This window comes from Scyliorhinus torazame, chromosome 12 (genome assembly GCF_047496885.1).
Source record: "Scyliorhinus torazame isolate Kashiwa2021f chromosome 12, sScyTor2.1, whole genome shotgun sequence".
NCBI lineage: Eukaryota > Metazoa > Chordata > Chondrichthyes > Carcharhiniformes > Scyliorhinidae > Scyliorhinus > Scyliorhinus torazame.
In genome coordinates this window covers 42198806-42342984 of record NC_092718.1, presented here as the reverse complement: position 1 = coordinate 42342984, position 144179 = coordinate 42198806, and the positions used below count along the sequence as shown (strand labels likewise).

General features: G+C 45.6%; 1 protein-coding gene across 8 annotated transcripts; it reads right to left on the bottom strand.

Annotated features, from left to right (window-relative positions):
* Positions 1-39077: 39077 nt before the first annotated feature.
* ccpg1 (cell cycle progression 1) lies at positions 39078-135510 on the bottom strand. Of its 8 annotated transcripts, none has more exons than XM_072470759.1 (12): positions 135349-135510; positions 117294-117369; positions 116090-116158; positions 91221-91317; positions 88674-88756; positions 85012-85222; positions 65455-65706; positions 62082-62120; positions 58236-58336; positions 53262-53387; positions 44526-45964; positions 39078-41663 (listed from the first exon to the last, which is right to left on the bottom strand). In XM_072470759.1, exons 2-12 carry the CDS (start codon positions 117351-117353, stop codon positions 41453-41455), a joined length of 2688 nt encoding a protein of 895 aa, XP_072326860.1. In that variant the 5' UTR covers positions 117354-117369; positions 135349-135510; the 3' UTR covers positions 39078-41452. The 8 variants fall into 8 exon arrangements, with proteins under 8 accessions (XP_072326860.1, XP_072326862.1, XP_072326866.1 ...); XM_072470761.1 differs by having other exon boundaries at positions 88674-88753; XM_072470765.1 differs by lacking the exon at positions 53262-53387.
* Between the last annotated feature and the right edge of the window lie 8669 nt (positions 135511-144179).

Below are 144179 nucleotides of genomic sequence, written 5' to 3'. Positions count from 1 at the left end.
CACTCTCTGCCTACACTGGCCTCAGTGGCACTTCAGTCAGCTGCACAGTATTGAGCTCAAGAGGGACTTCAAAGCAGTTGAGCTGTGAAACTGTTGCATTCCAATGGACTGCTCACGATTACAAAATAATGCTGAAGTTAATTATTAGACATACAAAATACAGCCAAGACGAAGAAATGAAATAGCATTTTCCAGAGTAAACTACACCAGCAGATACATAATTTTAAGAATTTAGAATTTATAGTCTACATTTTCAGATTTCAAAACTTAGAACATGTCTCCCCCCATAAATATCTTGATTAAAAAGGCTACAAATCTGTATTTTACAATCTGGAAGTGGATGTGTACAAATGATCTTGTCTTGCTGCGCTCCAGAAGCGGTTTAACATCCTTGGCCATCGCTTTTCTACTTTAAGTAGTTGAAAGACACTTGAGTAACAAAGTCAATGTTCAAGCAGGCAAATCCTGATTATTCAAGTTCTTTCACAAAGGCGCAGAATAAAACCCTGTAGGAAATAAAAACTCGCCCAGCAGAAACCTGAAATAGTTGGCAAACCTCAAAAAAATGACAAATTGGACAGACTTGATTTCCAAAGGCAGAAAACATGATTCCCACTTGAATCATGTTGATTGAATGTCCTGATCATAGGAACAGCAGTCCCTTGAGCTTGTTCTGGCATTCATGGTTTATTTATATCCCAACATCCCATATTTGCTTTAGCTCAATATCCTTTTATATCCTTTACCTAAAATCTATCAAATCTCAATGATCTCTCTCAAGTACAGCATTCCTATTTTAATGAGTATCAATCAATCCAGTTTTTTTAATTTTTAGAAGCATAACGAATTGATCAAATAGGATGCTCACTTAATTGTACAGGAGGCATAAAATGATGCTGCAGAAACTGTGATCATAGCATTAAGGATGTAAAACTCTGAAAATCTAAGAATTATACATATTAATGCTACCAATCGAACATTGGTAAGCAGCACTCTTGGAATATAATTAAGTTGTAGAATTGAGCATAAAAAGTGATGAATCTTTGGCAGCCAGACTACAATTTGTGCTTTCTCTCAAAATAAAATTCTACATCTTTGAAGGAAGTTGCAATTATATAGCACCATTCGCAACCCAGGGACATCACAAAGCATTTTACAACCAATTAAGTACTTTTTATAATATAGTTGTAATTCAGGAATTGCAAAAGCTTATTTGCTTGCATGCAGAAATGTCCCATGGAATCTTTTATGTCCATCTGAGGGGGCCCACATCACAGTTTAAAGACAGTGCTTCCAACAGTGCAGCACTCCCTCAGTCCTCCAATGTCAGTCCAGATTCTGTGCTCAAGCGTCCAGTTTGGAACTTGAACCCACAGCCTTCTGACTTGGAGGCATGAGGACCACCAACTTTGACATGCCTGCTCTGCAATATGGGAAAATATAACTAACTGACTTCTGGAAAGTCAAAGGAAAATCTCCACAAACATTCTACAGCTGTCACCAATAACATTTTAAGAGGGGAGTTGTTTAAGCACCTCTCTATTCAAAATATCTCCCTTAACTGTAATTAAGGAGACAAACTCAGGAATGAAAAGTTGGATTTTTGAACTTACACATTAGATAACCATCAGGATACAATCTTCTCACCTGTGTAAGATCAGGTCAGTTAACACATGCCCCAAATCAAACTTGGGATGTTTAGTAACGTAAAAACGCTGCAAATTTACCCACTGGAGAGTGATCTATTTTCGAACATGGGAACAAAGCCTACTCCACCACTCAATATAATCAAGGCTGATCATCCACTTCAATACCTTTTTCTCACACTATCTCCATAACCCTTTATGTAATTGAAATCTGTCAACCTTTGCTTTAAACATACTCAATGACTGAGCTTCTGGGGTAGAGAATTCCAAATATTCCCAACACTCAGAGTGAAAGAAAATATAATATATATAATCTTTATTATTGTCACAAGTAGGCTTACATTAACACCGCAATTAAGTTATTGGGAAAATACCCTTGTCGCCACATTCCGGCACCTTTTTGGGTACACGGAGGGAGAATTCAGAATGTCGGAAATTTTGGGAGGAAACCAGAGCACCCGGAAGATAACCACGCAAACAAAATCTACTCATCCAAATCTCAAGTGGCTTTCTGCCTTACAAAAGAGCATTTTCAAAGTGCCAAACGACTTTAATTAAAAGTAGATTTCTCAATGCCTCTGGTGACCAAATAGATTTAACCAGATATTCAGAATTATTGAGTTTTTATTTCAGTGCAAGTGGTATCTCATGAATATTACATCAAATGATTGACAATTGAGATACTTTACATCAACTTGCTTTGATTTAACAGAAGCATCTCATTTCATACACTTCTTCCTCCCCCACCCTCCTCCCATAGCCACTTTGAGAGACTGGAGGCGTTAACAGTGATAATTACAAAATTCTCTAACAATTTCCACACACTATGTCAGATCATTCCCAGACATTGAGGCAGTCCTCAAACTTTCTTCTGAAGGGTTCACCCACCCCAGAGGAACTTATTCCATGTCCATCATCCTGTGGGCACATCTTCTAATCCTACCTCCACCGTCATGTGATTTAGAATATTTTCTTGGGTTGACTGATGCGTTTGCAAGAGGCTGAGGGAGAACCAATGTCCATCCAAACCTCTCCTTCACTGAAATTCAACTTAATTATGTTGAATGGAACCAATCATCGCCAATTCTTAAGGCTCGGTTAAGGCCTCATAACTCTTAGAACTCAAGTCAAGCCTAGAGGAAGTTTTAGAAGAATTGGATTCACTTGCTGCTTTCCACAGCCGCGGCATGAAGTGCTTTTGAAGTGTCATTGTTGTTGAACGAAGCATGGAAAGCTCCCACAATGTGAAAAAAGCAAATGACTGCAGATGCTGGAATCTGAAACGAAAGAGAAAATGCTGGAAAATCTCAGCAGGTGTGGCAGCATCTGTAGGGAGAGAAAAGAGCTCACGTTTCGAGTCCAATGACTCTTTGTCAACGCGAACAGACAGAGAAAGTGGGAAATACTTATACTGTGGACTGAGAATGAAAGATGAGTCCTAGCCACAGAAACCCAGGGAAAGCGGCCGGACAATCTGTTTTTGATGTTGGCTGAGGGATGAACATTGTCCCAGGCAACAGAAGGAATTCCTTGTTCTTCTTTGGGCACGTTTTACGTCGAACTGCAACTTAAACATGGCATCTGAAAGACAGCACCTCCGACAGTGCAGCAACTCCCTCAGTCCTGCCAGCCTGGATTCCGGCCCTCTTCCCCCGCCTCAGCCCTCGGCGGGGGTATCGGACCGATGAGCCCCGGGGGCCGGACTGCCCTCCGCCGCCTCCCGGGTTTTGCGCTGCTCCAGGTTATACCGCTGGTAGATGGGCTTGTAGACATACAGACCGCCCGCCACCCCTAGCACCGCGGCCAGCGCCAGCTGAGGGACGGTCAGACCGCGCAGGACCATCAGCAGCCAGCTCGCTCCGGGCCGAAAGGAACACGCCAACGGCCGCCCAGAGTCACCAGGACGCACCTGCGTCAATCACAGGGTCCAATCCTCCACCAATCACAGAGCCCGAAGGTCCCACCAACCACAGAGCCCAACCATACCACCAATCACAAAGCCAGACAGCTCCACCAATCACAGAGCCCTACCATACCACCAATCACAAAGCCGGACAGTTCCACCAATCACAGACCTCGACCGTACCACCAATCACAAAGACCAACAGTTCCACCAATCACTGAGCCCGAAGGTCGCCACAATCACAGAACCTGAGCATAGACCATGGAGTCCTGACAGTGCAGAAGGAAGCCATTCAGCCCATCGGGTCTGCCTCAACCCTCCAAAAGAGCACCTTACCTAGACCCAATCCCCTGATCTATCCCCATAACCTCACACATTGATCATGGCCAATCCGCCTAACCTGAACACCTTTGGACTGAGAGGAAACCCAGCAAAGTCTATGGTTCCAGCAATCACAAGCACTGCTATCCCACCAATCACAGAGCATGACTGTCTCCAATCAGGAAATCACGACCAGGTATCTGCCAGGCACTTTGCTGAAAGTCCCCAGTTTAATCCAAAACTTATTCTGTTGCTCCAGCTAAGCTGCTGCCAACACTCTGATTCCCCTTCTGATGGTTTGTGCTCTTGCCACATGAGTGAAATGGCTCATATTAAAATCGCTGTGATAAAGGGGAAGTATCATTCCTCAGTCTGCAGTTTTTGACAAAGCCTCTCATTCCCCCACCTCCCTCAATTTATCTGCTGCAGCTGCAACCCTCATCCATACATATTTACCTCGAGATTTCATTATTATAATTCAATAGTAAGTCTCCCATATTCTTGTCTTTAACTTTCTCGTCTCACTTTTTTTATTCATTCATATGACGTGGGCGTCGCTGGTAAGGCCAGCATTTATTGCCCATCCCTAATTGCCCTTCAGAAGGTGACGATGAGCTGCCTTCTTGAAGCAGTGCACTCCTTGAGGTGTAGGTACACCCACTGTGCTGTTAGGGAGGGATTTCCAGTGTGTTATCCAGCAACACTGAAGGAGCAGCGATGTATTTCCAAGGCGAGCTGGTGAATGACTTGGAGGGGAACCTCCAGGTGGTGGGGTTCCCAAGTATCTGCTGCTCTTGTCCTTCTGGATGGTAGTGGTCGTGGATTTGGAAGGTGTTGACTAAGGAATCTTGGTGAGTTACTGCAGTGCATCCTGTAGATGATACACAAACCAAAAGAGAAGATGCTGGAAAATCTCAGCAGGTCTGGCAGCATCTGTAGGGAGAGAAATGAGCTAACGTTTCAAGTCCAGATGACTAATGTCAAAGCTCTCCCTACAGATGCTGCCAGTCCTGCTGAGATTTTCCTGCATTTTCTCTTTTGGTTTCAGATTTCAGCATCTGCAGTAATTTGCTTTTATCCTGTAGATGGTACACACAGTTGCCACTGTTCGTCGGTGTTGGAGCGTTTGAATGTTTGTGGTAGGGGGAGCAATCAAGCCGGCTGATTTGTACTGGATGGCATCGAACTTCTTGAGTGTTGTTGGAGCTGCACTCATCCAGGCAAGTGCAGAGTATTCCATTACACTCCTGACGTGTGTCTTTTAGATGGCGGATGGGCTTTTGGGGGTGGGGGGGGGGGGGGGGGGGGGGTGGGGGGGGGGGGGTCAGGAGGTGAGTTACTCGCTGTAGGATTCCTCCAAATAAAAGGTGTGGCTATGGGTACCCCTAAATGGATCCCAGTTTTGGCCTGTCTCTTAATGTCATATGCAGAACATTCCTTGCTCCAAACCTAGTCAGGCCCCCCTCCCAGAGGCCACAACCCTTATATTGGTGCATTGGTGACTATTTCGGCGCTGCTTCGTGTTCTTGTCTGGACCTGGGAAAATGTATCAATTTCGCTTCCAATTTCCACCCCTCATCACCTTCACATGATCCATCTCTGACATTTCCCTTCCTTGGCCGCTCCATCTCCATTTTTGTGGTAGACTTTCCACCAGTGTCCATTACAAGCCTACGACTTCCACAGCTACCTCAATTACAGCTCTTCACTCCCCACATCCTGTCAGGTCTCCATCCCATTCTCTCAGTTCCTTTGCCTCTTTTGATGCATAAAACAACAGTATGAATCTCATCCTATTTCCAGTTCTATCTAGCTCTGACAAAGAGTCATCCAGACTCGGAACATTAGTTCTGTTCCCTGTCGGATCTGCTGAGATTTTCCAGCATTTTCTGTTTTTATCTCCTGTATTCTTCTCCTCTCACTAAATGGGAGGTGTTTGAAAACCTGCTGCTTTGCCCCAATTCACACCATGTTCTCGTTCCCCCATCACCCAATGTTGAGCTGCTCGCAGAGAAATACTATTCACTGTACCTCGGTACACGTGACAATAAACAAATCCAATCCATGCATCCATCCATCCATGTTCACTGACCTACACTGGTCCCACTTAAGAAATGCCTTAATTTTGAAATTCTCATCCTTGTTTTCAAATTCCTTCATGGCCCCACCCCTCCCTGTTATGTTATGCTGCTTCGGATAACACAGGCTGCTACTTGATGCAGTCTTAACTAGAGGATGCTCCAGACTCTGAAATTAGTTCAACGTGTTTATTGAACTATTAACACAGTTCTCAAATGAGTTCGACTCTCTGCTAATCTAACTGTAGTAACTCAGTCTAACTGTATCTTGCTCTAAGCCACGTACGGGGGTGTGATGCTGCTGATCAACCCTGTCTAACTCTCCAGATGTCTGTCTGTGGAAAGAGGCAGGGTGTGAGTGCCTCATCCCTTTTATAGTATGTATGTCATGTCCCCTTGTGGTGCTGCCACCTTTGAGTGTCCTGACTGCCCATTGGTTATGTCCTATTCTGAGTGTTCACTTAAGCTTATCTCCCCCTTTTTTTTGTAGATGTATATACATGTGAATGTGTCTGTCTAATGTGACTGACTGAGGAATACAGAACAGAACAAACAAAACAAATGCTCATAAGTCCAGTCTCTGAAGCTTGCGTCTGATCCTCGTTGACCGCCGGAGAACTGGTGGAGGGATGACGGTGTCTTGACAGATGAGTGGGAGGCACGACTGGTGGCCTCGTGGTTCGAGGTGTCTGGAGGTGGCAATTCGACATGTGGAAATGGAGGGGAAAGTGGTTGTGGGCAAGCAACTTTTCGCAGTGCCCTTCGATTCCTTCTCACAATGGAGCCATCAGCCATACGTATGACATAGGATCTGGGCGCAGCCTGTTGAACAACGACAGCCGGAGCAGACCACCCACCATCCGGTATCTTGATCCTGACCGTGTCTGCCGAGGATAGCACGTCCAGATCGGTGGCATGTGCGTCATACCCCTACTTCTGGCTGTCGCGAAGCTGCTGCATCTTCTGCCGCACCGGGAGGTGATCAAGGTTGGGCAGGTGTACGGCTGGAAGCGTCGTCTGCAGGTCCCTGTTCATCAGCAGTTGAGCTGGCGACATGCCAGTGGACAAGGGAGTCACCCGGTACGCAAGTAGTGCGAGGTGTATGTCGGAAGCGGAGTCCGAGGCCTTGCGGATGAGCTGCTTAACGATGTGCACCCCTTTTTTGACTTTACCATTGGACTGCGGATAGTGCGGACAGGAGGTGACATGCCTGAAATTGTAGCTCTTGGCAAACGTCGACCATTCTCGACTGTGGAAGCACGGGCCATTGTCGCTCATGACGGTGTTCGGGATGCCATGCCGTGAGAATGTCTCTACACACTTTGATGACGATCCGTGAGATGAGGTCTGGCAGCTTCAGCACCTCCGGATAGTTTGAAAAGTAATCGATGATTAAGATATAGTCACAACCATTCGCGTGGAATAGGTCAATGCCAACCTTGGACCACGGAGAGGTCTCTAGGTCATGTGGTTGGAACGTCTCCTTGCTCTGCGCTGGTTGGAACCGGTTTCGCAGTTCAGGACCATGCCCATGATGTCCTGATTGATGCCGGGCCAGTAGACAGCTTGCCGGGCCCTGTGTCTGCACCTTTCTACACCTAGGTGTCTCTCATGAATCTGCCGCAGCACCATGCTCTGGAGACGTAGCGGGATGAGTATCCTGTCCAGCTTGAGCAGGATGCCGTCGATCAGCGTCAGGTCGTCCTTGACGTTGTAGAATTGAGGGCATTGCCCTTTCTGCCAGCCATTGCTGAGGTTGTGGATGACTCGCTGCAACAGGGGTTCTTCGGCCGTCTCTTCTCGGATGAGAACGATCTTCTCATCTGTTGCTGGGAGAGTGCTTGCACACAGTTGTACCTGCAATTCAATGTGCTGAATGATCTCCAGTGGTTTACTGGGTGAGTTGACGAAGCGGGACAATGCATCGGCGATGATGAGCTCCTTGCCAGGTATGTACACCAAATTGAAATCATACCTCCGGAGTTTGAGCAGAATTCTCTGCAAATGAGGTGTCATGTCGTTCAGGTCCTTTTGGATGATGTGGACCAGAGGCCTATGATCCGTATCAACAGTAACTGTTGGCAAGCCGTAGACATAATCATGAAATTTGAGGATGCCGGTGAGAAGGCCTAAACACTCCTTCTCAATCTACGCATATCTGGTCTCAGTGGGTGTCATTCCCCGTGATGCGTATGCTACTGGTACCCAGGATGACGTGTCGGCTCTTTAAAGCAACACTGCCCCAATGCCATCCAGACTCGCATCTGTGGATATCTTGGCCTCTCGGTCTGGTCAAAGGATGCAAGGACGGGTGAAGTGGTGAGCTTGGCTTTCAGCTCCAAGGAAATTGACCATTCCCAGGAAGTGCAGTACTACCTTCTTGTCCTCAGGGACTTTCATTGCCTTGATGGCTTTAATTTTGTCTGTGTCCAGGCGCTCACCATGTTGCGAAATCTGATCGCCCAGAAACTTCAGCGTGGATGTCCCTAAACAGCACTTGGACCTCTTTAGCTTGAGGCCATGTTCATGTATGCGTCGGAATACTTTCTTGAGTCGCGACACAGGTTCCTCTGGGGTTGTGGACCAGATTATGATGTTGTCAACGTAGACACGAACCCCTTCTATTCCCTCCATCATCTGTTCCATGATGCGATGGAAAATCTCTGATGCCGAGATGATGCAAAATGGCATTCGGTTGTAGCAGAATCTGCCAAAAGGTGTGTTGAAGGTGCAGAGCCTTCTGCTGGATTCTTCAAGTTGGATTTGCCAAAATCCTTGGGATGCGTCCAATTTTGTGAAGAAGCGCGCGTGTGCCATCTCCCTCGTGATTTCTTCCCTCTTCAGGATGGGGTAATGTTCCCGCATAATGCTTTTGTTTAGATACTTGGGGTCAATGCAGATGCTTAGGCCCCCGAAGGCTTCTTTATGCACACCATCGAGCTGACCCAGTCGGTTGGTTCCGTGACCTTGGTCACTGATGCCTTTTTGTTGTAACCCATGAGCTCTGCCTTCAGGCGCTCTCTCAGTGGAGCAGGGACTCGTCGTGGTGCGTGGACCACTGGCTTGGCATCAGGCCACAGTAGAATCTTGTACGCATGCGGCAGCGTGCCCATCCCGCTAAATACATCTGGGTATTGGGTTAGGATGTCGTCGATGCTGGTCTGAAAATCCGAATGATACGGTGTTGTGGTGTAGACCCTTTGAATGAGGTTCAGTTGCTAGCAGGCGTGCGCGCCTAGCAGGGACGCTCTGTCTGGTTTAACAATCTCGAAGCGTAAGCTTGCTTGTGTGTGTCGGCTGGACACCTGCAGATGGCAGGACCCCAGTGCCTTGATTGCATTTCCATTGTAGTCCAGGTGTTTGCAGGTAGCTGGAAGGATTGTGGGGGACTTCCTGCTTCTCTTGAAGTCCACCTGCGAAAGCAGGTTGGCGGAGGCACCTGTGTCCAGTTTGAACTGGATGGGGCAGTGGTTGACCTTCATCACTGCATGCCGTTCGTCCTCGGAATCCACGGCCAGGATTGATTGGACTCACGTCCGGTGTGGCGTATTCGCACTTCGTAATAATGCCCACTCAGTAAGTGTTGTCCAGATATTCATCATCTGGATCCGTCGCACTGCCTGGATCAAAGTCATACATTCGGTGTTGCACACTTCTGATGTGCCGCTGTCGGAATTGGGATTGCTGGCTCCTGACTGGTGGAGCAGATCTGCACAGGGCTGCACAGTGGTTTCGTTTCCCACAGTTTAAACAGCGTTTGCCTCTTGCAGGGCAGTTTTTTAAAAAATGGTCGAGGCCGCAGTTCGCACATGTCATGACGTCGGTGTCATGACGCTCAGTGCGTCGTTACGCATGCGCGGTGCGGTTCTCGGACGTCTGCACCTGCGCAGTGCGGTTTTCGGCTGCTTCATGTTCCCGATCGCATTGCGCATGCGTCGGGCCCCGGGAAGAGCGCGTGAAATGCCCGCTTTCATCACTGTGGAGGCGCTGCATCTGGGAGACTGCCTGAACACTCTCCACCTCATGGGAGGCTTGTTTTTCACTTTCTGCCATTTTGTACTGTGAATAGCGATTTTTAGAGTGCTCATGCACAGTACACGTTTCAATTGCGACTGACAGGGTCATGTGCTTGATTTTCAACAATTGCTCTTGCAGAGGATCAGATTGGACTCCAAAAACGATTTGGTCTCTGATCATGGAGTCAGTGATATCACCAAAGTTTCAGGATTGCGCTAGCAGTCGAAGGTTAGTTAGATAGGAGTTGAAGGATTTGTTTTTACCTAGCATCCTCTACTTGAGGATGTAGCGCTCGAAGATTTTGTTGGTGTCCACCTTGCAGTGGCTGTCGAATTTGTCCAGGATGGTTTGGTACTTTGTTTTGTCCTGCCCTTTGGAAAAGTGAAAGGAGTTGAAGATCTCTATCACATGGTCACCTGCAGTGGTGAGTAGAAGAGCTATCTTCCGCACATCGGTCGCGCCATTGAGGTCGGATGCTTCCACGTATAGTTGAAATTTCTGCTTGAGTGATCGTCAGTTGGCACTAAGATTGCCGGTGGTCCTGAGCTGATGAGGAGCCTGAATCTTGTCCATTGTGCCTGTATTCAGTAGCTGGTTGTCACGGATCTTACTGAGTTGAACTAAATAGATTGAACAGTCACTCCTGGTATCATGTTGTGTTATGCTGCTTCGGATAACACAGGCTGCTACTTGATGCAGTCCTAACTAACGGATGCTCCAGACTCTGAAATTAGTTCAACATGTTTATTGAACTATTAACATAGTTCTCAAATGAGTTCGATCTCTGCTATCTAACTGTAGTAACTCAGTCTAACTGTACCAGCTTGCTCTCAGCCATGTGCTGGGGTGTGATGCTGCTGATCAACCTGTCTAACTCTCCAGATCTTTGTCTGGAGAAAGAGGCAGGGTGTGAGTGCCTCATCCCTTTTATAGTGTTTATGTCATGCCCCCTTGTGGTGATGCCACCTCTGAGTGTCCTGACTGCTCATTGGTTGTGTCCTATTCTGAGTGTTCATTGGTTGCATGTTTGCATATCATGACACTCCCTACTTCTATAATCTCCCCCAGTCCCACAAGGCTCCATGATATCAGCACTCAAACAATTTGGACCTCTGCAGCATCCCTAACTTTAATTACTCCACCCTTAGTAAATGTACCTAAAGCTGCCACAGCCCAGAACTCTGGACATCCTTACCTAAACCTCGCTGCCTCTCTATTTTGCTTTCCTCCTTCAAGATGTTGCTTAGAACCTACATCTTTATCCAAGCTTATGATAATCTGCCCTAACATACGGTTTGGTGTCAAGTTTTGCTTTATAAGCATCTTGGGGTGTTTTTTTACACTAAAAGTGCCCTACAAGTGAGCGGCTGTTGAATAAGGTCTTCCTATATTTTGTCACGGTCCTCCACTGCAGTAATAAATTTGGTGTTGTCCACAAATTTTGAATGTGTGCATCCAGTACCCAAATCCCAAATGTTCCTGCAAATAGTGAACATCAGCAATCTCAGGACCAAACCTTGTGGAGCACCTTTTCCTATCTTTTGCCAATCTAATTAACTACTGTTACTCTTGGTTTTGTTGCCAGCTTCTTTATCTACACTATATTTCTAACATTGTCGTTTCATCAATCTTGCTCTCCCTCTGCAGTTTCATACTTAGCTAATTCCCCACCTCAGAAGTTGCCAATTTCCTGGAACGGGACATGGCCATCTTACACATTGCTGTCAGCCATCTAGATCCTTACAATTTACATTTCCTGTTCGATCAGAAGCTACCTCTACCCTAGGTCACCTGAGGAAGGAGCAGTGCTCCGAAAGCTAGTGATTTGAAAGAAACCTGTTGGACTTTAACCTGGTGTTGTAAGACTTCTTACCCCAGTCCAACGCCAGCATCTCCCCATCTGTTTCATTATATCACTGGCTGCTGTTGCAGGATAGTCCTCTGGCTCAAATACCCTAAATATGTTAATTTAGACAGTTTTTAAAAATGAAGTAACATTTCAGAGGTATTTGATAAAGAAGGAAAGATTCAAGTTGCTCTTTATGCCTTCATACCAAATGCCACAGTAACATGTGTGATGAATGTTAAAAATTGTCATATTTTATATTTTTTGCAGTCATGTTATTAAAATCTGGGTTCATATGCATACAGACAGTATGCCTGCTAAAGCTGTGATTAAGGGGTTGTAAATGTGAGGTCATCATTGATTTTGCAGGTGAAGTGTTCTGCTAATGGAATATTGTTAAGGTTTAAAGGACAACTGGGGTGTAGATAATTTATGAAGAGTATTGTGTTTGTCCTGGTTAAACAGGTCATGGGACATCTTGTGGGAGGAGACAGAAGAATGCCTTGTGCTTGGGTACAGATGATATAATTAAGTGGAGGGCCAGGTCTGTCTAAAAAGTTAGTTCTTCCTAGGACTTTAATTTGAACAGAGGTGTTTCAGTTTTGGTCCTAAAAGATTCTCTCTCCAAAGGTTCTGCACAGAGAAAAGCAAGTAGAAACCTGGTTATTAACTTTATTCGTGAGTGGTATTTGAACAATGTTGGTTTGCTTAAATGGAATATAGAGGCAGGTGTAGGAAGTAAGTTAAAGCTTTCACCTTTACTTAAGAACTGTTGTAACCATTAACTGTAAAACTATTTCTCTGTTGTTAATATGGCCAACTCTGTGTTTAAATTAAAATTAGTTTTAACATAAAAGACACCTATTGGTCAGAGTCATCACTCCTGTGGTGCAGTAACATTTCCTCGTAGTTTTACAAAATGCAAATAGTCGGGTTCTCGTCCAGGATCCTAACATATGGATTATTCAGGGTTGATTCCTCCTGAACATGAAAATCGCTTATTGTCACAAGTAGGCTTCAAATTAAGTTACTGTGAAAAGCCCGTAGTCGCCACATTCTGGCGCCTGTTCGGGGAGGTTGGTACAGGAATTGAACCGTGCTGCTGGCCTGCCTTGGTCTGCTTTAAAAGCCAGCCATTCAGCCCTGTGCTAAACTAGCCCCACCTGTGAGATATGTAGAAGTTGAAGAAATTGAAGAGTGTCTTGGGACTAAAATTATTTATCTACATGCAGTGGGTAAACAAAGCATTATTTACACGGAATCAAATATTTACTTCACTGAATGGCTAAACTCTCTCCCACACCTTAGCACCTCCCACAACGGCTTAGCTGCTGATTGGAAATTACCTAGTCCTAAAGGAAAATGTATTTTTTGGAGGGAAATGGTAAATTCCTGTTGGTTTCTGCTGATCTTTAGGACATCGTATCTTTACAAGGTAATGAAACTAGGAATTCATAAGCAACTCCCAATTAAGAGATAAAACTGCATTGAGCAATAGTAATTAGCTTCGAACTGACCTCACAATTTATCTCTTTTCCCCACAGGTAATGGTTGAGAATGCACACCCTCAGATTTTGTCTCTGATCTAACTCTTCCTAGTGGGGACTAGGGCCAAACTGGGCTAAAGCAGTTGTACCTTAAAGGCTGTGGAGGCCAAATCACTGAGTATCTTTAAGACAGAGATAGATAGGTTCTTGATTAATAAAGGGATCAGGGGTTATGGGGAGAAGGCAGGAGAATGGGGATGAGAAAATATCAGCCATGATTGACTGGTGGAGCAGAATCGATGGGCCGAGTGGCCTAATTCTGCTCCTGTGTCTTATGGCTTTAATGGTTCTGGCCTTGTCCTAAGCTGGTGGATTTCTGGAAGTCTTTTTTTGATACCATGTCGGCAATCCTAAATATTAAGCTGGAACCCAGCCCCGGGGGGCGAAGAGGGGAGGGGTAGCTGGGCGGGCGGGGGGGGGTGTTCTGGCATATTTCGGTTTTGGTTTTGTTGTTTTTTGGTAGGTTGTAATGGGGGGATTTGTATGGGGTTGGTGTTTTATTGAAGATATTTGTTTGTGTGTTTTGTAATTTTGCATGAAATTAAAGACTTAATCAAAACATTTCTGAAAAACAAAGGAAGCAGAAAACTAATTTCAATAAGCAACATTCACGGAGTCCTGTAACTTTTCTTAAGTTTAACTATTTCTGTTATATTTGTGGGTTGTAATTATTGTGATGCAATGTCTCTTTAAGAGCTGAGTCACATGATAGGTCGTGACATCATGGGCTCCTTTGTGAGCTAAATTTAGTCCTTAGTCTGGAACCAGCAGTTGTACAGTAAACATCCATCTAATAAATCTTTGTTGATTATTGCATCCAACCCATGTGCTTCAGCATTTCTTTCTTTTATCCTGCAAGGACAAAGATACACCAGTATAAAAAGCAAACTGCTGATGGGGAACGGATCAGAGAAAAAAATATATTTTTAGACAAATGCAAAAACGAGCTTTCGACAGTCGATGTTGAGGCAAATCAACAGGAGGTCAGAGATCGCACCTGGCATTGGAACCAGTAACGTTTTTGTGGCAAACTCAAAGGAAGGGCCCGTACCGAATTTAATCTGGTACCCCGAGGAGTTCAGGCTGCAGGATAGTACAGTAAGACACAGAGGTAAAATGGGGCTAATAACAAAAGATTCCCGCATCGCAAGCTGTTACAATTGGCAATTTGACCTTATTTAACTAGACCATTAATTTAAAGGAAGCTGTGAGAGTATTCCTATATCGTTGAAAAATAGCAGGAAACTTTGGCACAATGGGCTCATTTAAATAAAAAAATTTAGAGTACCCAATTATTTTTTTTCCAATTAAGGGGCAATTTAGCGTGACCAATCCACCTATCCTGCACATCTTTGGGTTGTGGGGGTGAGACCCACACAAACATGGGGACAATGTGCAAACTCCACACAGACAGTGACCCAGAGCCGGGATCAAACCCGGGTCCTCGGCACCGTGAGACTGCAGTGCTAACCACTGCGCCACCGTGCTGCCCCTCACAATGGGCTTGTTTGATGGGAAGGTTCAAAGAGAACTAGAGCTCATACGCAGAAAGGTTCCGCTATTATGTCCTAGCCAATAAGATTTTGGAAGATATTAAGGTCCCTGCATTCCTAAGTACAACTGGAAGCAGAACTTTAAATTTGTTAAGGAGTTTGCTTCAGCCCGAGAAACCCAGTGACAAAACGTATCAAGAACTGGTTAAAATATTAGAACACCATTACGCACCAAAGCCAATAATTATCACAGAGAAGTTTCAATTTAAACAAAGGAATTGGTTGGAAGGGAAAAATATTGCTCAGTTTGTCGCACCATGCAGAGTTTTGCAAATCTGGCGACTCGTTAGATGATACGATTAGAGACAGTTTGGTTTGTGGGTTGAGAAATGAAGCCACTCAGAGAAGATTAGGGAGGGGCGGTACATGGTGCAGTGGTTAGCACTGGGACTGCAGCGATGAGGACCCGGGTTCGAATCCCAGCCCTGGGTCACTGTCCGTGTGGAGTTTGCACATTCTCCCCGTGTCTGCGTGGGTTTCACCCCCACAACCCAAAGATGTGCAGGGTGGGTGGATTGGCCATGCTAAATCGCCCCTCAATTGAAAAAACAATAATTGGGTACTCTAAATTTATATTTAAAAAAAGAGAGGAGATTAGCAGAACAAAATCCAAGTCTGAAGACAACATTCGACATTGCCGTTTCAATGGAACTCGCTACTAAGGAGGCTTCTCAGCTTGGGGCAGGCATGAGGATTCATAAACTGGCTGCCGCCCAAAGGAATTCTACTCAGCATCAGGCGTGTCATTGCTGTGCAAAAACAGGCAATTCACAGGCTGATTGCTGGAGCCAATGCAAAAACTGTGGCAGAACTGGCCACACAGCAAGAGCTCACTGGAGTAAAACGGTCTCCCTAGAGAAGAACACTCAAAGAAGACACAGAACGCACATAAAAGAAGAAACAAATGGATCTCAACTCAGAAAATTCACAATGTGGAAGACAAGTACAATAACCACAGTGGAGCCATAGCGCTGCATTCTGATGAAGAATTTAAGCTGAACATACCCTCAGTCCAGGGTGAGTCACACCATTTATGGATAGTTCCAAAACTGAATGGACAACCTATCAGAATGGAGTTTTATATGGGGCTGCTGTTTCACTAATTCCTGAGACCATCCACGAACAAAAACTGAATCACCTTCCTTTGAAGCCAGAAGATGTCATCGTGAGGACCTATACTGATTAATTAGTGCTTCTAAGAGGTTACATCACATCAAGGCTGAGCTAAAATGCTGCACAAACTGCAGAGCTGCCATGTGGATCGAGGATGTTTTCCAGCTCTCTTTGGCCACTCTTGACTGGAAAGGATTAAACTGAACTAGAATGCTGTAAATAGCTTAGTTGATTCGAAGACAGAATTACAGAACATCTTAGGAAAAACAGCAGTTTGAAGGGCATGCTGGGATCCATGGAAGGAGTATAAGTGTCCTTGAAAATCGAGGAAAATAGCCAGCCAAAGTGCCTCAAGGCCAGCCCAGTGCCCTATCTGAACTATTGAACGCAACATTACGGGGCGGCACGGTGGCGCAGTGGTTAGCACTGCTGCCTTACAGCGCTGAAGACCCAGGTTCGATCCCGGCCCTGGGTCACTGTCCGTGTGGAGTTTGCACATTCTAACCGTGTCTGCTTGGGTCTCACCCCCACAACCCAAAGATGTGCAGGGTAGGTGGATTGGCCACGCTAAATTGCCCCTTAATTGGAAAAAAAAACACAACACTACTAGTGACTGGACAATCCCTATTGTACCTGTCATGAAGCAGGGCCGTACTATTCGTATCTGCGGAGATTTTAAAACAATCAATCCAGTTCTATACGGAGAGCAATAACAGCTATGTTTGACTGAGGGTTCGTTCATAGGCCTAGCAGGAGGACAACAGTTCAGCAAGATTAACCTACAACAGGCGTATTTGCAAATGAATGCTGCAGCTAAACCTTAACACTCGCTCACCATTATAACACATAAAGGCCCATTCCGCTATAAGAGATAACCTTTTGGAATAACGTCAGCAGCAGCGTTAGTTCAACGGTCCATGGACCAGATCCTTAGTGATTTACAGGGGGTACAGTGTTACCTTGATGATATATTGATAGCTGGTACCTATGAACAAGAACATTTACAAAACATAGAAGCCACACTGAAACACTTTAAGGTGCATGGTCTGTGTGTCATGAAAGATCAGTGTGATTTATTTCAAATATCCATACAATATTTAGGCCATGTAATTGATCGTAAGGGTTTACACAAGCCCACCCAAGAAGATGGAAGTTGTTATGGTGGCACCACAACCAATGAATGTAACACAATTAGAACATAGAACATAGAACATTACAGCTAAAGTAATTCCTAGGGTTAATTAACTACTATGGAAAATTCATCCAGAATCTGGTACCCCTACTGAAACAGTTACATACTTTGGGCGTAAAGCAAGCATGGTAATGGACATCAGAATGCAAAAAAGCATATCAATCAGCTAAAGCACTGACAGGGTCCAAACTGTTTGTATATTTCAACCCAATGTTACTATTACAACTTGCCCATGATACTTCGCCATACGGTGTTGGAGCGATGGTGTCACATGTACTACCTTCAATGAAAGGAAGACCAGTAGCTTTTGCGTCCCATACTCGGACAAGTGCTGAATCCAGCTCCGCTCAGTTGGAAAAGGAGGCACTGAGTAGTATTCGTGGTGTACGAAAATTTCACCAGGTACCTGTATGGTCGTCACTCCACATTGCTGACACACCATGAACCCTTAATAGCTATTTTGTGGCGACTAGGAGATTTTCACAGTAACTTCATTGCAGTGTTAATATAAGCTTACTTGTTACACTGATAAAGATTATTATTATGATTACAAAGGTATCTCTTTGTTGGCTGCAAGCAGACTCAGACGATGGTCTTTATTATCTGCACATTCCTACGAGACTAAATACCGTCAGTCAGAGAGCTATGCTGAGTCATTGTCACATTTGCCTTTGCCTGCTGGTCACATTCCACTCAGTAGTGAAAATATTTAATATTCTGCGCAGATATAGAGAACATGTTCCAGTGACTTGTTACGACACCCTGGACCAGTGCCTATCTGTAAGCATGGGTGAAGCTACCACCTTCACTCCTGCCTAAACATTCCCCAAAAGTAAGTCTACTCTGTCCACTGGGAATTTTCAGACCATCCTGACAACTACAGGACCTGACACTAAATCACACTCCAATTGTACTTTATACAATGGAACTGGGATAGAATCTCCACCTATTCCATTCACTAATACCTTAGCTTTCATTGAATTCTCTGGAGGAAAATCAAATCCTTCTCCATTAAGAGAGTTTGAGTAGCACCTGTGTCCCTTAAGATACAGTAAGTAGTCTTACAACACCAGGTTAAGGTCCAACAGGTTTGTTTCGAATCACTAGCTTTCAGAGTGCAGCTCCTTCCTCAGGCGAATGAAGAGGTGGGTTGCAGAAGCACATATATAGACAAAGTCAATGATGTAAGATGATACTTTGAATGCGAGACTTTGCAGATAATTAAGTCTTTACAGGACCAGACGGAGAGACTGGAGAGAGGGATAATCACAGGTTAAAGAGATGTGAATTGTCTCAAGCAGAATCACTGAGCAGAAACTGATAGCCAAGTTCTGCGCACATGAGTACTGCCTCAACTGGGACCTTGGATTCATGTACCATTACATTCAACCCCAAACACCTGGCCTGGACTTGCGAAATACTACCAACTGTCCTGGCTTGAGACAATTCGCACCTCTTTAACCTGTGATTATCCCTCCTTCCTGATCTGAGGAGAGAATCTTTGAGCATTCCCAGCTATGCATTCCTTACTTTGGCGACCTGCCTTCCTTTCACTCTCCCATGTCCTATCCTTTTCAAATTTATGGGTGTTGTGGAACAAAGGTTTAAATTTATGGATTAGCTCATAATCATCAGCTATAATTGCTGCTTGTCGAGTAGTCGTCACCCTTCAACATGGGTTTTTAATCATAGAAGGTAGGGAATTCTTAAATTCCTGTAAGAGAATGATCTCTCACAGAGTCTCATTGTTATGTTACGACACCCTGGGTTAATGCGCGGTCAATTCCAGCCCTATTTGACCTGGAGTCACAACACAATTCTGTTTATTTACAAGAACGATAATGAAATCTGCAGCAAATACAACTGGGTTAACTATTATCTAATTCATAATCCCCCACTTTAACATGCCCCCACCCTCTACACACACAAGACAGATAGGCACAGAGGGGAGGGGAGAGGTGGATAGAATAGGTAAAAGGAAAAAGAGTCTTTGTTTCAGATGGTTGTCTTCAAGCACACCTTTCTTTAAAGTTAGCTTTCAGTTCCAGGTCTCTGTTTGCAGCCTGTAATGGTTTCCCTGTAGATTCATTCAGGTTCTCTGTAGGTTCTTAAATTTTCTGGGGCGAGAGAGCGAGAGTGAGAGCAGGTCCGTGTCCCTGTGCCCAGGATTCAAAACTGAGCTCCTTGGATCTCTGAACGTCATTCCACTCAGGCATGACCCAATCACCACCGGCTACTGAGCAGAATACGGCCAATCAATCCAAACGAGTCCCACCCCATCTCTCGGGTGCTGGAAATTCTGGGTCTTGCTGTCCAAAGCTAACAGCACCATATACTATGTTCCAACTTCTTGAATTCCTCATTCTCTCTGCTGCTCGACTTAAAGATACATGTCCATTAAGCATCCATGGATCAAAAATGATAATGGCAAAAATAAAGGGGAAATAAGGGAATCAGCAGGAAGAATCCTTACAGGCGGCAGCTAAGGTCCAAAGACGTACCAGAAATGATCGCATGATGGGGAACGTACTGGAAGTAGTATTAAAGGGGTAGATAGCAGGAATGCATCCTGAATTAAAGCCATACATTTTCAGGAAATCGAGTTGACAGTACAGGGCGGATGTCTTGTGGGGAATGAAAGTAAGAATTCTTCCAAGTTTGTGACAAAAGAGTATTGGAACAGTTACATCAAGGACATCCAAGTATAGTTCAAGTGAAGGAATAAGCACAAAGCTACTTTTGGTGGCCAGGAATCGATGCCCAGATCGAAGAAAAAGCAGGACTGTGCCAGTATTGTGCATGGGTAAGTAACGCCCCACCATTGTCCCCATGGCATCCATGGGAATGGCCTAAAATGCCATGGCAATGTCTACACACAGACCTTGCTGGCCCATACGGGAGCCACATGTTCATGGCTGCCGTAAACACACACTCAAAGTGGTCCAAGGTAGTCCTAATGAAGTCAACAACCGTGGAACAAACCATTGGGAAACTGAGATTTTTGAGAGATTTGTAAAACCAGAACAAATCATGAGTGACAATGGTCCACTGTTCTCGGATCAGGAGTTTGAGGACTATTTAAAGATTGGATTGGATTGGATTTGTTTATTGTCACGTGTACCGAGGTACAGTGGAAAGTATTTTTCTGCGAGCAGCTCAACAGATCATTAAGTACATGAGAAGAAAAGGGAATAAAAGAAAATACATAATAGGGCAACACAACATATACAATGTAACTACAAAAGCACTGGCATCGGATGAAGCATACAGGGTGTAGTGGTAATGAAATCAGTCCATAAGAGGATCATTTAGGAGTCTGGTGACAGTGGGGAAGAAGCTGTTTTTGAGTCTGTTCGTGCGTGTTCTCAGACTTCTGTATCTCCTGCCCGATGGAAGAAGTTGGAAGAGTGAGTAAGCCGGGTGGGAGGGATCTTTGATTATACTGCCCGCTTTCCCCAGGCAGCGGGAGGTGTAGATGGAGTCAATGGATGGGAGGCAGGTTCGTGTGATGGACTGGGCGGTGTTCACGACTCTCTGAAGTTTCTTGCGGTCCTGGGCCGAGCAGTTGCCATACCAGGCTGTGATGCAGCCTGATAGGATGCTTTGTATGGTGCATCAGTAAAAGTTGGTAAGAGTTAATGTGGACATGCCGAATTTCCTGAGGAAGTATAGGCGCTGTTGTGCTTTCTTGGTGGTAGCGTCGACGTGGGTGGACCAGGACAGATTTTTGGAGATGTGCACCCCTAGGAATTTGAAACTGCTAACCATCTCCACCTCGGCCCCGTTGATGCTGATGGGGTGTGTACAGTACTTTGCTTCCTGAAGTCAATTACCAGCTCTTTAGTTTTGCTGGCATTGAGGGAGAGATTGTTGTCGCTACACCACTCCACTAGGTTCTCTATCTCCCTCCTGTATTCGGACTCATCGTTATTCGAGATCCGGCCCACTATGGTCGTATCGTCAGCAAACTTGTAGATGGAGTTGGAACCAAGTTTTGCCACGCAGTCGTGTGTGTACAGGGAGTAGAGTAGGGGGCTAAGTATGCAGCCTTGCGGGGCGCCGGTGTTGAGGACTATTGTGGAGGAGGTGTTGTTGTTCATTCCTACTGATTGTGGTCTGTTGGTCAGAAAATCGAGGATCCAGTTGCAGAGTGGGGAGCCAAGGTTTTGGAGCTTTGATATGAGCTTGGCTAGGTTTATGGTGTTGAAGGCGGAGCTGTAGTCAATAAATAGGAGTCTAATGTAGGAGTCCTTGTTTTCGAGATGCTCTAGGGATGAGTGTAGGGCCAGGGAAATGGTGTCTGATGTGGACCGGCTGCAGCGGTATGCGAATTGCAGTGGATCAAGGCGTTCTGGCAGTATGGAGGTGATGCGCTTCATGATCAACCTCTCGAAGCACTTCATTACGACTGAAGTCAGGGCCACTGGTCGGTAGTCATTGAGGCACGTTGCCTGGTTCTTCTTTGGTACCGGTATGATTGTGGTCTCCTTGAAGCAGGTGGGAACCTCGGAGTGGCGTAGGGACAGGTTAAAGATGTCCGCGAATATCTCTGCCAGCTGGTCCGCGCAGGCTCTGAGTGCACGACCAGGGATCCCGTCCGGGCCCGTTGCCTTCCGAGGGTTCACTTTCAGGAAGGCCAATCTGACTTCGGAAGCTGTGATGGTGGGTATGGGTGAATTATGGACTGCTGGGGCATTCGCCAGCGGATTGTTGGTTACCTGCTCGAACTGAGCTTAGAATGCATTGAGTTCATCGGGGAGGGGTGCGCTGCTGCCAGAGATACTGTTCAGCTTCGCTTTGTAGCCCGTTATGTTGTTTAGTCCTTGCCACAACCGCCGAGAGTCTGTCTGTGACTCTAGCTTGGTTTGATATTCTCTCTTGGCATTCCGGATGGCTTTGCGGAGGTCGTACCTGGATTTCTTGTATAGGTCAGGGTCGTCTGCCTTGAACGCCTCAGATTTGTCCTTCAGTAGGGAGTCAATCTCGCGATTGAGCCATGTTTCCGGTTGGGGAACGCACGTACTGCTTTCTTTGGCACGCAGTCGTCCACACATTTGCTGATGAAGTCTGTGATGGTGATGGCATACTCATTTAAGTTGGTCGCTGAGTTCTTAAATATGGACCAGTCCACTGTCTCTAAGCAGTCACGTAGGAGCTCTTTTGTTTCCTCGGACCAGCACTGCACAACCTTCTTAGCTGGATTCTCCTGCTTGAGTTTCTGCTTGTATGCCGGGAGAAGGAGCACCGTCTTATGGTCTGATTTCCCAAAGTGTGGTCGGGGGATGGAACGGTAGGCTCCCTTGATTTTTGAGTAGCAGTGGTCAAGAGTGTTATCGCCCCTGGTGGGACAGGAGATGTGCTGGTGGAATTTTGGCAGTACACTCTTGAGGTTGGCCTTGTTGAAGTCTCCGGCCACGATGAACAAGGCCTCCGGGTGTTCTGTTTCGTAGTTGTTTATTACTGTGTATAGTTCGATGAATGGTAACCAACATATATAATCAGCACCTTACCACCTATCCACAAATGGTTTAGTTGAAAGATTTGTCCAGTCCTTAAACCATGCACTGAAAGCCTCCAAGGACCAAGGTTTACCACATCACCGTGTGAACTAGTTTTAAGCAATACACCGAAAAACTACACAACGTTCTCCAGCTTTGCTATTAATGAAAAGAAAGCTGAGGACTGTTGCCAGAGATGGCATCTTACATAATAGTGCAATACCAACAGCCACAGATCGTGAGACAAGAAAATTGCTCAAGAAATACCTTGTTTCAACAAGGAGAGCACATTTTGGTGTGTAGCTATACCACGAGCGAGGAGTGGGTTCCTGCAACAGTATTGGCTCAGACTGGTCCAATCTCCTGCACAGTGCAAACAGCAGACAGACTAATGTGGAGACACCACACGGATCAATTGTTGTCAACATGTGCCAGGGTGCCCAAGCCAGAACTACCTCAGGAAGTAACGGCCTCCACAGCTTCTAGTCCACCTGCATAAGCAGAGATTGCACCAGAAGCTACTACTAGTCGTCCCTTGGAATAGAGCCTTGAAAGATAGACGCATCTACTATGGAACCTGAAACTACATAGAAGAATAACAAATTCCCAGAAGTGCACAGGCAACCAATGATAACTAGACACCCACCTGACCATCGATCTTATCATTATTATAATGTAATCATTTGATGCCTGACTTGCATATATATATGTAAATGACTGTTAAACACAAGCTATTGTTTTGGACTTTAGAAGGGGGAGGAATGTTATAATTCTGGGCTGTTATTGTTCTGTTGCCATGTCTCTTTAAGAGCCGAGTCACGTGATAGCCTTTGATGTCATCAGCTCCTTTGTGGGCTTTTGCCCTTAGTCTAGAACCAGCCTATGTACAGTGTAAGGAATATTTCCCCTTAATTAAATTTTGCTGTTATTATTTTTGATCTATGGATGATTAATGGACATGTATCTTTAAGTCAAGCAGCAGAATTCAGAAATTACAAGAGAGAACACTCTGCTAGTTTGAACAGGGGGCCTCAGATTTGTCGGCACTAGAGAGATAAGTGGAATGGGCATCGGTTTGACTGACGGCCATTGAATCGACCAAAAGGCCGTACTCTGCCCGGTAAGAGGTGGTGATTGGATCCTATCCCAGTGGAATGATTTTCAGTGCCCCAAGGAGCTTCAGTTTGATTCCAGAAGGCACAGGGAGAAGACCTCTCCCTCTCTCCCCTCCGCGCTCTCTCTCCAGAAAGGCTGTATTTCTGGGCTCCAGCGAATCTGAATGAATGCATTTACAGCAGGGTTTTTCACATTATTTTGCCCGGGATCCATTTTTACCAATAGGCCATCCTTCAGTACCCACACTGGCCAATCTTTACAACCCATGCCATCTGACCTTTGCAACCCACTATTTTCACTTACCTTTAATGTGAAAGGTGAGCCTGCTTGGTCCTCAAAATCTCACTTGCTTTCTTATTCAATGTCACATTTCTGATAGTGATTTTGTCTGATGATTTAAAATCTCAGTACATCCGTTGAAAAAAAAAATGGTTTGTCCTCAAACTCGCCATTTTTGGTCTTCAAATGTCTTTGAAGTTTTGAGTTTAAACTTTCACTTGCCAGTGCTTACTTGCATATAACACACATGAACGGCGTGGCATGGTAGCGCAGTGGTTAGCACTGCTGCCCCATGGTGCTGTGGACCCGGTGTCGATGTCGCCCCTGGGTCCTGTCTGTGTGGACTTTGCACATTCTACCTGTGTTTACATGGGTCTCACCCCCACAACACAGGGTAGGTGGATTGGTCACGCTAAAAAAAATTGCCCCTTAATTGGAAAAAAAAGAATTGGGTATTTTAAAAAACCCATGAACTTTGAATCCTGATTTGCAGTGGCACAATGAATAACCCACACCTCATGTAATCATCTTTCTGCTACTTTGTTCCTGTTTTCAGCCTCTTCATCATGGGTTGTTCACCAGAGGCCCAGGAGTCCACACCTACGCTGTTGGCAGGTGCAAAATGGAAGAATCTCTCTCACGCCTAGAACACATGACATCAGTGTACAGGGTGCGTGATCTGCTCTTTGCAGCTGTTTCCAGTGGGAGGACTCCATCATTTGCTGAAACAAAAAAGGAGAAGGCAGTCCATCCCACTGGATTCCAGGCCTGCGCACTGCTTAAACCGGCATGCATGCGCAGGATGACTGGCAATGTCAAAAGTCCATCACAGCTGGTATTTTTAAAAACTGGTCGTGGCCTTTGGGCATTCCTCCCTCAATCGGGAATGCCGTGACCGAGCACCGTGACCCTCCCGAAACCTGCCCGTGACCCACCCGCGGGTCACGACCCTGAGTTGGAAAACCCCTGATCTACAGGACAACCTATACAGGCTGCAAAACAAAGACAAAAACCTTCTCTCTCTCCTGAAAGGCTACGGGTGCTATATTTCTGAAACTAGAGACCTGAGTGAACCTGCAATAAAACCACAAACTGAAAGCAAGGTTTGAAGAGAAGAAAGGTGCTGGAAACCACCATCTGAAACAAAGACTCTTTTTTCCCCCTTTTACTTATTTTTTTTACCCCTTTCTTCCCTCTGTATTTGTCTGTCATGTGTGTGTATGTATAGAGAACATAGAACATAGAAAATACAGCACAGAACAGGCCCTTTGGCCCACGATGTTGTGCCGAACCTTTGTCCTAGATTAATCATAGATTATCATTGAATTTACAGTGCAGAAGGAGGCCATTCGGCCCTTTGAGTCTGCACCGGCTCTTGGAAAGAGCACCCTACCCAAACTCAACACCTTCACCCAACACCAAGGGCAATTTGGACATTAAGGGCAATTTATCATTGGCCAATTCACCTAACCCGCACATCTTTGGATTGTGGGAGGAAACCGGAGCACCCAGAGGAAACCCACGCAGACACGGGGTGGACGTGCAGACTCCGCACAGTCAGTGACCCAAGCCGGAATCGAACCTGGGACCCTGGAGCTGTGAAGCAATTGTGCTATCCACAATGCTACCGTGCTGCCCTTGAGAACAAATAAATCTACACTATATCATTTAACCGTAATCCATGTACCTATCCAATAGCTGCTTGAAGGTCCCTAATGTTTACGACTCAACTACTTCCACAGGCAGTGCATTCCATGCCCCCACTACTCTCTGGGTAAAGAACCTACCTCTGATATCCCTCCTATATCTTCCACCTTTCACCTTAAATTTATGTCCCCTTGTAATGGTTTGTTCCGCCCGGGGAAAAAGTCTCTGACTGTCTACTCTATCTATTCCCCTGATCATCTTATAAACCTCTATCAAGTCGCCCCTCATCCTTCTCCGTTCTAATGAGAAAAGGCCTAGCACCCTCAACCTTTCCTCGTAAGACCTACTCTCCATTCCAGGCAACATCCTGGTAAATCTTCTTTGCACCTTTTCCAAAGCTTCCACATCCTTCCTAAAATGAGGCGACCAGAACTGTACACAGTACTCCAAATGTGGCCTTACCAAAGTTTTGTACAGCTGCATCATCACCTCACGGCTCTTAAATTCAATCCCTCTGTTAATGAACGCGAGCACACCATAGGCCTTCTTCACAGCTCTATCCACTTGAGTGGCAACTTTCAAAGATGTATGAACATAGACCCCAAGATCTCTCTGCTCCTCCACATTGCCAAGAACTCTACCGTTAACCCTGTATTCCGCATTCATATTTGTCCTTCCAAAATGGACAACCTCACACTTTTCAGGGTTAAACTCCATCTGCCACTTCTCAGCCCAGCTCTGCATCCTATCTATGTCTCTTTGCAGCCGACAACAGCCCTCCTTACTATCCACAACTCCACCAATCTTCGTATCGTCTGCAAATTTACTGACCCACCCTTCAACTCCCTCATCCAAGTCATTAATGAAAATCACAAACAGCAGAGGACCCAGAACTGATCCCTGCGGTACGCCACTGGTAACTGGGATCCAGGCTGAATATTTGCCATCCACCACCACTCTCTGACTTCTATCGGTTAGCCAGTTCGTTATCCAACTGGCCAAATTTCCCACTATCCCATGCCTCCTTACTTTCTGCATAAGCCTACCATGGGGAACTTTATCAAATGCCTTACTAAAATCCATGTACACTACATCCACTGCTTTACCTTCATCCACATGCTTGGTCACCTCCTCAAAGAATTCAATAAGATTTGTAAGGCAAGACCTACCCCTCACAAATCCGTGCTGACTATCCCTAATCAAGCAGTGTCTTTCCAGATGCTCGGAAATCCTATCCTTCAGTACCCTTTCCATTACTTTGCCTACCACCGAAGTAAGACTAACTGGCCTGTAATTCCCAGGGTTATCCCTAGTCCCTTTTTTGAACAGGGGCACGACATTCGCCACTCTCCAATCCCCTGGTACCACCCCTGTTGACAGTGAGGACGAAAAGATCATTGCCAACGGCTCTGCAATTTCATCTCTTGCTTCCCATAGAATCCTTGGATATATCCCGTCAGGCCCGGGGGACTTGTCTATCCTCAAGTTTTTCAAAATGCCCAACACATCTTCCTTCCTAACAAGTATTTCCTCGAGCTTACCAATCTGTTTCACACTGTCCTCTCCAACAATATCGCCCCTCTCATTTGTAAATACAGAAGAAAAGTACTCGTTCAAGACCTCTCCTATCTCTTCAGACTCAATACACAATCTCCCGCTACTGTCCTTGATCGGACCTACCCTCACTCTAGTCATTCTCATATTTGTCACATATGTGTAAAAGGCCTTGGGGTTTTCCTTGATCCTACCCGCCAAAGATTGTTCATGCCCTCATTTAGCTCTCCTAATCCCTTTCTTCAGTTCCCTCCTGGCTATCTTGTATCCCTCCAATGCCCTGTCTGAACCTTGTTTCCTCAGCCTTACATAAGTCACCTTTTTCCTCTGAACAAGACATTCAACCTCTCTTTTTTTTTAATTAAATACTTTATTGAACATTTTTGGTCAACCAACACAGTACATTGTGCATCCTTTACACAATATTATAACAACACAAATAACAATGACCTATTTTATAAACAAAAAATGAATAAATAATAAATAACAAAAATGAAAACTAACCCTAATTGGCAACTGCCTTGTCACAAGTAACACTCTCCAAAAATATAATTTAACAGTCCAATATATAATTATCTGTAGCAACGACCTATACATACTATACAGTATATATTAACAACCCTGAGAGTCCTTCTGGTTCCTCCTCCCCCCTCGGTAGTGCCAGCCCCCCCCTATCCCTGCTACGCTGTAAGAATCCCTTCCTCACTCTCGGGGTCTTCCCGGCCCACACAAAACCCATGATGCTCTTTTCAATCCTTTTAAAAAAAGCCTTCGTGATCACCACCGGGAGGCACTGAAACACAAAGAGGAATCTCGGGAGGACCACCATCTTAACCGCCTGCACCCTCCCTGCCATTGACAGGGATACCATATCCCATCTCTTGAAATCCTCCTCCATCTGTTCCACCAACCGCGTTAAATTTAACCTATGCAATGTGCCCCAATTCTTAGCTATCTGGATCCCCAGGTAACGAAAGTCCCTTGTTACCTTCCTCAACGGTAGGTCCTCTATTTCTCTACTCTGCTCCCCTGGATGCACCACAAACAACTCACTTTTCCCCATGTTCAATTTATACCCTGAAAAATCCCCAAACTCCCCAAGTATCCGCATTATTTCTGGCATCCCCTCCGCCGGGTCCGCCACGTATAGTAGCAAATCGTCTGCATACAAAGATACCCGGTGCTCTTCTCCTCCCCTAAGTACTCCCCTCCACTTCTTGGAACCCCTCAACGCTATCGCCAGGGGCTCAATCGCCAGTGCAAACAATAATGGGGACAGAGGGCATCCCTGCCTTGTCTCTCTATGGAGCCGAAAATATGCAGATCCCCGTCCATTCGTGACCACGCTCGCCACTGGGGCCCTATACAACAGCTGCACCCATCTAACATACCCCTCTCCAAAACCAAATCACCTCAACACCTCCCACAAATAATCCCACTCCACTCTATCAAATGCTTTCTCGGCATCCATCGCCACTACTATCTCCGTTTCTCCCTCTGGTGGGGCCATCATCATTACCCCTAACAACCTCCGTATATTCGTGTTCAGCTGTCTCCCCTTCACAAACCCAGTTTGGTCCTCGTGGACCACCCCCGGGACACATTCCTCTATTCTCATTGCCATTACCTTGGCCAGGACCTTGGCATCTACATTTAGGAGGGAAATAGGTCTATAGGACCCGCATTGTAGCGGGTCCTTTTCCTTCTTTAAGAGAAGCGATATCGTTGCTTCAGACATAGTCGGGGGCAGTTGTCCCCTTTCCTTTGCCTTATTAAAGGTCCTCGTCAGTACCGGGGCGAGCAAGTCCACATATTTTCTATAGAATTCGACTGGGAATCCATCCGGTACTGGGGCACTTTCCCGCCTGCATGCTCCTAATTCCTTTCACCACTTCTTCTACCTCGATCTGTGCTCCCAGTCCCACCCTTTCCTGTTCTTCCACCTTGGGAAATTCCAGCCGATCCAAGAAGCCCATCATTCTCTCCCTCCCATCCGGGGGTTGAGCTTCATATAATTTTTTATAAAATGTCTTGAACACTCCATTCACTCTCTCCGCTCCCCGCTCCATCTCTCCTTCCTCATCCCTCACTCCCCCTATTTCCCTCGCTGCTCCCCTTTTCCTCAATTGGTGTGCCAGCAACCTGCTCGCCTTCTCCCCATATTCGTACTGTACACCCTGTGCCTTCCTCCATTGTGCCTCTGCAGTGCCTGTAGTCAGCAAGTCAAATTCTACATGTAGCCTTTGCCTTTCCCTGTACAGTCCCTCCTCCGGTGCTTCCGCATATTGTCTGTCCACCCTCAAAAGTTCTTGCAGCAACCGCTCCCGTTCCTTACTCTCCTGCTTCCCTTTATATGCCCTTATTGATATCAGCTCCCCTCTAACCACCACCTTCAACGCCTCCCAGACCACTCCCACCTGGACCTCCCCATTATCATTGAGTTCCAAGTACTTTTCAATGCACCCCCTCACCCTTAGACACACCCCCTCATCTGCCATTAGTCCCATGTCCATTCTCCAGGGTGGGCGCCCTCCTGTTTCCTCCCCTATCTCCAAGTCCACCCAGTGTGGAGCGTGATCCGAAATGGCTATAGCCGTATACTCCGTTCCCCTCACCTTCGGGATCAATGCCCTACCCAGCACAAAAAAGTCTATTCGCGAGTAGACTTTATGGACATAGGAGAAAAACGAGAACTCCTTACTCCTAGGTCTGCTAAATCTCCACGGGTCTACACCTCCCATCTGCTCCATAAAATCTTTAAGTACCTTGGCTGCTGCCGGCCTCCTTCCAGTCCTGGACTTCGACCTATCCAGCCCTGGTTCCAACACCGTATTAAAATCTCCCCCCATTATCAGCTTTCCCATCTCTAGGTCCGGAATGCGTCCTAGCATCCACCTCATAAAATTGGCATCATCCCAGTTCGGGGCATGTACGTTTACCAAAACCACCGTCTCCCCCTGTAGTTTGCCACTCACCATCACGTATCTGCCCCCGTTATCCGCCACTATAGTCTTTGCCTCGAACATTACCCGCTTCCCCACTAATATAGCCACCCTCCTGTTTTTCGCATCTAGCCCCGAATGGAACACCTGCCCCACCCATCCTTTGCGTAGCCTAACCTGGTCTATCAGTTTCAGGTGCGTTTCCTGTAACATAACCACATCTGCCTTAAGTTTCTTAAGGTGTGCGAGTACCCGTGCCCTCTTTATCGGCCCGTTCAGCCCTCTCACGTTCCACGTGATCAGCCGAGTTGGGGGGCTTCCTACCCCCCCCCCTTGTCGATTAGCAATCACCTTTTTCCAGCTCCTCACCCGGTTCCCACGCAGCTGTATCTCCCCCAGGCGGTGCCCCCCCCGCCCATCCTCTCCCATACCAGCTCCCCCCTCTCCCCAGCAGCAGCAACCCAGTAATTCCCCCCTCCCACCCCCCCCTGCTAGATCCCCCGCTAGCGTAATTACTCCCCCCATGTTGCTCCCAGAAGTCAGCAAACTCTGGCTGACCTCGGCTTCCCCCCGTGACCTCGGCTCGCACCGTGCGACGCCCCCTCCTTCCTGCTTCTCTATTCCCGCCATGATTATCATAGCGCGGGAACCAAGCCCGCGCTTCTCCCTTGGCCCCGCCCCAATGGCCAACGCCCCATCTCCTCCACCTCCCCTCCTCCCCCCATCACCACCTGTGGGAGAGAGAAAAGTTACCACATCGCAGGATTAGTACATAAAACGCCTCTTTGCCCCCCACATTCGCCCCACCACTTTGTTCGAACGTTCTTTTTAATAACCCGCTCATTCCAGTTTTTCTTCCACAATAAAAGTCCACGCTTCATCCGCCGTCTCAAAGTAGTGGTGCCTCCCTCGATATGTGACCCACAGTCTTGCCGGTTGCAGCATTCCAAATTTTATCTTTTTATGAAGCACCGCCTTGGCCCGATTAAAGCTCGCCCTCCTTCTCGCCACCTCCGCACTCCAGTCTTGATAAACGCGGATCACCGCGTTCTCCCATTTACTGCTCCGAGTTTTCTTCGCCCATCTAAGGACCATTTCTCTATCCTTAAAACGGAGGAATCTCACCACTATGGCTCTGGGAATTTCTCCTGCTCTCGGTCCTCGCGCCATCACTCGGTATGCTCCCTCCACCTCCAACGGACCCGCCGGGGCCTCCGCTCCCATTAACGAGTGCAGCATCGTGCTCACATATGCCCCGACGTCCGCTCCCTCCACACCTTCAGGAAGACCAAGAATCCTCAGGTTGTTCCTCCTTGCGTTGTTTTCCAGTGCCTCCAACCTTTCCACACATCGTTTCTGATGTGCCTCCTGCGTCTCCGTCTTCACCACCAGGCCCTGTATATCGTCCTCATTCTCGGCTGCCTTTGCCTTCACGACCCGAAGCTCCCGCTCCTGGGTCTTTTGTTCCTCCTTTAGCCCTTCGATCGCCTGTAGTATCGGGGCCAACAGCTCTTTCTTCATTTCCTTTTTGATCTCTTCCACACAGCATTTCAAGAACTCTTGTTGTTCAGGGCCCCATGTTAAACTGCCACCTTCCGACGCCATCTTGGTTTTTGCTTGCCTTCCTTGCCGCTGTTCTAAAGGATCCACTGCAATCTGGCCACTCTCTCCTCCTTTTTCCATCCGTATCCAGGGGGGATTCCCTTCTGGTTTACCGCACAGTGTTTTTAGCCGTCAAAATTGCCGTTGGGGTTCCTATCAAGGGCCCAAAAGTCCGTTTCACAGGGAGCTGCCGAAACGTGCGACTCAGCTGGTCATCGCCGCACCCGGAAGTCCGACATTCAACCTCTCTTGTCAACCATGGTTCCCTCACTCGACCATCTCTTCCCTGCCTGACAGGGACATACACATCAAGGACACGCAGCACCTGTTCCTTGAACAAGTTCCACATTTCACTTGTGTCCTTCCCTGCCAGCCTATGTTCCCAACTTATGCACTTCAATTCTTGTCTGACAACATCGTATTTACCCTTCCCCCAATTGTAAACCTTGCCCTGTTGCACGTACCTATCCCTCTCCATTACTAAAGTGAAAGTCACAGAATTGTGGTCACTATCTCCAAAATGTTCCCCCACTAACAAATCTATCACTTGCCCTGGCTCATTACCCAGTACTAAATCCAATATTGCCCCTCCTCTGGTCGGACAATCTACATACTGCGTTAGAAAAGCTTCCTGGACACACTGCACAAACACCACCCCATCCAAACTATTTGATCTAAAGAGTTTCCACTCAATATTTGGGAAGTTAAAGTCGCCCATGGCTACTACCCTATGACTTCTGCACCTTTCCAAAATCTGTTTCCCAATCTGTTCCTCCACATCTCTGCTACTATTGGGGGGCCTATAGAAAACTCCGAACAAGGTGACTGCTCCTTTCCTATTTCTGACTTCAACCCATACTACCTCAGTAGGCTGATACTCCTCGAACTGCCTTTCTGCAGCTGTTATACTATCTCTAATTAATAATGCCACCCCCCCCCCACCTCTTTTACCACCCTCCCTAATCTTATTGAAACATCTGTAACCAGGGACCTCCAACAACCATTTCTGCCCCTCTTCTATCCAAGTTTCCGTGATGGCCACCACATCGTAGTCCCAAGTACCGATCCATGCCTTAAGTTCACCCACCTTATTCCTGATGCTTCTTGCGTTGAAGTATACACACTGCAACCCCTCTCCGTGCCTGCAAGTACTCTCCTTTGTCAGTGTTCCTTTCCCCACTGCCTCATTACACGCTTTGGTGTCCTGAATATCGCCTACCTTAGTTGCTGGACTACAAATCCGGTTCCCATTCCCCTGCCAAATTAGTTTAAACCCTCCCGAAGAGTACTAGAAAACCTCCCTCCCAGGATATTGGTGCCCCTCTGGTTCAGATGCAACCCGTCCTGCTTGTACAGGTCCCACCTTCCCCAGAATGCGCTCCAATTATCCAAATACCTGAAGCCCTCCCTCCTACACCATTCCTGCAGCCACGTGTTCAACTGCACTCTCTCCCTATTCCTAGCCTCGCTATCACGTGGCACCGGCAACAAACCAGAGATGACAACTCTGTCTGTCCTGGCTTTCAACTTCCAGCCTAACTCCCTAAACTTGTTTATTACCTCCACACCCCTTTTCCTACCTATGTCGTTGGTACCAATGTGCACCACGACTTCTGGCTGCTCACCCTCCCCCTTAAGGATCCTGAAGACGCGATCCGAGACATCCCTGGCCCTGGCACCCGGGAGGCAACATACCTTCCGGGAGTCTCGCTCGCGACCACAGAATCTCCTATCTATTCCCCTAACCATTGAATCTCCTACAACTATTGCTTTTCTATTCTCCCCCCTTCCCTTCTGAGACCCAGAGCCAGACTCAGTGCCAGAGACCTGGCCGCTAGGGCCTTCCCCCGGTAGGTCATCCCCCCCAACAGCATCCAAAACGGTATACTTGTTTTGAAGGGGAACGGCCACGAGGGATCCCTGCACTTTCTGCCTGTTTGTTTTTTTCCCCCTGACTGTAACCCAGCTATTCTTGTCCTGTACCTTGGGTGTGGTTACCTCCTTGTAACTCTTCTCAATCACCCCCTCTGCCTCCCGGATGATCCGAAGTTCATCCAGCTTCAGCTACAGTTCCCTAACACGGTCTTTGAGGAGCTGAAGTTGGGTGCACTTCCCGCAGGTATAGTCAGTGGGGACACCGGTGGTATCCCTCACCACCCACATCCTACAGGAGGAGCATGTCACTGGCCTAGCCTCCATCCCCTCTTACCTGACAGAATATAGCTGCCCTGTGGACTAACTAGATCTCCGCCCTCCGACCCTGCTCCCAGTCAGCTACACTTTCTGTAAACTCCTGGCTCTCTTCGCACTCTTTGCGGAAATGTCGGAAACAAAATGAAAGGAGCGCCTTACTCCCTCCTCACCTAACTCCCTCGGTCACCAAACTCTCACTATCGCACTCAAATGCACCAAATTCAGCACTCAGTGCAAACAAAGGCTGCACTGTAGGGGATCACTTTTATACTGTGAATCTAGCCTCTGAAAAACTGGCCTAATCCAATTAACTAATTAACAAGCTCCAGCTGCAAGTGCCTACAAGTAGAAGCTGGTTTAAAGCTTATTGAAAATTCACCTTCTTCTAAACCAAACAGCAACTTTTAAGTTAATTAACTAAATAAAAGAAAGACTAAACTTTAGATAAAAATGAAGCCTTATACTCCCTCGGTCACCAAACTCTCACTATCGCACTCAAATGCACCAAATTCAGCACTCAGTGCAAAACCTTTTTAAAATTAGGCATTCCACATTACACTCGTGCCAGCCCCCTGGGAATGGTTGGCTATTCCACATCACACTGGTGCCAGCCCCTTGGGAGAGGTTGGGCAATCCACATTACACCGAAGCTAGCTCACTGGGAGTGGTTGGGTATTCCACATTATACTTATGCTAGCCCCCTTGGAGTGGTTGGACATTCCACATTACGCTCGTGCAAGCCCCCTGGGAGTGCTTGGGCATTCCACATCGCACCCGTGCTAGCCACTTGGGAGTGGATGGGCGTTCCACATTACACCCATGCCAACCCCCTGGGAGTGGTTGGGCATTCCGCATTACACTTGTGCTAGAGGGTGGGGGGCAAATTAAAGTGGGGCATTAGGAATGATATAATAGTTAATCAGTTGTAGTTGCTGCATATTTCATTATAATTCTTGTTATAAACACAATAATTGTGTTTAAACTTACAAACCTGGTGACTGTAATCATTGGGCAGCCAAGGGCCAAAGACATCAGGTACTTTTCTAAGATTTATTGGTTAATTCACTTGTGTTGTGACTCTGGGACAAGTGGGGCTGGAATTGACCACGCACTAGTCCCGGGTGTCGTAACAACAGTAAACATCCATCTAATAAACCTCTTGTTGGTTATTGCATCCAACCCCCATGCTTCAAGCTACATGAATACAAGGTTCCAGAATGGATGATGCCCAGCCTGGTGGACAGTTCTCTATTAGGGTGCTTTCTATGCAGAGTCTGGGAAGATTTTTGTTCAATACTACAAATTTTGTGATATTTGAAGAAGGATTCTCCACACAAATGTATTTTCTCATTTAAACACACATCCTGAGCCAAATTTTTGGTCTTTGGGTCATGAAATATGTCCATTTCTGCGACTCACAAATGCCATGTGACATTGCCCAACATTTTCATCAAATTTGAGGTGGGTTCTGGGTGCAGTTGTGAGCTGCAACTGGGTTGGGGGTTGGCTGGGCCAAGGCAGAAAGAAACGGGTTCCTCCTGTCCTCTACCATAGAAGGGAATGAAATGGGGCAGCAACCACAGATCAGCCCAATTGTAGCCCTGGCACATTGCTGGCGTTGAGCTGTGACGATAGGAATGCAAGTGCTTTGAATTTGTTTTCTGGCTCAATGGTGTGTGTGAGTTGGCCCATGAACTGGGCACCTCTTGGTCTACTCCCAGAAGCACCACAGGGAAGCCACCGAATCTCTTCCATTTCCATCAAGTCCTTCCAATATTGATGACCTTGGACATGGTTTGCGGCGTTCTCACTCACACACTAGGATTAGGTCATCAAACCTTTGCCAGCCGCACCTTTTCCTCCCAAGCTAGCCATAGAGCAACACACCACACCCTCCCCAGTTTCACTATCCACAACAAGGAAAGGCATCACACCTACACATGCTGACTCATGTGCCTCCTCTTTACCTTATTCCAGGAAAGCCGATGTTCAGAGCACTTAAGAGATTCTAGGCAGGAACTCCTCACTGTTCCCAGCGCATGACCTGGAGATCTTTCTGCAGCACGTGAAGGCTCATAGGAATAACCTGTTCCTCCAAACACCCAGGCACCCTCCCAGTACCACAACAGTCTAGGTCAAGATCAACGAGGTAGTCAGTGCCTCGAGACAGTGACGTTAAGCTTTACAATGAGGTGAGATTCTCCTCCAATGCATGTAGCCTGGCCTTGTTGCATGCAGCATGGTTGACCCTGTGTGTACACAGTGCACATGACGCTCCGCCGTGCAGCTGCAAATATCCATGAACAAGAGTAAACAATTTATATTCACATGAGCAGACAAAATTGTTGGAGAGACAGGTGAGATGCCTCCGAGGCATCTTCAAGTACTGTGCCTATTGAGTTTGCACCGGTTTCCATTGTTGTCTTTCAAAAAGAGGGGAGATGATGAGCCTGCATTGGGCCCCAAACCTGAAGGGCATCAAATCTGTAGAGGCAGAAAATGGTCACTGTAAGAATGCCAGTGATGGAACATGTGGGGGGACAGCGCTTTCCCTCCCAAATGGACATGGTCGTGGACGTCATACAAGCATGTAGGTAGGTTCATTTAGTGCCAGTGGTGGGGGAAGAGAAGAGGTATGGATGGTACCTCAGGATGATAGCTGGGACATCACGGGTGATGCTTCATACCAGATTAGGAAGCGATACAGCCTGAGAGTGTCGACTGGCAGCAGTGGCATTTCATGTGTGGCCGGGGAAGTTGTGCAGGACCTCAGCCCATGATTATATTTCTCTCAGGTCCATCAGCTGGGGTCCCGCACCTTAACAGGTGCCACATCTTGGATAAGAGACTACCCAGTTGGCTGAGGATGCACCAAAAATGCCTTATGGGGCAGCAGTCACCAGCTTAAGATACTCTCCGATCGGATTTAGCGCATAGTTTGGAGAGCACTTAACTGAAGAGCAAAGCACTAGTGTGCTGGAGGAGGAGCCACAAGTTAGGGCATCTGTGCACAGCTCACCTAGGTGGCGAAGGTGGCAAATGGAGTCACTGTGGTGTTTCAACAAGTTTAGCTGTATTAAGGAACTAAGTTGTATAAATAGAACAAATAAGTTTACATCAGTGGTAAATATATACACTATATATATATATATATATATATAATATATACAGGTTTTCAGCTATGTCTCAGCTAACCTGAGATTTGCATCCATATGGTTCAGCTATTAAGCTGGATCACAGGGTCCTGCCAAAGGTTTTCCCTTGTGTAGTCAAGCACTTACTCTGTCCTCCTGGTCAGCTTTCAACCGTGTGGCAAGGTCCCATCACGTGAAGCACAGTTGTACAAGGTCTCTGGGAATGACGAGATCCTGTATGGAGAACTCTGTGTAAATGAACAATCGTTGGTGGCCATACTGCTGGCCTTTGACTTCACCCTCATGAGCACATAATGCCTCTTCTTCTCACTGCCATGTTGAGGAGTATGCAGCAGACCACAATCATTCTTGACTTTGTGAGTTGCATACTGTAGCCAGCCTCCATGAGTGGTCCAGGCACCTAACCCTTACCTTCAAAAGGCTAATGTCCCGTTCAGTGAATGTTCATGTGTGAAGATAGTTCTCACTGTACCTTCCCTGGAATTGGGACTGGGAATGTTGCAGGAGTGAGAAGCCACATTTTTATAGACTAGCACTTATCCCAGAGTAGCTAGCTATGCTGGGGGTCGGTCTAAATTATCATGGCAGCCCACACTCGGAGGATAAATTAATCATGACAATTGCAAGGGTAGCAGGCAAAAACATATTTTGTGGTTGAAGCGGAGTTGCACATTAGGGAGTGATAGACCGCTCAGTTGATAATGAAGTGCACCATCCTAGATAAAAGACATTGGTTACCCTGGATGTAGCTGCCTGATCCGGATGGCAAGATGCCACATAGGTTAGATGCGGAGAATCATAGAAACCCTACAGTGCAGATGAAGATATTCGGCACATTGAGTCTGCACTGACCCTCTGAAAGAGCACCCAACCTAGACCCACTCCCTTGCCCTATCTCCATAACCCAGCTAACCTTTGAACACTAAGAGACAATTTAGCATGGCCAATCCACCTAACCTGCACACCTTTGGACTGTGGGAGGAAACCCCAGAGCACCTGGAGAAAACCCATGCAGACATCATAGAATTTTTATCATAGAATTTACAGTGCAGAAGGAGGCCATTCGGCCCATCGAGTCTGCACCGGCTCTTAGAAAGAGCACCCTACCCAAGGTCAACACCTCCACCCTATCCCCATAACCCCACCCAACACTAAGGGCAATTTTGGACACTAAGGGCAATTTATCATGGCCAATCCACCTAACCTGTACATCTTTGGACTGTGGGAGGAAACCGGAGCACCCGGAGGAAACCCACGCACACACGGGGAGGATGTGCAGACTCCGCACAGACAGTGACCCAAGGCGGAATCGGACCTGGGACCCTGGCGCTGGCTTTGGGAAGAGCCGGTTGCAAAGAAATTGAAGGCCACGGTCACCTTAAAACCCACTTGGAGTGCATGCCTCTAGTCTCCCTGTGCCTGGAGATCTTCTCATAATAGGTTGCAAAGCTTCCCCCACCCCCCGAACCAATGCCTCAGCTGTCATTTGTGGTTTAAAAGTTGCAACAAAAAAAAAGCACTAAGGAAAGTTGCAGCACTTTACCCACAACCTCTTTCCAGTCTGCTGCAATTCTATATGACTAGACAAGGACAGTTATATTTATTTGGTTCACTAAACCCGCAGGCCCTGATGAAAATAGTGGGGAATTTAGAAAATGTGACTTTCATCCCCCTCTTTATGGGGGAACCGGATGTCAGTGAAGGCAGATGTACGATTGACACGAGGCATTCCCAACTGCGAATACAGCACACGTTCGGGAACACAGAGGAAAATTCTAAGTCTGGCATTCCCCAAACCGAAATGCTTCTCAAGAGCCAGATGAAAATTCAGTCCCCTGTCCTTTCAGCATTTAGAAATAACACTTGGAAGCAATAAGTGTTGGACTAATTTATTGAACAAGCGACAACTTTGTGAACTGTCAATTTATAGACATTTAGTTAATGTCCCTTTTGTGCATTGTGGCATAGCCACCCTGAAACTTTATCATTACAGCAACGCGTAATTTGTCAGGGCTTTCTTTCCTGTTTTCAGAGTTTCAAATACTTAGTGCCATAATCAGCCTTCCCGAAAATCTTGGGAAGAATCCAGAGGCGGAGAAGTGGTTTAAGAAATCCAGGAACAGTTTACAGAAGAAATAAGCAGAAAGCAAACACTTGTCTCCATACTCTGTAAATAAATGAGAATTGGCAGTCTCCAGCAATACAATGAAAACGGAAAAAGACATAGCATGTGACAAGAAATTTGAAGGAAAGAATCAGAAATCAGATAATAAAAAGATACTCAGTCTGCAATTAATACCAAAGATATAAGCTGAATGTTATACCAAACACAGGTTGAAGTGCAGTGATTTGGTTGTATTAAAATATACGTTTGCACAAAGCAGAATGTATTGGTCCAAGAATCCAAATAGTTAACACAGAAAACACCGAATGGCTTAATCTCACCCTTAAAGAGAGAGAGAGGTAAATGGATGTAACTAATCATAAAGGTTGAAGGAGCATACATAAATTCTACCAGTGAGCAATTGTTTTCTTAAAATGTAGGACTTTTTTGATTCACATCTATGAAATATAGGGGATTCATTACAGAGGAACTACACTGGAAAGTAAGGACAGGCTTCCAACAGTTTTCTACCCTGGAAAATTGTGAGAAGTGCAGACTCATTGCCCAATATGCACTCCTGGTGGGCAATGCTCCGTGTTTGTGTGTGATATCTGAAATTCCATAGATAGATATTTCTCAAGATCAGAGGTGATGGAGTATAATTATATGAACATTTATGGCACCCAATTATATTGGTACGAGAGCAGGCTAATTGAAATAAATATTGTAAAGGTGTATTGCAAGTCTAAAATGCAATTACAAAACATTTTAAAATGTACTTATGTATTGTGGAGGCCACAAGTATTTACTGTAGCAGCAGAAATAATACCTGCTGTTCACAAGTTTCAGCTCTCCCAGAATTAACTCTGAACTTCCTGCAAAGAATAACGTTCTGAATTAGAAATGGTTTGCTGCGTTGCTCCTTTCCGAAGTTTCAGCATGAAGCCTCAAGAACTGGGACATATGAAGCATGTATCACAAAAAGCAGTCAGATAAGACAGAATATATTGAATCACACACTAGTACATATATTAATAAATTAAGAATAGTAGGACTGTTTTTTTGTTATTACCACTTGTACAATATCAGCTAACCATAGTGATGAAAACAAGATCCTGCCCAAGAATAGTTTCTTTAAAATATTTTGGCACAATATAAAAATTTCCCTTATTGGAGATGGGTTTATTCGAAGTTACTATTAATGGGTTGATCAAGAAACTCAAATGGCATTTGTAAAAATGTTTCAAAACCAAGTAGGTAAAAATCAGTGAAAAAGTTATTTCAAAACAACAGAATTTATTTTTATTTTTTTTTACACCGTAATCATACCTGGCCCTGCAGCTATCCAGTAAGAGAGATTTGTATACACGCAAAATATTTTACGACCCTTCCTGGTTGATAGTTTCTGAAGCACATACAAACTCACAACACATGGCTGTTTCTTAAGCGAACACTGAGTTAAGCCATCACCTTACTATTAATTGATTTTAATATTGTAACTTGCCTACAATTGTTCACTTTGTCAAATGGAAAAATTATATGTAGATGCAGAAAAGCAACGGAATTCAGATCAAAAGCGTAACCCATCTCCTTACCCTCCAGAAACCTCAATAGAATCTGTGCAAAATCATTCACGCTGGGGGGGGGGGGGGGGGGGGGAGGGGGGGGGGGGGGGCGCGGGCGGGGAAAGAGGCAAGAATAACCAGGGCTAATTTTCACCACAGAATAAAATTACAATCTTCAAAATAAAAGAAATTCTGCACACCAATATTAATAATTTACACCTTACGGAATTTACGCTCACATGATAGCAAATTACAAACTTGCTAAAGAAGAAATGAGACTTTCAATCTCATGCACGTACACCAGTACACGCAAAGACGTAGTAAATTAATTAAAGATCCCGCAATGCCAAACTATGTTCAGCATAACATACTTGCACAATACAACTGCTTCGGAAGTTTTTGACCAGTACTTTGCAAATACAGATGGAAAGTTATTAGAATAACTACCTCTACTGCCTTATTATTCAAAGTCAAATGAGATGCAAATTGTTTGAAAAGTCATCATTCTTAGGCATGTATCACAAACAGCAGTCAGATAGATCTGAACACTTTCAAACACACACTTATACAGCTAAAACTCATTAATATTTTGGATCAAAAGGCATTGGGCCACACTGAATTCCAACATTTGCCATGTGTCTTCCATTGGTACGGCCTGGCTTGTTCCATTTACGTTCCCTATGGTGGGAAGCATGCTGAGGTTTCCTTTCATGTCTCTGGTATCTGGAGCCATCTGCATTTTTAGACGAAGGCTTTCCACACGGTTTGTATTTACCAGCATCATAAATCCGACTGCAAGATCAAAAGGAGAGCTCATTATTGCTTTTTTCAGTTAAAAAAAATCTAATTTTACTGTCATCATTACCAATGGCTGCATGCTTACTTCTGGATCAGCATTTCGGCAACATATATTTGAAGTGCTTTTACTAATTTTTAAGTAACAGTACAATCTTGTTTTTGAAAAGCAACTGAATTTATTTGAAAGATAGTTTTGACGTTTTTTCACTTGCGTACAGACAAAGTAAACATTATGCAACCGGACAGTGTTTGGAAGGATATTCTAACACCCTTCACCCAGAAATATATATACATTCTGCTCCATTCTCCATGGGTGAAACCTGGGTTTCAATTGAGTCGATTAGTTATTTAAATTTTCTCTCATTGCAGGGGAGGTCCAAATAAAATAAATATTGACAGGATCCACCTATTTACTGAATATGGCATTCTGTAGCACAAATCTAATAACTTCAAAATGACCACTGCACTCGTAGATGGCACAAGATGTTTTTCATCTCACGTGGGAGATATTGCAGTTGGATTTTTTTTTTTAATTATCGGGAGGGAGCTGACTCTGCACCTAAACTATAAAGTCTGGGAGAAAGTAGTTGCTTAATGATTGATAAAAGCGAAAATATTTCATAATGTAGCAGATATTGTGTATAAATGCAGTGAACTCAAACAAGGCAAGTCCGCTCTACATGATGATTAGGTAGTTTCTTGAATTACTTGTCACTGTATAGGACGACGCTGAGTCAGTCAGTCTAGTGAGGACGCAACCATCCATACAGATAATTCTATTGCGGTGGTCATAGGTTGGCAAAGAAGATTTGGTGAAGTAAGAGTTTCTAAGGACCAGTTATCAAATGGAAAATCCAAAATAGTTTATGATAGGTCAGTCAACATTCAAGGTATGGTATACTGTTGTCAGCAAAAGTAGAGCGGACAGCACGGCACCACGTTGAGGGCTGATAGAGGTGGTTTGGCTCTAACCAGAGTCCACATTTTAGCGTCATTCAACAATGTCAACAACAACAGGGAGCACAGTGGCAGAAATGGTTAGCACTGCTGCCTCACGGCGTTGAGGGCCCGGGTTCGATCCCGGCCCTGGGTCACTGTCCATGTGGAGCCTGTCCATGCGGAACTTGCACATTCTCCGTGTTTGCATGGGTTTCACCCCCACAACGCAAAGATGTGCAGAGTAGGTGGATCGGCCATGCTAAATTGCCCCTTAATTGAGGAAAAAAAAGAATTCGGTGCTCTAAATTTAAAAATAAATAAATAAATAAATGTCAACAGCATGAACGATCTGAAGCTTCGATTACACGCTCTGATCTCACCATCAGCACACAATGCTAATAAGCAGTTGCTGGGCAATTTTGGTCTCAATCTAAGCACAGTGTTCAGCAGCTGTCCCAAACCAACAAATTCCTTCATTCACTAGTGCTTCACTGACCGGACAAGTGTCAGGACAGTAACTGGTTAGTTCTTTTCTTGTCTACCACTCCTCTCTGCATCGGTTACTTTAGTTCCCAGGGTAACGAGATTAGAAGGCATTTTAGATAAGAATCTGATGCGAATAGCTTACGAGTAGAAAGTCTTTCTAGATGACTGGGAAGATCACTGTCTAGAGTCACAGAATTTGATAGGGGCAGAAAGCCAAATACATAGAAGGCAGAATTGAAGTGGAACAAAGGTATAATTGCTAGCAGGCTCAGAAGCAGACAAGCCAGTTTCCAGCCACCAAGCCTGAAGGCCACGTTTTACATCCATCAGGCTCAAAGTTTTCGAGTCAAGGTAATGCAGAAAATCTTTGTAGTTTAAATACCTTCACTGAACCCAGACAAGGTGTTTCTAAGGCTTCAGTATCATCCCTGTATTATGTGGCACCTATAAGCTGATTTTATAGATTTAGTTAATTTGGATGTTGTTGAGGAAACAGGGAAGTCTTGATATAGAGATCGCAGTTATATTTTGCAACAAGAGGTACTTTTGACAAAAACTGTGAGTTTAGTAATTCATATATCTTAATTGTCGTAGAGTAGAATAGCCCTGTGGGTGGGTATATGTCTATTCTTTACTTTTATCGTCCTTAATAATTGTTACACAATGACTGGGCTACTTATTCTCACTGGTGTTTCACTAGCCTCCTCACATCGTTACAAAAATCAAACTATACATTCCACAAACCGGTGTTCCAAGTTAGGATAGCCTCACAGATAACATCAGCGTGTTTCGTAATACTGTTGACTCCATCAGTTTGGTTTTGAAATCTATTTAATTACGTTTGCTCACAAAACCTCCAGTCAATGGGCTTCCCTGGCATTTTCAAACCAGAGGAGTCTGCTGTCTTCAATGTCAACTAAATCCCAATGCAGCTCAGGATTGTGCTGTACAAATGCTAAAGCTCCCTTTTAAAATTCAAACCTCAAAAGCCTTGCAACAGGAAAGTTTTCTCCAACCCACATCATCCTGATCTACATTAGAAAAATCTATCTCGTCTGGTGAAACCTGGCATGTTGATTAACAGAATTCCTAAATGAAGAACAATGTTTAGTAAATTTCTTTCCAAGGTTTAACTAGTGGTACTCTACAGGTTTAACTAGTGGAACTACAGTTAACTACTAGATTTAAATCAACATCAAGTTCTCCCACATTCTCACTGGCTAGAATTATGTAAATTCTTGAAAGGAAATACAAAGAGCAATGTTGACAATCAGACAAAAAAACATTAATTTCTATGTTGCCTCATTTGTGTGGGGAGAATTCTTCACATCAAGCAAACACAATTGTACATTTTCAATCATGCCAGAAAAATAATGATAAAATCCTTCACAGAAAAAAATGGCAACCTTTGTTAATGTTTGATAAACTTACCTTGGGCCAAATCGATTGAAATAATCTTCACCAAAAAAGTGTCTGTAGATGTATTCGTCTAGGTCATCAAAAGGATCAATTTTGTCTTCTTGGTGCTCTGCAATATTTTCAAGGTAATCTTCAACATCATTGACAAAATCAGAGAATAACATCTGATCATGTATAAAAAGGCCATTATGGAAGAACCGGTTTATAAATTTCTCCAATTCACTCCAGCGTTGGAACTCAACTACCTCCTGTTGAAGGTAATTATGGAGAAGTTTATGAAATTCTTCAACCTTGATGGGATCGAGAGCTTTATTAAAGAGGCTCAGCGATTCTTGATGGGCACATTCAAAGACACCAGAACAACCCTTGGGGCTCCTGTGGTAGTAATCTCTTCCAAAGTGATCATGTTCACTTGTGCTCCTTTCAAAATGGTGAGGCTCCTTGGTATACACTCTGTGTGGTTTCCTTGTATCACTATACTGGAACTGCTCATGAGCCGTTTCTCTGGCTTTATACTGACAGGAAGCTTTATCTCCATGCTGGTTTGTTCCACAAGGGTCTTCGTCATGGCGTTGCTGGAACCCTTGTCGTCTGCTCTTTGCATCTTGTGCCTCTTCGCGTCTCTTATTCTTGTGAAATAAATTTTTTGCTGAATTTTGGAAGTGTCGGAATGTGGATTTAACAGAATCAGAGAATTTCTTAAGGTTTGCTTTTACAGCTTCTTTAGCCAATTTAATTTTTTCTTTGTGATGACGCACAAACTCCTTAGTTGAGTTTTTCACAGCATCAAAACCATTCTTAAATGACCTTATAAAACCTTCTTTAGGTTGGTGCTTTTTCCCCCTATTCGCATAAAATCTCCGATTTTGTTTCCTGTCCTGCTTCTTTGAAGTTTTCTCAAATTCAGGATCATCCTTTACTTCCTTAGCTTCAACATAAAGTCTTTCCCACAAGTCAGAGCGTTGCTGCTCAAAGTCCAATTTCTTCTCCAGTTCCGCAAGTCTAGATTGCAAACTTTCGGTATCTTTACCTTCTTGTGCTGTATTAGCTGAGGACTGAAGATAACTCAAAGAATCCAGCTCCTTCCGCAGAGCATCAGTAACTTCCCTTTCTTTGTCCAGTTCCTTTCTTAGCAGCTGAGCCTCAGTCATAAGGTTCCCTTTCTGTTGAAGAAAGCGCTGTATCTGTTGCTTTTCATCCTCCAGATGATGCTTCAGCTTCTGGTTTTCAGTGATGATTGTCTCGGCATCCATCCCCTTTCCTTCTAATGTCCTAATTTGTTCCCTCAGCTTCCGAAGCTCATTCTGCAGCAAGGTTAGTGCTTTCTCTTCGTGTTCCAATGATTCTTTCATCCGCTGGTTTTCTTTAGCAAGGGTTTGGTGCTGTGACTGAACAGAAAGCTTCTCATCCACAGTCTGTTTTAAATGTGTTTCCAAGTTTTCTCCTTGTGACTAAACAAAGAAGAAAATTGATAAATGTACATGTGTAAAGGTAATGCAGCATATTACAAAACACTTACAGTTTAATAACTAGTAATATTGTAGGGCAACTCTGACCCCATGTTTTGAATTTAATAAAACTAACATTTAGACTTTCACTGTACAGAGGAGGCAGCACAGTAATTTCAGCATAAGGTACTTGCTGCTCGAGTACAATATGCTACACTTCAAAATATTTTAAACAGTGTAAACTCTGAACAAGCAGTTGTTTTATGCAAAACATTTGGTAAAAACCATGGTATTGTGAACCCTTGAAGCAGATGAGGAAACACCTCTTACATCTTATAGTGGCTGTTTCTTCACAAAACCTCAGCTGCAGTAGCTTCAAGTTGGAGATGCAACTTTGAGTTAACCTGGAAATTCCAATTTTACTCATTAAGCGCTTTCAGTGGCAACCCTGGTCAACGGTGGGGACGCAAGAGTACATGGCAGTCAACCAGACAGTAATAATCACTGATAAATTACTCTCCAGAGGGATTTCGGGATATTTTGGAGAAACGGGTGACCCAGTTCAATCTGATTGGGTGAATTTCACAATGAATGGCACAAGTGACCATTCATTCAGGCAGTGGCATGTGGTACCAAGGCTGAAGAATCTTACAAATCAATCAATTTTTTGTTATAAATTACATCGATTTGCAAATTCTTCTGAAAAGGGACTTTGTCCTTCTGATTTTCAACAACTGATCTTGCCTCCCGACATTACCACAGTGGTGCTATGTTAAAATTTGTTTGGGAAATAGTTAAAAAGAAAATCCTAGCTTGTTCAGTTTTATATTTTGTAGAGGTGAGAGAAAATAGAAGCATGTCTGACCAGGTGATCAGGCAGGTCTGTCAAAGATGAATGTTGAATAGAGATTATGGAGATTGCGGAAATAACAATTGTGAAGAATCTAGTCTTCACAGAGACTGCAAGCTAATTCCAGATTCAGTATGGCTTCAAGATTTCAAAAGGCTAGCAGGCACCAGCAAAGTGCAGGCAAGAAGCCAAATGACATACTACAATACAGTAAACAGGCTTGATTCCCAGCTGGGGTCACTGTCTGTGTGGAATCTGCACGTTCTCCCCGTGTGTGCGTGGGTTTCCTCCTGGTCCTCCAGTTTCCTCCCACAAGTCCCAAAAGACGTGCTGTTAGGTAATTTGGACATTCTGAACTCTCCTTCCGTCTATCCGAACAGGCTCCGGAATGTGGCGACTAGGGGCTTTTCACAGCAACTTCATTGCAGTGTTAAAGTAAGCCTACTTGTGACAATAAAGATTATTTACCAAAAAACTGGCAAATATAGCCATGAAGGAATATACAAGGAAGGAAACAAAGATTAATTGGTTATATATGGTAAAAATCTCCAAGAAGACAGGAGGATACCAAATATCATCTAAGTTCTCATAAAAGTAATAAGACATGAAACACACACATGGGTTAACATACTAACTGTAATAAAGAAAATACTGAACATTTGAGAGGATCATGCTTAATCTACAGATCATAGATGTCAAGAAGCAATAACGTAGATGGAGAAGCACTTTTGAGTTTGGCATAATTCTTTCAGAAGTAACAGAATAATGAATGACATTCATGATGGGTTGAATTCTCTGGTCAATGGCAAAGGGGATATCAAAATTTTCACAGACAGCAAACCAGGAAGTAAAAGTACTGTTTATCCTTATTTTAAATAAATTTTACCGAGCAAAATAAATGATTGAGACTTACAGATAAGATTAAAAGCTAAAATATCATGAACTTTAAAAAAAATTTTTTTTTTTTTTTAATGTATTCATTATGGAGAAATTTGAACTGCACAAATAGAAAATTAGCTTTCCGTGGCCAGAGATGTTTTTCAGCAATAAATACAAACATAGTACCTCATTAAATAAGGTGTAACTTTCTCCAAGGCTTTTGCAGTGAGGCACTAGAAAAAAGATCATGGTGTTGGCAGATCAGTGATCTCTACTTGATTGCAGTCTGAGTGGCAGGGCGTCAGGAGGGGGGGGGGGGGGGGGGGGGGGGGGGGGGGGTGCCAGAAGGCGAGTGGTGCAGGCGCAGTAGTCTTTAACAGCACACCCTATGAAGCAGCATAGAACCACTGACAGAAACATCTGGATTTTTGCTTCTAACTGGCTGTGTGCAGACGCCAGAGGCTAGTCGATCACAAAGGAGTAATGATGGTGAATGCCATCATTATTGCTGCAGAATCCAGGCTAATATATAATTTTCAGAAGGTTTAGATAAAATTGTGTCGGCGAGACGTTCAATGGTAATGGCTCAAAGAAAATGATAAATTAGCTAGCCAGGTTGAAACTGGCGTGCGCAGAGTATGAACCAGAAGGTAATGGTAAATGGAAAAACTGTCTAGGTGGCAGTAAACTGGGGAGATCCACATGGTTTTGTACCAAGGTAAATGGTGTTTTACACCAATATCTGAAAAGCGAACCTCCTAATTTTAGGTTGGGGGGGCGGGGGGGTGGTAAACAGATAAAATGTTATGGAACAATTAAGTAGATGAACTAAGTAACTGCAGGTGGGGTTTTAATGAAAGTAAGTAAATATAAGGTAATATATTCTAAATGGAAGTTCAGTTTGGAATGGAGTATCTGTTAGAGAAAAAGAGGGAAAGGGGAACAATCATGGTACAATTAGTAATCATTCAAAAAGTTTCTAGTCTGTAATAATAAAGCTCATAAAATATAAAAAAGATCCATCTTTAGGACATCAGACTCCAAGCCAAAAAGGTTACTTCAACCTTGTACTGATCAATGGTGAGGCCAGATGGAATTTTGGGCACCCTACCTTCAAAAATACATTGATTTGTTGAAAAGGATTCAAAGAATACCAACAAGGGTTATTCAAGAACTAAGTACTCCAAGTCAGAACTAACTTAAGACATGGCCATGGAATATCCCCTCCAAGTCACACAGCATCCTGAATTGGAAATATATTGTAGTTCCTTCACTGTTGCTAGGTCAAAATCCAGGAACTCCCTCTTCAATAGCACTGTGAGCACACCCACACATCAAGGATTGCAGCGGCTTACCACCATCTTCTCAGGAGCAATTTGGCCTTGCCAGCAATGTCCATATGTCATGAAGGAATTCTTTTTAAAAGACACAAGTCTTCCATATTTTGTGAGGCATATTTGATGCATTTCTAAACTGGCCATTAGGTTCTGACTGCTGAGCTAGAGAACAGAGATTTTTTTTTAAACCAAGTCACATGCAACACTGGAGAGTTACAAGTAATTTCTCCATTCCCTAAGTAATTGATATGAACCGACTCAAAGGAAAAGCAGTTGAGGCCGAGATGATTATCTGCTAATTGGGTCAGGCATGTGTCTTTTGAAGAAGAGATTGGTGGCAGCTGTTTTGAAATGTGGGGGAATAAGACTCAATCATTAGTGTAGGCGTCAGGAAGGAGAGCTGGGTGGTCAACAGTTTAGAGGAAATGGGGTGAAGAAACTAGGAAGTGGGTCTCCTGCACAAAGTGTGCTAGGAAAGCCAATGAGGGATGATAGGAGACAGAAAGAACGATGCATGATCAGGGCCAGAGCCAGGAGGGAGGTTCAACATGGTGAATGAGGGAAAGGGAGGAGACAGCAGAAGTAGCCGTACAGATGATCTCAAATTTAGAAACAAAGTCCATGAGTTTCTTACGCTTATTGTTGGAGCAGAGAGCGAAGGGAGCAGGCTTTTCTTTTACGTAGATGGGTGGTAGCAGAGAAAAGCAGCTAGGGTTCTATTTTCTCTCCAGCATCATCCTGATTAGTGGGCAATTTAGACAAAGGCAAGGCCTTTATTAAAAGTTATTTAATTTGGCCAAGCAGATCTGACGATAGATGGTAAAACTTGATGGTGGGAAGAGAGAGACTCGCTATATCAGTTATATTTCTGGTTATACATCTAGAACGAGGGGTCATAAATGAGGAGAAATTACTTCTCTCAAAAGGTCGTGAATCTGTGGAATTCACTGCCCCAGAGAGCAGTGGATGCCAGGAGATTGAGTAAATTCGAGGAGATAATCAGATTTTTAATTAGTAATGGGTTAAAGGGTTATGGAGAACAGGAAGGAAAGTGGAGTTGAGGCCAAGAAGAGATCAGCCATATGGTATTGAATGGTGGAGTGGGCTCGATAGGCTGAATTGCACAACCTGTTCCTAGTTCTTATGTCATCAGGGAGAATAAATTGGGTGAAACACAGTATAGTCCTGAGGAAAGGGTATCCAAAGTGTAGGTAAGGTAGTGGTTAAGCAATTAAAAAGTTGCTGAAATATCAGTGATAGGAAGGCCAAAGGCCTTCAGTTGAGGGATTGAAAATGCAGTTGTATGCGAAAAGGGGAGAAATTTGTTTCCAGTGTTGAACAAAAGTAGGACACGGACACACGGACACACGGACACACGGACACACGCACACACGCACACACGCACACACGCACACACACACACCGGCTTAATAATAATGGTAGTACTCTCAATTTACACAAAGTACTTTAAAAGTGCACACATTACTGGGTAATCACGCACCAGCATAGCCCTCAGGCATCTGGTACTTATCAAAACTGCTAAGTGAAAAATACTACACTGCATTTTTCTATGAGAAACTGCAATCTGTGAACATATTTTATACAGTACGAAGTCTTACAACACCAGGTTAAAGTCCAACAGGTTTGTTTCGATGTCACTAGCTTTCGGAGCGCTGCTCCTTCCTCAGGTGAATTAAGAGGTTGGACTTTAACCTGGTGTTGTAAGACTTCGTACTGTGCTCACCCCAGTCCAACGCTGGCATCTCCACATCATATTTTATACATATGCAGATAAAATAAACTATATGCCATGCAAGGTACAAGCCACAAAGGTTGAAACAGGCTGTAGAGACACCAAGGAGCAGTGAGAGAATTAGCAATTGTGCAAATAAAAACATTCCAGAAGCCACCCAGGTAGGTGGTCAGGAGGTGGAGAGGGCAGAGAAAGAAGTAAATGGACAAGAGAAACAATAAGTAACTGCAGTTTGCAGAGATCATCTGCTTAGTTTGGCTTAGTTTTTATTGCAAATTTTGTGGGGATTTGATGAATTTTGTGGGCTTGTTTATGGAGGCCTCTTTGATTGTTACTATTAGCTCTTTTCTGGGATTTATTAGGTATATGGTGTGGGTTTTTTATGATGGATGATGGCTGCTTTCTTTTTCGTGGTGAATGTGGCAATTTGTTTTCTATTTGTTTTGCCAAATATCGTGAGCCCTTTCCTGACTTTTTAGCAGACATGGTTAGTGCCTCTCTGGGCTTCTTTGGGCAAATGTAAGCTTTTCTGGCAGACATGGGCCGCTTTCCCTTTTTTGGTGGGTGTTGTAAGAATTTTCCTGCCTTAGTTTGGATTTTGGGAGCTCTGTTCTGGGTTTCTTTGTGATAAACATGGTGTGCTTGGTTTTGTTTGTTCATGTGGGAAGCACTGTGGGCTTTTTTGCCGTCTTTGGGCAGGCGTGGGATTTTTCTGCTCGGCGTATGCTGCTTTCTCTTTTGTCGGCATACGTTGTAGGGTTGTTTCTGTGACTTTGGACTGCTTTTGCAGATTCTCCGGTTAGCATTGTGGTTTTTCTTATGAGGGGCCCTTTGGAAGACTTTCTGGACTTTTCTATTTTTAGGCAGAAGACTTTGTAAACTCTTTTTTGTGGGCTTATTTCTGGGGGGTTTTGGACACATGCCAGATTTTATGGCATATTTGGTGCGCTTCATTTTTTTCTTGGTGAATGTTGACAGTCTTTTTCTGTTTTTTTGGTGGATAGTGTGGGTTCCATGGAAATTCTGGTGAACGTTATGAGCATTTTCCCCTTTATTTTGGCAGGGGTTAAGGGTTCTTTTAATTTTAGGAAATCCTGTAATTTTTCTTCTGGATATTTTCCTGTGGACATTACAAGTCTGTTTTCTGTGTTTGTGGAATTGGCTCTTTCTTAAATTGATCTCCCATGGTCTCAGAAGCCAAAATTCAAGCCTGTCCTGATTATCTCTCTCCTTTATATTTTTCTCTCTTGCTAGAGCTTTCCCTTCTAAAAACTGTGGGTCAACCCCCCTCCCATGTTTCCTCTTCCACTCCTGGGGCTTCATGGTTGCATTTCTTTCTCTCTCTGTTCCCAAGTCTTTTTTCTGACTCCACAGTTGGAACTGTTGGTGGTGTCCTGGGCTCGGATTCCTCTGGAAATATACGACCTGCAAAATCAGGCCAATTTTAAGAGAAAGAAAACAAAAACAGAGGACAGTAAGGAGGCTTAAATTGAAAAAGTGCCAGATACAAATTAAAAAGTTAAAATAATTCCAATATACCAAAAAGACTTTGGTTTATTTCACGGAAATGGTCTGTAATAAGAATGCATTGTACAGGCATCAATTGCAATACAATACATATTTTGGGCAGCGCACTATTTAAAATGTATTGATGGATGGATGTAGTGGGTTGTATTAGAAAATAAACACAGAAGCATCAAACATTTCAAAGGGAAAGTAAACTGAATATCTGTCCAGCGATTAGTGATTCCTGTATACATGTACTAATCCGCTCATGATATTTCATTCATTAGTTTTATTCATGAGCTGGTTAAGTTCACTCAATCTATTTCATGGTTTCTGTAACTGAGCAAGAATAGCATAAAACTAAATTTGTCTACGCTTGATGGTTGGAAGACTGCAAGAAAACAATGTCAGATCAGGTATCTGAATACAAGTCTAATTTTAGCACGCTTACATGATTATTTGTTGGTTTTTTTTTAAATTTAGAGTACCAAATTCTTTTTCTTCCCAATTTAGGGGCAATTTAGTGTGGCCAATTCACCTACGCTGCACGTCTTTTTGGGTTTTGGGGTGAGACCACAGGGGAGAGAATGTGCAAACTCCACACGGACAGTGACGTGAGGCCGGGATCGAACCCGGTTCCTCGGCACCGTGAGGCAGTGTTAGACGTTTTAGTTGCTGTGAAATGAAGAGTCTAAAGTTCTTGTTCCTTTTCACCAAAACACCATTTATTTCATTTCCACAGCCTCGGCACAAAACTCTTAACAACACACCACCTGACAGAGGCCACCTGAAACCCCTTTACATATCAGTGTCAATTAATGGATACTTAACATAAATGAGACAACTAATTGCAATGTCTCTTAACCCATTACTTAACAGGCAGCAGTGTTAACCACTGCGCCACCGTGCTGCACTTATGATTATTTGTACTTTATTGAGAACAGTCACATAAATATCCAACGGTAGTTAAGTTACCTGAAGCTCAGCTTGCTTTTCTTTGAGCTGCACGTTCTCTTCTCTCATTTTATCCATAAGTTCTGTCATTGTAAGCAACATGTCCGGTTTTTCCTTTATGTCTTCCAAAGGTTCCTCAGTTCCAGCCTAATTTATAACATGTCAGCCATCAGTAAAATGCATGACTGCTGTACATACCACTTTTTATATTTTTGTCTGAAATCATTGGTACTTTAGCTGATGTAAGATGATTGTTACTTCCCCCAACCATCTACCCTCCTAAATGTATTGACTGTTGTGCTTGTTATAGGATGCTGTTCACCTGTTTCCTTTCAGTGGCCATTGCATATGAGTGAACTTCAACATTAAATATCGACAAGCTACTTACCACAGAGGGCATCACTATTCAACCTGATTCAGTCTTCATCAAACACCCATTAGCATGCACTTCCAGCAAGATTGCTGAACAGTGAACGGGTGGAAATTGTGGGCATTTTTCATTTGTTCATGAGGTGTTAGCATCGCTGGCAAGATCACCACCTTGAGAAGGTGGTGGTGAGCTACTTTCTTGAACCACTGCAGTCGTGCGGTGTAGGTACACCCACCGTGCTGTTAGAAAGGAAGCCCCAGATTTGACCCAACGATTCTAAAGGAACGGCAATATATTTCCGGAGTACTTCCGGTGACGGCGGGCGGGAGCCGGCCACACAATGGAGGGACCCGTTCGGGGACGGCATCTTCGGGGCTTTAAGCCCGGTCCCAGGGTCCACGGAGGCGGCAAAAGCAGGGAGAAAGCACAGAGGTGGCAGAGTGAAGGCACAGTGAAGAAAAATGTCGAGTGTGAGTAAAAGAATGTCCGTAAGGAAAACAGCTGAAGGTCCGTCGGGGAGTGGAAAGGTCACCACGCGGTCACCAAGGAAAATGGAGGCTGGAGTACCAGGGGAAGCCGCATTGCTTACGGCTGAAATAATTAAGGTGATGGCTGCGTAATTCAAAAGGCAGTTTACAAAATACATGGAGACAATGAGGGAGGAGAGAGGTTTTGAGTGTGCTTGTGGAGGAGGTAATTTCCCCAGTGATGAAGGTGGTGGTGAGCGCAGTGGCGAAGGTGCGAGGGCAAGGGGAGGAGCTGAAGGAAGTGGAGGAGACGTTATTGCAGCACGGTGATCAACTTGCCTCGAAGGGGAAGGAGATGCAGAAGGTGATGGACATTAACAAGGATCTGCAAGGAAAAATGGAAGACCTGGAAAACAGATCCAGGCGACAGAATTTGAGGATTGTGGGGCTGCCTGAAGGAGTTGAAGGACCGAGGCCGACTGAGTATTTTGCCGCGATGCTGGCAAAACTATTGGGGGAGGATCCCTCCCGATATGAACTGGATCGGGCTCATCGATCGTGGAGGCCTGTACCAAAGGCAAGTGAGCCGCCAAATGTAGTGACTCTGTGCTTCCGTAGATACAGTGTGAAGGAGAAGGTCCTGAGCTGGGCCAAGCAGAAGCAGGTGGTGCAGTGGGCTGGAGCTGGTATACGTGTATACCAGGACTTTACGGTGGAGCTGGCGAGGAGGTGGACTGCCTTCAACCGGGTGAAGAGGGCACTGTACATCAGCAAGGTGCAGTGCGGCATTGTATATCCAGCGAAGCAGAGTGTGACGTACAAGCTCAGGGACTTTTATTTTGGAACGGCGGCAGCAGCGGAGGAGTTTGCGAAGGCAGAAGGACTGTGGCAGAACTGAGAAATTGAGAAATGGCCATGAGCCGATGTAACCTCATTTTTCTTCTTTTTTGTTTCACTGCGTACGGGTGTATGGGCTAAAGGAGCCAATGTTGTATATATTTGGACAAGGGAAGGGACTGGACTTTCACTCGAAATGAGAGTTCTTTGGGGTGTAGGTGGATCTGCGGGGTTTGTGTGCTAAAAGGGGATTTCTAGGCTTTCCTAGGGCCGGGCAAGGGGGAAAGGGACCCGGGCGGGGGCCTCCACGCTGGCCGGTTTAAGCCGACCAGTGAACGGGAGTGAGGTGGGGGGAGGGACTGCAGCCATCGGAGCCTGGCAGAACAGGGTCCAAGTGGTCTAGCCGGGGTGGAAAGTTGGGGGGGAAGGAACCGAGGTTGGGGGGGGGTGGGAAGTTTTACAAGAGGCAGTGTACAGGAGGAGCTGGAGACTGGGGGGGGGGGGGGGGGGGGGTGTACAACTCTTGGGTATCATGTATGGTACTCTTTCAGAGGTTGGAGGGCGTTGTGTAAGGGGGGGGGGAGAGAAGGGGAGTGGACTCTATAGGTCAATGGTGAGCATGGGGGGTCCCGGACTCCTTTTTCTCCTTTGTTTTTTTGTTGCCACCGTGAGAGGGTTTGTTTTACTGGATGCATATATTGACAGGTGGGCCGTTGTTTGGGGTGGTGGGAGGATGGGATCGTTGGTGTTGTTAAGGGGATTGATTTTGTATCTGTTATCGTTTACGGTTTGTGGGTGGGGTGTAAATTTTGAAGGAAAATATGAAAATGGAGAATAAAAACATTTTAAATATATATATATATATTTCCGGAGTGCAACCTGGAGGAGAACCTGGTGATCCCATGTGCCTGCTGCCCTAGTTCTTCTCGGTTTGGAAGGTGCTGCGAAAGATGCTTTGACGAGTTGCTGTAATCCATCCTGTATCTTTCCTTAATCATGGGCTACTGGACAGAAGGATTCCGACTGTTGCCTCATCAGATTACATCACTGAGGACGGATTGGAGTTTGAACCAAAGACCTTCCAGTCTTTATGGCACAGCTACTCACTTGTTCTTCATCGGGAAAGCTGTGGAAACTATACTATCACTGATGGAACTGAATTTCAATTATATATTTTTTTAAATTAAATAATACACGTATTTATTCATAGAGGTTAATTCAAAAAGGTCTTTTAATTAATAGTTAATAAGGATGAAATTCTTGACCCTCTTTGGCACTGAGCAACATTGCAGTAAGAAACACTATTTAAACAATCCAGATGACTATTTAGTATTCCCAAAAACATTTTACCCTTTACTACCCTTGTTATATTTGTTACTGCTACAAATCCTGTCCAGTAATTTTATGAAATTAGTTAATATTAGTATTGCTAAGGGTGGCACGGTAGCGCAGTGGTTAGCATTGCTACCTCATGGCGCTGAGGGTCCGGGTTCAATCCCAACCCAGGGTCACCGTCCGTGTAAAGTTTGCACATTCTCTCCATGTCTGCGTGGGTCTCACCCTCACAACCCAAAGCTGTGCAGGATAGGTGGATTGGCCATGCTAAATTGCCCCTTAATTGGAAAATGATTATAATTGGTACTCTAAATATAAAAAATATGCATGTTATTGCTGCACTCCATTACAACCAGTGGAAAATGCCACAAAACTCACTATGAAATAGTTAGAGCTTTTGTGGAACACCCCACACATTCTTTATAATAACAGATCTCGCTCTTTGTATGAAATTCAAAGACATTTGCGCTCTTTAATGCTTTTGGGACTGGAACATATAAAATTGATGTACCGCTTTATTGGCTCAGTGTCCATTCAATTGTTAATTCTAATTTGCATTGGTACAAACTAGACTTAGTTGACTGATGAGTCAGACATTGGGAAAGTCAAAAAGATCTGACAATACTGATGAAATGATCGCCAAACATACTGGAATGTTACTTTGCCTTTTGGAAATTGTGCCAACTGATCATGTGAAGTATTAAGTCAGCTGCTCCACTGAATTTATTGACATGGCTCGAGCTGGCAGCTATTTAAAGTGCTGGGTAAGTTATTTTAAGTTGTGACACCAACGTGGTACAACATTGAGTGGCAGAATGTACACTTTGTTCTGGACAGAAAAATACCGACAGAAATTGCCAAAAATCAAATCCCACTGAAGATCAACCTCGTTTTGATAGATAAGATGCCAGGTGGAATTGGACAGTCACTGCTTCATTTAATTTAATTAGCATTGTTTTTAAATCACGGAATCTGCAAAACTATTGTTTGCTCGGCTCCCTGACTCAATCTATACTGTGTGCTTTCGGCAGGAATTTCTGACCTCAATAGTTGTGGCCAGAGGAGTGACAATGCAGAAGAATTTAAAAGAAAAAATTTAGAGTACCCTATTATTTTTTTTCCAATTAAGGGGCAATTTAGTGTGGCCAATCCACCTAACCGGTACATCTTCATTTCATAAGCGAATTTCATTTCATTTCATTCATTTGACTTGTGAGGGTGAAACCCACACAGACACGAGGAGAATGTGCAAACTCCACACAGACAGTGACCAGCAGTACTAACCACTGTGCCACCATGTCACCCCAAAATTTTAAAAGAGTAACAGCCTGAACTGAGTGCAGAAATGCCGGAATAAAAAAAGGGAGAGCTGGGAGAAAAGTGCCAATATAAACTGGGGAGATGAGATTAAAAGTGCCAAGATAAACTAATGGGAGCAGTGGAGTCCTTTACTGGCATGAACTGTGGGCGAGTGGATGAAAAATCTGGCTACACGATCTAGATCGAAGGGAGGGGGCTGAATAAAATAATTTAAATGTCAGAAACAAGGGAAAGAGAGTACCCACAGCTCTGCATATTATTCCATGTGCAAAATTGAATGAAAATCCTTGCAACACTTTGCCACATTTCTCAACGACTCTTGCTCATGGATCTCATCTCCAAACTATATTCTGACACAGTTCTGAAATTTCAGTAACAGCGAAAACCACGTAACAACGTAAAGCATTTTGTATTCTTACTAAGAAGTAATATCAGAAACTGCACTGCATCAGAGTGTTGTTCTCCACTCAAACTACAACTACTGCACCGATCAATCTGCTTCTAGAAAACGGGATAGAATACGAATCAGACTAAAACATAGCATCATTTTACTGTTTTATTGTAATAAAGATTTAAATTTGATTTTAGCTGGAGCAAAGGGTTAAATTAAACACAGGACAGCATTAATACCAGTAAGTCTGTAGCAACTTTATGACATTTACTTACCTGATCCTTTTGACATTGAAAAAGATCATCTTTAACATCATTCAATTCATCTTCATGAATTCTCTTCACCATTTTCTGTTGTTCCTGTATTTGGACTGTTCCTGCAATCAGCCAAAAGAAAACACACCATGGTACTGTCAAAAAGACAGACTTTTGGATTTTCCTTTATCATTGCATTAATGGCTGGCTACTTGATAAAAATGAAAGATCCATCATTCACAACAAGTGGCACATGCAAATTATGATATTGCTGACTTGTGAAAGAAATGCAGTAATGTAACATGATTGGTACAAAAAAAAACCTGAGGGACAACCTTTGCCAAGTTTTTTTCAAATAAATCTGGGGATATTGGATGTAGTTTGTCCTGTCAGGTCACTGCAATTTTTAAGTACTTAAGCATGCATTCACCCTCTTATCTTCCCTTCAAATCCCAATGATAAATAACAATCCCCAAATAAAACATGAATGTGCACAGAATAAAGTAAATTATGTACGTTGCATTTTAACAAATAATTATTTCCTTGAATCCAACATGTAGATAGGCTTCCCAAGATGAATAAGATTTTGAGTCTCCACTTTTATATACTGCACAGATATAGTACAAAATAAAACAGTGATCCAGTAATAATGAGATGGCAGACAAAGTTACAAACTCGTTGTATTAAATAATCTTTGCGATTACCCACTGGCTTTACCTGGTTCTCTCTCTTTATGCAACGTACAACATCATATTGCAACAGTGCTTCAATAATTCCCTCCCAAAGATAAGCAATGTCTTAAACTGCACAGGATGAAGTCCAACTAAAATCTCTCTGCTGTAGCTCAACTAACAAGTCAATGGTTCAGGATTTCTGCAATTCAGATAAAGATTTTGTTCTGCTTTTGTTTGACACAATGTTATAGTTTTTATTTTATTTTTTAAATTAAAAAGCATAGCTTTAATTTATATATTTTTTCCTGATGTAAATGATCCCCTTATTTCTGGATTCATACCTCTGGCACCAACATGCAAGCAGGCTACACCTGGAGCTCAAAGAGTGCCCCTTCTACCTTCACAGTAGGATAATTCCCAGGTGGCAACGCCCCCATTCCTGCTCCTATTCTTTCGACCATTGACGTTTGGTATGACAGTTCCTAGCACTGGCATGCCATCCTTATTTTATGTTTAGTAAAGAAGGCGGTATGTGTTTCAAACATTCTTGTATTGCTAAAGGAGGCCTACTTTTAAATGTTTGCTGATAGTTACTTTGTTTCAAAAGTAATTCACTATGTGAATCATTCTATTTTAACATGGTACGGCAACAGAAAAGTGTCAGTGTAATCAACTTTTACATATTACAGTGCCCACATTTATTTAAAGCACTTGTCTCAAACCTTTAATCATCATCCAAAAGTTATCCTGTAACTCACTAATAAGCAAATTTTACAATTGTGTACATACAGAACTCCAGTTCAATTACAATACAAGGATGTTTCTCCCTCTGACTTGCAAAGCTCTATTCACTCATTAGTAGCTGGAGGGAAATGTTCCTCAGTGGACTGGTCTGAACAAAATGTTACCCCATAGCGAGACACACACAAAAGTAAATATTTTGCACCTGTTGCACTACACTAGATGTGCAGTCAAATCATTTTGTGGTGGGGCGGGGTAGGGCAGGAAATAAGAGGAGGGGAGCAACAGCATTTAGTGGCTGCATCAGAAAAGCTGCCCCCAAATTAATCTAATTAAAAGTAATACTGATTTGAGATGTGTGATGTGGATTTAAATTGATTTCTAAAAACATTTTAAAAAAGAGACGGTGAAATTTTATTCAGTCATGTCCCCATGATTTAGGTTATGATAATGTTTTGTAATACTCTTTGACGATTGAGAACACAAAATTCTTTACTTGAATAAATGCCCTTATGGCCAATAGTAACACATGACATCCAGAAGTCAAAGAACTAACTCAGGAATTCTGGTAACAAGTGAATGAATAATCTATCGTGCAACTAGGATCCGAAAATTGTGGCTGGCAGTTCCACTGGTGCTTGGTGGGTAAAAGAACCACCTGATGGTGTCCTCAGCCACACAGACCAGAAGATCCCAGGTATGATCTCCAGTGTACGGAGCGAGAAAATCTCAGTCAGGGCGAGCAGTTGGGAGTGCTCGATTTGGCCGGAGTGCTCAGAGACTAGCAAAGATAAGTCAGCCATTGATTCATTTCCAGCAACCTGTGCAGGAAGGGCACGTGTGAGGAGAAGAGATGGGAACAGGGTCAGGCTTAGCTTGATGCCCTCACATTGAAAGAAACGGACCATGCTCTCCATCGAGGTTTTAACAGGAAAATTGGCTACTTAGTTGTGGTAACAGAGAGCTACCAGCAGCTCTTGGGTAGGGGGAATGAGGAAAATGCGAAAAAACAAAGCTGTAAACAATGGCTACAAAATGTTATAACATTTCAGATAAGTTAATCTGAGTTACATCTCACAGATCCATTTTTCCAATTCGCTCCACAGTTAATGTTTTTTTCAAAAAAAAGTGTTGGAACGAATTCAGCAATACTGCTGAATGGCTGTTGGGACTACAATCATTCTGCTTCTTGCTAGTCACATGAGACTACACTCATAGAATTTATAGTGCAGGGGGCCATTCGGCCCATCGAGTCTGCACCTGCCCTTGAAAAGTGCACCCCATTTAGGTGCACACTTCCAACCTATCCCCATAACCCTGTAATCCCACCTAACCTTTTTGGACACTTAAGAGCAATTTAGCATGGCCAATCCACCTAACCTGCACATCTTTGGACTGTGGGAGGAAACCCACGCAGACACGGGGAGAACATGCAGACTCTGCACACAGTATCACAAGCCGGGAATTGAACCTGGGACACTGGAACTGTGAAGCAGCTGTGCTAGCCACTATGTTATCTTGCTGCCCTGCACCGCAAAATAAAATCTGGTGGGGAAGAGGGGGAAGTACAGGTAGCACACTTGAGAGACCATGGGCGGGATAATCCCATTCGGCGGCAGAGTGTCCACGCCGTCGCGTTTCATGACGGTGTGAGTGGGCCGCTGGGAGTACCAAGCACAGTACTGGAGCGGTTCACACCGCTCCAGCCTCCCATTTTGGCGCGAACTGTGCGCCAACACGCGCATGCGCAGTGGCCTCCCTCAACGTGCCGGCCCCGACACAAAATGGCGCGGGAGTTCAGGGGCCGATGCGTAAGAAAATAGGCCCAGGGAGCGAGAGGCCGGCACACCGATCAGTGGGCCAGGCTTCATCAGAGGCACCCCGCGGGGTCGGAGCCCACATTCTCCGGCCCGGTGCGGGGCTGGGAGAATCCCGCCCATTAGCTATACTCATTACTGATCTGATGGAATACAAGCCTCCTCTATGCTCCTATACAATAATGATCTGGGCGACCTCAAATCAACTTCTAGTGAGTATGATCCACATCAAAAAGAGCCCCTATTTTTTTCATGCATTATAGAAAGGTTTTTTTTACAAATGCACACCGATGTTTGTAAGAGGTCTGCAGTGAATCTCATGAGAGTTAAAGCACATTGCTGGGCTAGAATACAAGCAGGAAACAAATACAGCTACACTACAGAGAGATACCCATTACCAAGGAGAAAATAAATGTGCAAGTAAATGAAAGATTGAGTACCAAAGCGTATTAATGTGCACGAATATAACAATTCTATGTAACAAACAATCCCTAAATACATTCTATACTACAGAAACTCAAGTATAAACTTAAAATATACATTTTAAAGAATTTAAAAAAAAGTTTAATGGGGGCTATCAAGAGCAAGGATGGCCCTCTCATACTCCCCATTATTTCAAATGAGCTTCGTCTCACCCCTCTTCAGAGGCAACTGGCTGCCATCTTGAAAGTCTCCTAAACGGGGATCAAGTATTAAATTCGCAGATTAGTCTCAACCCCAAATGCAATTTATTTCAACAGAGACTTGATACAAGTATTTTTAAAAAATTAACTACATGCCCAAATTTACGCACACACTATGACAGGCAGCTGAGCAATATAGTAATTTATCACTACACAAGTGAAACTTCACAATGCATCCCTGTGCAATAATCAAAGGTGCATTGCTGTCGAACACCAGTCAGTGCAGCATTGTAAAACTTGGCATATTGGTCACCTTTTAAACCATTCCCGAGTATGAAAATCTTATCAAGCTTCGTGCAGGTTTGACTTACAACTCTTATTTCACTGCCTTTGTTTTTGATCTCTATACTAATGTCAGAGGTTCAAAACCCCAATTTGATAACTCATTAGTTGTATTGGAGGCCACAAAAGAAGAAATTGTTATTATTTCAAATTGGGTTTAGGGTAGGTATTTGGATTTTTGGACTAAAGGAAAAACAGTAACAGTGCTTCAAACTAAAAATGGAGGATATATGCAAGAGTGCCGGTTTCAAGAACGTGTGTGACACAAGTATCCTTACAATTAAAAACCTAATTGTTAAAATTAGCTAGAGATATTTTTTAAATCCATTTAGCCACTCCAGAGGTTCTCTTAATTGCTCTTTTTTTTTTTTTGAGTACATGTATTGATTTACATTGTAAAAAAAAAACTTTGTTGTATGTGTAGAATATAATAATTGAACAAAATTCAAATAAAACCTGAATTAGACATGTCATCATAGAACCACCTGAAAAATGTTGCCCATAAGCAATTCAGGCAAGTAGTAGTGTGGATTTGAAAATATCAATATTATTAGCTCATCCCAATATCAGTTGTATCTAGATTTTCCCATTTAATTTTCCCTTTTTGTTAAGGATTAACACAAGCAAATGAGGTCACAAGCTTCTTCCTTCGCTTTGTCAAGAAAACCATGCATACATAGTACATTTACATATCTTCACAACAGCACTTATTTTACTGAAAGTTCATGCACAGATATTCAAAGAAAGTGATATTTTTCCATAGCAAATACATTCAAATTGCAATATAAAGTTTTCTTTTTGCATGCTACAGGAAGAACGGAACAATTTGCAAATGGCATACATCACACCAATTAATCTCAATAAATATGTACATGCTTTAAGCAAACAAACTTGAAAAAATGTTAGAGGCATTTGCTGCTGTACGTGGACAACCAACCAATATTGAACCAAATTTTACATGCTGCATACACTCCAGAATGCTTTCAAGCATCAACTCAAATCCTAAGTTCCAGTACAAAAAATCCTCACCTTGGCTACTGCAAGTATTATCACCAGCTCCAGTGGGTGATTATGTATATAACTTCTTCAAAACTTCAACAAAAGAAAAAGGACTACCAAGTTACAGAATAAACTTTTACAGAATAAACTTTAAGGCACTGCCATGTGGTGCTGCGAAGTGGCAGGATATTTACCTGATCAACCCCACTCTCGAGTTAGCAGTGAGTGTCTTTGGAGACCATCAGAGTCTTTAGCATGCCTGACTTACATTAGGTGCAATTTCCCCTTGAAATTCTAAATTAAGAGAGGAGTGATGCACTTCTGTATTACATACATGTAAATTGCTGGGGCATTCTAATGGTCACTTCCTTCGAAAGAAGTCTCTATTTTTTCTTTTAAACTTACAAAACAAAAACCTTTTTGACACTTTGACAAAGAGTCATCGGACTCGAAACGTTAGCTCTTTTCTCTCCCTACAGATGCTGCCAGACTTGCTGAGATTTTCCAGCATTTTCTCTTTTGTTTCAGATTCCAGCATCCGCAGTAATTTGCTTTTAAAACAAAAACCAGTCTATAATGACATTTATTTAAAAAATCAATCAAAGCACTTTGGAGCAATAAAACTTGCAGCATCAAGAGAGGTTCCAAAACTCTAGTTACCACTCCACTGCATGTAAATTTGATCAAATATTTCCACACAATTCTTACAACTTTGGTTATTGTACTCACTGCCTTTCTTACCTTCAAATTCACCTGAAAATACACAAAACAAAACTAACCATAAACCAAAACACACAAACTTAGATGGCGCAATGTTCCAGAATGGCCTTTAAACTAACTGCATTACAAGCAAATATGCAACGTCTCTGGAAGATGCAATAGCTTAGTTCCCTAAAGTCATATGAATAAGCAAGTGACACAACATTTCCTGGTGTAATTCATGACTGCAAGCTTCTTGTAAAAGTATGCTCTGCTACAATGGCCAGAATATGCACATTCTTAGTAAAAAGTAGTGCCATATTCCTTCTCCTGTTTTAAATTTTGGCAAACAATAAGAAATGGTATACTTGAGTATTGGTAAAAAAGAGAGACATGCTGGCAAAACTTTTCATCCTGTACTCATTGCTCCCTTTGACATTTGGTACTCTTGTCTGTCCTGAAGCAGGCAAACAAAAAACCTTTGACTGCACATCTCCTTTTTCAGTAATACACAAGTTCTGTTCCACAGGCGATCGGGTACATTCTACTGAGTGGCTTCCCAGGACATGGGAACAGTAAAGTATGGCATCTCAACACCTAATACAATGCTCCCAGAAGCATCAACGACTACAGGAGATTTTATAATCCAGTTGCATTAACTTTACTGTTTGTTTTTGGGGGGCTGGGGGGGGGGGGGAATCCTCGATGGCAATTTCCAATAAAACTACCACTATTCACGATTTTAAAATAAACTCTTCTCCAAATTCTGGCACTCAACAATTAGCAAGATGCAGCAAAAGTTATATCTAGCCAATAAGACCACCCCCAACTACCCTGAACAAAAATTGCACTCCATATACCTTTGTAAATATCAACATTGGCTTATATTTCTTTCCTTTCCCCTAACTGTTGTTTTTTTTTGTTTGCAAAGCACACGTATCTCCCAGATTGAAAGGTAAATGGAGACTCGACTGATAACTCTGCACAAGCTGCAGAATTAAGAAACCTGCCTTGTTTCAGTTGGTGATGTCACAAAGTTAGTAATAAGGAAGTAAATCAAACCGGTGTAACAAGACTGCACGATTAAGTTACAACACAACTTGGTTACCTTACCAAGTTGTCCTTCTGTGTGTTTACCCGTCCCTCAACTCATGTCCATAATAGAGCCTTTAGCTGTCGTGCTGCTACTTCCTCTCCCTGCTTCCAAACACTTCTCAAAGTTTCTCTCTTCCTCCAATTACAGCAAAGTGTCCTTCTCCTTCCCTTTTCTCTTCTGTGGCATACCACAAAACATTAACTATAGCAAAGGTGCTAGATACAAGCAAGCTGATTCTGTGAAGCTTACCATAGAAGTGTCCGAATCCCATGCTGAAAGCGATAACCAGTGCAAGTAAAATGCATTTATTCAGAGTGGTATTGAACCGATGTTGCTGCTGTTGCTGCTGTTCCCCATCCTCCACATCCTCACCAGGCTTTTCCTCTGTTTCGGAAGAAGACATTGTTTTTTTCCTAATACGTCGTCTTCGCAGTGTGGGGCTGGATTTACCACTGGTTTCATCACTACTCGATTCATCTCTGCTTCCTTCAGTCGCAGATACTGAAACAGTTATGTGAAAGATCATATAGGCTGCTATACAATAGACATTTAGGCTTTCTGTGGTTATCACTAACTTAACACATGGGGCAGTGAATTCATTTACAAATCTCTAAAGGAAAAATACTCCCATCCCCAGCGAAACGTGTTGGCTCCTATCCCTGCTCAATGCTGACTATGAAATATTAGCCAAGATGCTAGCAACTAGTTGGATGTGGCTGCTCTGGCCTTTATTCATAATGGACCAAACAGGGTCAATACAAAGCTGTTATTCAGAACACAATCTAGAATGGAGAATCTGAGGCTGTTCTCCTTGGAGAAGAAAGGATGAAAAGGAGATTTGATAGGTGTTCAAAATGGTGAGGGGTCGAGGCAGAGTAGATGGGGAGGAACTGTCCCCATTGGCAAAAACGTCGAATATCAGAGGGCACTGATTCAAGGTGATTGGCAAAAGAAGCAACAATGACATGAGGAAAACTTTTTCAATGCAGTGAGCAGTTAGAATCTGGACTGCACTGTCTTGAGAATTGGCTAATTATTTGAAGAGAAAAAATTTGCAGAACTTCAAAGGTTAAGAGGGGGGACAAGGCTAGGTGAGTTGCTCTGGCTGAGACCTGGCAAGGTACTACAGGCCAAATGGCCTACTGCTGCGCTGTTACCGTTTAATGACTCTATGATTGTACCACACTTGGCATGTGATCCACTTCTTCAAAACTGAAGACACACATAACACACACTAAAGTGTGAAATGCAAGAAAAAACATTTACACTCTGCAACTCACTTCAAAATTGGACAAGGAAGAGATACCGGTCTCTTTTAATTGATCTTTTAAGCAATGCAGTCAGGCTGGCCCAGATAAAGAACATCCTTCCCCCAGTGGATTACGCTGACCCTTCCCAAGCTTTTACAAAATAGTGACGGGTGGGAGGGGGAAGGAAACATAAACCTGTTAGAAGTTTATAAAATTATTAGGGGTATAGATAGGGTGAACAGTTGGGAGGCTTTTTCCCAGGGCGGATATGACAATTACAAGGGAGCACAAGTTCAAGGTGAGGGGGGAAAGGTTCAGTGGAGATGTGCGGGAGAAGTTTTTTTTTTTTATACACAGAGGGTGGTGGTGGTGGCCTGGAATGCACTGTCAAGTGAGGTGGCTGAGGCATATACGTTAGCGACCTTTAAGACTTATCTGGATAGGCACATGAACAGATGGGGTATAGAAGGATACAGACGGTTGGTCTAGATAGGAGACTTGATCGGCGCAGGCTTGGAGGGCCGAAGGGCCTATTCCTGTGCTGTATTGTTCTTTGTTCAGTTCAAGAACTTGCATTCCTAGCATCTTACAAGTATCAAACTAACCCACGTCACTTCACAAAGGCTGGGGTAACAGACATTGAGCAGGTTATATTTTTTATAATCTTCATTGTCCCAAGTAGGCTTACATAGGAAGTGGTCAAAAGAATATTCAAAAATGTAGGATTTTAATGGAGCATTTGAAGGTAGGTACAGATGCCACAAGGTGAATTGACTAAAAGATTGAATTCCAGAGTGTAGGGAAGAGATATGCATATCAATTATAATTGTAGAGGCTGCAAAATGGGAATTTGAACTGGCAGACGAGGCAAGTCCACAAATAGGTTTGTACAGAAACCAATTCATTGGGGTTTAGAAATTCATGAGATTGGTGAGGACTGATGGATTAGACAAGACATGGCATTGGAGTTCTGAATAAGTTAGACTTTGTTCAGGATGAAAGCTTGGGTGCCCAATTGGAAAAGTCAGGCCTGAACAAAGAACAAAGAAAATTACAGCACAGGAACAGGCCCTTTGGCCTTCCCAGCCTGTGCCGATCCAGATCCTTTATCTAAACCTGTCACCTATTTTCCAAGGATCTACTTCCTTCTATTCCCCACCCGTTCATATACCTGTCTAGATGCATCTTAAATGATGCTATCGTGCCCGCCTCTACCACCTCCGCTGGCAAAGCGTTCCAGGCACCCACCACTCTCTGCGTAAAAAACTTTCCACGCATATCTCCCTTAAACTTTCCCCCTCTCACCTTGAAATCGTGACCCCCTTGTAATTGACACCCCCACTCTTAGAAAAAGCTTGTTGCTATCCACCCTGTCCATGCCTCTCAATTTTGTAGACCTCAATCAGGTCCCCCCCTCAACCTCCGTCTTTCCAACGAAAACAATCCTAATCTACTCAACCTTTCTTCATAGCTAGCACCCTCCATACCAGGCAACATCCTGGTGAACCTCCTCTGCACCCTTTTTAAAGCATCCACATCCTTCTGGTAATGTGGCGACCAGAACTGCACGCAGTATTCCAAATGTGGCCTAACCAAAGTCTGATACAACTGTAACATGACCTGCCGACTCTGGTACACAATACCCCGTCCAATGAAGGCAACCATGCTGTATGCCTTCGTGACCCCTCTATCGACCTGCGTTGCCACCTTCAGGGTACAATGGACCTGAACTCCCAGATCTCTCTGTACATCAAATTTCCCCAGGACTCTTCCATTGACCGTATAGTCCGCTCTTGAATTAGATCTTCCAAAATGCATCACCTCGCATTTGCCTGGATTGAACTCCATCTGCCATTTCTCTGCCCAACTCTCCAATCTATCTATATTTTGTTGTATTCTCAGTCCTCCTCGCTATATGCAACTCCACCAATCTTAGTATCATCTGCAAACTTGCTAATCAGACCACCTATACCTTCGCCCAGATCATTTATGTATATCACAAACAACAGTGGTCCGAGCACGGATTCCCTGTGGAACACCACTAGTCACCTTTCTCCATTTTGAGACACTCCCTTCCACCACTACTCTATTCTCCTGTTGCCCAGCCTGTTCTTTATCCATCTAGCTAGTACACCCTGAACCCCATACAACTTCACTTTTTCCATCAACCTGCCATGGGAAACTTTACCAAACGCCTTACTGAAGTCCATGTATATGACATCTACAGCCCTTCCATCATCAATTAACTTTGTCACTTCCTCAAAGAATTCTATTAGGTTTGTAAGACATGACCTTCCCTGTACAAAACCATGCTGCCTGGAGGTTACAAAGTCATGGATAAGAGTTCCAGAGGTGGGCAGCACGGTGGTGCAGTGGTTAGCACGGCTGCCTCATGGCGCCAAGGTCCCAGGTTTGATCTCGGCTCTGGGTCACTGTCCGTGTGGAGTTTGCACATTCTCCCCGTGTTTGCGTGGGTTTCGTCCCGCAACCCAAAGATGTGCAGGGTAGGTGGATTGGCCACGCTAAATTGCCCCTTAATTGGAAAAAAAGAGTTCCAGAGGTGATGGGAGGGAGGTGGAATGAAATAAAGGCGGATAATGTTTAGGTAGTAACGAGTGGTCTTCCTAATGGGCTGGAGCTTGAAGCTTGGCTCAAGATTGAGCAAAACATTGGGGAGACAAACGGTTAGATTCAGCCTGAAAGAAGGACTTGGATCAGGAACAGGTGTCCAGAGTTTGAGACAAAAACTTCACATGTCGAATTTGGCTTTTCCAATCTTTAGCTGGTGGAGGTTCTAGTTCAATGGCTTGATTTCAGGTAAGGTGCGAAACAGCATTTACAGTAGTTATTACATTTATGGGGAGAGATAAAGCTGCGTGTCATTGGAACACATACAGAAGCCACCAGCGGGGCAATATATAAATAAGAACGAGAAGAGGCTCAGAGGTGTAACATTGGGCTCGCTTGATACACCCTGGGGGTGATTCTCCGAGCCCCACGCTAGGCCGGAGAATCGCTGCAACCGCGCCCCGATGCTGGCGCGAGAATCAGCGCCGGCCATGGGCCGCTGGAATCGGCGGGGCCGCCGATTCTCCGGCCCGGATGGGCCGAGCGGATACGACAGAGTCCCGCCGGCGCCGTTCACCCCTGGTCGCTGCCGGCGGGAACTCTGCGCGAAGGGTCGGGGGGCAGCCTGTGTGTGGGGGGGGGGGGGGGGCTCCGATGGGGTCCAGCCCGCGATCGGGGCCCACCAATCGGCGGGCTTGCCTCTCCACCCCTCCCGGGCCTACTTTCCTGCGCGGCCGGCCCCTGAACACACCAACGCCATGTTGGGGCCGGCGCGCTGAAGAAGGCATGCGCGGGTTGGCGCGGCGCCCATTTGGCACCAGGAAGGGAGGCTGGAGCGGCATGAACCGCTCCAGTGCCTTTCTGGCCCTCTGTGGGGGACAGAATTGGTTGTCCACATGCCCATTTCGCGCCGTCGTGAAACGTGAAGGCGTAGACGATGGCGCGAACACTTTGTCTCCATTTTGGAGAATCGCCCCCCTCTGTGTTCAGTCAAGGGGAGAAGCCATTGCAGGAGATTTGTGATGAAGGAACAGACATGAATGGAACTTTGAAAAGCAAAATGCCTTGAAGGTGGGGAGAATATGGAGATTGTTCGAGTGGTTTGACCATATCAAAGGTTGCAGCAAAGTGATCTGGCAAGGTGGGATGGTCTCCCTCTGTCACTGGCGGGTCGAGTACAGGCTAAAATGAATGTGTTGCCGCGATTTCTGTTTATTTTTCAATGCCTACCAATTTTCCTCACAAAGGCCTTTTTCAGGGAGATTGAGGGAAGGATTACCTCGTTCATATGGGGAGGGAAGGTGGCCAGAGTGAGAAAGATGCTGCTACAGAGGGGAAGGCAGGCAGGGGGTTTGGGTCTCCCGAACCTGTTGTACTACTACTGGGCGGTGAATGTGGAGAAGGTGCGGAGCTGGGTTAGAGGAGTTGCTTCCCAGTGGGTCAGAATGGAGGAGAGTTTGTGCAGGGGGTCGGGACTGAAAGAACTAGCAACAGCGTTGCTCCCGATAGCTCGAGGGAAATACTCAGGGAGTCCGGTAATAATAGCATTATTGAAAATCTGGAGGCAGTTTCGCCAACACTTCGGGTTGGGGGCAGGGTCAAGGGAAATGTTGATTCGGGGGAACCACAGATTTGAGCCAGGGAATTGGGATGGAAGTTTTCGGAAATGGGAAGAGAAGGTAATTAAGACACTAAAAGATTTGTTTCTTGGGGGTCGGTTTGCAGGATTGAAGGAGCTGGATGCGAAGTATGGGCTGGAGCAGGGAGAAATGTTCAGATACATGCAGGATCGAGATTTTGTCAGGAAGGAGATACAGAGCTTCCCGGAGAAACCGGCCACCACATTGCTGGAGGAGATGCTGACGACAAGGGGACTGGAGAAGGGGGTAGTATCAATGGTGTACGGAGCTATTTTGGAAGAGGATAAGGCACCACTGGAAGGGATCAAAGCAAAGTGGGAGGAAGTGTTGGGAGAGGTTATAGGGGGTCTGGTGTGAGGTGCTCCGGAGAGTAAATGCCTCCACCTCATGTGCGAGACATACAGCTGAAGGTGGTATACACAGCGCACCTCACGAGGCCGAGGATGAGCCAATTCTTTAAAGGAGTAGAAGATTTGTGGGAGCATTGCCTTGGGGGGTGGGGGGCTAATCGCGTTCATATATGTTTTGGTCTGGTCCAAAGCTAGTACTGGAGTACTGGAAGGAGGTTTTTAGGGTAATTTCCAAGGTGGTGCAATTGAAACTGGACCCAGGTACCCGGGAGGCCATATTCGGGGTGTCGGACCAGCCAGGGTTGGAAACGGGTGCGGAGGCAGATGTCGTAGCCTCCGTCTTGTTGATCGCCCGAAGGCGGATCCTGCTGGGATGGAGAGCAGCCTCTCCACCCTGTGCTGTGGCGTGGCGGGGGGGAACCTGTTGGAGTACTTGACTCTTGAGAAGGTTAAGTTTGAACTGAGGGGAAGGACGGAGGGGTTCTACAAGTCATGGGCATTATTCATTATGCACTTTCAAGAACTGGATAACATCGAACATTAGTTTGGGGGGGTGGGGGGGGGGCTGTTTATATTAAGGATGACTATGGGTAATCCCAGATTCTTTAAAAAAAAACATTTAAAATATATTTATTAAAGTTTTTTAACAACACAATTTTTCTCCCTTACAAACAATCCCCCCCCCCCCCCCCCCCCAACGTAACAAATAACGAAAAATCGCACTGAGCAAGATATATACATGGCAAAATGGTATATTTACATAGCTTTATACACTGGCTCTCTCTAGAACCCCTCTAGTGCCAGGCATGACCAAAACATATGGACATGGTTCGCCGGGCTCCCTGAGCACCTTCCACATCTGCCCTCCACCCCAAAGAACCTATTCAACCTCGCCCCCGTCAAGTGAGCTCTGTGAACCACCTTAAATTGTATCAGGCTGAGCCTGGCACACGAGGAGGAGGAGTTAACCCTACCTAGGGCATCAGCCCACAGACCTTCCTCGATCTCCTCCCCCAGCTCCTCCTCCCATTTACCCTTCAACTCTTCTACTAGCGCTTCCCCCTCTTCTTTCATCTCCTGGTGTATCGCCAACACTTTGCCCTCCCCGACCCATACACCCGAGATCACCCGGTCTTGAATTTCCTGTGCCGGGAGCAACGGGAATTCCCTGACCTGTCGCCTCACAAAAGCCCTCATCTGCATATATCTAAAGGCATTTCCCGGGGGTAACTCAAACTTCTCCTCCAGTGCCCCTCGGCTCGCAAATGTCCCGTCAATGAACAGGACCCCCATTCTTCTAATCCCCGCCCGATGCCAGCTCTGGAACCCCCCGTCCATCTTCCCCGGGACAAACCGGTGGTTACCCCTGATCGAGGACCACACCGAGGCTCCCACTGCACCCCTGTGCCGTCTCCACTGGCCCCAGATCCTTAACGTTGCCGCCACCACCGGGCTCGTGGTATGCTTTGACGGCGAGGACGGCAGCGGTGCCGTCACCAACGCCCCCAAGCTCATTCCTTTACAGGACTACATCTCCATCCTCTTCCATGCTGCCCCCTCTCCCTCCATCACCCACTTGCGGATTATCACCACATTTGCTGCCTAGTAGCTCCCTAGGTTTGGCAGCGCCAACCCTCCTCGGTCCCTACGGCGTTCCAGGAACCCTCCCCTTACCCTCGGGGTCTTATTCGCCCACACAAACCCCATAATACTCCTACCTACTCTCTTAAAAAAGCCTTTGGTGATCACGATGGGAAGGCACTGAAACACGAACAGAAACCTCGGAAGGACCACCATTTTGACCGACTGCATTCTACCCGCCAGCGAGAGCGGTAACATATCCCATCTTTTGAAGTACTCCTCCATTTGGTCCACCAACCTCGTCAGATTCAGTTTATGTAGGGCCCCCCAACTCCTGGCTATCTGGATCCACCGATACCGAAAACTCCCCGCCGCCCTCCTCAGCGGTAGGTTCCCTATTCCTCTTTCTTGGTCTCCTGCCTGTAGTACAAAGAGCTCACTCTTCCCTACATTGAGCTTATAGCCCGAAAACTCCCCAAACTCCCTTAAAGTCTGCATGACCTCCACCATCCCCTCCATTGGATCCGCCACGTACAACAACAGGTCATCCGCATATAGCGACACCCGATGCTCTTCTCCCCCTCGGACCACCCCCCTCTATTTATTAGACTCCCTGAATGACATGGCCAAGGGCTCGATCGCCAATGCGAACAACAGGGGGGACAGGGGGCACCCCTGCCTCGTTCCACGGTACAGCCGAAAGTACTCCGACCTCCACCGGTTTGTCACTACACTCGCCACCGGGGCTCTGTAAAGGAGCTTAACCCAGCTGATAAGCCCTCCCCCGAACCCAAACCTACGCAGCACCTCCCAGAGGTACTCCCACTCTACTCGGTCAAAGGCCTTTTCCGCGTCCATTGCTGCCACTATCTCCGCCTCTCCCTCCTCCGTTGGCATCATTATCACGTTTAAGAGCCGCCGCACATTAATGTTTAATTGCCTGCCCTTTACGAATCCCGTCTGGTCCTCGTGGATCACCCCCGGGACACAATCCTCGTGGCCAGCACTTTTGCCAACAACTTAGCATCCACATTGAGGAGCGAGATCGGCCTGTACGATCCACATTGCAGTGGGTCCTTGTCCCGCTTTAGGATCAAAGAAATTGTCGCTTCCGACATTGTCGGGGGCAGGGTCCCCTCCTCTCTTGCCTCGTTAAAGGTCCTCACTAGTAGCGGGGCCAACAGGTCTACGTACTTTCTGTAGAACTCCACCGGGAACCCGTCTGGCCCCGGGGCCTTCCCCGCCTGCATACACCCCAAACCCTTGCTCAGCTCCTCCAACCCAATTAGTGCCCCCAAACCAGCCACCTCTTGCTCCTCCACCCTCTGGAATCTCAGTTGGTCTAGGAATCGTCTCATCCCCTCTTCCCCCCCTGGGGGCTGGGATCTGTACAGCTCTTCACAGAAGGCCTTCAATACCTCGTTTATTTTCGTCGCACTCCGAACCGTGGCTCCCCTTCCATCTTTGATTCCCCCTATTTCCCTCGCTGCCGTCCTCTTACGGAGCTGGTGTGCCAGCATCTGACTAGCCTTTTCCCCATACTCATAGGTCGCCCCCTGCGCCTTCCTCCACTGTGCCTCTACCTTCCCTGTGGTCAACAGGCAAACTCCGTCTGGAGCCGTCGTCTTTCCCCAAGTAATCTTTCCTCCGGGGCCTCTGCGTATCTCCTGTCCACTCAAAATCTCCCCCACTAATCTCTCCCTTTCCATGCCCTCTGCCTTCTCCCTATGAGCCCTGATGGAGATTAGCTCTCCCCTGATCACTGCCTTCAACACCTCCCATACCACCCCCACTCACACCTCCCCGTTGTCGTTGGCCTCCAGGTACCTTTCGATGCACCCCCTCACCTTCCCACACACCACCTCATCTGCCAGCAGTCCCACATCCAGTCGCCACAGCGGGCGTTGGTCCCTCTCCTCTCCTAGCCCCATTTCCACCCAGTGCGGGGCGTGGTCCGAAACGGCTATGGCCGAATACTCCGTCCCCCCCACCCTCGGGATGAGCGCCCTGCCCAGAACAAAAAAATCTATCCGGGAGTAGGCTTTGTGCATGTGGGAGAAGAAAGAAAATTCCCTGGCCTGCGGTCTTGCAAACCTCCATGGGTCCACTCCTCCCATCTGATCCATAAACCCCCTAAGCACCTTGGCCGCCGCGGGCCTCTTTCCAGTCCTTGATCTGGAGCGGTCCAGTGCTGGGTCCAGCACTGTATTGAAGTCCCCTCCCATTATCAGGCCTCCTACCTCCAGGTCCGGAATGCGCCTCAACATGCGCTTCATGAATCCAGCATCATCCCAGTTCGGGGCGTATACATTTACCAACACCACCCACGTCACTTGCAACCTACCGCTCACCATCACATATCTCCCTCCATTATCCACTACGATAGTCTTGGCCTCAAATGACACATGCTTTCCCACCAATATTGCCACCCCTCTATTCTTCGCGTCCAGTCCCAAGTGAAATACCTGTCCTACCCATCCCCTTCTTAACCTGACCTGGTCCGCCACCTTCAGGTGTGTCTCTTGGACCAGAGCCACGTCTGCCTTCAGTCCCTTCAAGTGCGCGAACACTCGAGCCCTCTTCACCGGCCCATTCAGGCCCCTCACGTTCCACGTCATCAGCCGGATTGTAGGGGCTCTCACCCCCCGCGCCTACTAGCCATCTCCTTTTCTGGGCCAGTCCCATGTCCGCATCTCCCTCACCCTCCAGTCCCCCAGCCGGGGGACCTCCGTCCCGACCACCTCTTCTGTGTCCCATTCCCTTTCGGCCAGTGCAGCAGCAACCCTTTCCCCTCCCCCCCCCCCCCCGCTAGACCCGTCTAGCTTTTTTGCTCCCCCCATATCACTCCCGTAAGTCAGCTGACACCTGCTGACCCCGGCTTCCCCCGCCGTCCCTTTGACCCCCCCCCCCCCCCCCCCCCCCCACCCCCCGGGTGTGGGAGTCACCCAATCAATGTGCGTTGATTCGTTCCCCTTCCCGCGCGCGGGAAAAAACCCGCACTTTCCAAAGCCTGCCCCGCCCCCTCTGGCGCAGCTCCTGTCGCGGCCTTGTCTCTCTCCCCCAGCCCATGTAACATTTCCTGCGCATGATTGACCCCCTCTATACAACAACCATCACACATCAACCCTCAAACATCCCCCCCCACCCTCACAAACCCTCAGTTAGAGTCCAACTTTTCAGTTTGTATGAAGGTCCACGCCTCTTCAGGCGTTTCAAAGTACTAGTGTTGGTCCTTGTATGTGACCCACAATCGCGCTGGCTGTAGCATTCAAAATTTCACTCCTTTCCGGTGCAGCACCGCTTTGGCCCGGTTGAAACCCGCTCTCCGCTTTGCAACCTCCGCGCTCCAGCCCGGGTATATTCGGATCTCTGCATTGTCCCACTTGCTGCTCCGCTCCTTCTTGGCCCATTTCAGGACCCTCTCTCTGTCCGTGAACCGGTGAAATCTCACCACCATCGCCCTTAGCGGCTCATTTGCCTTGGGCTTCCGCGCCAGCACCCGGTGTACCCCGTCCAGCTCAAGCGACCTCGAAGGGGCCTCCGTGCCCATCATCGCCCCGATCATCGTGCCCACGTATGCCGCGGCATCGGCCCCCTCCACTCCTTCTGGGAGACCAAGGATCCGCAGATTCCTTCTCCTCGACCTGTTCTCCAGGTCTTCGAGTCTTCCCGCCCACCTCGTGTACCGCCTCGTGCCGCTCCACTCTCACCGCCAGGCCCAAGAGCTCGTCCTCATTCGCACTAACTCTTTTCTGTACCTCCTGGATCTTCACCTAGTGGGTCTTCTGGGTTATCCCTAGTCCTTCGATTACCGCCAGCATCTCCTTGCGCAGCTCCTCGAAGCAACGCTTGATGAATTCCTGCAGCTCTGGCCCGCATTCCGCTTTGTCTCCGCCCGCCGCCATTTTGATTTTTTTCGCTCGCTTCTCCCGCTGCTCCAATGCCGCTTTTTTGGCCGTTGCACTTCTGGTCCGGTCCATAAAAGTTGGAGGGGGACCTCTCTCTTCACTTCCCCACGGGTTGTCGTCAAAAGAATTCCGTTGGGGCTCCTCCAATGAGCCCGAAAGTCCGTAGTAGCGGGAGCTGCCGAATCGTGCGGCTTAGCTCCGCATAGCCGCAACCGGAAGTCAGTCGTAATCCCAGATTCTTTTTTGTCATTTGTTTATGTAAACATGCGGGCTGATGTTTGGGGGTTGGTGGGAGGATGGGATTGTTGTTATTGTTATGGGGATTGACATATCTGTTGCTGATTATTGTTGATTGTTGGTGGGTGTAAATTCGGGAGAAAATGTGAAAAAGGAGAATAAAAATATTTTCTTAAAAAAAGGTTGCAGCAAAATGAATGAGGATAATGTTTTGTTTCAGAAAAAAACGGATCAGTAAGTTAATGGAAAAATGGTAATTATACACCAACCAGATTTGAGAGAAATTAAAACCAAAAGATTCTGAGAAAGGACGTCGGGATGAATCAAAAGAAAGGAAGAAATTATACATATATTTAGGAACCAAGAAATTAAGACAGCATTTATAGTATATACATAGAATATCCTACAGCACAAGAGGAGAAGGGGGCAGCCAATTTGAACAATGATGAGAATTTCTTCACTCAAAGGGTCACAAAGCTTTAAGCTGGCATGGAGAGCTGAGAAAGCTTAGTCACCAAGTACGCTGAAGGTTCCGATCGATAGATTTTTGGACTCAAGGGAATTTGGGATCAGGCAGGAAAATGGAGTCAAGATTGAAGATCAGCCTTTATCTTACTATAGAATAGAACAAGCTTGAGCTACATAGCCTACTCCTGCGCCTTTTCTCACATATGTCCAATAAATTGCATTTTGAAGTGTAATTACTGTTATCTAGGTATCAATTAAAAAATCAAGCCTGAAGAATCTACAACTGATTTAATTCGTTTGAGCACATAAATGAAAATTGAACACAAATTAAAGGATTAAATCCTGTACAATGGCTTAATTAAGTTCTGTTTTCATAAAACGTGGCTTTTAAAATGAAACTTGTGACTAAGTTTGAACAAACCTGGAACAATTGGTGATCTCGTCAATGTTCTGGAGTTGTTAGCAAATCATTGATTTGAAAAGCTTTAATATAGTCTGCTGCTGCCATCATTTTACCTCTTTGAGCTCAGAATGAAATGATCTCAGCTAGTTCTGAATGGAATTTTGTTGTGAGATTTATCAAGAGCATTTAGGTGTTTGTGGGGGTTCTTACATGTCAACAGTAGAACAGCCAGAGCCTTGTGTGATCCCTTTTAGGGAAGTACCGCTGAGTTAAGTGCCACTCAGGCACTTAATTGGACAGCCATGGGCCTTCCCCAGGAATAAGGACCCCAGGGGACTGCCTACCCCTCTGCTTTATTCGCAGCCGGGTTTCCCTGGTGTCCATGGGCACTCTTTTTTGTTTTAAAATTTAGAGTACCCAATTCATTTTTTGCAATTAAGGGGCAATTTAGCATGGCCAATTCACATATCTTGCACATGAAAATCGCTTATTGTCACAAGTAGGCTTCAAATGAAGTTACTGTGAAAAGCCCCTCGTCGCCACATTCTGGCGCCTGTTCGGGGAGGCTGTTACGGGAATTGAACCATGCTGCTGGCCTGCCTTGGTCTGCTTTCAAAGCCAGCGATTTAGCCTTTGGGGTTGTGGGGGTGAAACCCATGCAAACACAGGGAGAATATGCAAACTCCACATGGACAGTGACCCAGAGCCGGGATCGAACCTGGAATCTCGGCGCCGTGAGACTGCAGTGCTACCAGGCACTCCTGAGGCCTTCCATGCTCGGCAGGCACGGCAGGGTGATTTATCGACCCCTCTTTTCAAATAATGATTTAATGTTAAGTTTCCGTTCTTCTTTGTTATTTTTGGGCAGTGCCCCTGAGGCACAATCAATTTGACTAAAGACGAAAGTTGTATCCAAACTGAAGCTTTATTGGTATCAGATGTGTGGCCTCACACAGCAGCTGGCAAAATGGCTGCGACTGGAGGACTCGCATATTTACACCCCGCCTCCTGGGTGGAGCCAGCAGGCAGGGGCCACGGGCGAACCTGTAGTGCAGGTTCTACCGTACATCCTCCAATACAAGTATAACAGTGGTTTACCACATTTATCCCCTGTTAAAATTGAGTCCGGCGGGGGTGGTGGATAACTATATACAATCATGATTTTAATATTTACAGAGCAAAACAAATGTCTCTTGGCGTCCAATGGATCGGTCAGAGGTTCAGCCGGTCCGGCGCCTTGTTGGTCCTTTGAGAACGACAAAGTGGTGACGGCGATGTTGGTGCTGACCTGGTCTAAGATGACTCCGGGAGCGTGCCAAAATCCTCATCGACGGGCGTGGGCAGGGGGAGGACGGACGGTCCTGGGGTGGTGGTGTGAGCGACGGGGAGGGGGGGGGGGGGGGTGGCACCAGGGGCGACGGGGGTGGAACCTGCTGGTGCCAGGTCCCTGAGGGAGACAGTATCCTGGTGGCCGTCGGGGAACGCCACGTAGGCGTATTGGGGATTTGCGTGGAGCAAGTGTACCCTCTCCACCAACGGATCCGCCTTGTGGAGTCACACATGTTTACGGAGAAGCACGGTTCCCGGAGCTGTGAGCCGAGTCGTGAGCGACACCCCGGGTATGGACTTCCTGGGGAAGGCAAAAAGACGTTCATGCGTTGTATTGTTAGTGGCAGTGCAGAGTAACGAGCGAATGGAATGTAGTGCATCAGGGAGGACCTCTTGCCAGCGGGAGGCCGGGGGATTTCTGGACCGTAGGGCCAGCTGGACGGCCCTCCATACCGTCCCATTCTCCCTTTCTACCTGTTCGTTTCCCTGGGAGTTGTAGCTTGTCGTTCTGCTGGAGGCGATACCCCTGCTGAGTAGGAACTGACGCAGCTCATCACTCATGAATGAGGATCCCCTGTCACTGTGGATGTAGGCGGAAACCGAACAGAGTGAAGATCGAATTGAGAACTTTAATGACAGTGGCAGACGTCATGTTGGGGCAAGGGATGGCGAAGGGGAACCGGGAGTATTCGATCACACTGAGGAAATATGTGTGACGATCAGTGGAGGGGAGGGGGCCTTTTGAAGTCCATGCTGAGGCATTCAATGGGGTGGGAGGCCTTCACCAGGCGTGCGCGGTCCGGCCGGTAGAAGTGCGGCTTGCACTCCGCACAGACTTGGCAGTCCCTGGTGATTGTCCTTACTTCCTCGACGGAGTAGGGCAAATTTTGTGCCTTAATGAAGTGGTACAACCGTGTGACCCCTGGGTGACAAAGGCTGTCGTGCAGGGTCCAGAGTCGGTCTACCTGTGCGCTGGCACATGTACCTCGGGATAGGGCATCTGGGGGCTCGTTGAGTTTGCCAGGGGAATACCTAATCTCGTAATTATAGGTGGAGAGCTTGATTCTCCACCGCAAGATTTTATCATTTTTGATCTTGCCCCGCTGTGTGTTGTTGAACATAAAGGCTACCCACCGTTGGTCAGTGAGGAAAATTAATCTCCTGCCGGCCAGGTAATGCCTCCAATGCCACACAGCTTCAACGATAACTTGGGCCTCTTTTTCGACGGATGAGTGCCGAATTTCAGAGGCATGAGGGTTGCGGGAAAAGAATGCCACGGGCGTGCCGGTCTGATTGAGGGTGGCGGCAAGGGCGATGTCTGATGCGTCGCTTTCTACTTGGAGAGCACTTTCAGCTACAGTGTGCATTGTGGTCTTGGCAATATCAGCTCTGATCCGGGCGTAGGCCTGTTGGGCCTCGGTCGTCAGGGGAAACTGGGTGGGCTGTATGAGTGGGCGGGCCTTGTCCGCATAGTTTGGGACCCACTGCGCGTAATATGAAAAGAACCCCCGGCAGCGTTTGAGGGCCTTGAGGCAGTGGGGGAGGGGGAGCTCCATGAGGGGGCGAATGCAGTAGGGATGGCCGAGGATGGCTAAGTGGTTCGTGCTGAACACACACTTCTCCTTGTTATACGTGAGGTTGAGGAGAGTGGCGGTGCGGAGAAATTTAACAAGGTTGGCATCGTGGTCCTGCTGATCATAGCCACAGATGGTGACATTGTCTAGGTACGGAAATGTGGCCCGCAAACCGTACCGGTCGACCATTCGGTCCATCTCCCTTCGGAAGACCGAGACCCCGTTTGTGACGCCGAAGGGGACCCTAAGGAAGTGAATCAGACGGCCGCCTGCCTCGAAGGTGGTGCATGGACAGTCCGATTTACGGATGGGGAGCTGGTGGTAGGCGGATTTCAAGTCCACCGTTGAGAAGACCCGGTATTTGCAATCTGGTTAACCATGGCAGATATGCTTGGGAGGGGGTACGCATCGAGCTGCGTGTACCTGTTGATGGTCTGGCTGTAGTCCATGACCATTCGATGTTTCTCCTCAGATTTAACCATTACCACTTGAGCTCACCAGGGGCTGTTGCTGGCCTCGATGGTGCCTTCCCGAAGCAACTGCTGGACTTTGGACCTGATGAAGGTCTTATCCTGGGTGCTGTACCGTCTGCTCCTGGTGGCGACGGGTTTGAAATCTGGAGTTAGATTAGAAAAGAGGGAAGGTGGGTCGACCTTTAGGGTCGCGAGACCGTACACAGTAAGGGGTGGTAAGGGTCCGCCGAATTTAAGGGTTAGGCTCTGGAGATTGCACTGGAAATCCAGGCCGAGGATAAGTGCAGCGCAGAGGTTAGGGAGAACGTAGAGGCGGAAGCCGTGGAATTCTACGCCCTGGATCGTGAGCGTGACCGTACAGTACCCGCGGATCGCTACGCAATAGGATCCGGAGGCCAGGGAGATTTTTTGATTGGCGGGGTGTATTGTGAGGGAGCAGCGCCTTACCGTATCTGGGTCCAGCAGGCAAGAGGTCACATGGCCGTCGACTTTCACGCTGGTGGATGCGTTGGTCAGGTTGTGTGGGCGAGACTGGTCGAGTGACATGGAGGCGAGCCTTTGTTGGTCGTCGTGTAATGTGGCGACCGTTGAGTTCGAATCTAGGAACGCTGGTGGTGTCCATGTGCTGAGGGGTAGACAAGATGGCGGCGCCCGGAGATCTTGGGGGTTACAAAATGGCGGCGCCCATGGAACGCACGTTGCGGGGATGGAGCAAGATGGCGGCACCCATGAAACGCACGTGTTGCGTGGAGGGGACGATGGCGGCACCCACTGATCGCAGGTGGTCGGGGGGGGGGGGGGGGGGGGGGGAGATGGCGGCGCCCATTGTCCGTAACTGGGGGGTGCGGGCCATCGCGGCCACTGAACGGGCCTGGCACACCTCGGCGAAGTGGCCTTTCTTCCCGCAGGCTTTACAAAGGGCAGCGCGGGCCCGGCAGCGTTGGAGGGAGTGCTTTTGCTGGCCACAAAAGTAAAGTAGCATCAGGGTCCCCCGGGGTTTGCTGTCTGGTATAGGGTGGGCAGTGCCCCCGTTGGGGCGGGTGCCTGTGAGGTCCAAGAAGTGTAGGGGGGTGGACCGCGCGGTTGGGGGCGTAGGACTGGACGTTGCACAGGGCGACCGTCGTGGAAAATGCTAGCGTTTTAGTCTCTGCGAGGTCACGCGTGGCCCCTTCTAGGAGCCGCTGACGTATGATATCTGACCCAATTCCAGTCACAAAGGCGTCCCTCATAAGGAGGTCTGAGTGTTCCTTAGCTGTAACGTCCTGGCATTCACAGTCCCGGACTAGGGGGATTAGGGCCCTCCAGAAGTCTTCTTTGGACTCACCCGGTAGTTGAGAACGAGTTGCGAGCACCTGGCTGGCGAAGAGCGTGTTTGTCTTTTGCTCGTAATTGTCCTCGAGTCGAGTCATGGCTTCGGCGTAGTTTCGCGCATCATGGATCAGCAGGAAGACTTTGGAGCTCAGCCTGGAATATAAGATCTGGATCTTCTGAGCCTCCAGAACAGGGGTCGGCGCCGCATTGATATACGCTTCAAAGCAAGCTAGCCAGTGCTGGAAGTCCTTTCTGGCGTCGCTCGAGTTCGCCAGCTGCTGTGGGAGGCCACACATCTGATACCAATAAATTGAGGCACGATCAATTTGACTAGAGACAAAAGTTGAATCCAAACTGAGGCTTTATTGGTATCAGATATGTGGCCTCCCACAGCAGCTGGCGAAATGGCTGTGAGCTGGAGGACACGCATATTTATACCCCGCCTCCTGGGCGAAGCCAGCAGGCAGGGGCCACAGGCGAACCTGTAGTGCAGGTTCTACCGTACATCTTCTAATATAAGTATAACATCTGGTTTACTGTCCCAACCAGGTGCGGCCCCTTTTAATTTGTCCCTCTGTTAATTTCTGTTATTCTATTTAATTGATTAGTCCCTAAAATAAATCAAGGACCCCAGGGAGGACGTCCTGCCTGCTGAGAGCTGCTAACCAATCAGAGCCTGGCATCTCAATTGAACTGCAACATCACTAGGAGAGGTACTGGCTGCTGCTTGTATGACACCTGCCCAGGGCCTACTAACATCGCTGAATCCCAGGCTACAGGTAGGGTGGGAAGGCAGCAAAGGAAAGGGGTGGTCCTCTCAACGGGCCCTCCCTTCCTGATTCTGGGTCCCTCAATCAGGCACTGAGTGCCAGACACAAGGGACCCATCCCAGCAGCCCACATGCAACCCCAAGTATTACGCTTTGGGCTTCCCACATGAAAGTCCTCTGCCCGTCACTGGATGAATATCAGCAGTGGTGGGATAATGCCTTTATGTGGAGATTAATTACCCACTTAAGGTCATAAATTGGCAATGGGATGGGAAGGCCTTCCACACATCATAAACGCACCATGGTTGAGGGCATTAAATTCTGCCCATGGTCAGTGACTGGGGACAATGTGCAGCATGCCCAACATAAGAAATTAATTACACTTTTCAGAAAGAAGTACTCTTCGGAAATTGGAGTTAAATAAACTGTTGTACCAATGCTCCTGCACCCTGCAACCAAATTGTTCTATTTAGGCATACTTGTTGAGCAGTTGCAATATCTTGTACTAATATTTCCTATCTTGATTAACATGAAGTTACTAATTCACAAATATACTGACCTATAGAAAGGTTTGTGACAAATCTGAACAAGTTGTCTAAAATTCTAATTCCTTGCAAAACATGCTTCTTTTTCCATCATTCACAGTACAGCTAAAACATCAACTGATCAGTTTAGATAGTGACTTTTAAATAAAATGTAAAGCTTTTTCAGGTTAGAATATGGAGTTAACTGCATTGGGCTCAAGTTAAGAAAAGCATAAACAACAGTCCTATGAGTCACTATTCGTCACCCTACAAAAATAAAGCCTACTGGTTCAGTTTAGTCACATCACTTGGGGGGAAATCAGATTGCCAGACAGATGCTCTTTCAAAGAATCAACTCTTTTACATGTTCGAGAATCATCCACAGCTGCTCCTGCATTTCACCCATTTTTATTTTGCAAAGCATTTACCTCACTTTCCTGAACTGCAGAAAGCGTGATTACTAACCAAATTATATTTGGGAAGAGTGCAGCATTCGGTTTACTGTAAAAACTTGTAAAAAAAGTAAATTTAGAGTACCCAATAATTTTTTTCAAATTAAAGGCACAATTTAAGTCTGGCCAATCCACCTACCCTGCACATCTTTTTGGGGTTGTGGGGGTGGGACTCACGCAGACACAGGGAGTAATTTGTGGAGACCCAGAAACAGAAGGGAAAACAAAAATCTGCATTGAGCTCTATGCATGAAGCATGGCAAGAATGCAGCTAGAAAATACAATTAATTATAAACACAAATATTTGCTTTTGCGATTTAGTTAACATTTGACTGTTAGAAGTGCACTTCCAAGTATTTGTTACTCTTTGCCAGCAATTTTAATATATCATGAAGGTTGTAAATTTAGGGCAGCACGGTGGCGCAGTGGTTAGGACTGCTGTCTCACGGCGCCGAGGTCCCAGGTTTGATCCCGGCTCTGGGTCACTGTCCGTGTGGAGTTTGCACATTCTCTCCGTGTTTGCGCGGGTTTCCCCCCACAACCCAAAGATGTGCAGGGTAGGTGGATTGGCCACGCTAAATTGTCCCTTAATTGGAAAAAGTGAATTGGGTACTCTAAAATTTTTTTTTTTTTAAATGAAGGTTGTAAATTCAATAACCTAGCAGTGTAGAATGTAAACTAAAGCAATTATGATATTAAGTCGGCATCAAAGAAAGTCTGATGTAATTAAACAGAAAAACTATTCACTTGAACAAAGAGAGTATCTTCTATTGTGATAGTAAAACAATTATTTTTTAACCTCAACGTTTATGCCTAGTAATCCAACCACTGAACAAAAATAACCAGGTGATACTATATACCAACGGGTGAGGTTCCCATTTACTTAAACATCTATCATGCAGCCGTAAACAACTGCAGTCAGAAATTGTTGGCTTGTACTCAGTTATACTCTAAATGATCTGTCCTTACCCGTTTCCGGTGGGGCGAAGGTATACTGGCTACTGGAAGACGAACCTAGATTCAATTCATCATCATTTGTCTGCTCTTGTGCTGCAACTTCAGGTTCCTCCTGGACAGCTTGAAGATCTTCCACGGGTGGTGGCTCAAGGGTAACAATATCCGAATCATCACTGGTTGCGCCAACAAAAGTATTGTCATCAGCCAATTTTTCTTTTGGTGCCTAGAACAAGTAAACAGGAATCTTTTGTTAAGTTTTCTTTTTTTTATTCCTGTAAATCTACTAAGTAAATCCACAAACTATCTTACACCCATGCCCTTTGGTACAACACCTCTGACAGCATGATTTTAATCACTTTTTTTAATGGTTTGAATTGCTTTTGATTTTCAAGAAGGGTTTTTCATGTATTCCAAGATTGTCAAGTGCAGGATACTACTCGGGTAAAACAAGGGAAAAGATAGAGTAAATCAAAAACTACTGATTAGATCAAGCTCAAGTTATAAAAGCCTATAAAATATTGAATAAACATACATGTAATGAGTTCCATTGCCTTGGGAAAGGCTGAATTTGAGTAGGAATGATGCAATGCCTTAATTTCAATGTAGGATTCAGGAAAGAGATGTAATACTTAGAATAGTGTGCTTAAGAGCTGAAGTCGGACGGGAGAGAGAGAAAGAGAAACAAATATAAGCAAGCCATATTCCACTCAAACTTCCTCGGCAATTGAGGGTGGAGATAATTAGCATACAATGCTGTAACATGCCACATGCATTGCTATTCTTTAGGTACTCTGCATTCCTGAGCCTGACTGTGCTGACCTCACAAGATGATGAAAAGTCAGTGTTATGTTTTTTGTTCGCTTCTCCACGTCCATATGCCAGATATTTTTTCAAGTGCAGGGTACTTGTATCCTAGATCATTTCATAGTTATGCAGGCAGTATAACTTCCGTTAAAATCACAGCTTTGTACAGTTAAAAGTTATATGCACTACAGAAGTGATAAATCCAAATTAGTCATCTAAATAATCGCTTTAATCTGAATTCTTGGAAATTCCAAAACTGGATATATGGGAGCGAAGCTCCCTCTCCATTGCAGTAAGAACCTGGTCGTCAGTGAGGCACTCTAGGTGTTACTGTGCATTGTGCAGGTCTGGCTCATTCCTCACTCCTTTGCTGTGGCAATCACCAGAGCCATTTTTTACTTTATTCATGGTTCAAAATAAACTGCATTCTAAGGGATGCAATGTACAAACCTCTAGATAGGGTAGCACAGTGGTTAGCGCTGTTGCTTCACAGCACCAGTTTTGATTCCCGGCTTGGGCCACTGTCTGTGCGGAGTCTGCACGTTCTCCCCTTGGCTGCGTGGGTTTCCTCCAGGTGTTCCGGTTTCCTCCCACAAGTCCCGAAAGATGTGCTTGTTAGGTTCATTGGACATTCTGAATTCTGTGTACCCGAACAGGTGCCGGAATGTGGCGACCAGGGCATTTTCACAGTAACTTTATTGCAGTGTTAATGCAAGCCTACGTGTGACATTAATAAAGATTATTATAAAAGGGGTAAAACCATGCTCAACATCACCCTTATCCTGGTGGCCACCTGTGTGTGTGGCTGAAGAAGCTGTGCGTAGACCCTCTGTATGCAAACACTTAGTGTCACTACTTGCAGAGGTTCTACCTGCCCCCACTGTTGAAAATGATGGGTCTAGCCATGATGCCGCTGAATGCTCCAAGCAGTAGAACTGAGCCATACAGCTTCTCCCTTGTGGAAAAATGTATGCAGAAAAACACCTTCGACCATAAAGTCTCCACGTAAAGTCGTAGAGGCCCTACAGGAAAAGATGGTGGATCATGTCGGATGGCTCTCGGAGCAGCCTGCCATAGGTCTTTCGGCAAAATGCCTCATCACCAGAACTTTCAAACAAGCACCAAGACATAATGTGGCTGGTGGTGAGAAAGGCCTTTCCCGTCAGATCCTTCCTATGCCCGGAGTCTCACCCCATCTGCACATTATGTCTGAGGTGACTGTGGTGGGGAAGGAGATCCTTTGTCAACGTACTTGTGGTATATGCCTTTGACAAGAAGGTCTGGATAGAGACTAGGTGTTTTTGTCGAGGTTCAGCCAGAGAAGCTCTGTGTCATAGCACAATTGCTTCACAGCTCCAGGGTCCCAGGTTCGATTCCGGCTTGGGTCACTGTCTGTGCGGAGTCTGCAAATCCTCCCTGTGTGTGCGTGGATTTCCTCCGGGTGCTCCGGTTTCCTCCCACAGTCCAAAGATGTGCAGGTTAGGTGGATTGGCCATGCTAAATTGCCCTTAGTGTCTAAAATTGCCCTTAGTGTTGGGCGAGGTTACTGGGTTATGAGTATAGGGTGGAGGTGTAGACCTTGGGTAGGGTGCTCTTTCCAAGAGCCGGTGCAAACACGATGGGCCGAATGGCCTCCTTCTGCACTGTAAATTCTATGAAATGAAATTATGGTAGAATGCTGGGGTGTAGATTGATTTCTTCTTAATCTAGGACAAATGTTTGGCACAACATCGTGGGCCGAAAGGCATGTTCTGTGCTGTATTTTCATAGGACTCTGTGCTCGAGAGCTTCCCGAGGCGCACACCGAGACAAACACCAGCTGTTGCTGGATCATCAACTCGGTGAAAGATGCACTTTGGTCTGCCCAAGGAGTTGTCTCTGACAGTTGTTGCCAACTGGCACAATCCAAAGCTAAGCACTATGTGCTGAGGGATGCACTAAAGCATGGGGCAGCAGCCACAGTGCACAATGGGGGAAGGTTGCTGTCAAAGACCTTTCAGCCATAGTGAACTGAGGGAAGTAGAATTGTACAGATCCCCTTCAGGCTGTATGACTCACAATGAATTTACAGTGAATATTACACACATCACAATTGTATTGAAGCGCTTCAGAGTGCAACTTGATCTAGGTAGACAACTTAAATATCTTTGCACCATTTGTAACAACCATTTTGAAATGACTTTTCTTTCACTTTATTGAAGCACCTCAAGAGTGCAACATGATTGATGTAGAGAACCTGAATATTTTTGCACTTATGATGGCCATTTTGAAATGTTTGTAATGTTCCTTCAGATATTTTACAAATAAAGTATATTTTTCCAACAAAAAAAATTCTGCTATCTTTATTCAATCATTTTACAGACAAAGTAATGGCAAATTATCCTGCAAATTGTTTCATAGAACTTACAGTGCAGAAGGCGGCCATTCGGCCCATCGAGTCTGCACCGGCTCTTGGAAAAAGCATCCAACCCAAGGTCCACACCTCCACCCTATACCCATAACCCAGTAACCCCACCCAACACTAAGGGCAATTTTGGACACTAAGGGCAATTTATCATGGCCAATCCACCTAACCTGCACATCTTTGGACTGTGGGAGGAAACCGGAGCACCCGGAGGAAACCCACGCATACAAGGGGAGGATGTGCAGACTCCGCACAGACAGTGACCCAAGCCGGAATCGAACCTGGGACCCTGGAGCTGTGAAGCAATTGTGCTATCCACAATGCTACCGTGTTGCCCAGAGGAGTTTCAATTTTGTTTTTTTAAATAGATTGCACTCTACGTAAAAACTACAATGTGTTATCACCTGACCAATTGAATATTGTGTCTATGTGTTCATAACAGAAGATTGTTCCAGTGTAATCTCACCTCGGAGAGGAGTTCCTTTTCTGCTAATGTAACGGAGGAGCTGAGAGTTTCTACCGGCAGTTGTGTGTGCCCAGTTTCTTCTGCTGAAAAACAAATTGGGGGAAATAACGTATTTCAGGCTTTTATTACATTTAAAATGTAGAACTAATTATTCTAAAAAGTTTAACTAAGTAGTTGGCACAGTAAAAATTCCAGGAGACAAATATCTGTTCCTTTTCTACACCAGACCAACTGCCAGAGTTGTGCAAGGTTAGATCGCAGAAACCAAAGAATGCAATGCAACATTTCCAGTTAATAAAAGTAATCAATATTCAAACTATTCAGATCAGATTCATAAATATATTACAGGTTAAAATTATTTCAATAATTTACAATTTAATATTCAAATATAAACAATAGAAGTGAATTATAATCCCTTTATAATGCTATATCATAGAAAATGTATTAGGAATTTAATTAAATCACAAAGGACAATTTGACTAATTGAAAATCAAATCAATTTAAACTCGAATTGTGAGGATTTTGCTCGCTAGGAATGCTACTAATGAGGGCAGCACGGTGGCGCAGTGGTTAGTACTGCTGCTTCACGGCGCCGAGGTCCCAAGTCCGATCCCAGCTCTGGGTCACTGCCCATGTGGAGTTTCCACATTCTCCCCGTGTTTGTGAGAGTTTCGCCCCCACAACACAAAGATGTGCAGGATAGGTGGATTGGCCATGCTAAATTGCCCCATAATTGGGAAAAAATGAATTAGGTACTCTAAATTTATTAAAAGAAAAAAAAAGGAATGCTGCTAACTAAACTATGTTAATAACAAAGACTTTCCCAGTGCGAAAACCCTTAACCTCAATGTTCTGCCTTATTGTAATTAAATATACATTGTACAATTAAAATTGCTAATGTTTGTAGCTTCTAGCATATTCCAAGGAGGTTTTTTTCCCTAATTAGTCATCTCTTCCTCTACCCCCCTCCCCCTCACCCACCACAAGGAAATAAGGTACTTCGATTGGCTAGCTGTTCCCAACGAGAGACTCATTCAAAAGCACAGCAATGAACACTTTCCCACATCATGAAGAGGGAACATATTTCAGCTTGGCATGGTCAACATTTGGGCTCAGGATAGTGGAGCACCCCGTTTGCTAGGATAAACAAGCATTTGAAATTAAAAAGTTCTCACAACAATGCAGAACAATCACTTGGAACAAAGCACATTCTCCCTCTATCAAATGCAACATATCATGCGTGTCTTTAAGAATGGCAAAACTAATAACCAATGGTAATGCATAGTTTAACAGGACAAAATCAGTCTGCTTGATTGGCATCCCATTCACCATCTTCAGCATTCACTCCCTCCGCTCTTTACAAACGCATAGTGGCAGCAGTGTGTCCCATCTACAAGACACACTGCAGCAACTCACCAAGGCTTCTTTAAGAGCACCTTCCAAAACGACGATCTCTACTGCCTAGAAGGACAAGAGCAGCAGATGCAGTGGAACACCATCACCTATGAGGAAAAACCTTTTCACACAAAGGGTGGTGGGAGTCTGGAACCCAAGTGTCGGAAAGAGTGGTGGAGACAGAGACCCTCATAACTTTTAAGAAGTATTTAGATGTGCATTTGTGATGCAAAGGGACACAAGGCTATGGGCCAAGAGATTAGAATAATTAGGTGGCTTTTGACTGGATGGACCGAAGGGCCTTTTCTATGCTGTCAACTTCTATGACTCTGCTGGGTCAAAACCCTGGAATATCCTTCCTAACAGCACTGTGGGTGTACCTACACCTCATGGACTGCAATGATTCAAGGCGGCTCACCATCACCTTCTCAAAGACAATTAAAAATGGACAATAAAGGCTGGTCAATAAAGGCTGGTCTAGAAAGCCACGAAATAATTTTTTTAATGGTCAAAAGAAGAGAAAAAAAGAACTTGCATTTATACAGCCTCTTTCAGGGCCTCAACTCACACCAAGGTGTTTCAAATTCAAAGAAGCACTTTGATTGTATTGTAGGGAAACACAAATAGCATGAACGGAGATAAATGATTAAATATTTTGTTTTCAGCAACGTTAGCTGACATGCAAACATTCGCCAGGTCACCAAGAGAACTCCCCGCTCTTTGTAGAATAGCATCACTGGATCTTCATGTCAAACTGAGTGCGTAAACAGAGCCTTGGTTTAATGTATCATCTTTACGTTTAGGTTATAATGAAGGGGATAAGCTATCCAAATCCTGCCCGACAACAAGCCTGACTATTTCAAGGGAGGCCAGGGGTGAAGCCCAGGAGTGAGGGACCACAATGCCAGGGAGCCACCAGTTGCCCACATTGCCTGCCTCCCTTTCCAGAAGGCCCACATGTGAATGCCAGCCACCTGGGCAAGCTGCTGGAGAGTATCCACTACTCATGGAACTGTATCCCAGCAGCAGGGGAAGGGGCAAAATTGTAAACAATCTGGTGACTCCTTACTTATATGCTTTCCTTTGTAGTAGAAAATTAAAAATAAGAATAGGTCTTATTCAAAGTTATTTCCACTTGGCTGTGTTGCTTACCTTGCAATTCCATAGGCTTGTCAGGTTGATCTGATAAAGGCTGCGAGATGCCTTCAGCCTCTCCTTTGTCTGAACTGAGTACTTCCACATCAGAACCCTAAGCAAAGATGATCATCAGTAAGCCAGTACCATTTTAATCATTTAAAACAAAACACTGGTATTAATAAGGTACAATCCATGACTTTCCTCTCGGAAATCAATTTGAAGGTGTGCACATTATATAGCTGGGATTTTACAGCCTCCTCTGCGGCAGGTTTTCCAGCAGTGGAAGCGGCCTGCCATTGGCCGGCGACAGGACCGGGCGTTTTCCATGGCTTACCGGCCATGCCACCGGGGAACACCCCGGCCAATGGTGGGTCACCTCCACCGCTGGAAAAACCCGTTATGAAGGTCGTGAAAATCCCAGCCTATGTCTTCATCTTACATGACCTATGCTACTTGGGTTCAGGATCGCTAACCTCTCCCCAATCTACAATGGTTTCTACAATCCAGAGTGTGCCTTTTTTTTCCCTACATGTAGGTAACTGATGAAAACCCCCAAACATTCTTTACCAATGGACTGTATAATATGCCACAAATTGATTCTCCTCTCTTAAATAGGTAAGTTGAATATATTCTGTCTCAGACCAAGGCAACTTAATGTAGAAGATATTCAGCTCAAAACAGTGTACAAAAATCTCAAACATGTAGAGTGCGCCCCACAGCCTTCACATTCAATAAAAATCAGCATATCAAAAGCAAATTTTGTTTTCACAAGAATATGTCCCATGTTCAATGATCCATGACTGTTTCTCCATTATTTTTGTTTTCCTAAGGTATCTTTTTGCTAGTGAAAGGTATTAAGGGGTATGGGGCAACGGCAGGTATATAGTTAGGCTGTAGATCAGCCATGATCTCACTGAATGGTAGAACAAGCTCAATGAGGCCTATTCTTCTTCCTATGTTCCTAATATTCTTTCAGGCAACATGTCCAGATTCCAAAAACCATACACAATTGCATCAAACTCACCATTTATACCAAGATTTCCTCAAAAATACATGTCTCGGCTTTACCCTGAAATTCCGCATATTAGCTGGACTGCAATGGAAATTTCCTCCAGAGAAACCATGGGCGCGAGTCTCCAGAAAAATTTCTAAGTTCATTTGTGGTGAGTTTTTCAGGGAGTTTTCCACCAGTTCAGCCGGCGAGTTCCCCACCACTATCCAATAACAGTCACTTTTTTGGGCTCTGGGGAGTTTCTCACCGGTTTAGCCCACACCTAAGAATTATTTTTAGCACTGGGGAGCTGAACTCAGAGAATGGGCCGCCATTTTGAAAGGGTGCCCTGATCTCTAAGTGAGCTTATGGGTTCCCACACCTGCCAACCATGGGAAATGTCATCCCTCACACATATGGGCATTACCCCACACACCCACAAGTGAGGACATCCCGGTATGGGGTCCCTGCCCCCCCCCCCCCATACCCCTTCCAACACACCCTTCCCCTTCCAGGGCCCCACCTGTCATCCCCTCCTGGAGGCCGCTACCTACCTGCCATGCACATCCCCACCCTTCAAATCCCCCGCCACCATGCTCCTTTCATGGGTATGGCCCCCCCTCAGGCCTGGACGCTTGGCAGTGCCACCCTGGCATCTGGGCAGCTTGGAAGTGTCATCCCGGCAGCTTGGCAGTGCAATGGTGCCCATATTCCAGTTCGAGGGAGCCACCTTGCACGGACCCTGACTACCATGGGGTCTCCGATGGCCCAGGAGACCGCCCAGGTGCCTTCCCTCCTGGTCCACGTTCTTGGGGAGGCCGGTGAATCAAGGGAGGCTGGTAGATCCCAGGTAGGTAGGCCTTAAGTCCTACTTCAACAATGCCATTTTATTAATAATAATAATAATCTTGATTAGTGTCACAAGTAGGCTTACATTAACACTGCAATGAAGTTACTATGAAAATCCCCAATTCGTCAGACTCGGGTGCCCATTCGAGGACAGGGAGGGATAATTCGGAATGTCCAATACTGGGGCTGGGTTAGCACAGGGCTAAATAGCTGGCTTTTAAAGCAGACGGGTTCAATTCCCGTACCAGCCTCACCAGAACAGGCGCCGGAATGTGGTGACTAGGGGCTTTTCACAGTAACTTCATTTGAGGCCCACTTGTGACAAAAAGCGATTTTCACTCATTCATTTCATTTCAATTCACCTAACAAGCACGTCTTTCATGACTTGTGGGAGGTAACCGGAGTACCCAGAGGAAAGCTACGCAGACACAGGGAGAATGAGCAGACTCTGCTCGTGACAGTGACTCAAGCCGGGGGTCGAACCTGGGTCCATGGTGCGGTGAAACAACAGTGCTAACCACTGTGCTACCTTGTCGCCCATTTGGTCACACCCCTGGCTCTCTCAGGATTCTCCGGCCGTGTTGTGCTCTTGCTCGAGCGCAACATGGCCAGGGAATCGCACCCCATGTATATTGTTTCCAGAAATTAATCACCGATTCATTTTTTATTTTTTTAAATATTTTTTTTTTAAATTTAGAGTGCCCAATTCATTTTTTCCAACTAAGGGGCAATTTAGCATGGCACCGATCCTGCACATATTTGGATTGTGGGAGTGAAGCCCACGCAGACAAGGGGAGAATGTGCAAATTCCACACGGACAGTGACCCAGAGCCGGGATCGAACCTGGGACCTCGGCGCTGTGAGGCAACAGGGCTAACCCACTGCGCTACCGTGCCGCCCCTTCATCACTGATTCATAACATACAATTTGATCCATCAAATCCAATCCAACATAATGCTATAGTTTAAACCAGATATGTGCTTAGTGAAAACGTTTGCTTCACAAGATGTAAAGCTGCCAGAGTAAGAGTAAAAGCACATTTTACCACAAGCAAAGGTTACTTAGGACAAACGGTTAAAAGACTATAAGAGTAGCACTCTTAAAAGGGCAGGGACAGGGCAGCATGTGGTGTAGTGGTTAGCACTGGGACTGTGGCACGGAGGACCCGGGTTTCGAATCCTGGCCTTGGGTCACTATCCGTGTGGAGTTTGCACATTCTCCCCATGTCTGCGTGGGTTTCACCCCCACAACCCAAAGATGTGCAGGTTAGGTGGATTGGCCACGTTAAATTGCCCCTTAATTGGGGAAAAAAAAATTGGGTACTCTTAAATTTACTTTTAAAAAAGGGCAGGGGCTGGGGCAGCATGGTGGTGCAGTGGTTAGCACTACTGCTTCACATCTCCGAGGACCCGGGTTCGGTCTTCTGGTGTTTTATTATGAATATTAATGGCATTTTATCCACAGAAGCAATCGGTATAATATTTAACCACAGCAGTCAGTATCAGCTATTCAATTGCTGAATACATCTTGGCATCGCATAGTATAGCAGGCAGTTTACGGTACTGATTGAGCAAAAATGCTTTCCTGCTGAAGCAATCCAATGAATGCAATAAAACAATCACCAGCATTTATTTACTCGAAAGCATTTCAGAACATCTTAAAACTTCACAATCTCTCACTCAATAAATAGAAGGCCAGGATTTCCACATATTGTTCAACGCAACAACTGCATCGGGTGTTGAAGACAGTTGTACATATTTTACATAGCGCCACTCCTGATGCATCCGCTGAAACTCCACTTAGCTCATTAACATAGCTCTTCCCCCAAGCAAAAAACCATTCTGAATAGGCATAAATTGACATCCAAAGTTTAAAATTAGCAAGATCAGTCCTCCATTTCTGGCTTTATCGCATTGTTTTTTGTGATCTTTCATTTGCTTTTACTGAAATCTATATTTTCCTGAAATCTATATTTTCCACATCTTTAAAAATGTTTTTGTAATGCATCACATCCTGCTACTTGTTTTTGAAAGCAAGTTCCCACAATTGCATTTTCTTAAACATGTTGTGCTTAATGTACATAGTTTGATGGCTTCACACTTTAAATTTCATTATCAATTGGATAAAGAGGGACTTAAAGAAAAAAGATAACACATGGTCCACCCTTTCGTCAGGCCTTGATTATTTATCCCAATTTTTACACTCTGGGGTGTGAAAATTAAATTTCCATAAACTTCTGCATCAGCTTCTGTTAACATGATTAGCGTGGAAACCAGTTTACATTTCAATACAAAGACTGAGGAAATTCCGATATCAGTTGATGTTCACAGTACCATTCAACCTCATCTGAATTAAATATCTCGGGGAGAAATATCATTACAAATATTTCTCCAGCTTTTCGGCTTAATTACTAGAATTTTCGTTGGAGATATTTCACGTTTATTATGAGGCAAATTTACAGGTAGTTTTGTTTGTGAAAACTGCATAGTGATAGACTGGAACGAAGCCACATCGTTCTTAGAATATGTCCTTTTTACACCCAATACAAATATCCCCAAGAGCAGCCATTTCAGATTCTTTAATGTCAGCACGGTAGGGCCGTGGTTCGCACTGCTGTCTCACGGCGCCGAGGTCCCAGGTTCGATCCCGGCTCTGGGTCACTGTCCGTGTGGAATTGGCACATTCTCCCCGTGTTAGTGTGGGTTTCGCCTCCACAACACAAAGATATGCAACATAGGTGAATTGGCCACGCTAAATTGTCCCTTAATTGGAAAAAATGAATTGGGTCCTCTAATTTGTTTATTTTATTTTTTAAATTCAGATTCTTTAATTCCAGGATCCCACTTATTAAATGGGAAAGCCAAAAACAGGGAAAAGTATTTTGAATATAAGAAGTGTAGCCATCTGAGATGGCCACGTCCAGATTACAAAAGGGACACTTGCAAAGACTGCAGGGAAAATTGGACAATACCGAAAAAGCAAGCAGGTGCAAGGTCTGCCTGTTGATTAGAGCTGTAGCTCTCAGACAGGACCGGTACTGCAGAACCATCTACATACTAATGAGCCATCCCCGGGAACAAAAGGCAACATTTAGGTAAACAATGCTAAGACAGACATCCCGCCGCCAGAAGAGACTAAAACAAAGAAGACCAACGGCCACCTAGGACACACCCAGCAACCAGGGAACCCACCCCTCTATTGGAGGAAAATCGATAAGGACAATTGGGAAACGCCCCAATTAATTGGGGCCAAGTTCAAGGCCCGCCCAAAAGCGCGCAAAGCCCTTTTGGGGTATAAAAAGGACTCCCCAAGAGAGGATCGCTCTCTTGGCCTTGGCTCTCAACGAGGAGAGACCCGCCAAAGCTACACCAGACCAAGTAAGTTCCAAGTCAACACACGCTACGAGATAGATGCTCCTAGTTGCTATCCTGTAAACCACTCAACCCAGCAGCCTCAGAACCGAGCAACAGCCATTGTTCCTCTGACTGAGTGGGCACCCGAAGCCAAGTACAGGCTTTTAAGTAATAGGGATAGTTTAGGTTGTAGAGTTTTATGCATGAGTATATTTGACTGTGTAAATAAATGAGCATTGCTTCTGAACTTACTAACTGGTGTATCGAGTCTTTGATCAGTATTTGGTTTTGAACCTTGCGGCGGTATCGAAAGATACCTGGCGACTCTTGAGCAAACGTAATTATAAACAGAGCCAAATTAAGAGACAACAGCAAGTTAGCAACATTTACTGGCGACTCCGCCGGGACTCGACTTAGAAGTGGCCTAACCACTCCGAGAGAACCCACATTGGAATTGAGAATCCAATTGGAAACAGAAAAACCACAAGCGTAAGAACAGTGCTGATCAAGCCTCCGAGATTCGGAAGTGTGTTAATGCATGCGTACTAACAGGGATACAAGGTAAACCGGAGAGATTTTGTTGCGTAAAACTGTCAGGAGTTTTGTAGGCCGGAAATTAGTTCCAAATTCGGTAGAGAACCTAGATAGAGAAAATGGCAATGAAGGCCTTATGAACCCCCAGGATTCGAGGTCGCAGCGACCAGTAGAGTAGGACAGTATCCCATTTGGGAAGATGAGATCAGGAAATCTCTCAAAGGGAAAGGATGGCGCTTTTGGAGTGAATTCTGCGCCAATGACGAAACAGGTCCTGGGAGTATAGGACATACTTGGTGGGAGAACCTGTCAGAGATACACAAGAGCTTGGGGAAAGCTCGCAAGCCGATGGCAATCGTGTCCTGTTTGGCACAACTGCGAGGCACAGAGGAGGTCGTTAGGACGCTCCGTAGAGAGATAGAGAGAGACAGAAGTAGTGAGGTAGACGTGAGCGAAGTAGAGAAGGAGAATGGAGATTTAAAGGAGCAGTTAGCAGCAAGGGACAGAGAGGTGGGTGATGCCAAGCGGGCACACCAGTCTTGTCTCTCGCATTTGAGTAGTTTCCAAACGCAATATGATGAGGCCTACCAGGACACGCAACGTGTGGTCTTGGTAAGACAAGAGACCGAGCAACAAGTTGAGAAATTGCAGAAACAGTGCAATGATTTGAAAACAGCCCTACGAGCACTCCATACTTGCACGACAGAACAAAGGCAGAGCTCCGTAGACCAGGCAAAGTGCCGGAAGCAAATTGCAGAATTGCAATCTCTGCTTTCTGTTCAAAGTGGGTTTCAAAGCACATTTGGACCCCAGTTAGATCAGAAAAACAGCCCTGATTGGCAGGAATTGAACGAGACTGCCCATAGATACGTACATGGGACATATACGCAGGAAAAACCCCAGAAAAGGAGTGTGCCCCAACTACCAACCGAACAGGCAGAACACCCCCCCCCCCCACCCCCCCATGAATCCTGTAACCACACACCGCAGGGCCACAGCTGAAGGAGATGCAGATTACCTTTACACAACCCCGTTAACCGTGACCCAATTACGGGATGCCTGTGGAAAAATTACACCGTTCCTTCCCACATCAGACCCCCACCAATTTTTTGCGAAAGTCAAACAGCAGGCTACCATGTACGGCCTAGACGAGAAGGAGCAAGTGAAGCTCACAGTTCTAAGCCTCGGCCCTTCAGTCGTGGCAGCCCTTCCCGACCCACAGAATGTAGGAGGAGGCACACTCCAAGCGATGCACACAGCGATCCTTGATGCGATCGGCTACAACAGAGGAGACCCCATAGAAGGCCTAAGCAAGTGTAGGCAAAAGAAAACAGAGCACCCCACAGCATTTGCTGGACGCTTGTGGACACACTTCACAGCAGTTTGCGGAGAGTTAGCCCGTGCCCATTTGTCCCCAGATAATATGGCCAAATGGACTTGAATCCTAGTCTCTCACGCAACAGACGCAGGACAGAAAGCGGCGCAAATCATGACCCCTCAGACGAGGCCCACAATGAAAAATGGGTTTTGAAGAGATTGTCCCGCGCTTGGGAGCAATCAGTCCAAGGCAAAACCGCATTTATAAAACCAGATGAAGAGCAGGCAGATATGAATCCAGTTAAAGCGCACCAGAACCCCGCATGGGTAAATGAGGGCAGGAACAGCCCACCCCAGCCCAAAATGTTACAACTGTGGACAGTCAGGACACTTTGCACGAGAGTGTCAAGCGCCCCAGAAGCAGCAGAGAAACCAACAGACAGGCACCCGAAACAGGAATAGGGCAAAGCCGATCCATAGCATTAGCACCCGTTCAGAGAATGCAGACATGAACGGCACCGACTGACGGTGTTCGGGCTCCCCAACTTGGGTCTGCGACACCCTTTGGGACAAGTCCGGTAGACCAGTAGTGGCAGGCAAAGGGATCGATTTCATGAGCTCCCACAACCTTTCTTTTGAACCAGTTAACAAGTGTGTTTGGAAAATGGCAAAGGCAGCACGAGCCCCCGCCACGCTCACAGTAGGAGAGTATGTAAACAGGATTAGCTCAGTAGGAGACTTCTGGTTCGACCCTCGAGCCATTAGTGCAGACAAACAGGTTAGGGCAGTCCTGCAGGAACACAAAGCGTCATTTGCACAGCACAAGCACGACTGTGGCAAATTGGCTGACTTTGTGAACATGACAGGTCTCGACCCTAAACCCCAGAAGCAGTACGGATTTCCCCAGGAAGCAGAGTGAGAAATCTCCAAAGTAATAGAGAGTTTGTTGGATCAAGGCATACTGAGATCAGTAGCCTCCACAAACAACGCACCAATTTGGCCTGTCAGGAAACCGGATGGATCATGGCGACTGACCACGGATTACCGGGAACTGAACAAAGTAACCCCAGCAGCAGCCCCCACCGTAGCCACGAGTCCCGAGATCATGCTCAAACAGGGACTCCAGTCAAATTTTTTTCGGTTTTGGACATTAGTAACGGCTTTTGGTCCATTCCATTGGCTAAAGCGTGCCAGTACAAATTCGTATTCCAGGGACAACAGTATACATAGGCGTGCCTTCCACAACTCCCCCTCCATTTTCCACCGACAGCTGGCAAATGGATTAGCAAAATTTCCCTGCCCCGATTGTCTGGTCCAGTACGTAGACGACTTGTTACTACAGACAGACACAAAGGGAGAGCACATTTCGCTTCTCACCGAACTCCTAGGACTCCTCAAAGAAATTGGTTGTAAAGTTAACCCCAAGAAGGCCCAGATTTTGAAAGAGAAAGTGATTTGCTTGGGAACAGTGATCACACATGGTAAACGTGAGATCGAGCAAAAGAGAATTGACTCGCTCGTCAAATTGCCCCTGCCCCACAATGTCTCAGCCCTCCGGTCATTTTTAGGACTGGTTGGCTACTGCCGAAACTATATTGACAGTTTCACCACTAAAGCAGCGACCCTTTCCGAACTTCAAGAAGCAGGCACCTTGGGAATGGCTTCCACAGCATACGGATGCCGTTAAAAAGAGCACTCAGCACAGCCCCAGCACTACAGGTCCCAGATCCACTTTCCCCGTACGCTATCGAAGTCGCAAGTACCTACCGAACCCTTTCGGCCGTGCTCCTCCAGGAACGCCATGACCAATTACGCCCCGTAGCACACGCCTCACGTGTGTTAGATCCTGTAGAGCAAGGATTTTCTGCCTGTGAAAGGCACCTGCTCGCAGTTTTTTGGGGCAGGACAATACTTTGCCTACATTACAGGACTCAACCCCATCACCATCCTCACAGAACACACACCGACACAGCTATTGTTAGACGGCCGACTTAAGGATGGCACAGTCAGCCAAATCCGCGCATCCCGTTGGACCCTTCTTTTACAGGGACGGGACATTAGTCTAAAGAACCAAGACCCACACCTTCCTTGCCAATAATTTGCAGTATGCAGGCAGCCTTCATGAGTGTGAGATCATCACCACAAAGCAGAACACAGGCCCATTTACTCCTAAAACACCTCCCAGGAAAGCAGGTAATACACCCCAGAGACCCCAGACACATGCGCACCCCTTAAGATTTATGTGGATGGCTCATCCACATAAATGTTAAATGGAAAGAGAATCACCGGTTGCGGTATTTAAGTAGAAGATGCGCAGGGACGTGCCCTAGATGAGATCTCACTAAAGTTGCCAGGACACTTAGGCTCGCAGGCAGCAGAACTGGCAGCGACCCATTTGTTTCCGCGGATGGTAAACCCCTACCCTCAGCCCCATTATTCCGCCATATCTTCGAGACAGCGAAGGATAGAAAATAGGAATAATTAAATTTCGCAGACATTACCGTTCTTCCCCCCCCCCACCCCCCCCCCCCCCCCCGATATCGTTAAAGCAGACGCCCTAGCGAAGGCAGGCTCCAGGCATGGTTATTTTTGGAACCCCCCCCGAAAGCACCCCAGTACACACAGTTCAGGTCTCACAGACTAATATTCAGGATCTAGCGAAGGCACAGAAAGAGGACGAGAAACTCTGTAGCCACCTAAAATGGCTGATTCCTTATTAATTTGGCCAAAACCCGATTTAAAATGGCTAACCGAAAAGGCTGATGGGAAAAGCAGCCAACAGGACACAAACGGACAGCTGCAGACAGAATAGCGTATTCGGCTCTGGGGAAGTCGGCCCAGATCGATACTCAAGACTATTAGCAGCACATCAACCCAGACATCTGCAGTTTAATCGGCTATCCCCGGGAACAATTGCAACATATTAGCAATTGAATGCCGGGCCAGACCTGTCGCCGCCTGCAGTGGTCGAAACAAAGACAGGTGAACGACCACCCCCCGATCGAGGAATTGCCCCATTATTGGAGCATATCGAACCCAGTGGTTGGGAACAAGTCCAATCACTTGGGACTCAGGGTCAAGGGCCGCCCCGAGAGGCGGGAAGCCCCTGGGCCCTATAAAGTGAGGGGCCAAGTTCAGATCTCTCTCTCTCTCCCTTCTTCACCTGCTCGCAGCCTTCGCAAGGACCTTCAGCAAAGAACCGTAAGTTTGACTCCAGCGATCGCTACCCGATAAAGACTCCTAGCCATCGACCCGTATCAGCCTTTTGAATCCCGTGGGCCAGATCCGATTCGATATGCCATTCGTTTCCCTGACCTGGTGGGCCCTTCCTAAAGTTAAGTATTGGCCAGTAGTGTTGGTTTCGATATAGATGGTAGGATTATTGTGTAAGCATTAGTTGTTGTATATAATAAATGACCGTTGATTTCAATCTTACTAAGCGGTGTGCTGACTTATTAATCATAACTCGAGCTTGAACCACGTGGCGGTATCAGAAAGATACCTGGCGACTCGTGAGCAAAGGTGACATAATCAGAGCTAATAAGCTAAGACTAAAAAGAGCAACAACTCAAAGAAGTTTTAACGGGTACCTTCCCAGCCCAGTGTGATAAATACAAGAATGCAATAACCACACATGACGGTGTGATTTTAAAGGATGGCATTTATATAGTTCCCAGCCAGGACAGGAACCAGATCATTTGTCAGTTCCATGACAATCAAGGTATTGAACCCACCCTAGCCCACCTAAGATCGCTCTGCTGGTGGCCTGATTTAAAAGCCGATATAGCGCACCACATAGAGAATTGCTTAATCTGTGCCCAGAACAATCCGGACAGATAAGCGAAAAAGGCTCAACTTAGTCATACCCGCCCTGTTAATGGACCCTGGACAAATCTCCAGATAGATTATATAGGACCCCTACCCCCTTGCAGAAATGGTTATAAGTATGTGTTGGTGGTCATCGACACCTTCACAAAATGGGTGGAAGCTTTTCCATCGCGAACTAATACGGGCAAGACAATGGCTAAAATATTAACACACATCTTTACAAGATGGGGACTCCCCCACAGTATAGAATCCGATCAAGGCTCCCATTTCACAGGACGTGTAATGAAAAACGTCATGATTTTTGGCATTCAACAAAAGTTTCATATCACATACCACCCCCAGTCAAGTGGTATTGTAGAGAGGGTGAATAGGACATTAAAAGCCACCCTCAGGAAAATGGTACAGCAGAATAACAGCACATGGGATTCAGTTCTCCCATTTGCTTTAATGTTTATACGGAACACGGTATCCACGTCCACAGGATACACCCCCCCCCACACCCTCATGACCGGACCCCCATGAAAGGCACTGAGTATTTATTAGGACTGGATTTGGCCAGCCCCGCAGTCACAGCCCTCATGCATGAAAATGCAGTTCAACAATTGATACAGAACATAAAGGCGGCCCAACTCGCAACAGCTGTGAGACTTGGAACCAGGAAGAAACAGAGCAAGGCTTGTTTCGACAAAACAGTACACGCCACTGAGTTTGCAGTAGGGCAGAAAGCGATGCTTTCCCTATACAACCCCAGTTCATTCCTTTCCCTAAATTCTCCGGACCGTACTCCATTTCGGACGAAGACAGCCCCTCGATATACAAGATTACATATCCCAATGGTAAGTCTGCGTGGTTTCACATAAACCAGCTCAAGGCTTATGGCTCGCAGAATAGCCCCACACACATCCTGATCGCAGCAGCAGACAATCACGCCCCGCCCACAGATGACGTTTTCCTACCCTCCCCCAACCAGTCGAGCCCGTCCTCAGACACAACTTCAACTCCACCCAGGAGGCACGACTCCACCTCTCCCTTCCTTCACCCAGCAGCGACAGCGACAATGATAGCGATCATGAAAGCGATCAAGATGATGATAGCCACAGCACACCACGTTATGATTATCCCCCTGTACCAGGCCCCACTCCCAGCGAAACCGAGCATGATTCCACTGACACCTTCGAGATTACATATATCAAAGCCCCTGACCCAGACCCACCACCCGACGATTACGGATTGAAACCTAGTAGCTCCAACCTCGACACACGATTCTGGCACCAAGACAATTCGTTCAGGCTCATCCGGAATGATGAGATGGACCCCAATACACCCCAAGCAGCTTTTGCACGGTTACTACAGTCAAGCGTTTGGCAGCCGGGAGAAGATGACGACATGGAGTCTGACTCCCATCAAACAAATCCCTTTGCGACCCTGTTCGTTATTGAGCAGCGAGGTGTCCAGATGCTGGAGAAAAAAAGGAACCGATGGAGAGATACAGTGTCCTTTCTGATGGAACGTGCACCATGTTTGTTGCATGTTTGTTCGTTATTGTTAATGTTAAGTGTTGTTCGTAAACTCGAAAGTTTTCACAGCCCCACGTCATCACTCCTTTGACACCCAAAAGGGGGCACTCATGATCAGGCTGTACCAGTGCCTGCAAGAGGCACAAGTTTGTCCCCAGACAACCGTTCAGAGGAACTATTTGTCGACAGAACACTACACAAGAGGTACTCTCCTGATTCGATCACGAGAGGCAGCCCCCCACAACGACCACATTCTTACCCGTTCTTGCCGGTTGCTCAGGCAGTGGAGAAACGGCATTGGTCCCCGCCCTACCTGAGGACCCCCCTCTGATCAGCTACGCTCAGGGCGAGCACAAACGGCATTGATCACCGTCCTACCCGGAGATTCCACCCATTTCTTACCCGCCGCGGCCCATACGCACCCCAGTTTGGCATTTTCAGTTCGAAATTCTTTTGTTTGGTTTTGGCAACCCTTAGGTTGCTTCCGTATGCCATTTACATCCTAAAACGCTAAGATGGCAGACCGCACAGGCTGCGAGACAGCTCGCACTATGTCAGTATTTTTCTCGGATGTCCCAAACATTTGGTTTAAAAAATAAAAATAAAAATGAGGGAGTCACAGATGGTGACCAATTATAAAGGGAAATTGGCAACAAAGGACAGACAGACAGACATATGAGATCTTAAGCAAGATAATAAAATATATTATGCTTGTGTTCACAAAACTCCGGAACCTCAGGAACCCCAGAGGAACACAGAAAGATGAAGACGACCTCCATCTTTTTCACCTGGGTCTTAGCGGGATCCCTTCAGTTGCACGCGGACACTACCCCCGGCCCCTACCACACAAGCCGTGAATGATTCCCACCCCTGCAATACACAGAACCCCGAGATAGCTAGCCCCGCGACAGCTAACAATACCCCGACCTAGTGTGATAAGTTTATCACCTGGTACTCATTATTGTATGTAGTAGAAGCCCTCTTAGTACTGGCGATACTTTGCAGTGTCATGCAGACACTTAGAATCAGAAAATGGCGAAGGAGAGCCTACCGCTCTAGCGCCCCGGTATACAGGTTTAGGTCCCCTATTTTCGGATTTCACCAAACCCCAAAACACCTTGACATGAATTAAAGTGCATCCGTTTCTCTTTACATGTATTCCGTTAAATAAAGAAATATGTCTAACTGCCAGGCCAGAGAAATCGGTGTGCTGCTATTTTGTAGTTTAAGATGTTATTTTTGGGATTGTTTGAGTAAGGAGTTTATTGAGGATAGTTAGAGGTTCCAGTTTTTTTATTTTTCTGTAATATATGCATTAATGTCATAGCGCCCCGTAGAATTTTATAATAATGTATGTACTTCAAATGATTTAGGTAAAATTGTGTTTCACAGAATAGGGCAAAGTACAGCCTGATCATGAGTGCCCCGTTTGGTCAGAGGACGAAGACGATGCAGTAATGTGATCCTTCACGCTTAGGATCACAAGGGAGTGTAGCCACCTGAGATGGCCACGTCCAGATTACAAAATAGACACTTGCAAAGAATGCTGGAAAATTGGACATTACCGAAAAAGCAAGCAGGTGCAAGTTCTGTCTGTTGATTAGCGCTGTGGCTCTCAGACAGGACCGGTATTGCAGAACCATCTACATACTAATGAGCCATCCCCGGGAAAAAAGGCAACATTTAGGTAAACAATGCTAAGACAGACATCCCGGCGCCAGTGGAGACTAAAACAAAGCAGACCAACGGCCACCTAGGACACCCCCAGCAACCAGGGAACCCACCTCTCTATTGGAGGAAAATCGATAAGGACAATTGGGAAACAGCCCAATTAATTGGGGCAAAGTTCAAGGCCCGCCCAAAAGCACGCGAAGCCCTTTTGGGGTATAAAAGGGACTCCCCAAGAGAGGATCGCTCTCTTGGCCTTGGCTCTCAGCGAGGAGAGACCCGCCAAAGCTACACCAGACCAAGTAAGTTCCAAGTCAACGCACGCTACAAGATAGACGCTCCTAGTTGCTATCCTGTAAACCACTCAACCCTGCAGCCTCAGAACCGAGCAACGGCCATTCTTCCTGACTGAGTGGGCACCCGAAGCTAAGTATAGGCTTTTAGTAATAGTGATAGTTTAGGTTGTAGAGTTTTATGCATGAGTATATTTGACTGTGTAAATAAATGAGCATTGCTTTTGAACTTACTAACTGGTGTATCGAGTCTTTGATCAGTATTCGGTTTTGAACCTTGTGGGGGTATCGAAAGATACCTGGCGACTCTTGAGCAAACGTAATTAAACAGAACCAAATTAAGAGAGAACAGCAAGTTAGCAACAAAAGGTAATGGCTTGTCTGGCTAATTAGAAAACAAAGGCACCACCGTGAGCTATGTGGTTGATATTTACGTCAGATTTGTATTTTTCCAGAGAAATACTGCTCTATATCTGACCAAATGGGGACTTGCAGGTGTGGGCATCAATAATTAATACAGATCAGCATAATTTCTTGTTCTGATGTCAACATTAAGGAATCCAAACCCAAAAGTATCATCGTCAGTTAAACACCATCCCATCTGGTTATCCATGTTTTCCAATTTGAATACCTATTAATTTATACCCAGGTTGGGAAGGATGGGTAGCCACGCTACTGTCTCCATCTTTAAGACCTCAGGCATCTTTAGAAGTTGAAGAACGATAATAACTTTGTCTAGAAATCACATCTCCCAGTATGTGCTCAGTATTATTCTGATCTATTCTCACTGCTATTCAAATGCTTTTTCAAACATACATTTACAAAAGTAAGTTTAACAATACAGCAGATAATCACATTTTTGTAGCCATCTGGGATGGCCACTTCCAGAATACAAAATGGGCACCCACAAAGAATGTAGGGAAATGTGGACAATGCTAGACAACAAGCAGGCACAGTGCCTGAATGTATATTTGGGAAGCAGTTACCAGACGGAATCGAAACTCTGGGTCGATTAGTATATTGATGGCCCATCTCAGAGGAACAAAAGACTAACACTCGGGTAGTTGATACTGTTACAGACATCCCGGCGCCAGAAAGACACAAACAAAGCAAGGCCAACGGCCACCTAGGACACGCCCAGCCATCAGGGCACCCACCCCTTTTATTGGTCAAGATCGATAACAATGATCGAGAAGCTGCCCAATTAATTGGGACCAAGTTTAAGGCCCACCTAATAGTGCGCGAAGCCCCTCCAAGTACAAGAAGGAACCCCCACGAGAGATTCGCTCTCTTGGACTTGGCTCTCAGGCGGAGAGACCCATCCACCAGCATCACCAGAAGCAAGTAAGTTCAAGGTCAATGCTCGCTACCAGACGGACGACCTTAGCTGTTCTCCTGTTTCTCTTCGAACCCAACAGCCTCAGATTGTTCCTCTGACTAAGTGGGCACCCAAAGTTAAGTATAGGCGTTAGCGTTAGAGATAGTTTAGTTTGTAGTACTGTTGTGCATGAGTAGATCTTACTGTGTGTGTAAATAAATAGTATTGACTTTGAACTAACTAACTGGTGTATTGGCTCTTTGATCGGTATTCGGGTTGAACCTTGTGGCGGTATCGAGAGATACCTGGTGACTCTAAAAGTAGAAACATAATTAGGATTAAGAAAGGCGACCTTTTTGACCGCCATATTTATAACCAGATAAACAGAGCAACATTACTGGCGACATCTGAAGGGACCCGACCTAGAAGTGGCTTTGTCACTCCGAGAGAACCCAAATTTGAATTAGAATCCAATTGGAAAAAGAAAAACCACAAGCGCAAGACCAATACCGATCAAACCTCCAAGATTCGGAAGTGTGTTATTTGCATGCGTACTAACAGGGATATAAGGTAAACCTGAGAGATTGTGTTGCGTAAAACTGTCGGGAGTTTTGTAGACCGGAAAATAGCGTAAGCCGTACCCGTGTTTACATCACCACTTTATTCCCCCCTGTTCCAAATTCAGTAGAAACCCCAGAGATAGCGATAGAAATGGCAATGAAGGCAATGGAACGCCTTATGAACCCCCAGGAATTCGAGGTCGCAGCGACCAGTAGAGTAATATAGTGTCCCGTATGGGAAGAGGAAATCAGAAAATATCTCAAAGGGAAAGGATGGCCCCTTTGGAGTGAATTTTGAGAGAACAATGAAACAGGTCCCGGAAGTGTAGGACATACTTGGTGGGAGAACCTGTCAGAGATACACAAGTAGAGCTTGGGGAAAGCTCGTAAGCCGATGACAATCGTGTCCTGCTTCGCACAATTGCGAGGCACGGAAGAGGTTGTGAGGACGCTCCGCAGAGAGATTGAAGAGAGAGATAAGAATAGTGAGAGAGACTGGAGTGAGTACGAGAAAGTTAACAGGGAACTGAGAGAGCAGTTAGCGGCGAAGGACAAGGAGATGGCTGATGTCAAACGGGCACACCAATCTTGTCTCGCCCATTTAAGCAGCTTTCAGTCGAAATATGATAAGGCCTATGTTGGACCGTATTACCCCTAATACATACCACCACAGCCTACCAAGACACGCAACGCGCGGTGTTGGTAAGAGAAGAAACAGAACACCAAGTCGAGCAGTTACAGAACAATTTAAAAGCAGCCCAACGAGCATTCCACAGTTCCACGATGGATCAAAGGCAGAGCTTCATAGATCACGCCAAATGCCGAAAGCAAATTGCAGACCTGCAATCTCCGCTTTCTGTACAAAATGACTTCCAGGACACGTTTGGACCCCAATTAGACCAAGAAAATGGCCCCGATTGGCAGGAGTTAAATGAAACTGCCCATCGATATGTACATGGCACATGTACTCAGGACAAACCTCAGAAAAGAAAAGCACCCCACCCCAGACTGCACTGGCAGAGCACAACCCTATGAACCCTGTCACCACACAGCGTAGGGCCACAACAGACGGAGACCCAGATTTTCTGTACACCACCCCATTAACCGTCACTCATTTAAGGGACGCGTGCGATAAAATAACACCGTTCCTACCCACATCGGACCCACACCATTATTTCGCAAGAGTAAAACAACAGGTGACCATGTACGGCCTGGATGAAAAGGAGCAAGTAAAGCTCACAGTTTTGAGCCTCGACCCCTCAGTCGTGGCAGCCCTTCCCGACCCACAAAATGTAGGAGGTGGCACCCTCCAAGTAATGCATGCAGCGATCCTAGATGCGATCGGCTACAACAAAGGAGAGCCCGTAGAAGGCCTAAACAAATGTAGGCAGAAAAAGACAGAGCACCACAATGAGAAATGGTTACTAAAGAGATTGTCCCGAGCTTGGGAACAGTCCGTTCAGGGAAAGTCAACTTACGGTAAAGTAGAGGAAAGCAGGCAGATGCTAACATGCATCCAGTTAGGACACATCAGAACCCCGCATGGGTAAATGAGGGAAGAAACAGCCCACAGCAGCCTAAATCCCAAGAATGTTACAATTGCGGACAATTAGGACACTACGCACGAGAGTGCAATGCGCCCCAGAAACAGCAGCGAAACCAGCAGGCAGGCACCCTGAATAAGAATAGGGCCAAGCCAATTCATAGTGTTAGCGCCCGTTCCGAAAACGCAGATATGAATGGCACCGACTGACGGTGTTCGGACTCCCCAACTTAGGTCTGCGACACCCTTTGGGACAAGTCCGGAAGACCGGTAGTGGCAGGCACAGTCCGGGGACACCCCGTAGAATTTCTTTGGGACACAGGAGGGTCCCGCACCACGCTCAACTCCTCCACAATGTTTCAGCGAGACACATGGCCCACCAGACACCATTACTCTCAGCGGTTTTACAGGGCACTTGCAATAGGGACGCATCACAGCCCCTGTAGCGATTCAGATACGGAACATTAAAACTAAACATCCCGTAGTTCTAGTCGATCTACCCCAGATAGCCGAACACATTTTAGGTATAAATTTTATGAGCTCCCACAATCTATCGTTCGACCCCGTAAACAAATGTGAGTGGAGAACGCCAAAGGCAGCACGAGCCCCCGCCACGCTCACAGTTGGAGACTACGAAAACAGAATTAGCACAGTAGGAGACTTCTGGTTCGACCCTCGATCCATTAGTCAGGACAGAGAGGTTAGAGACGTTTTGCAGCGACACAAAGCAGCTTTTACCCAGCACAAGCACGACTGTGGCAAGATCGCTGGCTTAGTGAACATTACAGGTCCCGACCCCAAACCCCAAAAGTAGTACGGTTTTCCCCAAGAAGCAGAGAGAGAAATCTCAAAAGTTATCCAGAGTTTGCTTGACCAAGGCATACTCCGTTCAGTAGCCTCAACAAACAATGCCCCAATTTGGCCCGTCAGGAAACCCGATGGATCATGGTGACTGACCATCGATTACCGGGAACTAAACCAAGTAACCCCAGTAGCAGCCCCCACCGTAGCCACGAGTCCCGAGACAATGCTAAAACATGGTGTCCAGTCAAAAAAAATTCAGTTTTAGACATTAGCAACGACTTTTGGTCCATTCCATTGGATAAAGCGTGCCAATATAAGAACAAGAACAAAGAAATGTACAGCACAGGAACAGGCCCTTCGGCCCTCCAAGCCCGTGCCGACCATGCTGCTCGACTAAACTACAATCTTCTACACTTCCTGGGTCCGTAGCACTCTATTCCCATCCTATTCATGTATTTGTCAAGATGCCCTTAAATGTCACTATCGTCCCTGCTTCCACCACCTCCTCCGGTAGCGAGTTCCAGGCACCCACTACCCTCTGCGTAAAAAACTTGCCTCGTACATCTACTCTAAACCTTGCCCCTCTCACCTTAAACCTTAAATAAATTTGCTTTCACCTTCCAGGGACAGCAATACACGTGGACGTGTCTTCCACAAGGCTTCCACAACTCCCCCTCCGTTTTCCACCGACAGCCGGCGAATGGTTTAGCCAAATTTTCCCGACCCGATTGACTTGTCTAGTATGTAGACGACTTGCTACTGCAGACGGACACTAAGGGAGAGCACATTTCGCTTCTCGCCGAATTATTAGGACTCCTTCAACATATTGGATGCAAAGTGAACCCCAAAAGGCCCAGATTCTACAAGAAAAAAAGTAATTTATTTAGGAACAGTGAACACCCATGGCAAACGCAAGATCGAGCAGAGACGCATCAACTCCATTGTCAAATTACCCCTGCCCCATAATGTCACAGCCCTCTGGTCATTTCTAGGACTGGTTGGCTACTGTAGGAATCACCAACGGTTTTGCCACAAAGGCAGCGCCCCTCTCTGAACTCCTAAAGAAGCAAGCACCATGGGAATGGCTTCCATAGCACATGGATGCCGTGGATGCATTAAAACGAGCCCTCAGCACAGCTCCCGCATTACAGGTCCCAGATCCACTCTCCCCATATGCAATTGAAGTTGCAACCATCGACCGAACCCTTTCGGCCATGCTCCTCCAAGAAAGACACGATCGTTTAGGCCCTGTAGCATACGCCTCACGAGTACTTGATCCAGTCGAGCAATGATTTTCTGCCTGCGAAAGGCACCTGCTCGCAGTTTTTTGGGCAGTTCAATACTTCGCCTACAGAACAGGACTCAACCCCATCACCATTTTAACTGAGCACACCCCAACACAACTTCTCCTGGATGGTAGACTAAAGGACGGCACAGTCAGCCACATTTGCGCCGCCCGATGGACCCTTCTCTTACAGGGACGGGACATAACAGTGAAGAGGACAAAAACACACACTTTCCTCGCAGACAATTTACACAATGCCGGCACCCCACATGAATGTGAAATCATCTCCACCAAACACAACACGGGACCATTTGTACCAAAGTCAGCTCCCCCGAAACCAGGTACTACACCCCAGAGACCCCAGCCCACAGACATAGGCGCACTCCTAAAGATTTATGTGGATGGCTCCTCCACAGTTTTGAACGGTAAAAGGATTACCGGTTGCGGTATATATGTAGAGGATGCGCAGGGACGCGCGTTAAAGGAGATATCTTTGAAATTGACATCTAGGCTCACAGGCAGCAGAACTGGCAGCCGTAGCGTATATTGTAGAGCACCCCGACTAGTTCCTCACCCCAGCCGACATATACTCCGACAGCCTATATGTCTGTAATAGTTTAACAGAATTCCTACCGCTGTGGGAATCTAAAGGTTTTGTTTCCGCAGATGGAAAACCCCTACCCTCAGCTCCATTACTCCAGCATATTCTAAGGACAGCTCAAGATCGGAAATATGGTATTACTAAAGTTCGTAGCCACCATCGTTCTTCCCCCCTGGTAACGTTAAGGCAGACGCCCTAGCAAAGGCAGGTTCCAAACACGGTAACTTTTGCAATCCTCCCTAGAGTGCCCCAGTACACACGGTTCAGGTCTCTCAGACCAACATTCAGGATTTAGCACAGGCCCAAAAAGACTATGAGAAGCTCAGGGAAGTTTAAAAAGGCAACTTCCCAGTCCCCTACAATAAATACAAGAACACATTGACGACACATGAAAATGAAATGAAAATCGCTTGTCACAAGTAGGCTTCAAATGAAGTTACTGTGAAAAGCTCCTAGTCGCCACATTCCGGCGCCTGTTCAGGGAGGCTGGTACGGGAATTGAACCGTGCTGCTGGCCTGCCTTGGTCTGCTTTCAAAGCCAGCGATTTAGCCCTGTGCTAAATCAGCCCCTGACGGTATAATTTTAAAAGGTATTTATGTGGTCCCCACTCAGGACAGAAACCAAATTATTTGTCAATTCCATGACAACCATGGACATCAAGGCTTAGAAGCAACCCACGCCAACCTCAGACGTCTCTGCTGGTGGCCTGATTTAAAATCCAATGTAACGCACTACATTGAAAACTTTTTAATCTGTGCCCAGAACAATCCGGACAGATATGCAAGGAAAGGTCAGCTCAGTCACACCCGCCCCGTTAATGGCCCCGGGACGAATTTGTAGATTGATTATATAGGACCCCTACCCCACTGCAAGAATGGTTTTAAGTATGTGTTGGTGGTCATCGACACCTTCACAAAATGGGTGGAAGCTTTTCCATCCAGAACGAACACAGCTAAAGCGACAGCCAAGCTCCTCACTCAGCACATCTTTACAAGATGGGGTCTTCCCCGCAGCATAGAGTCCGACCAAGGCTCACATTTTACAGGACGAGTGATGAAAAACGTCCTCACAATTTTCGGAATCAAACAAAAATTCCACATTGCATATCACCCCCAATCAAGCGGAATAGTTGAGAGAATGAATAGGACTCTCAAAGCAACCCTAAGGAAAATGGTGCAACAGTACAAGAGCACCTGGGGCACAGTTCTCCCCTTTGCACTAATGTTCATAAGGAACACGGTATCCACGTCGACAGGATACACCCCTCACACCCTCATGACCAGACGACCCATGAAGGGGACAGAATATTTGTTAGGACTCGATTTGGCCAGCCCCATAGTCACTGCCCTCACCCATGAGAAAGCAGTTCACCAGATTGTCGAGTATGTAAAAGCAGCCCAGCTCGCCGCAGCTGTTAGGCCTGGGACACGAAAGAAACAAAGTAAAGTTTGCTTTGACAAGCCAGTACACGCCACAGAATTTGTAGTAGGGCAGCAGGTCATGCTATCCCTATACAACCCCAGCTCATTCCTCTCCCCCAAATTTGCAGGACCTCACTCCATTTCTTATAAAGTCAGCCCCTCCGTATATAAAATTACTTATCCCAACGGCAAGTCTGCATGGTTTCACATAAACCAGCTTAAGGCTTATGGCACATAGAACAACCATTCACACCACATCTCACTTGCAGTAGCAGATGAACATGCCCCGCCCACGGACGACCTATTCCTACCCTCCCCCAACCAGTCCAGCCCATCCTCAGACACTACTTCGACTTCACCCACAGAGGCACGACTACGCCTCTCCCTTCATTCAACCAGCAGCGACAGCGACAGCCCCATAGCACCGCAACACGATTACACCCCTGCACCAGGCCCCACTCCCAGTGACTCCGAACAAGATTCCAGCAACCCCTTTGAGACCACATACATTAAAGCCCCTGATACAGACCCACCGCCCAACGACTATGGATTGCCCCCGACCACCTCCAACCTCGACACAAAACATTGGCAGCGAGACAATTCGTACAGACTCATCCGGAATGATGTGATAGACCCCATTTCGCCCCAAGCAGCTTTGGCACAGCTACTCCAGTCACGAGTATGGCAACCGGGAGATGATGATGACTTAGAGTCTGGCTCCCACCAGATGAACCCCTTTGCGACTCTGTTCGCTATAGAGCAATGAGGTGTCCAGATGATGGTAAAAAGGAACCAATGGAGATTTACGGTGTCCTTTCTGATGGAACCTGCACAATTTTTGTTGTTAGTGTGTTGCTTTAAATGATTGGTACTGTACATGTTGAATGTTGTTTGTTCACTTAAAGTTTTCATGGCCCCACGCCACCACTCTTTTAACACCCACTGGCAGTTAAAAGAACTAGTTTGTCAGACAACCAATCATAACTACTCTTCTGATTCGAAGGTAATCATAAGAGGCAGTATCCACGATGAACACAAATTCTTTCCGTTCTTGTCCGGCAGATGAGAAACGGTACTGCTCCCCGCCCTGCCCGAGGACCCCCATCGGGTCAGCTACGCTCGGGTAGTGCACCTATGGCACTGGTCACCGTCCTACCCCAGGATTCCACCCATTCTTACCCGTTGTGGCCCATACGCACCCCATTCGGAACGTTTGGTTCAAAACTCTTTTATTTGTTTTCCAGCGACCCTTAGGTTGCTCTCCATATGCTATTTACATCCTCAAACACTGGGATGGTACACTCACCGCATCGATCGCACAGGCTGCGAGACTGCTCGCGCTGTGACAGTATTTTCTTCTCGGATGCCTTGCCCCCAAAATATTTGGTTTTTAAAAAAAACATGAGGGAGTCACAGATGGTGACCAATTATAATGGGTAATTGATAATAAAGGACAGACAGACAGACATGAGATCTTAAGCAAGATAATAACAGATATTATGCTCGTGTCCACAGAAATCCAGAACCACAGAAGCCACAGGAAGACCACGGAAGGAGGAAGAGAACATGAAGACAGACATCGGGGTCTACATTTGGATCTTCGCGGGATCCCTACAGTTGCACGCGGACGTGACCCCCCTGACCCCTACCTCGCAGGCCGTGAATGTTTCCCATCCCTGTCATACACTACACCCAGAGACAGCAACTGATACACCAACCTGGTGTGACAAGTTCATCACCTGGTATTCTCTGTCCTACATTGTAGAAGCACTGTTAGCCATGGCAATACTCTGTAGTGTCATCTAGACACTGAGACTTAGGAAATGGCAACGGAAAGCCTCCCGCACTCCGGTATATACATTCAGACCCCCTATTTTCGGACTTCAGCAAACCCCCCACTCTCTTTAAGTGAATTAAAGTGCATCAACTTGTTTTTGTTTGTTTGTTTTAATAAAAAGATGTAAAACTCTGTGCTTGACTGCCAAGCTACAGAGACATGTATTGCTGCTACTGTATAGTTTATACTGTTGGAAATTCTTGTAATTGACGAAGGATAGTTTAGATAAGAATAGTTAGAGGTTCCAGTGTTTAATTGTAATGCATGCCTGAATGTCATAGCGCCCCGTAGAATTTTATAATAATGTGTGTATATAAAACAATTTAGGTAAAGTTCCAATCCATAGGACAGAGTAGAGTAGAGCCTGTCCTTGATTGCGGGTGCTCGACTTAGGCAGAGAACAAAGAAGATGCAGTAATATGATCCTTCACGCTTCACGTTGAGGATCACAAGGAGGGATGTGTAGCCATCTGGGATGGCCACTTCCAAAATACAAAATGGACGCTCACAAAGAATGTAGGGAAATGTGGACAATGCTGGACAACAAGCAGGCACAGTGCCTGAATGTATATTTGGGAAGCAGTTACCAGACGGAATCGAAACTCTGGGTCGATTAGCATATTGATGGCCCATCTCCGAGGAACAAAGGACTAACACTCAGGTAGTTGATACTGTTACAGACATCCCGGCGCCAGAAAGACACAAACAAACCAAGGCCAATGGCCACCTAAGACACGCCTAGCCATTAGGGCACCCACCCCTTTTACTGGTCAAGATCGATAACAATGATCGAGAAGCTGCCAAATTAATTCGGACCAAGTTTAAGGCCCGCCTAAAAGCGCACAAAGGCCCTCCAAGTATAAGAAGGAACCCCCACGAGAGATTCACTCTCTTGGGCTTGGCTCTCAGGCGGAGAGACCCATCCACCAGCATCACCAGAAGCAAGTAAGTTCAAGGTCAACGCTCGCTACCAGACGGATGACCTTAGCTGTTCTCCTGTTTCTCTTCGAACCCAACAGCCTCAGAGTGTTCCTCTGACTAAATGGGCACCCAAAGTTAAGTATAGGCGTTAGCGTTAGAGATAGTTTAGTTTGTAGTACTGTTGTGCATGAGTAGATCTTACTGTGTGTGTAAATAAATAGTATTGACTTTGAACTAACTAACTGGTGTATTGGCTCTTTGATCGGTATTCGGGTTGAACCTTGTGGCGGTATCGAGAGATACCTGGCGACTCTGAAAAGTAGAAACATAATTAGGATTAAGAAAGGCGACCATATTGACCGCCATATTTATAACCAGATAAACAGAGCAACAATTTAATAGCCACCCTCTGGTGGTTCTGGCATATCAGACAGCTACAATAAGCACTACTTCTGCATTCGATAGTCTTTTTTCTATTTTGTAAAAAAGTGTGCAAATTTAGTAAACTTCCAGAACTTGACTGTTGACATTTAAAAAACAGCTTTGCAGTGTTATTTTAAACAACTTTTGCAACAGCTATTGTCCAATTTTACTAATCAAAAATTCTTTATTCGTTCTCAAAAAAATGACCCTAGCTTCCCCATGTACTTTAACAACTTTATATATTTTAATCGGAAGGCCTTTATAAATTTTTCATTGTGGGATTTAATTTTAATTCTGAACAATTATAAAGATGTTGCATCTACTACATCAGCCTAGATGCAGGAATGCTTTACTGTAAATAGAACATAGCTGGGATTTTCCACAATATATCTGAAATACTATATAAAAACAATGCACAAATTATCTTTTGTTATCCACTTGGTACAAAGTAAAATCATGGCAAGAATGTTTTTGTTTAATAATGTGTTTTAAAATTTTGAGTACCCAATTCTTTTCTTCTCCAATTAAGGGGCAATTTAGCATGGCCAATTCACCTAGCCTGCACATCTTTTGGGTTGTGGGGGTGAGGCCCACGCATTCAGGGGAGAATGTGCAAACTTCAGACGGATAGTGACCCGGGGCCGGGATCGAATCCTGGTCCTCAGCGCTGTGAAGCAGCAGTGCTAACCACTGCACCACCGTGCCGCTCTCCGCATGGCAAGAATGTTAATCAAATGACTAGTTTCACAGAAAACCATGCAAATATCAAATTGTAATACATTATGAAAACTAGTGTACAGCTTGAAAGATTTGGGGGGGGGGGGGGGGCACGGAAAGAGAGATTTCCACTATTTACTTCTGTGCGCCAAAATCTCAAACACACTTAGAAAACAGTCCAGAGACATGACAGTGTGTAGAGCAAATCATAATTTTAAAAAACCCAGTTCTTCAAGTGCACAGATAAGATGTACAATTCAATGTTATCCTTGTGGTTTATGAGACAGAAAAAAAATTATATGCATACTTCATGGTTAATTATGGTCCAACCACAGGATGATTCACTATCGCTGGAACTCTCCGACATCTTCACGCCAAGGTAACTGCAAAACAAAGTATATTAAAATCAGTAATTGAAAATCAGAGTTTAACTTTGCTATGCAACAATCATTTGGTTTAGTCTATTGTTAATAACACTTCCAATCAAAGCTCCTAGAACTCAGACATTAGTTGAACCAGACATGGCCCACCATTCGGCTCGCTCTCAAAGGGGAGAGCAGCCTATAGCTCTCTGGGACTATGGTGACTTTTCACTTGTATATAGATGGTAAATATATCCTTGCAACAACACCTTAGTCTACAATATCAATCTGAATTTAAAGCTACAAGACATTGGTTGATTTTTAAAAAAATTAAATGCAACCTCTTCCTGCTTTTACTTTCATTGGCGAAGTGTCATATCCCAGATGCATAAATTAGACACCCAGACACCGTAACTAACACCTCCCCCCACATTCATAAAATGTTTCAATCCTAACAAATTTTTCATTCAAATGAAAGTGACATTGAAATGCATAAAGTCACTATTAAAAGGTTATACAGGTAATTAAACCAGTTTACAGAAACTGTTTGGCATGTGCAGGTTTCAGTCATAAAATTTATAGTGCAATATAGCTTTAAGCTTTATTTGCATGAAATGGAAAAAACATGTATTCCAATAACTATCGCGGGATTTGATTGGAGTTGAAAATCTTTAGTACCCTTCCATTATGTTTAATGGCACTGATGGCAAAATTATGCTATACTGTTCTGTAATCACAAAATGGCATGTCATTTCTTTATGGAATTAAACAGGAAGCAAGAACTTGGACCTCACCTTCTTTCAAGTGTTTTACCTCTCCCCAGTTATTACTCATGGAATCAAAGAATTTACAGTGCAGAACGAGGCCACGAGGCCATCGAGTCTGCACCAGCCCTTGAAAAGAGCACCCTACTTAAGCTCGGGCCTCCACCTTATTCCCGTAACCCCACCTAACCTTTTGAACACTAAGGGCAAGTTAGCATGGCCAATCCACCTAACCTGCACATCTTTGGACTGTGGGAGGAAACCCACGCAGACATGGGGAGAAAGCGCAAACTCCACACAGTCATCTGGGAATCGAACCTGGGACCCTGGAGCTGTGAGGCAGCAGTGCTAACCACTGTGCCACCATGCTGCCCAGTAAGCTTTGCGCACATGAAGTTCGAGACAGCCTGAGTGAGAGAATGAGGATTGAAACTTAGTCATTTGGAGCAGTGTGGTAATTAAAGAGGTAAGCAGTAAATTTTATTTTCCTGTTTTTCAGTTAAACGTTTAGTGGCCTAATTAGCTGCCAAAAAAGAGCTGCTCCCACCCAAATTGCTGAGTGGCAGTTGCCTGTCAATCACCTAAAGCCTGATCAGAGGCAAAAGGTGTAAACTGCATTCTTTTGTTTGAAGCTTAACTAGTGTGAGTCATCTCAGTTTAGCTGGGCTCTATATAAGAGAGAGGCATAAAGCGCACACTCAGTAAGCTTTGCGCACGTGAAGTTAAGAGACAGCCTGAGTGAGAGCCAGAGTGAGGATTGAAACTTGTTAATTCGGTATAGCGTGGGAGGTGGTGCCTTTTTCCCTTTCGTTTGTTTTCTTTCTTCTTGCTTTGTAAGTGGTAATCTGCAGGGGGGCAGTGGCTACTCCTGATTCTCTCAAACTGACAGCGAGTTCGCTCTGAAAAAAAAACTTAAAAGTGACATCACAGGAGGGCTGTAATTTGATTGGCTAATAGGGAGCTGTGTTCAATTTGAAAAGCCATTTAAATTACTGGTTAGAAATTACATTGAGGCACTCACTTTAGATACCCGAGGGTGCAGGTTGCCGGGGGGGGGCTGATCTGGCAAAGTGGGATGGTCTCCCTCTGTCACTGGCGGGTCGGGTACAAGCAGTTAAAATGAACGTGTTGTCGCCATTTCTGTTTATTTTCCAATGCCTGTCAATTTTCCTGCCAAAGGCATTCTTCAGAGTGATTGAAGGAATGATTACCTTGTTCATATGGGGAGATAAGGTTGCCAGAGTTAGAAAGGTGCTGCTGCAGAGGGAGGGGAAGGCAGGCAGGGGGTTTGGGTCTTCCGAACCTGATGTATTATTACTGGGCGGCGAATGTGGAGAAGGTGCGGAGCTGGGTAGAGGGGTTGATTCCCAGTGGGTCAGAATGGAGGGGAGTTTGTGCAGGGGGTCGGGATTGAAGGCACTACCAACAGCACCACTCCGATGGCCCTGGGGAAATACTCAGGGAGTGCAGTAATAATTGAGAATTTGGAGGCAGTTTCGCCAACACTTCGGTTTGGGGGCAGGATCAAGGGAAATGCCGATTTGGGGGAACCACAGATTTGAGCGAGGGAAGTGGGATGGAAATTTTCGGAAATGGGAGGAGAAGGGGATTAAGACACTAAAACATTTGTTTCTTGGGGGTCGGTTTGCAGGGTTGAAGGAGCTGGAAGCGAAGTATGGGCTGGAGCAGAGGGAAATGTTTAGATACATGCAGGTTCGAGATTTTGCCAGAAAGGAGATACAGAGCTTCCCAGTGGAGCCGGCCTTCACATTGCTGGAGGAGGTGCTGACGACAGGGGGACTGGAGAAGGGGATAGTGTCGCCGGTTGACGGAGCTATTTTGGAAGAGGAGAAGGCACCACTGGAAGGGGTCAAAGCAAAGTGGGAGGAAGAGTTGGGAGGGATATGGAGGAGGGGTTCTGGTGTGAGGTGCTCTGGAGAGTGAACGTCTCCGCCTCGTGCGCGAGGTTGGGGCTGATACAGCTGAAGGTGGTATATAGAGCACACCTGACGAGGGCGAGGATAAGCTGATTCTTTGAAGGGGTAGATGATGTGTGAACGTTGTGGAGGGCCCCGTAAATCATGTTCATAGGTTTTGGTCCTGTCTAAAGCTGGAGGGTTACTGGAAGGAGGTCTCTAGGGTAATCTCTAAAGTGGTGCACGTGAAACTGGACCCGGGCCCTCGGGAGGCCAGATTCAGGGTGTCGGACCAGCCAGGGTTGGAAACGGGTGCGGAGGCAGATGTTGTAGCCTTCGCCTCGTTGATCGCCCAAAGGCAGATCCTGATGGGTTGGAGAGCAACCTCTCCACCCTGTGCCCTGGCGTGGCAGGGGGAACTGTTGGAATTCTTGACTCTTGAGAAGGTTATGTTTGAACTGAGGGGAAGGATATAGAACATAGAACTGTACAGAACAGTACAGGCCCTTCGGCCCACGATGTTGTGCCGAACTAGTCTGAAACTAAGATCAAATCAACCTACTCCCAGTCATTCTAGTGCACTCCATATGCTTATCCAATAACCGCTTGAAAGTTCCTAAAGTGTCCTACTCCGCTACCATAGCTGGGAGTGCGTTCCACTCCCCAACCACTCTCGGAGTAAAGAACCTACCTCTGACATCCCTCCTATATCTTCCACCATGAACATTATAGTTATGCCCCCTTGTAACAGCTACATCCACCCGAGGAAAATGTCGCTGAACGTCCACTCTATCCCTCCCATCATCTTATACACCTCAATTAAGTAACCTCTCATCCTCTTCACTCCAATGAGAAAAGCCGTAGCTCCCTCAACCTTTCCTCATAAGACCTACCCTCCAATCCTGGCAGCATCCTGGTAAATCTCCTTTGCACCCTTTCCAATGCTTCCACATCCTTCCTATAATGAGGTGACCAGAACTGCACACAATACTCCAAATGTGGTCTAACCAAGGTCTTGTACAGTTGCAGCATAACCTCACGGCTCTTAAACTCAATCCCCTGTTAATAAATGCTAACACACTATGCTAACACGTGCTTTCTTCATGGCTCTATCCACTTGGGTGGCAACTTTCAGAGATCTATGGACATGAACTCCGAGATCTCTCTACTCCTCCACATTCTTCAGAACCCTGCCGTTAACCCTGTAATCCGCATTCAAATTTGTCCTAGCAAAATGAATCACCTCACGCTGATCAGGGTTAAACTCCATCTGAGCCCAGCTCTGCATCCTATCAATGTCTCTTTGCAGCCTACAACAGCCCTCCACATTATCCACTACTTCACCAATCTTGGTGTCATCAGCAAATTTACTAACCCAACCTTCAACTCCATCATCCAAGTCATTGATAAAAATCACAAATAGCAGATGGAGACATTCTACAATTCATGGGCATTATTCATTATGCACTTTCAAGAACTGGATAACATTGAACATTAGTTGGGGGGGGGGGCGGCGGTTGGGAGGAGGGGGACTGTGTTAGTTAATGGTGACTCCTTTTTGGCATTTATTTATGTGAACATGCGGGCTAATGTTTGGGGTTTGGTGGGAGAATGGGATCGTTATTATTGATATGGGGATTGACATATTCGTTATTGATTGTTTATTGTTGGTGGGTGTAAATTTGGGAGAAAATATAAAAAAGGAGAATAAAAAATTTTTTTTTAAAAAATAAATTACATTGAGACTGAGATAATAAGGAGATATATTTTTTAAAAGTTTAAATAAAGGTATTTTTTAAACCAAATTTAAAATGAACTAATTAAATAAAATAGAGATGGAGGGTCAGGCAATGTCTTGTCCATGAATGATGTGGTAGCTGTGGACCCCATTGCGTTTTCCCAGTGACCACGACTGTAGTAAGTGTTGGTTGCTTGAAGAACTCCAGCTCAGATTTGATGAGCTGGATTGTGAACTTCGGATGCTGCAACACAGCAGGGAGGGAGATGAGATAACTGGACACAGTGTTCCAGGAGGCAGTCACACCCATTAGATTAAATACTTTGAATTCAGCCAGTGGTCAGGGACAGGAGGGTGCAGCAGGTAGAGGGATCCAGGAGGTAGGGTTGCAGGAGCCTCAGTCTCTGAACTTGTCCAACATGTTAGAGATTCTTGCTCCCTGTGTGGACGGGAACAGGGACTGCAGGGAGGATGAGCAAACTGACCACAGCAGCGTGGTACAGGGAGCTGTTAAAGTGGGGGACAGAAAAGAAATATAGACGTAGAAATGTAGTCGTAATTGGGAATAGTATATTTCGGGGCATTGACACTGTTTTCTGTGACCAGGATCGAGAATCCCGAAGGTTGTGTTGCCTACCTGGTGCTCGGGTTCAGGATATCTCAACTGGGCTGCAGAGGAACGTAGAGTGGGAGGGTAAAGATCCAGTTGTCGTGGTCCACGTTGGTACCAACGCAATAGGTCGAACAGGGACAGAGGTTCTGCTATGCGGATATGAACAGCTAGGAGCTAAATTAAAAAGCAGAACCAAAAAGGTAATAATTTCTGGATTGCTATCTGAGCCATAAACTAATTGGCACAGGGTCAATAAGATTAAGGAGGTAAATTCGTGGCTCAAAGATTGGTGTGGGAGAAATGGGTTTGAGTTCATGGGACGTTGGCACCAGTGCTGGGGGGAGAGGGGACCTGTTCCGAAGGGATAGTCTTCAACTGAGTCTTGCTGGGACCAAAGTCCCAGCGAATTGCGTAACTAGGGCTGTAGATAGGGCTTTAAAGTAAATGGGGAGGGAGGGGGGGTGGGTTCAGTTGTAGGGGAAACTAGAACCCCAATTTAAAGGAGGACGTAAGGGTGCAGCTTAGCAATGTAGTGGATGGTTACCAGAAAATAAAAGTGAGGGACAGAACAGGTCCCCTCTTTAAGCGTCAAGGAATTATAGAAGAATAGGGAAATCTAACATTAAAACAAATTTAAAAGCTTTGTATCTAAATGCAAGAAGGATTTGTAACAAATGTAATGAGCTAACGGCGCAAATAGAAACAAAAGGTTATGACTTGGTGGGGATTACTGAAACATGGTTACAGGGAGACCAAGTCTGGGAATTGAATATCCACGGGTACGCAGTATTTCAGAAAGATAGGGTGAAAAGAAAAGGATGTGGCTTGGCCCTGCTGGTGAGGAAAGGGATCAGTGCTGTAATGAGAAATGGCACAAGCACTGGAGATCAAGATGTGGAATCAGTCTGGGTAAAAATAAGAAATAACAAAGGGAAGAAGTCCTTGGCAGGAGTAATCTATAGGTCCCCAAACAGTAGTTCTACAGTGGGGCACAGTATAAACCAGGAGATACTGGAGGCTTGCAAGAAAGGTACGGCAATAATGATGGGCGATTTCAATTTGCACGTAGACTGGAGGAATCAAGTTGGCAACGGTAGCCTGGAGGCAGAGTTCATTGAATGCATTAGAGATTGTTTCCTGGAACAATATGTTGGGGAACCAACCAAGGAGCAGGCTAATAAATTTGGTATTTTGTAATGAGGAGGGATCAATTAATGACCTCATAGTTAAGGATCCACTAGGGAGTAGTAACCACAGTCTGGTAGAATTCCAGATTCAGTTCGGGGACGAGAAGAGAAAGTGGAGACCCACACTAGTCTTCTGGTATTAAACAAAGGAAATTACTTGGTTTGAGGACAGATTTGGCCCGTGTAACCTGGGCAGGAAGGCTAAAAGGTAGGACAGCTGATGAGCAGTGGCAGTTATTTAAGGAGGTACTCAATTCCTCACAACTAAACAGTGAGGAAGAAAGATGGGAAGAGGGGTAAAAAAAAACATCCATGGCTGAACAAGGCGGTCAAGGACATTATGAAAACAAAAGCAAAGGTATATCATATTGCGAAGGCCAGCGGCAGACTGGAAGATTGGGAAATCTTCAAACATAAACAAAGGGATACTAAAAAAGTTATTAAAAAAGCTAAGGTAAATTACAAAAAAAACTAGCACAGAATATCAAAATCGATAGCAAAAGCTTCTATAGGTACATAAAAAGGAAGAGAGTCGCTAAGGTGAATGTTGGCCTCTTGGAAGGTGAAACTGGTGAGTTAATAGTGGGGAACACAGAAATGGCAGAGATGCTAAATCAATATTTTGACCCAATTTTCATGGCAGAGGATACTAGTACCATTCCTATAAGAGCGGGCAATTCAGAGGTAATAGAAAGGGTGGAACAATCAGCATCAATAGGGAAACGGTACTCAACAAACCCTTGGGATTGAGGGCAGACAAGTTCCCAGGCCTGATGGCCTACATCCTAGGGTGTTAAAGGAAGTGGCAGTGGAGAGAGTGGATCCATTGGTTATGATATTCCAAAATTCCATGGACACAGGAAAGGTTCCAGTAGATTGGGAAAATGCTAACTTAACACCCTTATTCAAAAAGGGAGGGTGGCAGAATGTGGGAAATTACAGACCAGTTAGTTTAACATCAGTTGTTGGAAAATTGTTAGAATCAATTATCAAGGACGTAATATCAGGACATTTGGAAAGCCAAAGCGCTATCCATCAGAGTTTTATGAAGGGGAAATCACGTTTGACTAATTTGCTCGAGTTCTTGGAAGATGTAACAAGCAAAGTGGATAATGAGGATCCTGTAGATGTAGTATATCTGAACTTCCGAAAGGCGTTTGATAAGGTACCGCACAGAAGGTTAATCCACAAGGTGAGATCACATGGGATTAGGGGTAATTTATTAGCTTGGATAGAAGACAGGCTGACGGACAGGAGACATATAAATGGGTCTTTTTCTGGATGGCAAGATGTAACTAGTGGGGTGCCACAGGGTTCGGTCCTTGGGCCCCAGCTATTTACAATCTATATTAACAACTTGGATACATGGATTGAAGGTCCAATAGCCAAATTTGCAGGGGACACAAAAATAGGTGGGACAGTAAGTTACAATGAGGAAATAAGAACCTTACAAATGGATATAGATAGGTTAGGCGAGTGGGGCAAAATGTGGCAGGAGTTTAACGTGGATAAATAAGAGGTCATGCATTTTAGTCGGAAAAATGGAAAAGCAGCTTATTATCTAAATGAGGAGAGACTTTGGGGTGCCCTGATGCAGAGAGATCTGGGTATCCTCGTGCACGAGTCACAGAAAGCGAGCATGCAGGTGCAGCAGATAATAAGAAAAGCAAATGGAATGTTGGCATTTATAGCAAAATGGATTGAGTATAAAGGTAAGGAAGTGTTGTTGCAACTATACAAGGCATTGGGCAAGACTGCACCAGGAGTACTGTGCAGTTTTGGTCACCTTATTTGAGGAAAGATGCAGTGGCATTTGAGGCAGTTCAGAGGAGGTTCACTGGATTGATACCAGAGATGAGGGGTTTGTTGTATGAAGAGAGATTGAACAGTTTAGGACTATATTCTCTTAGGTGTAGAAGAATGAGGGGAGATCTAATTGAGGTATACAAGATGCTAAAAGGTATGGATAAAGTAGACATGGATCTGATTTGTCCTCTTGTGGGGCATTCTAAAATGAGAGGTCATAATTTTAGAATAAGAGGTAGCAAATGTAAAACGCTTAAAACAGATTTGAGGAAAAACGACTTCTCCCAAAGAATTGTGAATCTGTGGAATTCGCTAATCCAGAGTGCAGAGAGTAAATTTGAGGAGTTAGACAGAGTTTCAATTGGTAATGGGTTGAAGGGTTATGGAGAACGGGCAGGACGGTGGAGTGGAAGCCAGGATGGGATCAGCCATGATCACATTGAGGGTGTTAGGCTCGGGAGAGTAAATTGCCTACTCCCACTCCTAGATCATGTGCTAGGGAGGAGATGCTCTGGCTGACTTTGCAATCCAGCTCTTGGTCTGTAACATTGTAGGTAGCAGATGAGTAACATATCAGCCATGGCCGAATGGCGGAGCAGACTCGATGGGCCGAATGGCCTAATTCTGCTCCTAAACCTATAAATGTGTGTGCAAACTCCACATGGGCAGTGACCCAGAGCCGGGTTCAAACCCGGGTCCTCAGCACTGTGAGACAGCAGTGCTAACCACTATGCCATTGTGCTGCCCTATTGGAGCTCAATGTTGATACAAGTCCACACCACAGCCCACTGAAGTGTCAGTTCAAATTTAAACGGTCTTGACAAAGGATAGGATCCATTTTGACGTGTATGGTTCTATGAAATGAACTTTATTCCAAATAGGGATTTTGTCCTCCGAGCAAAAGGTGTGATTCAGGCCAATCAGAGTAAACATGGACATTTCATTGTGAGCACATGAAAGACCCAAACCAAGTTGCAGCCCAAAAGCTGACAGATATGACCTAACCCTCAAGTCCTAAACTTCCATCAATCCAGTTGTCATATAATAGTTATGAATAATAGGATTACTGGAGACATGTCCAATTAAGGATGTATCACCAACCCAATGGGTTGAAACAGCCTCCTTCAGTGTTGTAATTGCCGATTAGGATGATGCAATCAGGGTAGTGACACATATTAATAGTTTTACCAAATTGGATGGCTTTCACTAATCTTCAACTTGGATGGCAAATAGGTAATACAAAGAAAAATTGCAACATATCTGTATAACCAGGTGCTACATTATTCCATGTGTAAGTTTCTCAGTCACATACTTAAACTGACGACTTTCCTCAAACATTCAAAAAACCATTTAACTTTCTCACCTACCAATCCATCATGTGGAGATGCCGGCGTTGGACTGTGGTGAACACAGTAAGAAGTCTTACAACACCAGGTTAAAGTCCAACAGGTTTGCTTCAAATCACTAGCTTTTGGAGCAGTGCCCCTTCCTCACGAAAATGAAGAGGTAGGTTCCAGAAACATATATAGTCAAAGATGCAAAACGATACTTTGAATGCGAGCCTTTGAGGTGTTAAAGAGGTGTGAATTGTCTCAAGCGAGGACAGTTGGTAGGATTTCGCAAGCCTTCAGGACACACGACAACACAGAAATCACTGAGTAGAAACTTATAGCCAAGTTCCGCACACACGAGTACAGCCTCAACCGGGACCTTGGATTCATGTCGCATTACATTCACCCCACACCATCTGGCCTGGACTTGCGAAATCCGACCAACTGTCCTGGCTTGCGACAATTCACACCTCTTTAACCTGTAATTACCCCCTCTCTGGACTGTAAAGACTTAATTACCTGCAAAGGCTCGCATTCAAAGTATCGTCTTGCATCTTTGACTTTGTCTATATATATGTTTCTGGAACTTACCTCTTCATTCACCTGAGGAAGGAGCAGTGTTCCGAAAGCTAGTGATTCAAAACAAGCCTGTTGGACTTTAACCTGGTGTTGTAAGACTTCTTACTGTACCTATCTATCAACCAAGATCTTCTATTTTGAATCTCAGCAAGCGAACAGTACACATTCAATATCACTCTTCGAAAAATTTTATGTACACCAAAAAGGCACATTCTGCAACTGATTAAATATGTCCATGTAATTTAGGTAAATAAGACCAGAAGATGTGGGAGCAGATGTAAGCCATTCGGCCCATCAAATCTGTTCTGCCATTCAATGAGACCATGACTGGTCTTTTTTTTTTAATATAAATTAGGAGTATCCAATTTTTTTTTTCAATTAAGAGGCAAATTAGCGTGGCCAATCCACCTAACCTGCACATCTTTGGGTCGTGGGGGTGAAACCCACGCAGACGTGTGGAGAATGTGCAAACTCCACACGGACAGTGACCCAGGGCCGGGATTCGAACCCGGGTCCTCAGCGCCGCAGTTCCAGTGCTATCCACTGCGCCACATGCCGCCCTAGACCATGACTGGTCTGATGTGATAATCCTCAACTCAACTTTCCCACCTTATCTCCATAACCCTAGATTCCCTTACGGCTTAAGAATCTGTCTATCGCAGCCTTGAAAATACTGAACGGCCCAGGCTCTAAGCCCTCTGCATTACAGAATTCCACAGATTTCCTACCCTCAAGAAGAAATTCCTCATCTTGGTCTTAAACGGGTTGTCCTTTACCCGGAGATTATGTCCTCTGGTTCTAGACACTCCCACAAGGTGAGTCACTTTATGAAGGAGCTACGCTCCGAAAGCTAGTGATTCCAAATAAACCTGTTGGACTTTAACCTGGAATTGTAAGACTTCTTACTGTACCTATTTTTCATCTGCAAACTTGGCAACAGTGCGCTCACTTCCCTCATCCAAGTCACTCATGTATTTGGAAATTATTACAGCCCCAGCACCGATCCCTGCAGCACTCCATTAGTTGCAATTTGAATATAATATACTTATTTTTGCATAACTATGTACACACATTCTCAGTTTCAATTTGTTTTCTTGGTTACATAAAAAATACAATGCATGTTACTGGCAAAAGTTACTTCAGCTATTTAGTGAGCTATTTCAAATTTTTGTCTTAGAAAATAGTATTTGAATCAATACTTTCAAAATTCGCCAAAAGAACTGCCTGATATGTTTGTAAATTGAGGTGAACGTAAATTTAGAAATATTAAAATCTTGGTTTAAAAGTCAAGTTTCATATTGCAAACAGAAGGACGGGGAAAATTATGTGTATAGTTCTGTAAAATAAGTTATTACACTACTATGTTAAATGTGTCCTGTCAAAAATTCTTTGTAGCAAAATAAATAGATAATAACAAATACCATTTTGTTTAAAACACCAATTTAGTTAGACTCAAAAATATGCTACCATTTGCTCTCAAGAGCTCTCTATGATCTTGATGAGATCACACAGCCTGCCAATGTTGAGCTCCAGTGATTGACGTTATGTACTCAAACAACACAGCAGCTTCAGAATTTTGTGCATGCCACACATTGACAATCTGGACTTTCGACTGAGGGCCCAGTGCATTTTGAAAGTTGCTCCCAACTACAGAATGGATCATAGACAACAGAAAGAAGAAAAAAAAAAGTGAAAAAGATAGGGTTATAATTATAAGTAAAAAGTGAAATTAAAACTTAAAACATGCGATGGGTAGGGAATGGAAATAATGTGCAGAAAAGATAATATTGCAGGCAGAAGTGGGTTTTTTTTTTTTTTTTTTACAGTTACTATATTATGAATTCTGGTTTCATATTACATCCACGATGTCACTGCGTCAACAAATTTTGATTTTCCATGGGTGGAATCCTGCCTTTAATGCTTGTTTCCAGCCAATGTATAGCCCTGCTTTTTAAACAAAAACACATTCCTCCCACCACCAAAATCTACAATGCAAGCAGGAAGAATAACGGTAAACTAAGCACTTTAAATAAATAAATGGCAAGAATAAAAATCAAACCCTCAGCAAAATACAAATAAAAATATAGAGCAGAAAGAACAAAATGAAAGGCAGAAGAGGAACAAAATGAGATGAAATGAAAAGTCACTGTTTTATTTAAAGTCTGCTTCAAAGCTTTGTAGTTTCGACTCAGTTTTACAGCACAGAAAGAGGCCCTTCAACCCAACATGTCTGCACTGGCCAACAAGCACCTACCCACTCTAATCCCATCATACAAGGCTACGGGATATGGCATTAAGTGCTCATCGAAACACTTAAATGTTGTGATGATTCCCACCTCTACCACCCTTTCAGGCAGAGTTCCAACCAGCGCGGGGTGAAACGGTTTTTCCTCACACCCCCTCTAAGCCTCCTGCCCCTTACCTTAAAACTCTAGGCCCCCTGATTATTGACCCCTCCACTAAGGGGTCCTATCCACCCCTATGTCCCTCATAATTTTATACACCTCAATCAGGTCCCCCTCAGCTTTCTCTGCTCCAAGGAAAACAACCCCAGCCTATCCAGTCTCTCTTGATAACTGAAACACTCCAGCCTGGCAACATCCTGGTGAATCTCCTCTGCACTTCCTCTAGTGGAATCACTTCCTTCCTATAATGTGGCGAACAGAACTGCATACAAGTACTCCAGCTGGGGCCTAACCAGCATTTTATACAGCTCCATCATACTCTCCCTGCTCTTATATTCTATACCTTGAAGGGTGGCAATCAGTAGCTAGTGGTGTCCCTCAGGGATCAGTGTTGGGCCCACAATTGTTCACAATTTACACAGATGATTTGGAGTTGGGGACCGAGGGCAATGTGTCCAAGTTTGCAGATGACACTAAGATGAGTGGTAAAGCAAAAAGTGCAGAGGATACTGGAAGTCTGCAGAGGGATTTGGATAGGCTAAGTGAATGGGCTAGCGTCTGGCAGATGGAATACAATGTTGACAAATGTGAGGTTATCCATTTTGGTAGGAATAACAGCAAAAGGGATTATTATTTAAATGATAAAATATTAAAACATGCTGCTGTACAGAGAAACCTGGGTGTGCTAGTGCATGAGTCGCAAAAAGTTGGTTTACAGGTGATTAAGAAGGCAAATGGAATGTTGTCCTTCATTGCTAGAGGGATGGAGTTTAAGGCTTCGGAGGTTATGCTGCAATTGTATAATGTGTTAGTGAGGCCACACCTGGAGTATTGTGTTCAGTTTTGGGCTCCCTACTTGAGAAAGGACGTACTGGCACTGGAGGGTGTGCAGAGGAGATTCACTAGGTTAATCCCAGAGCTGAAGGGGTTGGATTACGAGGAGAGGTTGAGTAGACTGGGACTGTACCCGTTGGAATTTAGAAGGATATGGGGGGGGATCTTATAGAAACATATAAAATTATGAAGGGAATAGATAGGATAGATGCGGGCAGGTTGTTTCCACTGGCGGGTGAAAGCAGAACTAGGGGGCATAGCCTCAAAATAAGGGGAAGTAGATTTAGGACTGAGTTTAGGAGGAACTTCTTCACCCAAAGGGTTGTGAATCTATGGAATTCCAGTGAAGCAGTAGAGGCTCCTTCATTAAATGTTTTTAAGATAAAGATAGAAAGTTTTTTGAAGAATAAAGGGATCAAGGGTTATGGTGTTCGGGCCGGAAAGTGGAGCTGAGTCCACAAAAGATCAGCCATGATCTCATTGAATGGTGGAGCAGGCTCGAGGGGCCAGATGGCCTACTCCTGCTCCCAGTTCTTATGTGGTGCAGTGGATAGCACTGGAACTGTGGCACTGAGGACCCGGGTTCGAATCCCGGCCCTGGGTCACTATCCGTGTGGATTTTGTACATTCTCCCCATGTCTGCGTGGGTTTCACCCCCACAACCAAAAGATGTGCAGGTTAGGCGGATTGGCCACGCTAAATTGCCCCTTAATTGGAAAAAGTAATAATTGGGTACTCTAAATTTATATTTAAAAAAATATATTCTATACCTCGCGAATAAAGGCAAGTATCCCATATGCCTTCTTAACCACCTTTTTTAAAAAAAATACATTTTGAGTACCTAATTATTTTTTTATCCAATTAAGAGGCAATTTAATGTGGCCAATCCACCTAACCTGCACATCTTTGGGTTATGGGGGTGAAACCCACGCAGACACGCATAGAATGTGCAAACTCCACGCAGTGAGCCGGGGCAGTGCTAACCAGTGCGCCACCATACCGACCAAGCCTTCTTAACCTCCTTATCTACCTTTCCCACTGTCTTCCAGGATCTATGGACATGCACACCAAGGTCCCTCTGATCCTCTGTAATTCCTAGGGTTCTACCATTCATTGTATATTCCCTTGTTTTGTTAGTCCTCTCAAAATGCATTACCTCACACTTTTCAGGGTTAAATTTCATTTGCCACTGTTCTACCCATCTAACCAGTGCATCTATATTGTCCTGTAATCTAAGGTTTTCGTCCTCACTATCTACCACATCACCAATTTTTGTGTAATCTGTGAACTTACTGATCATACCTCCTACATTCATATCCAGATAATTAATGTTCACTACAAACAGGAAGGGACCAAGCCCTGTGGTACACCACTGGACACAGGCTTCCAGTCACAAAAACAACCTTCGACCAACGCCTCCTGTCACCATGCAAATTTTGGATCCAATTTGCAAAATTTCCCTGGATCCCATGGACTCTTTAATTTAAAATACCCAATTATTTTTTTCCCCCCCAATTAAGGGGCATTTAGTGTGGCCAATTCATCTATCCTGCACATCTTTGGGTGGGGATGGGGGTTAAGAGAGAAGATTCACGCAGACATGGGAGAATGTGCAAACTCCACATCAAGTGACTCGGGACCAAACCCATGCCCTCAGTTACCTTCTTGACCAATCAGGCGCCCATGGCTTTGACAAAAGCCTTACTGAAGTTCATGTAGATTACATTAACTACACTACTCTCATCTACACACCTCGTCATATCCTTGAAAAATTCAATCAAATTTGCCCTCCTTTTGACAAAGCTATGCTGACTATCCTTGATTAAACCTTGCCTCCCCAATTGGAAATTAATTCTGTCCCTCAGAATTATTTCCACTTCACTGAAGTTAGACTCACTGACCTGTACTTTCCTGGTTCATCCCTACCACCTTTCTTGAATACTGCTACCACATTAGCTGTCCTCCAGTCCTCTGGCATCTCTCTTGTGGCCAGACAAGATTTGAAAATTGTTAGAGCCTTTGCAATCTCCGCCCTTGTCTCCCACAGTAACCCCAGGATACATCAAATCGGGGTCCGGGGAAGTTCACTAAAACCGTTAATACCTCCTCCCTCTCAATATTAATTTGTTCAAGTACATCATAGTTTCCCCCCTCCCTGATATCTATACCTACATCATCCTTCTCCACAGTGAACACAGATGAAAAAACCTCACCCATGTCTTCTGGCTCCACACACAGAGCAACATTGGTCCTTAATGGCCTCTACTCTTTCCTGGTCATCCTCTTACTCTTAATGTACTTTTGAACCACCTTCGGAGTTTCCTTTATTTTACCCATCAGTGTTTTTTCTTGTCCCATCTTCATCCTCCTAATTTTCTTTTTAAGTAACCCCCTGCCACTTTCCATTCTCCTCTAGGTCTTCTGCTGTTTTGAGTCAAAGAACAAAGAAAAAAGTACAGCACAGGAACAAGCCCTTCGGCCCTCCAAGCCCGTGCCGACCATGCTGCCCAACTAAACTACAATCTTCAACACTGCCTGGGTCCGTATCCCTCTATTCCCATCCTATTCATGTATTTGTCAAGATGCCCCTTAAATGTCACTATCGTATCCTCGGTATCTGCCATAAGCCTCCCCTTTTTTCCCCTGGATATCCCTTGACACCCGGGGTTATCTGGACTTGTTTCTCCCACCCTTCACCTTTTCAGGGACATGCTGGCCCTGTACTCTCGATTTCCTTTTTGACTGAATCCCACTGCTCTAACATAGACTTTCCTACAAGTAGCTGCTTCCAGTCAACTTTGACCAGATCCTGTCTCATCCTATTAAAATTGGCCTTCCCCCAATTCAGAACCTTTATTTCCGGTCTATCTTTGTCCATTTCCATAACTACCTTAAATCCAATGAGTTATTGTCACTGTAACCAAAATGCTCTCCCACTGAAACTTCTACCAGTTGCCTGGCTTAATTCCCTAAAACTAGGCCAAGCACTCCCCCTCTCTTGTAGGACTTATGATGTACTGCCATAAAAAGCTCTCCTGAATGCATTTTAAGAATTCTGCCCGTCATACTTTGACTATCCCAGTTAATATTGGGGAAGTTGAAATTCAGGATCAATTTAAATATGCAAATACTCTGCCTTAGTTTCAGTAGTATTATTACTCCAATAAATTTTATAATAGCCATTAATCATAAACCAGACAGAAATCTAAAGGTTAAATTCACAATAATAAATCATGAAAGATATTATCCAAGATGATCAAGGCAAATTATTCACTGTTGCCAAGGAGACACAAGTTAACAATGCAGAAGTGTGGAGCAAAAAGGGCAGTCAAGCAACCTAATTTTATATAAAGAAAAATAAACCAGCAAAATAAGTTCCCAGAAAAGCCACCATAGTCAATAATCTAAAAGAAAAACGAGTACAGTTGTTTAGATGAAGCAATAAGACTGGAAGCCAAGATTGAATTCAATGGAAATGAAACAAATGGCCCTCTCCAAATCTTATATTTGAATAAAAGCAAAATAATTACTGAGATAATGCATTGTCACCCCACCCATACCACAGAGTGCCTTCTCGCGAGCCCAAATAACCTACTCCTGTGATGCAACAATGCTATGATAATCTTCCACTTTGTTGAGCTGTTAGTTTCAGTTATCCTGAGGAAAAGTGCCAGGCAGAAACCAGGAATCAAGTGGGGGAGGGAACAGGAGGGGGACCCATAAGACCCAAGAAAAGAGGTTTCATACCCTCAAGCATAAAAAGGAGTCAGAAATAAAGAGAACCCTGTTCACCAAGATAGTCACAGTGTGCCCTTTAAATGCTTACTATTTCTTTCTGAATCCATGGTAGGTTAATAACAGGAGAGAATGTTTAGGATTATTAGGAATGTTATTTGCTCTATAAATTAGCTGCATATTAAAAATCCATAACAATGTTGGAGACAAACGAGTTGAATTTTTACATCAGTTTGACATCCATTCTGAAATTAGGACCTCGATTTCTCATGGCAGTTATATTATTGTGTAAAGCTTCCCTGTAGCCAGTGTTTTCTTCCACACTCCTGTAATAATTATTGATTAAGAAATGATTAATTGGGGGATTGCTGAAAATTGCAGGTCTCAGGAATATTCACATCTCTTTCCACAGAAATTGTGGATGGAAGGTGCTGCTCAAATGTTGATCATATTTGTTGTACAGAACCCCTGGACGGCAACACGCAAAAAAAAATGTCGATAATGGCAACTGGTCCTCGTCCCAGCTGACTGCGATCAAAGGGTAGTTTTGAGGAAGGAGCTCAAGGTTGATTTCATCATCCCTCGATATATCTACCTTGTGGGGTGGAGTGTGCATTATTTCAACAGATAACGGAGTGGTGGGGGTGAAAGTGGAAGTTACATCAGTACAATCAGATCTTGCGATCAGTTGTAATCTGCGTATCAAACCCGAGCTGCTCGATATGAAGCCAAAAGGAAGTGAGCGCGTTGTTAGACCAAAATAAACAACCGGTGCGGGTGTTTCGACGCCTCCACCTGTACAAAAAAATAAATGAACGTGCCAGACTTTAGCATCGCTCTCAAGAGCATTGGGGGCGGCGGGGGGGGGGGGGGGGGGGGACACCGTCACAGGGAAGTAGGTCACTTGGAGCAATTTAATCGCCGGCTCCATCCCCGATACAGAAGTCGAGGCCCTCCCTCCGCCCCGGCCGCTGTCAGGCGGCCCTTCAGATCAGACCGCTCGGGCCCAGCCGGCCCCGTCCCTCAGCACTCTCCCTCCCCAGCAACAGCCGATTGCCAACCCCCGCATTCGCACCCCGAGCCCAGCTTTACCTGCCGCCCCTTCACCCGGCGATAACTAACACTGTTGGTCAAAAAACAACAGCCTCCAGCCGCGGCCCCTTGTGATGTTTTGACTGACGAGCAGTGATGCTGCCGAGCGAAGCGCAGTCCCAGCCCCGCCCCCTCTCGCCTTCACCCAGCCCTTCAGGCGTGCGCACGGGACGCGCGGCATTGTGGGACCTGCAGTCCCGCCCTGCCAACCGCCGCGTCACGCGGACTACAACTCCCGGAGGCCCCCTCGCAAACGGCACGCGTCATCCCAACCGGCCAATCAGACGCCGTTACCAAGGCACCGCAGCCACAACAAACAGCTCGATCCGAACAATGGATCCATGGCAACGAGAGAGCAATGCGGGGGGGCGGGAACACAACTGACCGCATTGGATACAACCAGGTCTGTGCGCATTGTTGCATTGGCATTGATGGTTGGTCGAAGGGAGCTGGAGAAATCGGTGAATATCCCAGAAAGATGAAGTTCCGCCTGGAAAGAGCCGGCCGACCTATTTAAAGGGACCATGAGCCGTTATCCCATTCCAGCGACTGCTCGAAAGATTCAATTTAAAGACCCAACGTGTGATGATCAGGCTCCATCCTTTGCTCCAAAGGTTGAACCCCAAAATGATATCACTTTATCATCGCTCGCTCGAAAGGTTCACTTTAAAGAATCGGTTTGCGATAATCTCAAACTGCCTTTTGCTTCAAAGGTTGACTCCATGACGTGTGATGATGAATTTGCTTCACTCGCTGAGAAGGTTGAGGACTCGATCTGTGATGATCTCAAACCATCCTTTGCCTCTAAGGTTGAATCTAAAGATATTGTGTGCGATAAGCTTGATTTAGCCCATGCTCAGGGGGTTCAGGTAGATGAAGTGCGCGATTATTTTAATCCCTCCTTTACCGTGAAGCAATATGAAGACAATGTGTGCAATGATCTCAAATTATCCATCGCCCAAAAGGATGAGTGTAAATACTTGGTGAGTGATGATTACAATCAATCTTTTGCTCCAAAGGGTGAGCATAAAAGGGAAAGGAGTGAAGATGATCCCATCCCTGCCGTTGCTGCAAAGGTAGAGACCAAGAAGAAACTGTGGCCTTCCTGTATGAATCCTGGAAACCCTATTTTTTCCTGCATGGTGAAAGTCCCAACATCGTCATATGCCCCAGTTCCATTTGTTAAACCTCAAAATCCACTCTACAGAACCACCTCTGCAGAATATGGGTCCAAGGAACAGACTTGTGAAACTGCACCATCTGTCTACAAACCATTATCGCAGTCCTTTTCTGCAATGATCCAACATGGTGGGATGTACCGTAACCGCTCCCTGAATACTGTTTCGGACAAGAACAGAGTGCATGATTTACTTCCATTTTGATTTGATGTTGAAAGAGCAAATGTGGTGTGGGTTCAAGAGTGCCCATGGTTTTGTAATAGTTAACTGGACGAAATACTGTGCTAATATAGTAGATTGTAATTTATTCGTGTTGTCAATTTTTTTTTCAGTCATGCTTCACAGGGCAGCAGTCAGAAGAATACAGAGGAACCCAACATCTAAAATGTCAAGAACTAGCAGTCACATGCATATCTTTAATATAAAGTCTTCCAGACCCCCTATACTAGAAAATGCTGTTGCACATTCCATCTGTATTCACTTGGCACTCTACCTCCACTGGCCAAAGGGCTAACTCGGAGGAACTGTGCTGTCACATTTGAATTTGAAAAGAGCCCCAGCTCGAAACTGCTTCTCTCCCCTAACCATTTAGGTATCCTTACTCTTCTTAATCGTTCAATAGTCCACTTGCCAACCAAGCAGCACTCCCTTCTCATACAATATAAAACTTGTTGCCTTCTCTGGATTTGTATTCTTGTAAAATGTCCTGATGAGTGCAAGATGAAAAGCTTCAACAAAAACATCTCCCCTTCCAGCAATAACCCTACTCTGTGGCAATCACCTAAGATTCTCCTTTCCAAATCGTTCTTGACCACTTCTCATTGTTCAGGCCCCACTCCCCCTTCTGAGTCATTTAGGCAGAAAATCTGTCAGTTCTATCTCACTCATCTTTCTATGTTGGGTGTATTAGAATTTAAACAACCTCCCGGCTCTACTCTGCTCTGCCGTGCTTTCTGATTCCGCAACCTCAGACCCCACATCACAGCCCCCAGTCCCCTTCCATTTCTATTCTGTTCCATAGCACTATGCTTGTAATTTAGACAAAATAGCTCCAGATTTGACTTCATCTGTTTATGAGCTCCGACTCCCTGTTCTGTGCCAGCCATTTGTTTAGGTCTTGCTTTCCAATCTGAGGTCATCTATTCTCTGAAATACCAATATTGTTTATATTATTTAACTTTAAAATACCTCAGTCAATGGGGCAATTGACACCTTCCTATTGTTTAAAGATGTACTGTTCCAGGACAGCACGGTGGTGCAGTGGCTAGCACTGCTGCCTCACAACGCCAAGGGTCAACATTGCCATTAACAACATGCAAGTTATACAGGATTGCATTAGTGTGCCCACTCCACATCACCTCATCAATTACCTGCACAAAACACAGCAACAGACAAGGCAAATGGATGCCAGAGCGACTGGCAACTGACACCTCCATTCAATCCACAAATGTGATCCTGAACCTCTTGTCGCTTGTCATTTCAATCCTCCACCTTGCTCCCTCTCTGATTTCTCTGTCCTTGGCCTGCTACCATGTTCCAAAGAAGTTCAATGGAAGCTCGAGGAACAGTCTACTCTGCAGTCTTGTGGATTCTTCAGGAACCTTCTGTATTCAATGTGGCGTTCAGCAAATTTAGATCATATAACTACTGCCTCCAACTTACTTTATGTTTTTCCACTGGTTCAATTCTTTTCATTTCTCTCTTTACAGGGCAGCATGGTGGCACAGTGGTTAGCACAGCTGGCTCACGGCACCGAGGTCCCAGGTTCGATCCCAGCCCTGGGTCACTGTCCGTGTGGAGTTTGCACATTCTCCCATGTTTGTGTGGGTTTCGCCCCCACGACCCAAAGATGTGCAGGGTAGGTGGATTGGCCACGCTAAATTGCCCCTTAATTGGAAAAAATTAATTGTGTACTCTAAATTTTTTTTTTTAAGATGTACCGCTCCTAATCCCATTTGTTGGCCCTGCTCTTGCTCATTAAGTAATACATTAAAATCTTTGCATATATGGCAGCACGTTGGTGCAGTAGTTAGCTTGCAGCCACACGGCGCCGAGGTCCCAGGTTTGATCCCATCTCTGGGTCACTGTCCATGTGGAGTTTGCACATTCTCCCCATGTTTGCGTGCGTTTCACCCCCACAACCCAAAGATGTGCAGGCTAGATGGATTGGCCACATTAAATTGCCCCTTAATTGGAAAAAATGAATTGGATATTCTAAATTTTAAAAAAATGTTTGCATATATGACGCACCTCCCGAAAATATCACATTTACTTCCTGGAACATTTTCCCTATCAAACATTGTTCATAACTAAGCTAATATAAAACACATTCAATTCAACTGTTATGAGCAATGCCATTGGGAGTCTGCTAGTGTGTAAAAATCAATTTTTACATTAAGATATTACTAAGTGTCTGTTTATACTACAACTTCAATGTTGCACAGTGCTAAAGGTATAATGTTAATGCAGTCTTTGGTTCTGGCTGCACTCCAAGCACACAATCCTTTGATGCTGCATGTACTAAAACTCCAGTGAGCTGTCACAGCGGGTTTGAAAAAATGGGGAGATAGAGTTAATTTAAATGTTTAGGTAATATGCACCATCCTTCATGCACTCTAAACATGTGAAGTTCTAATAGCTGAGAGAGGGCTTCTGCAGCTCGGTAGAACTGGAGCTCCAGAAACCCAAAACACTTGACTTTTGAAGTAACATTGCAGCTGCTGGCCTGAGACTGATAGCTATTGTTTAAAAACAACTTGACCTGCAAAGAAACAAATAAATTACCCTTGCCAACTGCAGAATCGAAGTTAAAGGACAGTTTCACTCTTGAAACCAATTGCGGGTCCTTTGCTGTGACTTTTACTGTAAGGGGTACGAGGAGGTGGTTACAACAAAAATGTTATTTTTATCTGCATTTGTGGCATTTCTCTGGGTGTATTATGTTTCTTAGATTAAACATTGTTTATTTTAAGAAGATGTACCTCTCAAAATAACTTTTGCATTCTTTCCATTCTGCATGAGGTACTTAAAATAGAGTTGATTATCAACAGATTTATGTACATGGGATAAACAGTCACTATGCACCTCCAAATGTTACAAATAATATGCGTCGCTCGGCTGATGTAATCAAAAAATGTCCCAACATAGCCAGGATTTATTTGACCAACTGACCCGGAAATATATCACCGTTCCTTCATTGTTTTTGGCTTCACATACTGGAACTCCCTCCCTAACAGTACTATGGGTATAACTAAACCAGGTGGACCACAGCAGTTCAAGAAGGAGGCTCACCATCACTGTCTCAAGGATGATCTCGGGGACAATAGGCACGGGCAATAAGTGATGGCCTTGCCATTGACACCCACATCCCATGAATATATCTTTTAAATGACACACAGATGACTATAGGCATGCTTTTGTATTAGTTATGGATCTTGTTGCTCAATAAAATATGTCTGTATTGTTCAGTATATTTTCAAAACCAAAATTATTTCAAAAGCTTTGTGGGTATAACCTTAGATATTCCAGTTAACAATGTCATCAAATATTTGATGTTCTGAGGCAGGCGGGAGGATTTTAGGGGCAGGTCTTGGACCTCATTTCCACATGAGGTCCCTGCACCAAAAGATCTGCTCCAACCCCCCTCCCCAGCTACTCTATCCCCCCCCACCCCCCAGCTCCTCCCTCCTCCAACGAATGCTTCTTTCCCCTCACAACCCCAGCCTTCCACACCTCCTCTTCCAATCACCATGCCCACGCCACCATCCTCACCGTGAGACCCACTACACTTACCTGGCCCTGGACTCCAGGACTTAGAATCTGGGGACTGTATTTCATTCCAGGGCTGGTCACTGGTACTGTAGAATTGTCAGCCAATTGGATTGGCCGGCAGCTCTTTGAGGCAGGACTTCCAGTGGAATTCCTGTTTCTAGCCAATTATCGTTCGTCAGAAATGTTCAAATTGCAGGGCGGGAAACCCTGCCATCTTAAACCCTTGCCCCATACATCTGTCAAACCTAGCTGTTTTAGTGTACATCATGCTTGAATGCTACTGAAGAAAGAGGGCTTAAGATAAAAAGGAAGGCTGAAGAAAAGCTTTCTGTTTACTAGGCGTACCTGACTGACAAAATGGAAATGTGACAATCCAGTAGTGAAATGTAAATTCCAGAAATAATTCACCATCAGTTACTGGTAAATATATAGAGTCAGAATATTCATTGTTATTATATACCAACTGTCTCAGAGATGCCAGAATATTATTAAAAGAGAAGCATCAGATTTTACATTAATCCAAATTAATTTTTTAAATGCTGACTTCACTTCTTCTGGGCCATCCAATACAAACCCAATTCAGATTCAGGTTAGGTGGATTGGCCATGCTAAATTGCCCCTTAGTGTCCAAAAGGTTAGGTGGGGAAATGGGGATAGGGAGGGGCATGAGGCATAGCTAGGGTGATCTTTCGGAGGATGGATGCAGGTTCGATGGGCTGAATGGCCTCCTTCTGCACTGCAGAAATTCTATGATGTTTTTTAAATCAGGCACTATTCAGCTACCAATACAGCATATCACTAAGTGAACTACCAATAAATCTTTTCTACTCTAAGGTATTAGATGCTTGACGGTCACAATTATATACTTAACTACAATAAACAAGGCAATATCAGTCAACTTAATAATTAAAACATGAGGGCCCACTTGAGGCGGACGCGGGAATCGCAGATTTTCCACAAGTTCTGGTGCCACCCGCTTTGTAATCGGTAATTTATCCTGATTGCCCGGCACAGGTTTGCCTAATCCACGATCTAACATTTGATGTTGTGTCGCTAGAAGACTTCTGGATTACTATTGATGATTATGCCGAAAAACATGAAGAAATCCGTTGATAAACGGGCATAGCCAGATTCAACAAGGGTAGAGCCACCTTTTCAATATGGCACAATGATCCTCAGGCGGTCTCTGGACCTGGCCGTCGCTGAGGTGTTCTCAGGCGCTGAAAATGATGACTACCAATATTATCTGAGTTATTGACTCAGCATGCTGACAGAACTTGATCGATCTACCAGCCACACTGCGCCCGAAAAGCACGCGCAACGTGGCCGGTAAATGCCGGGAGACCCCGCTACATGGATCTACCTGGTTCGCCACGCCTGACGAGATCTAACGCGATCTCGCGAGACGTCGCGATGTGAAGCCCGTCTATTGTGGGCGAGGTCACTTTTTTGCAAATCTGCATGCTAGAGCGAGACAGCTAGTCTCACCCCCTTATACGTTGGGTGCCATGTCCAGGGATCAAGAGATCGGGACACCAGTTAAAAATGGCGTCCCGATCTCTCCATGCACTGGGCATTCCCTGCTGAGGCCCTGAGCGGGATTCTCCATTTGCTGATGCTGGAATCGGGAAATGCGACTGGGCGCAGAATCGGTTCTGATGCCAAAATTGTGGCGGCCGCCGGTTTCACGCCAAAACACACTTCTCTGGTTCCTCGACAGCATCGTCAATGCATTCCACTCCACACATAGTAAACGCCGTAGGCATATCATTATCAAGCCTGACCGGTATTCTCCAGGGCCGCCGCGATTCTCAGCCTCCACTGGGGGGGGAATTCCAGACGGCGAGGTTCACTTGTGCTTTTAAAAATCGTGAAACAGGCACCATGCCTGTTTCACGATGAGGGAGAGAGTGGAAATAGGACGCAGAGAGGCAGAACCGTGGGCTGCCGGGCTGGACACTGGCCGGCTGGCTGGGGTGGGGGTGTGTGGGAGGGCCCTGCCAAGGCCAGGGGGGAGGGTGACAGGGGGAACAGGTATGGGGCCAGGGTGACTGCCACGGGACTGGGGTGGTGTCCAGGCACGAACCACCATTGCCGTGGCCTGCAAGGCAGCCACCTTGCTTCGCAGCCCACTGACCATCTACCCTAGCCTTGCTTCTGCAGAGTGACATTGGCCATATGGGTGCCCCCACCCCATCACCCCCGAAACCCACCATCCTCCATATGTGGCGACTACGGGATTTTCACAGTAACTTCATTTGAAGCCTACTTGTGACAATAAACGATTTTTATTTAATGCTCCCCCCCCAAATGGGGCATCACGCAGCCCACCCACAGTGGCTCCAGAGGGCAGCACCGGATTGTCTCCATGGAAGTGGAATGAACAGCGCTATCCGATGGTACCCCCAGAAGCAAGGATGGGTGCCAGGGCCAAAGGCTGCCACGATGCCAGGCCCCAACAGGGCCCGGGTGTGGGGATGGGGAGGGACATGCAGGGGCAGGTCCACAGTGCCCAACAGGGCCACTGTGTAGCCCAGTGGACCTGGTTGAGCATGGGGGTACGCATCATGCTAACATGTCGGCCTTTCACCCACTGCAGACAATGGATATTCGAATTCAACCAGCAATCATGGCCTTCCTCCTAGTCACAACCGCCCTGGCGGACGCCCTGCCGCTGTATCAAATCGAGCTGCTCAAGGAGGAGGAGGAAGCTGCAGCAGCGAAGTGAGCCCCAGAGGAACAGGATGCAGCCGCTGAGGAGGAGGCAGAGGTGCAAAGGAGACGCTGCATGAGGCCTCGTGTGTTCCGGCAGTGCCTCTCATTCGAGGTCTTGTCGGACCAGGCATGCCGTCAAAGACTCAGCTGAGCAGGATCATGCCAGATCATGGTGCATCTGGCACCATGGGGAAATGGGCTCCCGGTGGCCATCAAGGTGACGGTCGTCCTGACCGTTTATGCCATGGGGTCCTTCCTGGCGCTGAGTGGGGACAGATCTCAGAACTCTGTGCATAGGAGCATCCGCGCCGTCACAGAGGCCCTATATGCCCAGTCGGTCCAGTACATCCTTTTCAATGTGGACCGAGCCCACCAGGATGCTTGGGCAGCGAGGTTTGCCACCATCACCGACATGCCCTGGGTCCAGAGGGTGATTGACAGGATGCATGTCGCCCTACAAGCATCTGCAGATCACAGGCTGCTCTACACAAACTGAACGTGCAGCTGGTGTGTGACAATGTGCATGACACCTTCATTCTGGCACACTCGATTCCCAGCCTCTTCGAGGTGCACCCCCGGCTGGGGGTTTTGGCTCCTGGGCGACGGGTTATCCGCTGCGCTTGTGGCTGATGACGCTTATGTGGAGGTCACAAAAGCGCGTGGAGACGCGCTACAATGACACCAATGCAATGACGAGTGTGATCGAGCAGTGCTTTGGCATCCTGAAGATGCAGTTCAGGTGCCTGGTCTGCTCTGGAGGGGCTCCAGTATGGCGCAGGGAGGGTCGCCTGCATCTTTGTAGGCTGTTGCGTCCTCCACAACATCGCACATGAGAGGGTGATGTGTTGGAGGAGGAGGATTAAATTTCAGGCCTTGTCTGACAAGGAGGGTGAGGGCGAGGATGGGCAGGGCATGGGGCCCAGGCAGGCACTGGAGGCTCTAATCGCATCAGGTTCACTGTTTAGGGGAGGAGGGGGGGGGTTGGCCAGGGGTACGGACACTGCATCCCATCACTGCCCCCCCCCCGCCCGCAACTCACTCCATGATATATACCTGCCGCACTACGGGGTGCGGGCCCTGGGTTGGCAGTAACAGCGGGTATCGGTCCATGGGATGGAGACTGATGACAAACAACTCTGTGATGATCTCTGGTGCTGCACATAATTT

What these genes read in the sequence shown, in the direction of transcription:
- ccpg1 (XM_072470759.1), bottom strand. Translation starts at nt 117,353, where the DNA reads ATGTCGGAGAGTTCCAGCGATAGTGAATCATCCTGTGGTTGGACCATA. An exon ending in CTTCGCCCCACCGGAAACGG is followed by an intron (nt 65,707 to 85,011) that starts GTAAGGACAGAT and finishes TAACTGTTTCAG; the next exon opens with TATCTGCGACTGAAGGAAGC. An exon ending in TTCAATGTCAAAAGGATCAG is followed by an intron (nt 53,388 to 58,235) that starts GTAAGTAAATGT and finishes GTTATAAATTAG; the next exon opens with GCTGGAACTGAGGAACCTTT.